This window comes from Barbus barbus (genome assembly GCF_936440315.1).
Source record: "Barbus barbus genome assembly, chromosome: 18".
NCBI classification, from domain to species: Eukaryota; Metazoa; Chordata; class Actinopteri; order Cypriniformes; family Cyprinidae; genus Barbus; species Barbus barbus.
The window spans coordinates 24,318,799-24,462,977 of record NC_136746.1 but is presented as its reverse complement, the minus strand read 5'-3'; the positions used below and the strand labels follow the sequence as shown (position 1 = coordinate 24,462,977).

General features: G+C 37.8%; 1 protein-coding gene and 1 pseudogene across 2 annotated transcripts; both read left to right on the top strand.

Moving 5' to 3' along the window:
- Window positions 1-11,210: 11,210 nt before the first annotated feature.
- LOC306884287 (secreted frizzled-related protein 5-like) lies at window positions 11,211-29,565 on the top strand. Its single transcript, XM_079440027.1, has 3 exons — window positions 11,211-11,987; window positions 22,122-22,199; window positions 28,353-29,565. The coding sequence occupies exons 1-3, from the start codon at window positions 11,462-11,464 to the stop codon at window positions 28,679-28,681; spliced, it is 933 nt and encodes a 310-aa protein (XP_079296153.1). The 5' UTR covers window positions 11,211-11,461; the 3' UTR covers window positions 28,682-29,565.
- Window positions 29,566-76,153: 46,588 nt separating this feature from the next.
- Window positions 76,154-142,447, top strand: LOC306884286 (zinc finger matrin-type protein 4-like; annotated as a pseudogene). Its single transcript has 6 exons — window positions 76,154-76,215; window positions 100,666-100,770; window positions 112,782-112,874; window positions 125,120-125,279; window positions 131,673-131,897; window positions 142,347-142,447. The product of its transcript is annotated as a zinc finger matrin-type protein 4-like (transcript).
- The last annotated feature ends 1,732 nt before the right edge of the window (window positions 142,448-144,179 follow it).

The following is a 144,179-nucleotide window of genomic DNA, read 5'->3' as shown; positions in this document are numbered from 1 at the left end:
AATTAACAAACATGAGTGCAAATATTATGATCAGAATTTATGTCTGCTCGTGAACGTCTAGTTAACTGGCAACTAAGCGCCTCAAACAAAACTAAACATTGGCCAAATATTTTATGCGGCTAATCTGGCAAATTTATCAAAAAGCACTTGTATAAACCAAATACATTGTAAACATGGCTTTTCCAGTTAGACTGGACCCCAATTGCCAGAAAATGCATAAACGCTAGCCAATCAGATTGCAACTGCCTATTTTCTAATAGTACTTGCCAGTTTTCTGTAAAATATGCATCATATGGTTAGTGAACACACCATGGGCTGTGCCATCTGGGGTTAAGTCTATTTATTCTGGTGTTGAGTGCAGAATGCTTGCGACTTAATATGAAAGTGCAACTTGAAATCATCCTCACTGCCGTTTTCTGGCTTCTCGCACCACAGGCAACTGCGTGATCTTGTTTCACCAGGCAGCTACACCGAAACACCTCAAGGAAAAAAAAAAAAAAAAAGAGTGAAAAGGAAAACAACAACATTAGTAATACAATAGAGTGAGGGTGATTCTGTGTGGTGAAGGAAAACAGATGAGATCTGGCAGACCTCTGGGCACCTGTAATTGTTCAACAAACAGGGTGGTTTAATGCATTAGGGCTCATAACAGAGTATGACAGCCATGTATAGAACAAGGATGTCTCCCTCAAACAAATGCTCCAACACCTTTCCAACAAGGATATATTTGTTCAGTAGTAGGTGATATATAAAAATCAAAAAGCAATTTATCCATATCCAAAAATAAAAAAGAACTATTTTCCATTCATGATTCCATCAGTTTATTAATAACAGATAAGTCTTTGGTGGAACACAAAATTTATTATTTTGCAGAATGACTTCTGCTGTTTTCATATAATAAAAATAACCTCAACAATTAACAAAAATGCATCGTAAAAGTGATTAAATGTTATATATTACATTTAGAATATACTAAGCTTCATATTTAAGAAACAATATATTCAACCGGTTCTAAATTGACACCTGCAAAAAGAAACTGATTATAAATAATTTTTATTATTAATAATAAGAAAAATTGCTCTTTATGACAAAGTACTCAAGTTCTTCTGTTACAGCAATTTTACTGTAAAACCTTGCAGGGGCCTCAAAAAAAATAAAAAATGAACCCAACTTATAAAAGTTCTTTTAGAATAGTTTGCCCTATAATTGTATAATCTACCTACCTGAATAGAGGTACGTGCGAAGGTGGTCAGTGTGGATCAGTATGGATATAGGGCACAAGGGTTACACACAGAGTAAATAAATTCACATGGTTTGCACTCTTGCTGTGCTGGAACACTCTTAGGAAAACTATGAGTCATATGAGAAGAATCTTGAGGAGATTCATGAAGACGAGTCACCACGTTCTTTAACACCTCTTGGAGTCGATTCTCCACATGGGTAACGCCACATACTGAGCAAACGCAAACAGAGCAGAAGCGAGCTGCCGATCATAAGAAACAGAATTCTGTTTAAGGTCAGATGAAGACTGCATGCGGAAAGAGAAGAAAAACTGAGCAGCCAAAACAAGACTTGAACCATCCAAAACATGCCGACTGGCTTTTCATTACTTTGCTTTCTTATATCTATACGATTCTGTGAGCATATTTTATATAACAGCACAGAAAAACAACACACAGGCCTATTTCCTGACATGTTGAATTGTTTGCAATATCCCACCTGTCTTTGTAACAGTGATTTGACAGTTTATTTGTTTAGCCAATAAAAGACTTTGAGGCGCGTTCTGCCTGTCAATCGTTTTGCGCACAGTTTGCCGCAAGGCCCAGAACATGTTATTTTGGTTTGGTTACTTCTAACTTACGTCATGGTACCTGTACTGGGTCAGCTTAAAGCAGAGTTCAGTTAAAGTTTGCTGATGCTGACATCAAAATTGCGTGTTGTTTTATCTTTTATCGAAACACGTTTCTCTGCGCGTACATGTCTTGAGGCGGGGCTTTGAGAAGAGTGGGCGTATCTAATTCGGTAGAAACAGGTACGGTTGCACTTTTGTTTAAATTAGCAATATCACAAAGTTACAAACAATCATTAGAACAAGAAAAAAGTGGGGTAATAATGACGTAATCAAAAATCATATTATGAATACTTTTTTGTACACAAATATGCAATTTTGATATACAGTATAAATATACAGTTTCCTCTAAAGTTGGGATATAAACAAACTACAGCAAGGTCGCATGACTTCAGTGTCAAGACCAAGCTTCTGACAAATCTTTCAATCTTTAAGCTAATCTTTATTAAATCTACGAGTTGAAAAGTTTGAAAGAAAGTAAAAGAACAGTTTGAAGGGTTCAAGAGTGTGTGAGTATAAACAAACTAGTGAGTAGATGATTATACATGCTTGGCGGGTTAATATTTAATGTCAGCGACAACTTTTGTAGTATCATTTATCAACTTGTTAGCAACCACCGTTTTCAAAACATCTAAAATCACGAGGAGTGGGTATTGATGAAGCCTATTACCGGAAGTTCAAAAATTCACACAAATCACAAGTCACAAGCTATTTGAGTTTCTGGGTTTTGGGACTCGTTAGAACTGAGCCTAGAGGTCAGTCTGTGACATTTACATTCTCCTTGGGACAAATGTCGTTTCGACATACAAATTTTCAAGTCAGAGTTCACCAAACTTTGGTATGCAGCAGAAGTCAAAACTTTTCTGCATGTGCTTGCATTTCTTCTCTCCCACACTGACATGCCTATGAATGGAAGAGAAGGGAGTAATAAGACTAGTGTTAAAGCCTCCTTTGGTGGAGTTCCTGAATAGCTAACATTGCTTACAGCACATTTAAAGCCTTCTCCGTTCCTCTGCTGTAGACTGTTATGGCAGCTGAGCCACGGGCATCCTTACAGGGCATATAAGATGATTAAGAAAATCCTCTGGAGGGAATTCAAGTCTGCCTGTTCAAAAGCCACATTTTTTCACAGTTGAGGAAAGTCTGGAATTGTCTGAATACCCGTTTTGTTTCAACACTGCTGACACTTGCCATGTGAAAAGAAGGCTGAGAACTTCATAATTACTCTAGGTTTGGCATTAATCAATTGACAAATGCTTAACTATTAGATATCAGAGATTTTGCCCAACACAAACTGTCATTTGTTTGCTATCATAAGCAGAAGCAACATGTAAACTAGCATTAAGGAGTGATGGATTGATCTGTAGGGACTGTGTGTATTTCCTAAATATCTTCAGCTTCCAACGGAATGTCATTTGGAAAACCCATTTTATTATGATAACATTACATAAATGTTAAGTGCACAAGAAATGGCAGTAGTGTGATTTAGTACAGTACTCCAATTCTTCCACTTTGTGCTGACAAAGTAACAAAGATGCCTAAATCTAAATTGCAAAATGTAAACTCAAAATGCTAAGGAAACAAAGTCTGAATTTCAAGATGTAAACTTAGAATTAAAAAAAATATGCAATTGTGAGATGTTAACTTAGGATTCTTAGACATTTTGATCAACAAAAAAAATTTGAATTGTAAGATGAAAAGAATTAAGAAAAAAGTTTGCAAGATGCAAACAATACTGAGAGAAAAAAAGTCAAAATTGCGAGATATAAATTCATAATTTTGAGAAAAAAAGTGCAAAGTGTGAGAAACAATAGCAAGGAAAACTCTGAATTGCGATATAAAAAGTCATTTTTTCTATGGCAAAACAAGCTTCCATATAAGTTGAACTGTGGTACATTTTATTCTATTCTGGAGGTTCTCCATAAAAACTCCATGTGCGAGTCCACTAAGCCTTTTTATAAATGTTTTATTATTATTATTATTATTAATTCCTTTGACTTATAAATCTTGAATACACTTCAACTATACTTCATTTTCATCTCTTTTAATGTTTTGCTTCTCGCGTGGCAACTCGGGCATGTCAGTGGAAGTTTCACATCATCTCCTGCATTTGTAGACCCCCAGGACTCCCAGACCCCTCCATCCTCTGCAGAACCTGGCTTTGAGGGCCCTTTATTCTCTGATCTGTCCCTTTGAATTCTGCTCCATGACCACAATCTTTTCAAGGGTCTCTTAAAGGCCCGCCTGTGATTGGAGGAAGTGCAATCCAAACTGAAGTGCATTTCCCGCAAGCATGCCTGACTCCATGGCTGCTTGCAAGTGTGGCGTCCCTTCAGCCGTGCCAGGTAGTGAGCCTAATACAGTGAAAATGTGATCTTGCATTTCCAGGGATAATAAATAAGTTGGTTCACAGTCCGGTGTGTCCAAGTGGTTTTTGTGGAACTCATTTGCCAGCGAAAGTACTTATTTTGGGTCTATCTCAAGTCAAATCTGCGGTATGAAATGTACCCCTGTATTTCATCACATTTCAGCGACTGTGATTTTATAACAAACTTCCCTTTAGATATGCTGTCAGTGGTAATGCATTTTGTGATTCAATCCTTAGACTCCAAACATAAAATTGTAACATCATCAGGCTGTGTATAAGTCAGAGGACTCGTAGACAAGAAAACCAAACATCTTTTAGATCTTGATTTTCACTTGTAAACAACATATTATAAGACTTCACGTAAAGAAAATTTAAAGGAATAAATTGAAGGGAACACAATTTGCCAATAAGTTAAAAATGTAAATGCTTAGAGAATACATAATATTAGAGAACACTTGAAAGTTTGAAAATACAACTTCCAACCAATTTCCATCACTTTTTAATTCAAAATCATTTTAATAATAAAAAAGCTAAAGCTTAAGCTCTGCTGCCAATATGGAAACAACTGTTACTGTAACTTCTGACTGCACTGCAAAAAAGCACCGTTCTTCCTCAGAATTTTTTTTTTTTTTGTCTTGTTTTCCAGTGCAAATGCCTAGAGATTCTTAACTCTTGATACATTTACTTGAGAAACACCATGACATGAGATAAGAAGTCTTGTGGATCTGCCAATGGGCTTATAAAAATCTACTTAATGCAAAGGGAATAAGTTTTCATACTTCACTGATAGATATTTGGTCTTGTTTTAAGACCAAATAGCAGTTTAGATATTTGTATTGGATAAGACAAAAATACTGTGAAAGATTAAAATTTGTAGCAATACATGCAGCATTTGCCATGCCATGACTTTATGAATTTAAGATGTTTTGCTCTTTAAGGCCTTAATTTGTGGACCCTTCTGTTTTTGCACAAGACCTTCAGAAACTCTATATACAAACAAGCATTGAATTTACCTGGTCATGTGGCAGATAATTAAAAACGTCTCAGATTACGCATGTACCCATGGTTCCCCGAAGGGAACGAGACGCTGTGTCCGAAGACACTTAGGGAACGCCTTCAGCGTGACCGCGCTCTGAATCATCTGTACAATGAGTCCAATGGAAGGGCGAGGCGTCACGGGCGGGTGACGTCACGAACAGGAAGCTATAAAGGCACGTGCGGCAGAGCCGGCTTCAGCTTCTAGGAATGAAGCAAGCGCTGGCAGGGATGCCGGAAGTGTGGCTTCGAGACGTAGCGTCTCGTTCCCTTCGGGGAACCATGGTTACATGCGTAACCTGAGACGTTCCCCTTCAGGAACTCGAGCTGCGTCCGAAGACGCTTAGGGAACGAGATACCCACTCCGCCAGACTGACAAGTCCCTGCCTAGTGTGTACTAGGAAGAGAGGACAGAAGAGCCTGGAGCGGCTCGAATGTCGAGGTCATAAAACCTTACAAAAGTGAAGGGCATGGACCACCCAGCAGCGTTGCAGATGTCCTGCATAGACACACCTGCTAGGAAGGCCTTGGAGGCCGCCACACCTCGGGTTGAGTGAGCTCTGACTCCCATCGGTGAGGGGAGCTGAGAGGACTCATAGGCAATATTAATAGCATCCACTATCCACCTACTGAGGGTCTGCTTAGTAGCAGGAAGACCCCTCTTAGGAGGACCATAGCACCTTTCTCCACAGGGCAGCTCTGTGGATGTGCTCACACTGGACACATACAATTAAGCTTCTGCTGGTCGGGCTCCCTGAAGGGAGGAGGACAGAAGCCTCAGCGCACCGTGGAGGAAACGTGTAACTAGGGGGTGTCTACCCACTGACTGACCACAGACAGGAACGTGGTAGGCCGCAATGGCCGCCACGTACACCTTAATGGTGGAGTGGGTTAACCCTGCAGAGAGACGGGCCTGCAGAAACTCCAGAACTGTACCAATCGGGCAGTTAACTGGGTTGAGCTGGCGGTCTCCGCACCATGAAGTGAAGAGTGTCCACTTCAGGGCGTACAGTTTCCTCGTAGAGGGAGCTCTGGATTGGAGGATGGTCTCGACAACCTCGGTTGTGAGACCGGAAGCTATGAGCTGTGCCCCCTCAGCGGCCACACCCACAGCTTCCACAGCTCCAGGCGAGGGTGGATGATAGTGCCCCCCGCCTGTGAAAGGAGATCTCTCCGGACGGGAATCTCCCATGGAGTGCCGTCGAGGAAAGAAATCAGGTCTGAAAACCATACTCGGCCCGGCCAGAACGGTGCTACCAGTAGTAGACTGACCTCGTCCCGGCGCACTCTCGCCAGAACTCCCGGGAGCAGAGTGATAGGGGGAAAAGCGTACAGACGAAGCCTCGGCCAAGTCTGCACCATAGCATCCAGTCCCATAGGAGCCGGAGGAGTCAGAGAGAACCAGAGGGGACATTGTGCTGACTTTAACTAGCTGCTCTAGAGACCCCCGAAGGGGTGGCGAGCCTCTCAGTTCCGTTACATTTCCGGGCGGAAGTAACTGAGAGAAGCGCTCGCTGGAGACCGCTGCACCCTGGAACATGGCAGGGTTGGCAGACTGATCTCCCGAGGGCACTGAGGAGAGACGGGCACCGTGTAATGCGATGTACGCTGCTCTTCCCCAGAGGGGCCGGCCCTCAGAAGTCCTGGGTCATAGGCAGCAGGACATTTTAGCCAAAGACTATCCAGCGAGAATGACGATCCGCAGATCCGCCTTCTGCTAGAAGCCTTTGGCCCGGGAACGCGACTCTGACTCCAATATTATCGGGAGTACGAGAGGTGATGCTCCCTAAATGAGGAGCTGGACCACGGTTGGCTGCTGATCACTGCTTAAGCATCACTCGAGAAAAGTCCCAAAAGGCTCCTATATACACATATGTATGTGTATACATACACATCTAACTTCTCCTAGCTAGATGAAATACATAATTTCATTCCTCAGAAATTAAATGCAGAAAGACAACCAGACGAGTAAACACGGTCTGATATGAAAAGGATTCATAATAAGAATGACGTAATGGTCACGGTCGCCTCGGCAACGTGCACTGCAGCAACAGCGCTCACTAAAAGGGGGAAGAACCGCACCGCAGGCTTCCAGCCCCAAGCGAGAGTGCTAGATCTGGGGAATGCAGGTGGAGATGGGGCGAACCCGTCTCCAACCCATCCGCCAGATCCATGTTGCAATCCCCGCGATCTCACTCGCCGCCATGCCTCAGCAGTGGCGGACCGGAACCGCGAGATCTTACGGCGGGGAAAAGCACAATCAGCCCTTTATCTTAGAGCTGACAGCGCGAATATAATGATGTGGTCATTCATAATATGCTTGTGCAAACACTGCAGCTTTACAAAGCTCATCGACGTCTTTCACATCCACCTCCTCGGAGGAAGACAAGCGGAGCGTCGAGCCCTCTCTCTGGGGGGAAGAAACCGCGGGGCGGGCTTCCGAACACAGAGAGCGGGCGCTGGATCTGATGATCCATGTGCGAGCCCCACGAGTGCAGCCGCGGGGCCAGCACCGTGAGGAACACTCGCAAAGGCTCCCTTCTCGAAGAGAGCCCTCCGGGAGCTAAGCGTGCGTAGCGGAAGCCGCTCACAGTGCGAGCAGTCGGCTCCCTCGAGAGCCGACTCCGCATGCTTCGCGCCCAGGCAGACCACGCGCAAACTGTGTGTATCCTCGCTCGTGATTGTAGCGAGCAGGGAGGAACACACAGCTTGAAGCGTGATCTGAGATCGCCCTTATGCTTTGATTTACTTGTGGACTTGGACATAGTGCTTTTTTTTTTTTTTTGACAAACAACACCAAATAAGACTCACAAAACAAATATCGGACTGACAGACACACAAAGCGCTTGCTGAATGACAGAAAGCTGAAGCCGGCTCTGCCGCACGTGCCTTTATAGCTTCCTGGTCGTGACGTCACCCGCCCGTGACGCCTCGCCCTTCCATTGGACTGATTGTACAGATGATTCAGAGCGCGGTCACGCTGAAGGCGTTCCCTAAGCGTCTTCGGAAATAGCTCGAGCTCCTGAAGTGGAACAATCATTAAGCAGAACATGTATGTAGTGGATGCAAGAAAATCTGACCTTTTGCACAAAGGAGTTCACATGGTTACAAATTTACTTATTAGATTAGTGACCTAGAAATAGGGATTTTTCTAATTCATTTTATGACACAGTGCTCCTTTGTTTTAAATTTGTCAAAAGCACAAAACAAAAATGTTTATTTTCATGCTTTAAATTCGATTCGATTCACAAAAAAAGCACTAAATCCCAGATGTTCAACGTGGACCCCAAAATCTGTCCAATACAGAAACTCCAATAGTTTTCAGATGTATAAACCTTTCATGTTTATTATCTGCATTTGAAAATGTTCAAAATACTTTGAAATACACAAAACCCATTGGATCATGTGTTACATTTCACAATATATATTACATCAGTTTGTAAGGAATGTAATGGCAAACCAAACTATAAAGCACATGCAGCAATGCATGTGGCATTTGAAGTGCTCTATAAGCTAATACTTTTACTGACATGGCAGATATGAACTAACAATCTTACGCCACAGTCATTCTGTTAGGATTGTTTGCCCATCACAACCAAATGACATTAACTTTACCTCAGAGCAGAGAACTTCCATCTAAAACGCAGAAAAACAATCTCCATGGATATTATTGTTCCCAACCGAAACAAATGTGGCCCTGTTTGTACACATATTTCTATTGTGCACTGTGTTAACATTTACATTTTCTTTTAAAATAACATTTACTATGAAGAAATAAACATCCCTTACCCTCATTTGACCAGAGCGTTCTCTCCATTCTTCAGGGTTTCCTTGCCTGGTTTATCAAGAATTTACTGAGCATATCTGGGCATTGGGCCACCTCTCCAGCACCCTGAAACTAACCCTTTTAATAGTCACTTCAAATCCTTTCTTTAAGCGTTTGGCTGAAAGTGCACTTCCAGCGGTGCTTGAACTTAATCTCTAAATGCTGAGCCAATCACAAAGCTGGAGAAAGGTGAAGTGTAGAGTTGAATAGCCAATTAACACAGCCCTGCATGCTGATGAAGCCTGCTGAAGGAGTTTGTCTTTTACTGAACTACAATGAAAAGCATGCCCATCTAATGAGAACCTGCTCACACAGCAGTTTCCACTAACTACATATGATAGCAAGGAGCTTTATTCAATTTAGGATTATTTATTATTAGATTGGAATTAAATTACAGCCATAAAACTTTGAGTTTTTGTGAATTGAGTTTTTATTAATATATTTTGGACCCCAATAAATAGGAAAAAGAAAATAAATGCCAGTTGATTATAATTGCTATTACATGATATACTAATTCATTAAATAAATCCAAATCGCATATGTAATAAAAAAGGAATGAATGGATGATTTAATGCATGCCAAAAATAGTAAAAAAAAATACAAAAAACAAATAAACAAACAAAAAAAAAACACACAAAAAGAAAAACACATGTGACCTTGTCTTGGTGAAGTAAGAGTGAATTATGTATTGTTTTGATTTGTTATTATGTCTTTGTGTATCAAATGCTGCAAAGTATAGTTCCTATCAATAAATAAACCGCACAAATTTGACTTTTTGGGGATCTCTTGGTATCAGATTTATATGCTGATTTCTGAAAATTCATTATGGACACAAAATATCATCGGAATATTTGCCCCAATAACATTCCTCATCATCACTATAATCTCATTTATATCCGCTGTGGTGATTATTGATTTCTAAAGAGCATAAAATTGTGCCTTGACACAATCTGGGCAACACACAACAGGACAGAATGAGTTTCCATTTCTAGAGAGCGAGTGATTATAGTTCAGTCTCACAGAGATCAGTCCTGAATGAAACATTTTATGAACTTCGTAAAGAACCAGCTATGGAAGTCTATCAGACAAAATTTCAACCGTCATTCTACAATAATAGGCATTTCTGTATTTTTTGCAGCATTTGCTGTCACATATAAAACACTTATGCAATAGTCTGACACTCTCTGCCAACTTGTAAAACTCCAAGAAGTAAACATTCAAAGAGCTTGCTAACCACATTTTGTTAGCTTTCTAGATTTACTGTAACCACCGTTTACTGTGTCATTTGTATGCTAGCCATCTGATGCACTATTCCTGGCCTGTTTCCTTTTCCTCTCCACTGCACTAATGCTTAAAGATAACTCATCAAAACCAGACAACTTTGGAGGTTTTTTGAAAAAAAAAAGATTTTTCATAATTCATTCTATGATCCCATCTATGGAAAAAATTGTGAACAATATAGGTTTTTGGCCAAAATATATTTCAAATATATGACACATTCATCTGCTTTTGCCAACACAGACAATACAAAAAGAAAAGCAAACCAAAATGCACATTCAGGAAAATGTATAAAAACCTGAGCTAATAGATAAAGATCTATCAGTAAGTTTGCTCACTTTGGGCGGCTGTAATATGGCAGTACAGCCCCCTGCTGCTGGGTGGCTGTGGGTTGAATTTTGGGCCCCACGGTGTGACAGCGAATGATAGAAGGAGACAGAGAGAAAGCCGGTTTCTATTCATATTCAGCAGCAGCATTAGCATATCTCAAACAGCACAGCCCAAAAGCCCTGACCACCTGTAGATGAATATTTTTTCCGCCTTCTGATTATTTCCTAATAAAGTGGAATGTGAAAGGCCGGGGCAGAAGATTTGTCTGGAAAATGTGTGTGTGTGTTCTCTTCTCTAAAGAGAAACTGAATGAGCCCAGCGCACTCCACACACGCATTGTGCTGCAGGACAGCGCGTGGTCTGCCTGTAGAAGTGTCTGCGAGGGGGGTGGGCTGCAGGGGTGCCGCCCACTGCGCAGCAGTTGGCTGTGGCTGGGAAGGGGGCGGGGCTTATAGTGGACAGGGGAAACCAGTGGGAGGTGGGTGGGCGAGATTTACTCAGGGGTTGTCAGCTCATAGGGCCCTGAGTCCACTGGCTTTTATACACTAGGTGCACTTGAGTCAAGCTAGTGAAGAGCTGAGCTCTGAGATCTGCCACTACTGCCTGCTACCAGGAGTTTAAGTGCATTAAACCGCAGGACAACCAGAAGGAAACAGGGAAAACCCAGCACTTTTGTCCTTTTTCTTTTCAAACACAACAAAAAAAGGATTAAAATTCATCTTTTTGAACCACCTCCCCCAATTCCTCTTCTGAATTACATCAGGACTTTAAAAGCATGGCAGAGCAGAAGAGGCAGGTGTCTCTGACCCAGGCTGTGACCCTAGCGCTGGTTCTGCTCACCTCAGCCGCTTCGACAGAGGAGTACGACTACTACAGCTGGCAATCGGACAATTTCCACAACGGCCGCTTCTATGCCAAGCAGCCACAGTGTGTGGATATTCCAGCCGACCTGCGCCTCTGCTACAACGTGGGCTACAAAAAAATGCGCCTGCCAAACCTACTGGACCACGAGACCATGCCTGAGGTCAAGCAGCAGGCGGGCAGCTGGGTGCCCCTTCTGGCAAAGCGATGCCACGCTGACACGCAGGTGTTCCTCTGCTCTCTTTTTGCTCCAGTGTGCCTGGACCGGCCCATCTACCCCTGCCGGTCTCTGTGCGAGGCAGTGCGGGACAGCTGCGCTCCGGTCATGGAGACCTACGGCTTTCCCTGGCCAGAGATGCTGCAGTGCGAGAAGTTTCCCATCGACAATGATCTCTGCATTCCCATGCAGTTCTCCGCGGGTCACGCCACTCAGACTCCAGGTAGGACCTAAAATAACATTATATTATTGATTCAAATGTTATTTATTCATTCAAAGAAAAGCAGAAATTAATTTACTCAGGGGACATTTTATAAGTAGGAAAAACACACAGCATCACACTGATCCACAACCGACTTTTAGTAAAACACAGAAATATCAAAGTTATATTTCATCTTATCCATTAGGCATCGTTTCTTAATTCAATTCTTTATGTGCTATAAAAAGGATCAGTGCTTCATTCTTGCTGATTTCAAAATCGACCCTTTTTGTTTAAAAAGTGGGAAAATTATAATAATTAAGTCTCCATAAATCTATACAATAGATTGGTGGATTTCCTCTTGCTGCATTTAGCCTGAGGCTCTTGAGAAAGTAAAATTAAGGAAAGCTCTCAGAAGGACAAAAAACTTTCACTATCTAAAGCAAACATCTCATGTGGAATGTGGAGAGGAGCGTTCCTGCTGCGTCCTGCCCTCTCTCTTTGTTTAATCGTGCATTTAGGTTTCCAATTAGCTGGGCAGCCAAACCTTTTGGATCACTAATTAGTCAGAAAAGTTGTACATTACTTTGTCTCACTGAGATGAGATGGACTCGTGCTCAAGGGAAGTTTGAGGATGGCGTTAAGCCATATTAATAGTATATATATATATATATATATATATAAAAACTTAAAATAAATCTTAAAAAAAAGTTATTTTCTGAACAATTTGTATTTGTAGATGTTACAAAAAAGTCATCTTACTGCATCAAAGAATGCCTCATACTGCACGCTGTATACACAATGAATCACATTTACTGTACAGTGCAGCGTTCCTTTTGAATTAAAAATATATAAATACAAACTGTTGTTGGACTATTGCCAAATGGCATCTAATGAAACTTTATTCAAAAAAAACATTACAAAAAACAGAAAACCATTAATTTTCATTAATATATATATATTAGTGCTGTCAAACAATTAATCGTGATTAATCGCATCCAAAATAAATGTTTTTGGTTACATAATATATCAGTGTGTACTGTGTATATTTATAAATACACACACATACAGTATATATTTTGAAAATATTTATATGTATATACATTTATATGTTTATATTCTTATACATACATATATTTAATATATAAACATAACATATTTTTCTTAAATATATACACACATGTGTTTGTATTTATCTATACCTAATAAATACACACATTATACACACATATTATGTAATATATATATATATATATATATATATATATATATATATATATATATATATATATATATATATATATATATATATATATATATATATTAAAAACTAAATAAAATAAAGAAATTCAAAATTAAAGCTAATTTATTATTATTGTATTTTTTTTTCTTCTAAAAATGCAAAATAATTAGAGGTAAAATTAAGGGTTTTGGTTAGTCTGCAGTCATAATTAGCTTTATATAAAAACAACATAAGTCTGGTATGCCTCCAAGTGAGCATGTGTGTAAACATGCACACAGCTTCTCTTTTCACTACTAAGATTTGATGGATTACAATGTTCTTAAAGAAGAAAAAAATTTGACTCCATAACACTGTTTTCATATTTCCAAGTTAAGTAGCTTGGCTTCTGTTGGAAAAATAAGCTCCTTAAAATTGCAGCAAACTCAAGAGCATGCACAGAAAGAGTGGGACCTTTGAGACAATATCAATTACAAACCATAGCCGTTCTGAAATTACATGATACTGAAAGTTTGAAAACTAGCAGAAGTCAAATGTGCTTTCCACATCGCAGCTGGATGGGAAAGTAGCTCACGGCCAAGCGTTTCCAGTGATGTGTGTTTTGGTGAGTGTGCACATCGACGTGAAACAGGACTCGAGAGATAACATGACAGCATAAACCCTCGCTTGACACGGCCAGTCGCTCCGGCCTGCAGCCGTCAGCTCTGGCGCACACGAGCGGGGGACCAGGGACATGAAGAGCTGTTTTTTCCCCTGTGGTTTGAGGTGAAATCCTGAGACGGGGCCCGTTCACAGCCAGAGCCACAGACATGCATCACGGGCTGCTTCTGGAGACTGACAGTAAATGATACATTCCAGTAAATCACATTGGACAGTGCAGCAAAAAAGCCTCTTTAAACAATATTTTTCATTCTACAAATAGAAGGTTTTTTTCTTAAAAGACAAATAGCAAAACAAAAACAATCCCACTGGCTCCTTGGAAAATATGATAATATTTTAACATTAATTATAAAAAGTTAAATTTTTAAATTCTGAGTTGAAACCTGAAACGTCAGTTTTTATGGAAAATGTTAACATTTTTTCTTCTATTGTATAGTTAATATACAGAGACAACTGCTAGCAGTGACATTGGTTCAACCAATGGTGTGAGTTTGGGGCGGATCTATTTGTTAGCTGACCAATAACAGATGAGGGAATTGTCTGTGGAAACCTGTTTGAAAATCATTATTTTTGCAGCTCTGCTTGATGACATTGGTGGGTTAGAAAGTATACATATTACAAAAAGGATTACATTTTATTATGAGAGCAGGAATGAGACAATTAATTCGGCTAGATGTAATACGTACTAGATAAAACAAACTAACCGGCTCAGATAGAGTGAGTGTGTATTCCATTATTTGCAGTATTCTGGTGAATGTAGAGGCGATGCTGCCTGAGGGGCGACTCAAAGAGACATGTAAACTTGTCTCTGTCTCCGCTCACTGCATATTTAAACAGACATAAATCACAGCAGTTTTTTTCATCCTGATTAATGTTTTATGTCCAAAGTGTTGCTGCTCATAATTTCAAGGGTCCAAATGAGCCATAAAATTATGACCTGTGCATAGTTTAAACAGAACATTTCCCTCATAAACTGTGATACAGAAAGTCAGCGATGCATAAATCGTTCGGACACGGAAACACATGTAGGAAGTCTCTCTGAGGAAACTGGGAGGACTTGCAATGCACTCGTATATCCAACATGACAAACTGTGAGAAGTAGTTAGTTACGGATTTCATTGGTTAAGGTTTTAGTCAAGCACTTTTCAGTAATAAGGAAGACCACAGCTCGTTTTCACAATTAATATTTACTCCTGTAAAAATTTCTCAATGTGAGTATATTATAACAACATACTTATCCATAAAGTCATGGATAAAAAAAACCCATGACTAACATTTCCAGGATTATTGCCCAGGAAAAAAAGACACAGTGTTCAAATGATAGTTTCTGACAACATAGCTGTAACAATGAGGCATGTTGTAACAATGAGTACAACAAAACCAGGCATTAAAGGGTTAGTTCACCCAAAAAAAAAGAAAAAAAATTCTGTCATTATTTACTCACCCTCATGTTGTTCCAAACCCGTAAGACCTTCGTTCATCTTTGGAAAACAAATTAAGATATTTTTGATGAAATCCGAGAGCTCTCAGACCCTGCATAGACAGCAATACAACTGAAATGTTCCCAGGTCCAGAAACGAAGCAAGGATGTGACATCAGGGGTTCAACTGTAATTTTACAAAGCTACGAGAATACGTTTTGCGCGGATCTCGGATTTCATCAAAAATACCTTAATTTGTGTTCCGAAGATGAAAGAAGGCCTTATGGGTTTGGAATGACATGAGGGTGAGTAATTAATGACACAATTTTCAGTTCTGGATGAACTATCACTTTAGATATAGGCTTTTTTCTGTCCAGTTTTAACCAGTAAAACTATTTCGTAACAGCAAAAAATGTATAAGGTTTTGTAAATATCAAACCATTCTTTTGACCAATAATTTATGACAAATACCCTCGTATTTTCTTTTGTATTTCCCTTGTATATACCTTTGTATTTAAAATCTAATTATAATTATATTTTAATTAAATCACTAATTAAATCTTGAATGTGTAGTTTACACGTGGCCACAAAAGTTAATAATAATAAAAAAAACTAAATCTAAATAAATAAATAATGAATAAATGCCATTCAGTCATAAATAAAATTACTGAATCAATACCGTAGCATATATAACTTTTAGGTTAAACTTTTCTAGTCTAGACTTTTCCCACATGAACTACATTTTTAAATTACCTGACAACATGTTTTACAAAGCAGAAACCAGTTTGGGACTGAGCTGTTAAGCATGTCACTAAAGCACTCTTGCTGATTAAAAAGTTTCCGTTCAGAAGCAGTTCTTTTGAGTCCTTACACATGTTTTAAACGAACATGAGAAGGAATTCAACAGGAAATTCAGGGAACAGATTACAAAAAAAAAAAACAGTATTGCTCTGATATCCCTCAATCTTTGAATTGGCACTTCTTGCAGAAACTCGGTTTGCAGAATTACCCTCACTCAGTCTCCTGACGCATGCTTTGGCTCCGATTCCACCGGGCATCCCGCCAGCAAGCCACCCTGCAAAAAACTGAGTAAATCGCTCTGCAGTGCAAATAAGACATTTCAGCTTCAAGAATGCAGTCCGCTACGGCCTGCGAGTCTGAAACAAAGTTTCCTCCACAACACGCTCAGTGTGCGCAAGTCACAGCACACGTCACGTCTCCGACTCGCCGAATATTGAATGGATGGGAATGTCTGCTCAGGGACCGATTGACGGTTGAAACTTACAGAGGGGTTCAACTCCCCACGACCTGTGCACTGAAGCCTGGTGAACTTTGACCCCTCTCCTCATTATCTACCGCTATGGCTGTGCTCGAGGCTGGGGTGATAAACTCTGACCCTTGGGTTTTAACCTGGAAGGGGGAGTCTGGAGACGAGCCATGTAAGTTCTTGTTACCAGATGCTTTTGTTTTGTGAACTCGAGGGAGGACCTGTGCTGAGTAAATGACAAAATCATATTCGCCACCTCAGAGATCAGATCTAACACACATCTTCGTGTGGGTGATGTTAGTGGAGAATTTCAAACTTCAGCCAATCTGGTCACGGTTTGTTCTGTTAGAGGCACCACACAGGGATCGAATAGAGCTTTCTGTATTTTTAGCTGAACAAATGAATGGCTTTTCCAAACCTTAAAAAGCCACATCCTGCATTCTTCCCAAGTACTCAGTTAAGCGGATCGATGATGTGAGAGAAGCCCGGAAGCTTTCGTAACTGGAAAATACACCTGCTTGCAAAAATGACAAAAATAATTAAATCCCGAAGAAAACAAAAACCAATAAGTTGTAAAATAAGAGATGGAGGTAAATATTTGTCAAAAATCAAATAAAAAAATAAATTTGATCAAAAATACTGAAAAACAGTAATATTGTGAAATATTACACATTAATTTAAATTAAATAACTCCAAAAATTCCAAACTCCAATCTTCAGTGTCACATGATCCTTCAGAAATCCTAATAATATGCTTATTTTGTGCTTAATTTTTTTTTTTGTGGAAACCATGATATGTTTTTCAGAAAACATTTTTTTTATTTTAATTGTATCACTACACAATTTAATACATTGTGTGTGATTGAAATCACTTAAAAAAAAAATCGTACTCACTCCAAAATTTCCCTGGTTTTCCAGTAAAAATACACATCCGTTAAAAGATTAAAACATTCATGCAAAGTAAAATGATGAAAATATTACCATCAAGTTTAATTTGATTATTGGCCATTATATGATTTTTATGCCATTAAGTGAGGGTTGTGCAAGAAAAACTATTTGCCATTGAGGCATAAGAAAATTCACAAAATAGCTTCTCACATAAATTAATCATGTTTCAATATCACTGAAAAATAAGAAAAAATACCAATTAGTAATGTTTTTTGTACTGATAAATATGAAATTGTGTATGTGTACAGTAAGCATGTTATACAGTAATTTAAAAGTCCACTGAACAGAAAGCTGATTCCCCAGTAGGTGTCACAATAAAAATCTGTAGCTTCACTCTATGTGTGTGACGTCTACAGTTAAAAATAAGATCAGCAAATAACTATCAGCTCCAAGAAGGTCACGTACAGCTGTTTGCACGTTCCAGTGAACATTTTCACTGTCAAACTGCTGAGAAGTATGTTTTCACAGTGACCTATTAAAAGTTTACCCATGCATTCGTCTTCGTACGTCTGTGGTGAGTGTGAAATACTCTAGTTTCTATAACATCCTGAGACATCCAGTGTTGCAGAGGCCAAAAATATTTTCTCAGGTCCAGTGATGTGCAGTTGTACATACACTAATGACACTACAGATCTGTAGGAATGTGATCTCACAGTGATAAACCACTGAAAGTCTTAATCTTGTTTTATAACTTCCCTTCCTCTGCAAGGAAATAAAACTAACAGCTGCCAAACCTCTCCCTCTCATGGCTTCAAATGCTGCGGATTAAGCTCTATTAGCACTGGCCTGCTGCCCCCGCATGAGTCCAGTACTGCAATGAAACTGCACGAAACCAAACCCCCATTAGAGCTGTTACAATTAACATAATCAAATCATTTTAGTAAATATGAAACATTCCACCCTTTGTTTGTTTGTTTGTGTCTCCAGTGGTTAACCGAAGATAGGCCTCACTGAGTAGATCTTTTGCTGTACTCATGTATCATTGCTACTCACCTCACATAACAGTTCAGAATGAGAATCAGAATCAGAATGAGCTTTATTGGCCAAGTATGTTTACACATACAAGGAATTTGTTGTAGTAACAGAAGCTCCACAGTGCAACAGAAAGACAGCAACGGGACAGGACACAGATAATAAAAGAATAACAACAATTAACCAAAAGGCAATGTACAAAGCAGCAAAAACACAATATATAATATAAACAACTATGTATGTACAGGTCAAGTATGTGCAAATTAGAAATGAGAAAATAAAGATAAAATTAGTGAGTGTGGTGAATGGATAGTGTATTATAATTGTGTGTTCCACATTTATTGTTGAGTGTTCATGAGATGGATAGCCTGAGGGAAGAAACTGTTCCTGTGTCTGGTCGTTCTGGTGCTCAGAGCTCTGTAGCGTCGACAGACGGTAACACTTCAAAGAGGGAGTGTGCTGGGCGTGAGGGGTCCAAAGTGATTTTACCAGCCCTTTTGCTCACTCTGGATAAGTACAGTTCTTGGAGAGTGGGGAGGGTTGTACCAATGATTCGCTCAGCAGTCCGGACTACTCTCTGTAGTCTTCTGAGGTCAGACTTGGTAGCTGAGCTGAACCAGACAGTTATTGACGTGCAGAGGATGGATTCAATGATGGCGGAGTAGAACTGTTCCAGCAGCTCCTGTGGCAGGTTGAACTTCCTCAGCTGGCGAAGAAAGTACAACCTCTGCTGGGCCTTCCTGACAATCGAGTCTATGTGAATCTCCCACTTCAGGTCCTGGGAGATGGTGGTGCCCAGGAATCTGAATGACTCCACTGCAGTCACAGTGCTGTTCATGACGGTGAGTGGGGGGAGAGCAGGGGGGTTTCTCCTGAAGTCCACTATCATCTCCACAGTTTTGAGCGTGTTAAGCTCCAGGTTGTTAAGACTGCACCAGACAGCCAGCTCCTTAACCTCCTGTCTGTAAGCAGACTTGTCACCATCCTGGATGAGGCCAATCAGTGTGGTGTCGTCTGCAAACTTCAGGAGCTTGACAGAGGGGTCTTTAGATGTGCAGTCGTTGGTGTAGAGGGAGAAGAGCAGTGGGGAGAGTACGCAGCCCTGAGGAGCTCCAGTGCTGATGGTTCGAGTGCTGGATGTGAATTTACCAAGCTTTACTAACTGCTATCTGTCTGTCAGGAAGCTGTTGATCCACTGGCAGACGGAGGTGGGGACGGAGAGCTGGGTTAGTTTATTCTGAAGGGTTTCCGTGGTGATGGTGTTAAAAGCGGAGCTGAAGTCCACAAACAGGATCCTCACATAAGTCCCTGGTCTGTCCAGATGCTGCAGGGTGAAGTGCAGTCCCATGTTGACTGCATCATCCACAGACCTGTTTGCTCTGTAGGCAAACTGCAGGGGGTCCAGTAAGGGTCCAGTGATAAGGGTCCTTCAGATAAACCAAAACCAGTCTTTCAAATGATTTCATGGCTACAGACATTAGGGCCACAGGTCTGTAGTCATTAAGTCCAGTAATTTTGGGTTTCTTTGGGACGGGGATGATGGTGGAGCGTTTGAAGCATGAGGGGACTTCACACAGCTCCAGTGATCTGTTGAAGATCTGTGTGAAGTTGGGGGCCAGCTGATCAGCACAGGTTTTTAGACAGGCTGGTCACACACCGTCTGGGCCTGGTGCTTTCCTTCTTTTGTTTTTCCTGAAGACCTGGCACACATCTTCTTCGCTGATTTGAATCGTAGGTGTGGGGGAGAGAGGGGTTGCTGGAGGTGTGAATGGTTGTGTGGAGAGGTGTTCAGGGCGGGTGTGGGGTGATCATTCAAAATGACAAAAGAACTTGTTCAAGTCGTCTGCCAGGTGTTGATTCTCCACAGTACTGGGGGATGGTGTCTTGTAACTGGTGATATCCTTCATTCCTATCCACACTGAAGCAGGATTACTGGAAGATAATTTTTTCCTGAGCTTGTCAGAATAATTCCTCTTTGCCACTCTGATCTCCTTTTCCAGTGTGTATTTGGCCTGTTTGTACAAGACTTTATCCCCTTTTCTGTAAGCATCTTCTTTGGCCTGACGGAGCTGTCTGAGTTTTGCAGTGAACCATGGTTTGTCATTGTTGTAGATTAGATGAGTCCTGTTAGGAATGCACATATCCTCACAGAAACTGATATATGATGTTACAGTCTCTGTGAGCTCGTCCAGATCGGTGGCAGCGGCTTCAAAAACAGTCCAATCAGTGAGAGAGAAACAGGCTTGTAAATCCCACTCTGTTTCATTAGTCCATCTTTTAACAGATCTTAATACAGGTTTTGCAGACTTAAGTTTCTGCCTGTAGGACGGAATAAGATGAACCAAACAGTGATCAGAGAGTCCTAAAGCTGCTCGTGGAACCGAGTGATATGCGTTCTTTATTGTTGTGTAACAATGATCCAATATATTACTGTCTCATGTGGGACATGTGATGTGCTGTCTGTATTTTGGCAGTTCGCGGGAGAGATTTGCTTTATTAAAGTCCCCGAGAATGATTAAAACAGAGTCTGGGTGTTGTTGTTCACTCTCTGTGATCAGATCAGCGAGTTTCTGTAGAGCTGTGCTCACGTGCGCTTGCGGTGGAATGTAAATACTCACGAGAATGAACGAGCAGAACTCCCGCGGCGAATAGAACGGCTTGCAGTTAATGAAGAGCGTTTCTAGAGCTTAACGGCACATCTTCTTTAACACAGTTACATCTGTACACCAACTCTCATTGATGTAAAAGCACGTCCCGCCGCCGCGCGATTTCCCCATTGATTCCAGGTCCCGACCTGCTCTGATCAGCTAGCAATTAGGCAGATGTAGCACGCTGTCCGGTATGTCGCCATTCAGCCTGGTTTCCGTGAAACACAGGGCAGCAGAGTTAGAAAAGTCCTTGTTTGTCCGGGAGAGCAGAAGGAGTTCGTCCGTTTTGTTGGATAGAGAGCGGAGATTCGCCAGATGGATGCTAGGCAACGCCGTTCGAAATCCGCGCTGATGAAGCTTCACGAGCGCTCCAGCTCTCTTCCCCCGCCTGCGCCTCCTGTAGCGTTTGACCAGAGCTACGGCTCCGCCAACTACAATGTCCAGCAAAACGTCAGAAAAATCAAAATACGGTAAAAGATTTTGTGGTGTGTTCTGCCGAATGTTCAGCAGGTCATCCCTGGTAAAACTGATCGTATTTGAAAAACAAAAAACAGGAAAAACAAACAAAAACTGTACAAACACTGGAGAGCAACGCACAATAGCTGCCATCATCGGCGCCATTTTAATTATTATTGAAATGTGCACCAATAAAGAAACAAAATAATAATGAACTTATTCACAAGCTTTCAATTATAACTGTAAACAGGAGTGAACAAAACTCGCTCTATGTGTTTAGTCATCCCAAGCAGTCTGGCACAGCAACAATGGCTCAACTAATGGCACAAGTGGCATGAGGCAGGACAGTTTGTTAGACAAAAGCACATGTAGTAAGTTTGAATTAGTCATATTAAGGGTAAATGCTATTTCTGACTTGAATGATGTTATCACTTGAAGCATGCAATATTTTCAGATTTCCCAAAAACAAGTCGCACAGTCTTCTTTAAATACCAAAATGTTTTGAATAAATGCTCTAGACACTAACTTTCCCTTTCTTTACCCTGTAGTTTCAAAAGTGTGTCCACCCTGTGACAACGAGTTGAAAGCCGACACCATAATGGAGCACTACTGCGCCAGTGATTTTGGTAAGATATTAACTTTTATTGAGACATTAAATTTGACAACTTCAATAACTTGTCTCTAGAGGAATAATCTCTGTATAATGACTTGATGAGGAAAATTGATGAGGAAGGCTCAATTTGCTTGCATGGGAAAAAACAGATACAATATGAGGTGGTTCTGCTATGCATTGCATTAACATTACTGTGCAATAATATGAAATATGAAAAAAAAAAAAAAAAAAATTATTATTAATAATACAAAATTTATATATACAGGTCCTTTTAAAAAAATTAGCATATTGTGATAAAGTTCATTATTTTCTGTAATGTACTGATAAACATTAGACTTTCATATATTTTAGATTCATTACAACACAACTGAAGTAGTTCAAGCCTTTTATTGTTTTAATATTGATGATTTTGGCATACAGCTCATGAAAACCCAAAATTCCTATCTCAAAAAATTAGCATATTTCATCCGACCAATAAAAGAAAAGTGTTTTTAATACAAAAAAAAGTCAACCTTCAAATAATTATGTTCAGTTATGCACTCAATACTTGGTCGGGAATCCTTTTGCAGAAATGACTGCTTCAATGCGGCGTGGCATGGAGGCAATCAGCCTGTGGCACTGCTGAGGTGTTATGGAGGCCCAGGATGCTTCGATAGCGGCCTTAAGCTCATCCAGAGTGTCGGGTCTTGCGTCTCTCAACTTTCTCTTCACAATATCCCACAGATTCTCTATGGGGTTCAGGTCAGGAGAGTTGGCAGGCCAATTGAGCACAGTAATACCATGGTCAGTAAACCATTTACCAGTGGTTTTGGCACTGTGAGCAGGTGCCAGGTCGTGCTGAAAAATGAAATCTTCATCTCCATAAAGCTTTTCAGCAGATGGAAGCATGAAGTGCTCCAAAATCTCCTGATAGCTAGCTGCATTGACCCTGCCCTTGATAAAAGTGGACCAACACCAGCATCACTGACTGTGGGTACTTGACACTGGACTTCAGGCATTTTGGCATTTCCCTCTCCCCAGTCTTCCTCCAGACTCTGGCACCTTGATTTCCGAATGACATGCAAAATTTACTTTCATCCGAAAAAAGTTCTTTGGACCACTGAGCAACAGTCCAGTGCTGCTTCTCTGTAGCCCAGGTCAGGCACTTCTGCCGCGGTTTCTGGTTCAAAAGTGGCTTGACCTGGGGAATGCGGCACCTGTAGCCCATTTCCTGCACACGCCTGTACACGGTGGCTCTGGATGTTTCTACTCCAGACTCAGTCCACTGCTTCCGCAGGTCCCCCAAGGTCTGGAATCGGTCCTTCTCCACAATCTTCCTCAGGGTCCGGTCACCTCTTCTCGTTGTGCAGTGTTTTCTGCCACACTTTTTCCTTCCCACAGACTTCCCACTGAGGTGCCTTGATACAGCACTCTGGGAACAGCCTATTCGTTCAGAAATTTCTTTCTGTGTCTTACCCTCTTGCTTGAGGGTGTCAATGATGGCCTTCTGGACAGCAGTCAGGTCGGCAGTCTTACCCATGATTGCGGTTTTGAGTAATGAACCAGGCTGGGAGTTTTTAAAAGCCTCAGGAATCTTTTGCAGGTGTTTAGAGTTAATTAGTTGATTCAGATGATTAGGTTAATAGCTCGTTTAGAGAACCTTTTCATGATATGCTAATTTTTTGAGATAGGAATTTTGGGTTTTCATGAGCTGCATGCCAAAATCATCAATATTAAAACAATAAAAGGCTTGAACTACTTCAGTTGTGTTGTAATGAATCTAAAATATATGAAAGTCTAATGTTTATCAGTACATTACAGAAAATAATGAACTTTATCACAATATGCTAATTTTTGGAAAAGGACCTGTATATATATATATATATATATATATATATATATATATATATATATATATAACAAAACATTTTATTGATTGTTTTCAAAGCATGGGACACATTCACGTGTTTGGAATGAACATCCAGTTTTAAACGATATCGGAGGATTCCTGTTGTAATAGTTTTGGATTCTTTATGGTTCGTTTAAAGTGATGTATTCTTGCAGGAGTTCCATTGATCTGTCAGACGTGAATCTCTAGAATGAGTCTCTGGCATTGAATAAAAGAGTTTCAAGGTTAAAAGTCATTTGAAATCCTTCCCTATAGAGAGCAGAGGATTACAGCACAGTAGAGCCACACATACGCCTGACTTATCTTTGGCTGTGAGGCCTATTGCTCTTGGATGTGCATGTATTTTCCTTAATAACTATGACAGATGACACTAGAAAATATTGTTAGTGGTAGCCTGAGTTTTCAGTGTTGTAGATTATATACATTAATGTCGGAATGCGAAGTCCAGGCATCACAAAAAGAGTTATGTTTAAAAAAAAAACACTATTTCTGGATCTTGAGATCTAATACTGCACATACTGAAAGCATAATGCATGGCAGAATATTACCACTTGATTCATTTCTTCCCCTGATCGCCATCTCATGCCTTTGTACCTGCTCACATGACTTGTTGTTTGTTGACTAGTGCTGTACAGTTTACCATGACTGTAAGTTTAATAGCATGCTCTATTAGTCTTACTCAATGTTATGGCCAGTTTCAACCATGTACTAGTAATCAGTGTATCAACACATACTGGACAGCAGCACATTTACCAAACAATTTAAAGTTTGTGCATGTGCAGACAGCTGCAGCTGATTTTAATATTTTATATTTTGCTAAGGAAATTCAGCGTTTTTAAGTTTGTTTTGAGATTTTAAATGGCTCAGTTTTGTGTGATTTGACATTCTCTTTTTTTAGTGAGTGAAGAGTTCGGTCATTTGTCATTTGTGACCCTGGACCACAAAACCAGTCTTAAGTGGCTGAGGCATATTTGTAGCAATAGCCAAAAATACATTGTATGGGTCAAAATTATTGATTTTTTTTTTTTATTTATTTAAAATAAATCATTAGGACATTAAGTAAAGATCATGTTCCATGAAGATATTTTGTTAATTTCCTACTGAAAATATATCAAAACTTAATTTTTGATTAGTAATATGCATTGCTAAGAGCTTAATTTGGACAACTTTAAAGGAGATTTCCTCAATATTTAGATTTTTTTTTTTTTGCACCCTCAGATTCCAGATTTTCAAATAGTTGTATCTCAGCCAAATATTGTCCTATCATAACAAATCATACATCAATGGTGATGCATAAATCTCAATTTTGAGAAAAGTACCCTTATGGCTGATTTTGTGGTCCTGGGTCACATTTAATAAACCATAACCACAAACTACAACTTTACATTAAAAGACAAACTCTAATCTGCAACCAAACCAAATACACATTACACAAATGTATTTTTTTTTTATATAATTTCTATTTTATTATTAATTACTATTATACCTTATATTTATAAGCACTATTTTGCACCATTTTACAGGAATATTTAAAGTAAAAAAAACTGTGACCGCTTGGGTTTTAACTCATTTTTCCCCTCTTGAATGGTGATTTTGACCTTAAAGATTAATGATTTTTAATCACCTTATATAAAGAATGCATAATTAGGCTTTTCTTTAAAGATTCATCAAAGCTCTGCACTGACAGGCTTTTGAGTTGAACAAAAGCCAGCGTAATTAGAGCATTACCCTGAATCAGCTAATTGTATATAGTGTATATATAATTTCTAACATTATAAATGCTGTTAAAATTGTCCAGAGTGACTTCGGTGTTTATGTTGGCCTACCATTTTAATAGTTTTCGCAGGCTAAGCTAAAATTCGACCCAGTTCAGTTAGAAAATAGAATAGTAATTATTGTTTAATAATGCAAAACAATAACGTGCATTGTTTGTATTGACGTTACCTGCCAATACAGAACACTAAATTATGTTATTCCATCGGTCTCTACTGATAACCCTTCACCTCCAAAGCCCTACTCAAGTCTATTGCTTTGGCACTGGCTTTGCACATTGGTTTCCGAATTATTGAAAGAAGGCTGCAAATGCTCAAGGTGACACTTTTCCTTCTTGTCTTCCTTCATCTGCTGTCAGACATACTGCCAGCAATTTAAAGCAGCTCTTGTGGTTTCGACTTGTCACCACGATATTGCCCAGGCATGCTCACTCCCCACAAGCATTATGGGTCATGAGCGATCACCTGAATCAGAGAGAAAAACCGCATGTCCAGTTGAACTACAGTTAGCAGTTACAGTTATTTTGTGGTTTTGCAAGTACTTAGATGTGACTTAAAGTTCATTTGTACCATTTTACGGTGAAATCTTTTAAAATACATGAAATATATCTGCTATATAAAGAGAGATAGCTATAAACATCATTCATTTGAATCCCAATTTTCCCAAAAATGTAAATAAACACTGTGGCTCTGGGAGAATTCAGACCTTTTTGTTTGCTTGAGTGGCCTAACACAGCAACAGCACTATTTTCTAGACAACAAGACTTCTTATAGACTTACACTGAAGGAGGGACCTTTCTATAGGCACAAGAAATTAATACTTTTAATTTGACTAAGCAACCACCACAATGCATTAAAAAGGTCCTAGAATTGTGGCATCATGTTCTCACATTTTCTTTCGGCCTTCTTTCTCCATCTTTAATTTACTTATCTTGTCATACACTCTTTTCAGTTACATTTTTTTAAATTCAAGTTTAATACTTTCCATTCAGATATTTAATATTTTTCCTGTAAGAAATTGCATAAGATTTAAAATAAGATTTATGCCAATACCAAACATCCCCATGCGTATGAGCTAAAACTGTTATCAGTGAGACCATTTAAATGTTCACTTCCAGAGATGCTTGAATGTTTATAATAGTAGACAAAAGAGCAAAGCTTACCCTGATAATGCTTTCAAATTCTCTAGATGTTTCAGGACAAATGCTGTCATTGATTCATGTGCTTTAAACAAGCTTGCAGCATGAGTTCTGTTCCACAGCATCAATTACAGATTTTATTTTCATATTTAATGTCAAATGCAACGTTTTTCAATTTTTTTAGTTTTACATTTTTTATTTGAAGCAGAGCTGCCTCTTTAAAATGGTGTATAATTGATTAAATGCATTAAATTATTGCAAATCATGTTTATTAATTTGATCACATTTTTAATAACAAGTAGATAAGTTCAGTCACAATAATGAAAAATTACAAATGGAATTTTAAAACGATGGAATAATTTGTAAATGACAAGAAAAAAATACTTTTTTACTTGTAAATAAAGTAAAAAATAATACAAATAATAAATAAAATACATTTAAATAAAATAAAAATAACATACGGGCAAAGCCACAGCCATGAGATTATCTGAAATGGGATCTCGAAAATTAATAAGACTTTTGAAAAGAAAATTAATATGCTTCCAACATGATGTTTTTGGTGATTTTTAAAAAATAATAATAATAACAATAATAATTAGGAAAATTAAGAAAAAAATGCTCAAAGAAAAAAAATGTGGTGGCTTATGTGCTCAGCTACTGAAGGGGTGTTCGCTTTTCACATCTGTCTTTGAAACTTTCCGTTCTACTCTCTGTCTTTTCCCGGGTGAGTGCAATTAGTGCCGTCAATGTTTAAATGATGCTCCTCCGGGGAGGTGTAAACTATTCCAGCATTCTGGATAGCCTTGGTTCTTCCTGTGTGCTCGTTGTGAAAGGACTTGTTGCTTGAGACAGCAGAAATATATGGGAGAACCGGAGTGTGACCAAGGGTCCCATGAGAAGATTTTCCATTCTTTCCTATGGATAAAGTCAATGGCGACAAATAGAACCCAGACTTTTTTCCAAAAGGCCTCTCTGGTCTTTCCTTGATGTTTTTAAAAGGACAGTTCACTCATAAATGAAAATTCTGTCATAATTTACTCACCCTCATGTTGTTCCAAACCCATATTCTGTTAGTTTTTCTGTGGAACAGCTGACACAAGTGAATAATGGCAAACATTTCATTTTATGTTTCCCAAACTGGGGTTCAAAAGAGAACTGCAGGGGGTTCATGAATTTATGAAAAGCTAATAATTTTTTTAAATCATAAAAATGTAACTTTTAACTTGTTTACCTGCTGGTCATGTGACCATTAACAAGCAAATTTGTTGTAAATTACTGAAAATGACTGTTCAGCTAACAAAAAACAAACAAAAAAACAATTGGGAATCCCTACTCTAAGTATTTTCCTTTGTATATTTTATCTACAGCACTCAAAATGAAGATTAAAGAGGTGAAAAAAGAAAAAGGCGACCGCAAGCTCATCGCAGCACAAAAGAAGAAGAAGGTTCTGAAGATGGGAATACTGAGGAAGAAAGACCTGAAGAAGCTCACGCTATACATCAAGAATGGAGCAAACTGTCCCTGCTCGCAACTGGACAATCTCGGGAGCAACTTCCTCATCATGGGCCGCAAAGTGGACCAACAGTTACTGCTCATGTCCATCCACAAGTGGGACAAAAAGAGCAAGGAACTCAAGTTTGCCATTAAATACATGAAGTCTCATCAGTGTCCCACCTATCACACGGTCTTCCAGTGACCAATGACTCTTCTGTCTATAGTGGGCCCTGCATCTTCCAATAACTCTTTCAGAGACCGTATCCATGCCTAATTCCGACAGTTAGTACAGATGTATTTCATTACTCAAGAAATGGCTTTTGGAAACTGCTTAGGACTTAATTCATCATCAAGTACAGCTACATTCTGTTGGCAACTGTATCTACACAAAATTCATTGTTTATGCAGCAATCAGTACACTTATGATGCTCATGCATATTTTAGTGTTACTTTCATGGTTCCCTCACTCAGAGCACAAGCTAGGAGACTTTTCGGAAAGACATTGACAACCCTTTCAATCAATGTGAGGAAAAGAAAATTGTGAACAAGAGCTTTAAAGAGTGCACTCGGTTAATGAGCACATATTTGATTTCAATGGCCAGATCCCTCTCAAACGAATGAAAAAGAACAAACATAGTGCCAACTGGTTTTTATTTGTATCTTTTATTTTGTAGATAAGGAATAAAAAGTTTTTATTATATACTACGAAGATACAGTCGTGATCATTAGCGCCAGGATGGGACACGACTCCAGTTGTGGCTTGAATTGTGGGAGGTAAGAAAGCTGATGGATTGTAAAGTGTTGGTCAGGACAGCGGCCCAAATGCTTCAACCGTACCCCTGTGAACAAGTCCGGACCATTTCTCTGCTCAACATATCTGCCAGCTTATGACAGACTCTGGACTCTTTCAAGCAGTTTGGTTGGTGAGGTTTTGTTCATGTTTTCTATACAGTATGCAACATTATTTTTTACTAAAATTATTATATATTGTTACAAATATACATGCTATGGAAAAAGCCTTCCAACATTACATCTGAGTTCACTGTAATAAAAATTAAAATCTAACTCTGGTAGTTCTGTTTAATCAGAGATCAGGAACCTTTTTAACAATATTATCTTATGTTGTTGGTCACATTTGCACATCACAAGGATTTTGCCAGTTTGTTATTTATCTTTAGCAATTAATAGCAGTTAATAGTTCATTTTTGAGTTTGACAGCATATATACCACATTCACTTTCATTGGAATAGAGCATCTCCAAAACATTCCCTGATGATGACAGAATTTTAGTTTTTGGCTAAATTAACCCAAAGTGCTATTCATTTAAAATAATGACACTGCACGACATAAATACACACCAAAACCACAAATAGAAATGCAATAAAGGGAATGTTTATCAGATAGCTGAATCACCAAAATCAGATAAAGACTGACACTAGAGTACATGCATTTCCTTTTGCCAACAGTTGCTCTTAAGAACAAACCTAAGTGCCAACCTGTTTAAACAAGTCAGGCAAATGCCCAATTCAGTGCCAGTCTCTGTAAAAGTGAATAGGCACTGAAAAAAGCAGTGGAATTTATCTGAGATAAAGGAACAAATGCCTCCTCCAGCTTCCAGTGGATACTGGTATTGTGCTTCATGGATAAGCAACCTCTCATTACTGGCCTATTGTCTGTGGGGTTCTGCCAGCTCATGCCACCCCCACCTTTCACATTGAAACACTCTCCGCACAGCTTACATCACACCAAACACAACACTATAGTCTGATCTGGGCTCCCGACAGAGTCACAATGCCGTCTTAAACATCAGCTGATCACCAGAGTTGTTACCGACACATTTGTGCTGTCCAATTACAGGATGTGCTCCACCATTTGGTTTTATACATACAGTATATATGCATGTGTTTCTAGATATGTACATATACACAAGATTTTATAGATATGTACATATACACCATTCCTTGGTTTGGCTACATCTGCTAACAACACATCCTGTTCTAAAAAAAGTTTAAAAATACTAGCCAGCATGAAATGAAAAATTCACCCTATATCTGTTTTCTAAATGCATTTAAAATATTTGTAATATGTTGTATGGTGTAACTATAGACTTTTCTCTGGTGACGTATGCAGGAATCCTCCAATAATTTAGTCTGCTGGAATCACATTCAAGCTTTAATTTTTGAGTGCAACCATTTTTGACCACTTGTATTGTCATGTTGATGCTTGAGCTTCAGTTATATTGAAAAATTGATGTTCAAAAATGTGTTATTTGCCAAACAAATTCAGAAAAACAGCCGCATACAACACTGAATCAGATTGTAAAACCTATGTACAAATGTGAAAGTAATGGAGACGTGCTCAATAAGACTGAAAAGAAAGAGAGGAAAGATCCAGTGAGATGTGAACATGAGATAACAGTGTAGGAGAGAGAGACAGGACACCAGAAGAGAAAGAGTCTTCTCATACAAGCTTATCAAATGGACAGTCCTGGCCCCTCACTCTCATCCTTCTGTCAGCATCACCGCAAAGGTCACTTACCGTAATTAAAAAAAGCCTGACGGCAGCAGACAGGGGAAACAGGGCTCCGCTTTGTGCCAGATGACCGATGATATAAACAGCCCACCACACCAGCAATCAAAAGATAATTTAGACCCTCTGTCAGCTTCTGTGTCATACTGATTTCCTTGAAAGGTTAATATCACCGGGAATGCAGGGCCCAGCCAAGAGCGGCCCCCAAACCCTCACTCTCTCTGGTTTTATCTCACCCCAGTAATCTTGGATCCATCAGCAGGGGTGGAGAATGGCGCCTTTGTGTTGTTCAATTGCTGCTACTGTGCTTGCAGGCGCGTTGTTGATTAAAAACTGGCTGAGAGATCAGCAGACCCTCCAGTGTCTTTGCAGACATTGTTGCAACACTTTGTCGGGTACTTCAGAGCAAAAACTAATCTTTTAATCACTAACTATCTGTAGTCTTTCTAAAACCAGGCACTAAATGCAATCAAGGGTCATTGTCTGTGGCAAAAACTTTGATACTATGATATAATGTTGCTTCCTGAATGTTTTGCAATACATTCAAAGTGAAATGTCCAGCAAGTGGCATCTGAAATTGATGAACTCTAATCTGGCAACAGTTTATTAGGTTGGTTATTGTATGTATTTAGATTTTTGGAAATGAAACATCTGGTAAATGGTGCTAAAAGATCATATTTGAAAGTATCGTACCACTTACAGTAAACTCTATCATAAACATAACTGATAATGTGAACAAAAGTATAAGTGAGATAAAAACGTATTTCCTGAAGCAAGTATGGCATTCGCGCACTGAGCTCCATAATTATAACTCGTGTTTCACAGGACTTGTACACAAGTGATTCGCATCACAAGTGCAATGCTGTACCAGGTGATCTACTGAGCAAGTTTACTATGGCAGAAAAAACATTTATTTTTACCTCTTACGTTAAAATGCAGAATCACGTAATTGAGATTATTTGCCTGACTTGCTTCTTGAAAAACAACAACCATACAAACAAAAACAGGTCCGCATCAGGCTCTACAGCACTGGCAGCTTTTAGTAAAATGATTTAAACCTTTTAAATATGCACACAATGCCACACACATTGGGCCTCATTCATGAAACATGAGCGCGACTAATTTTTGTTCAATTCGTTAATAAATCCATCCTTACATAAATTGTTGCATTGAACTAAATGTAACAATTTAAGTAAGAATATTTTTATGGATGATTTGCACAGAAATTCGTTCTGCTCATGTTTCATGAATGAGGCCTGATGAGTACATATAAGACAGGGAATTACAGAGACAGGATGCTTTTGAGTCTTGGCACCAGATTTTAGCTGAAGGAAAGCTCAAGAAAAAGTGAGATCAGATCTTTTCCATCAAATGTTTTAACACAGCATGTTTGGAGAGCTCTAGGCTAAGCATCTCTCAAAGAAATGATGGTCAGTGTTGAGGAGTAACAAACTTAATAAAAGCAATGCTACATTTTTTTCAGTAGCATGAAAGTAGTATATCTGTTTTCGAACTTTACTGTATCCCAAAATGCAATCCACTTGACTCAACCTTCCATTTCCAGTGTAATGCATGAACCACATACAGCCTAAGGCAATTTTTTTAAACATTTATTCATTAATTTTTAATACTACATATTACCTAATGGAACTTTTACGCAAAAATTGAATTAAACGTTTTTATTTATAACTGGAAAGTTAACCGGACTGTCACTCACATGCAATGTGATAACCACATGAAATACAAATGTTTGAAATATTAAAACAGAAAAATGCATTTTCACTGGCTTTTTTTTATAATTTTATATTACCAATCAATCAATCAATCAATCAATCAATCAATCAATCAATCAATCGCTCTATCTATCTCTCTAACTAACTATCTATCATTTTTAATAAATGAATACAATTCATAAACAGAAAGCAGTATACAGTACAGTGTGGCTGATAAAAATTAATGTTACTCAGGCTTTTGATTAATATATGTGGATTCCATATATTCAAATGCGTGTGAAATTACAATAAATAGAATAAAAAATGCCACATGGACACTTCTGTGAACATTTTTGAGTAATATGCAAACAGATCATTCACTCCTGAACCAATTCACTTAAATGGACAGTTTGAACTGATTCATGAAAAATAATCAAACCAAACCAAACCAAACCTAAATTAGTGTAATGAAGCAATATTTAGGAAACTTAATGGGCAAACAAAAATCACATTAAACACTGCCATTTAATTTGATAAATTTTTATAAGTATTTGATATATACACTTGAGAAGGCGAGACCTTGCATTAATTCCTGATGTAAACTATACTATAGAGACATGAACGTGTCTGCATTCCTGGACAAACGGGATGTGCGGTGAGACAGCTCTGCTTTGAGAGATGGGTGTTAATGGGAGCTCTGTTCCACAGGATGCAGCGAGACCCTCCGCAGTGGAAGCGCTCATGGCTTCTGACTTGAAAAATCATTTGAGGCGGATGCATCGGTCGACTCTCATCAGCAGCGCAGAATTAATCGTGAGCACAGGATCTCATAATTTAAGAGCGCAGCATCTGTAAAGTCCATCATGCCGCTGCAGTCCCGCCGACCGCCTTGCAGAACAAACACGTCCACCAGGGAGATTTACGCCTCTATGGAAAAACAACAGAATCTGATAAATAAATCCATTTCCCTTGCGAATCGTCGACAGCAAGGCTTCTCTGTCACTGCTTTGTGAGAGGAACCAACACGGGGGCCCCCGAGGGGTCAAGGTTATTGAAAAGGTCACATAGAGCGACAAGGCTCTGTGTTTTGGCAGCAGGGTCACAAACTTTGACCTCTGGGCCCTGAGAGCCGTAGCCTGGGAGGGTTGCACAGGCAAGAGTTAAACGGAGACCAACGTCTCTCGCTAATTGACATAATCTGTAAACTCCAGTATCTGCCCCCGTTTCTCAACCGAGTGGGTGGGTTAATCAATAGAGCTGAGACAGTGGAGGGTGAGAGTGGGCCAGCGGTCTGAAGCCATTCATCCTTTCCAAAAGCTCCTCTATATACGGCTTGAAGAAACCTTGAGAAATAAAGCTATTCTCTGGCATTGTTCATTGGGAATGGCCGACTGCCATGTCTGGCTCTTGCGACCCACTCCTTACAGCACACACTCAAAGTAAGTTCCCATGAGGCAAGTGGAGGGAAAGCACAAAGCCCCTTTAGCAGGAGAAATACAGCTTTTTATCAGGGTTGTAGAATTGGGGTCATTAGGGTTGTGCCACCCCCTCACTAACCTTTACCTCCCTCATTGCTGTAGTCGAGCCCACCCTCCTTCCTCCAGAGGTCCCTCATTCATATGCATAAGTGGCTTGAGAAAAGCTGCTGGGGATCTCAGCCACTGATGACCTGCCAATCAATCTGTCACTCACAACTGTCAAATAGCATGTATATGATGGGCTATTGAACTATATCGGTATGCTGGAAATAAGTGTTGGACAGAAGCGTCTACAAATACTAAAGCTATTAGGCCCTGTTTACACTATTACGTTTTCGTTTTAAAACCAAAACAATCCTCGTCTACACTGGTGTTTTCACTGCGTTTCAGAAATGATCTCTGTCTACACTAGACAACTGAAAATGAATGTCACATGACCATTCATACAGGTACAAACATAGATATGTATAGGTACATTCCCTATTATTTAGATGGCAGATGTGTCTATGTTCTTGGAGTGGTCGAATGGGGAATCTACCTATGCATATCTATGGGTACAACAATGAGCATGATGTTATTGTTTACACAGTCATCAAGGATATGCAGATAGAATGTGGATAGCCACGCCATAGTTTTCAAAAGTCTCCATTTTTGAGGGTTGAAAAAAGTTGGGTTGACCGTTGCAAAAGTTATGCACTTTAAAACGAAAACGCACTAGTGTAAACGGGGCCTTAGATGAGCTGATTTTCTTAAACGTGAATTGGTAGTATCACTTATTTTGAACCCTTATGTTCTTTTTGAGATGGATCGAATTATATAAAAAATTAACAATCTTTAAAATTCTAATTATTCTAATATTTATAAACTACTCTTTAAAAATTGGGATTTTTTAAAGAAGTCTCTTATGCTCACGGAGACTGCATTTATTTGACCAACAGGGTAAAAAAAACAAACAAAAAAAAAACAGCAGTACTGTAAAATATGATTACAACTGTTTTCTATTTGAACATATTTTAAAATGTAGAAATCATTCAGAAATCATTTCATATGCTGATTTGGTCAAGAAAAATTTCATATTATAAACAATGTTGATAACTTAATATACTTGATATTTTGTGGAAATTGTGATACATCTTTTTCAGTATTGTCTGATAAATAGAAAGTCCAAATGAACAGTATTTGAAATAGATGAAATAGAAATATAAAAAGCCTGTCACTTAAGATCACCTTTAAGGCATCATTAAATAAAGTTAAAATAAAAAATCTTATTGACCCTAAAACTTTGAACAGTAGTGTATGTTTCTCTGGCATAAATCAAGCCAAAACACATAAAAAAATTGCAATAAAAAAACTATTCATGTTTTATACTTGGGTGAAACCTCAAACACAACATTTTTCATAAGATGGGCAGCCTGTAAGTAGTTTAAAAATAAGAATAAGACATAGGCCCGGTTTCACAGACAGGGTTTAGACTAAGCCAGGATTAGGCCATTGTTCAATTGGGAAATTTAAGTAATTTTTAGTAACATGCCTTAGAAAAAAACATTACTGGTGTGCATCTTGAGACAAAACAAAGGCACTGATATATTTTAAGATAAGTCAGTGCAAGTTTTTTTCAGTTAAAACAGCTCAGACTTACACTTTAGTCTGGGACTAGGCTTAAGCCTTGTCTGTGAAACCAGGGGATGAAGTATCAAATTAACACTTCAATGTTAAGTATATTTAAGCTATTGAAATGGCTGAACAAAATACGAGGGTTATTTATTTATTTATTTTTTTGTCAAATGCAAAAGCAGTTTGAATTGTTTTAATAGATTACCAATGCACTAACCTTTTTGGAGATGTTTCTAACTCTGTAACAGTGACAAGATTTAGAACACAGAAAACAAGTGGATATCTACAATCAGTATCAAAATGCCATTACAAGACAAAATACATAATGTAGTTGGCCAGTTTCACATTGTAATACTGATATACTTTCAGGTTGTTTTAATCTACCTGATTTTTCTGTAGAGTATTTTGCTGAGCACAGCTAGCAACACACTGCTTGCCCAACACTGACTGGCACTGTAATCAATTCCTGCAGTCTGAACTATGAGTCCAATGTCAGAGAAAATCACAAGGAACATTGACGATGGCAATGATTCAAACAGATGGTCTATTCTACACTAGTTTCAGCCAGACACAAAGCTGTAAAACATTTAAGCTGTGGTAAAAATCATGACGAGCATGTGACACCACATCTACATAACTGGAAATGGAAGATAAAATTAAGTCACCACTAAAAAATAAGATGTTGGTGTGTCACATTAAAGAGAAACATCTATTTGCTAACAGTAAATATTGTCTGCATCTGTACAATCTTCCAGAGGAAAAACAAATCACAAATGAGGTCTGTTAAGCATCTCAATTGTTTCTACTAGGCAGTAATCAGATTAATACAATTTTGGGCTGAAACCGCTTAAAAGGATTTGTCTCCTGAAAAAAGATAATCTCATGTGTCTCCACTTTGTATGTCTCAAATTTTCCAAGATACCAAAGACTGCGATCAAGTCACCAATTTCAATTTTGTACAAATTTGCCATTGAAAAGCACATCTTGGTTAACCACTCACTAATGGATATCTTTTTATCATAGACATAATTGCTTGAATGCCTTTTTCAACCCATTCCCTCAAACCGCCTACTTCCATCGTTTCACAGTCCAATCAATTCCCAATGGATCAAAGTCCCACCCTACATTTTTTAAAGTTGAATATCCTGTTTCACTTAAAACTCCATCAGATTACATAAGTAAAATCACTTGCGAAGAGCATGACTTTAATTTTATAGCTCTATACTCTCACTCTATGCCAACAATTGTCTCATTTATTAAAGGATTAAAGGATTTCCATGAGATTCTATGTGAGCACCTGGTTCTGTGGGACCAGCATGGATGTGTCTGCTGACCCCAGAGAGAGGAAAGCACATCCCACCTGGCTCTCGCCCAGTAACACTCCTCAATGCCTGCATTCAAGAGCACAGCTGAACGTAACTAACAGAACAGCCATAATGCTGTCATCCCACACTTCACATACTGTAGGTGTTCCCCTGGACTCCATCTGTAGCACTGAGCTCAGGTTGCTCATGCCCACAGGAAACAGGCTGACAAACAGGAAGAGAGCCTTAAAGAACTTTGCAAACTTCACTTAAAAAAAAAAAAAAAAATACAGAAAAAGTTCATTTGAAGAAAAAGTAGCATTTTATCACATTTACATTTACAGTGGTGGCCAAAATTATTAGAACACTAGTATTTTCACCAGCTAAAAAAAAAGGTTTTATGGTCTTTTCTATCTTTTGCTGTAGTGTGTAGCTGTAGTGTGTGAGTTTTATGCTCTTCCCATCTGGTAAGATGCTGGGAAGAGCAGGTTTGTATGATTCACAACCTTTCATTACACGCTCAATCACTGTCACAATATCTCCCTCTCACTTTTTAATTTACATCCCTGTCTTACTCAAACACATCCATCCATTCGGTTGTGTTACTTCAAGGTTATCAGCTGCCAAGCCAAAGCAAGTCATGATTGCTTCCCTTGCCCAATCGAAGCAGGACCATAGAAACTTCCAAGAAGAGTGTGTATTTTGGACCGAGCAAAATGGGAAAATGTTGCAATTTTTTTTTTCCATATATTGTGGCGTTTCTTGCTTTTGAGACTTTTATCTGTGTATGTGAGCAGTCCGTGTGAATTGTGATGCAGTAAAAAAGATAGTGTACCACCAATTTAAACGCCCATCTGTTCTATCTACTGTCACTAGTAGACTAGTATTCTTCACGTAAAAATGGGCACGGGTTTGTACATTTTATGGGTCTTGCTTCTGGTCTTATTTGCTTCCAGCTATTTCTAGCTGTACAAAACAGCTTGTTTTGCTGCTTGATACTGCAAATTGGTGTATCTTACCATATTATTTTAGTGCATTATCATAATTATTAACATACTGGTTTGTAATGCAAACAGCTTTACCATTTACTGCACGTTGTTATTCTTAGTGTTATTTCCCTATAGCGGCTAATGAACTGAAAGTCTCGCTCATAGGCTTACTTCCGCGAAATGATTCGTATCAGATGCTGACAGTTCTTTTAAGTGAATCACACACATACAGCAGTGTAATCAGTATTGTCTAATTCAAGAACTAATGACTCATATGAATCTCAGTGAAGTGAATGACTCATATGAGTCTCTTTTCAGTGAATTAAAAGCAGTGCAGCCCGATACATGAACAAATGAATGTTAAGAGACAGTTCTTTTCAGTGACTCAAAACATACAGCACAATCAATGTTGTCTGATTCCCGAACTAATGACTCATATGAGCCGGTTAAATTAATCTTGTACAACAAGACCGTTTGAATCAGTCTGATGAATCATCCAATGAACTGAATCAATGGTTCCTTAATCAACATCTGATTTGCACAGGGAACTGCAAGTTATCATTAGTATCACCTGAGTAGGAAATACTATCCTGCTGAATTTCCATGTTAGCTTGTAACTTAGTTTTGCTGGTTAGTGCTAGATTAACATATTTGTAACAGTCCAAATCATTAGTGAATTGGTTCGTCCAAATGGCTCTCTATATGTAGCTTTGGACAGTTTGAATCATTCTAATTAGTCCTTCATGGTTCTTTTCCATATGAAGCACTGGAAAGTCTGATTCTTTCTAGTGAATGAATTTGTACAGACAGTTGTTTTAAATATATGATTTGAAAACATTTCTCGATGACATGCTTTTTGAATAGCTTCATTTTTTAAGCTAAGTTTTAAATTATAGTGCAGTATACTGTATTGCAATCTTGTAAAGTTTAAATGTTGATTAAAACTGTTCATTAATTAAAAAAATATGGCTCTGATTAAATTTTGAGATATATAATTAAACATTTCTACCCTTATTTAACTTCATTGTAACAACTTTTTGTGGGAGGGAAAGATGGATTGGGAACCACTTGGCTTGTGCTGTTGTGGTCATATCTAATTCAGTGGCATTACAGCAATAGAATAGGACCTATTTTGAAAGGGTAAGAAAAAAATGAGGCACAGATATTGAGCTCTTGTGTTTGTACAGCAGAGCCAAGTCACAGATTGAAATGATTTATGTGCGACTATGTTTTTCTCTTTTTTTTTCCTGTTCAGCTTTCAGAGGTTTGGAAGTCCAATACCCCAATCACTCTCTCTGACAACATACACTCGAATCTCTCTATGTCTACACATATTATGTATTTGAGATCTCTGTTCATACATGTCATGATCTCTTTCCAAGATGAGTAGGTGCACTTTAAAGGAATCAGGAGGGCTTATCACAGTTCCAGTGTGCCCCTCTGTTTATGAGGCAGGCAAGAAATCATGTGACACATTTTAAGTGCCAAGAGAGACGTTTACAGCAGCAACTCAAGCCATATCTGAGAGATCGGAGGTTTAGCTGATATCCTTGGCAAAAGAGCACTGCGATACATCTAACACCTCATGTTCCTGGTGCTCGATCTAATGAGCAGTTGGCACAAACTGAGCAAGCCTTTCTTTCTCAACACAGGAAAGATTTTTGACTGTCATGTATGGGAGTGGACAAAATGTGGTGGTGTGAGTTGGACATTCGGGCACGTGTAGCTCTGAAATGAAGACGAATTCATAGTTTATTTCTGTTTTGTTCATTTATGCTCCCATGCAACGTGACACAAAAGGAATCCATACGCACACACAGACACACAACCCCCCCCCCCTCTCACCAGTCACAGAAAAGTTATGGTTTCCAAATGCTGATGAGTGAATCCTGTAGTCAGCTTAAAAATATATTTCACCCTACAGTACATATAGATATGAAATCAGTTTTAGATTTTGTTCTTTGGCATATGTCCCAAAGTATGAAGGGGCCAAATTTCTGAACTTTCTTTAACTTTGTGCACAGTATTTCAGTGCACAAAAAAAACAAAATCTTCTGTTTTACTTGTTTTATTAAATCTCTTTGAGTGTTTCTCCAATAATACTTTAATTGGTGCTTCCTGGTTTTCTTGTTCCTCTTTCCTCTAGCAGCCCATGATCTAAAAATCAAATAAAAAGTCTGCCATCGTGAAAGATATACAGATTCTCTAAATGCACTGCCCTAAATAAATTCTCATTCATTGCTTCTTCACAGTGGATTTAAAGAATTCGCTTCTTTAGTAATTATCAACTTGTCACAAATGCTGCTGACTGAAAATTTGCTCACCCTCATGTCATCAGATTTAGATGAGTTTGTTAACATTATGTTACTTGCTCACCAATGAATTCTCTGCAGTGAATGGGAGCTATCAGAATGAGAGTCCAAACAGCTGATAAAAACATCACCCATAAATACTGTAATCCACATGACTCCAGTCCATCAATTAATATGACAAAATAAAATAAATAATTGAAAAAATATGTGTGTTTGTAATTAATGGGCAGGAGTCATGTGGATTATTGTGATGTTTTTGGACTCTCATTCTGACGGCACCCATTACTGCAGATAATCCGTTGGTGAGCAAGTGATGTAATTCTAAATTTCTCCAAATCTGTTCTGATCATGAAACAAACTCATCTACATTGTGGGTGGCCTGAGGGTAAGTACATTTTCAGCTAATTTTCATATTTGGTGAACTATTCCTTTAAATTAACAAGATAAACAGAAAAGTCACATGTTTTTGATGTTCACATAAAAGTTGCCATATTTTTCACAACTAATTAGATCTCCATATAGGCATTCAGGAACGTCACCATTATGAGCTTCTGGTAATGATTATCAAATGAATTCTGAACCTTATGCTTTTAAAGTTTTCTGAAGTCGGGAGAAGACTAATGAACTTGTGTTTAATTAACTCGGCAGTCCAGCATTCACTTGAAATGTTTAATTAGTCTGCTGTCTCAGCTTTGGATGTTGTCTAATAGATCAAGTCAAAAATGCAAAGACACAGCACATTTGATCCATGCACTTTGATTAACAAATTGCGCTATAGAAACAAGCTATTTGTTTAAATCAATATCCACCTCATTCAATCATTCTGTACATATATAGTATGATGTGCTAAACAACACCAGCACCCACATTTTGTGTGTGTGTGTGTGTGTGTATGTGTGTGTCTATTCATCCCTATACTGTAAATGACATCAACTGAAAACAGCATAGCTATTGCATTCACATGTACTCTACAGTGTGGTCTGAAAACTGTGATGTCATACTACAAACATTTAGAATAAGAAAAAACAAATGTTCTGAACACACCTCACACAGGCCCTCTTCATTTAGACTGACACAGTAATGGGCCATTACTTTCATGCGTAATATGCATGACTGTTCATATAAACATTAAACATGTCAATTGGATTATTTTGAATTACACGATATGCTAATTAATCAAATTCATCACAAGCATATATCAGTACTCACTGAGAAAATCCTCAAATTAAAATATCGTTATTATTATAGCAGATAAAATCTTAATGAAAAGTGGCATCATATTCTTTATTTTTTTTTCTTAACAAAATTGTATATATTAATTACTTTGTACTAATTACAAAGTATTACTTTGTATTAATTCATTTGTACTTCCATATGAATGATCTGGCCTACAGTTCACAGCAATACGTTTTCAGAAATCCAGCTTTAAGAGAACCCAAGGCTGCTTCACAGAACATGATAAATAAACTTATAAATAATAATAATAATAATAAACAGCATGACAAGCTATTAATTACAGAAAACAAGACAAATCGAAAGAAAGAAATTGGATACAGAAAGGGAACAATATGACTCAGAAGGAAACTTAATGCAGATAAATGCACTCTGGCAAGAAAAACAGGAAAATAAAAACCGAAGAATCAGAATATTTCAGTAAATCAAATCAGATGTGAGAGGAATCATTAATCTGATGTTTTCCGAATACACATGATGAGTTTCAAATGCTTTTTTTTTTCTGGCAGAGAGGGGGAAAAGCTTCAATGAGCTTCTTAACATGCATTCTTGCGTTGCTGGATGGTAACAAACCTCAAGGTGGTGATAGAGTTACCTTCTATTTTTGGCATTCAACTAAATGTTTAGTACTAAGGAAGCTAGCTATAAACATGCCCATTTTAACTTGATCAGCATGACAGATGTCCCCAACATGAAGTGTGCGGTTTTGGAAACACACAAAGATGAGTAAATATAACAGATTTTTAATTTTTGAATGAAATATTCCTTTAAAAGAAGCTGTTTTTGACACACCAATGTTTCTCAGAAACTCATCAAATGGAATTTCCAAACAGGTTTCCTGAACACTCCTCTTATCTTGCATTGGTTACGCAACTCAGATAGTCCTGCTCCAAACTTCAGTCTGAAATACTAGAATGTAGAATTTTACCACTGAAAAATGGGTTTTTATAATATGGATCTGAACCACTTTTCTCTGTGATCCAGGAACACCCAACACCTTTTAAAAAGGTTATCTGAAATTCACCACTGCGCTAAAACCAGAGGTGATTCATCTTAATTTATACCGAAGCATCTGTCATGAACTACTTTTTTTTTTCTTATGCCGAAACCCTGTTTGTAGGTCTGCTGCATAGATAGCGCTGCCTCTGTTCCCTGGATCTTAAATCACCGGCTCTTCGCTTTGTCTCCAGCACTCAACACGTCTGTATAAAGTGAGAGCGATATTCTGCTGGCAGCCAGAAGCCGCTGAGCTGATGGCCTCTTTATTTGCTCAAAGAAGTTCATCAGTCCCCAGGCTAAGCGTCTGTCTGCACGTGGACGTCACGTACAGGTAAAGTCGACTCTGAGTCATTTATGAGTCAACATGTGAGGGATCAGAGCCAGGGACGATGTCCAACCTGCTTTAGACTGAGCTCAGCACAGCAGTTTATAGACGAGTGATTCCACCAGGTGATGTAATTCCTTGGAGAAATCAGCTGATTGCTGAATGTGACAGCAGTGTGTCTTTTGGAAGTTCGTTTCTGGATCACACCTGGGGGAATTAGTGGGCGGCAGAGGAGCCGTCATTTCCAGGAAACATGGAACATGATGAATTCCATCACAATAACCACATTTCCACATCCCGGGTTTGTGACACATGAGACTTGAGTCGAAGCTCAGGGGTAAGTGGAGACATGCTCAGATCTGGAGACAGTATGTCCAGGCAGGGCGTGACAGCTTCACTGTGTTATCTACGGTCAGGCCTGGCTCTCTGTCTTGGAATGTTTGGGAATGTCCTCACCTCAAGGGGATATTTCAAGTTAATTTGGAATGATCTGAGGGGATGAGATGGGGCACTTCCAGTTCATAACCATGAAAAATCACCTACTGGACAAGAACGCATTACTGGTTTAAGACAATCTCAAGACCTACTACAGTGGTGTGAAAAAGTGTTGGCCCCCTTCCTGATTTTTTTGCATGTTTGTCACACTTTAATGTTTCAGATCATCAAACAAATTTAAATATTAATCAAAGATAACACAAGTAAACACAACATGCAGTTTTTTGCTAAATATTATTGCTAATTTATTTAAAAAAAAACCTCTTACTGACCTTTTTGAGTGTACATTTTATATAAAATAACATAAAAATAAATATAGATTTTTAAATATATAATTTATATACAACTATTATAATTACTAATAATTATATAATTTTTTTTAAATACTGCTCAAAAATCTGATTTGTAATTCAAAAGGGCCTAGCTGTGTTTCTGTGCATGTATTTCTTCTCAATTGTATTATTGATACCCAGTTATTAAGTGGTTGTGGACAAATTCAAGCAAAATTGTAAAATATGGATTTTATCTCATAATCAAACTAGCTGTTTGGGACTCACTGAATAAAAATCTCTGTTTCTCTGTAAAGACAACTACGTTCTTTTCTCAAAAAATATTCTCCAGTGCATTCCATGATGCTTCCACTATCACCATTAAATCACCAATCCCTCAGCTCAGTGACCCTTCCTCAGTCTCCATAAATCAAACGGCTAATGAGATCTGACCCGCTGATGACTGGCACAGCAGCAACTGAAAAATGCTCCCTTTTGTCTCACCTGCTCTCACCTCACGGCTATAAATCTTCTGCTCCGTGTCTGTGCTGACTGTCTTTCTGATGACCTGACTGACGGGCTCCACAGAGACTCCTGCGGCAGGAGGGGGGACCTGGGCTGAGAGAACGAGAGTGAGAGAGGGAGAGATTAAAGACTTCTGCTGTCCATGTGTAACTATCTGGCTGACAGGATAATACATGAACATTCATCATGAAAGAGAAGCATTCTGGAGAGATATAACAGGAAGAGGAATGAGGTGTGCCTGTTGGGTTAGACAGCAAAGAGAACCTAAGATTCAAAGAAGGAACTGGGATGGGCTAAATCAAACAAGAACACCTTCAAAACTAAACTTCTTGTTTGATGCATGCACCGCTACAAGTTTTCAATCCTTATTGAAAACTAGGTTAAAAATAAAAATGCAGGGACATTTGGGAAATTTTGATTGCATTAGCAAGAGGCCACTTTAACAATGTTTTACTATATAAGTACTAAATGTACATCACAGCATAATATTTGCTGAATGAAATGATTCCTTCTTACTCTTCTTGCTAATTTTGGGGTTCTGGTATAAAAAATAGTGCCTATTTTGCTCTATCACATCATTCTTTCTCACAAAACATGATGTGCATTTCATAGCATTTTTGCTTTTGGTAGAAATCCATAAACATAATAACTTAAGTCCATCCCCTCTTGTTCTCTCACATTAAAATCCACCAACACATTGGTTTCGAACAGTTTTGAACCTTTTTGTTTTTGCTTGTAAACAGTGCTTAATCTATGCATATTTCTCTCCTGATTCAGTCAGTATACAACTTTTTCACTGGAGAAACCAATATTATGGATAGAGGAGCTGTATTTTAGCCAGAAGCAACAGCTTAAAGTTAAAAATATCTTAACTGATGCACTGGAGTTGTGTGGATTATTGCAATGTTTTTATCAGCTGTTTGGACTCTTATTCTGATGGCATCCATTCACTTCAGTCCAAACAGCTGATAGATACATTGCAATAATCCACAAGTACTGTAATCCACATGACTCCTGTCTATCAATTAATGTCTTGTGAAGCAAAATATTGTGTGTTTATAATTAATGGTCTGGAGCCATATGGATTATTGTGATGTTTTTATTAGCTGTTTAGACTCTCATTCTGACGGCACCCATTCACTTCAGTCCAAACAGCTGATAAAAACATTGCAATAATCCACAAGTACTGTAATCCACATGACTCCAGTCCATCAATTAATGTCTTGTGAAGCAAAAGAATGTGTGTTTATAATTAATGATCTGGAGCCATGTGGATTATTGTGATGTTTTTATCAGCTGTTTGGACTCTCATTCTGACGGCACCCATTCAATGCAGAGGATCCATTGGTGAGCAAGTGATGTAATGATACATTTCTCCACATCTGTTCCGATAAAGAAACAAACTAATCTACATTTTGGATGGCCTGAGGTTGAGCACATTTTCGTTTGTGGTTGAACTATTCCTTTAAAACTTACATTTGTCTACATAATTTGAAAAAATCGTAGTTCTTATTTTGTGAAAAATTAGGCAATATTAGTCCTTTTTTTGCACATCAACAGAAATCTTTCACAAGATGCAGGGCAGTGTATTTATACAACAACTGATGTGTATATGAGATTAAATTTCTTTCTTTTTTGTAACATTCATATGAACCACACTGATGCTTTTGAATCCATCAGTCTTGAGCTGGACCTCCATCAGTGTATGGCTCTCTTGTGCTGGCTGACTGCTGGCTGGCCTGGACGTGTAGTTGACAGCGATTTAATCGTGTCGTCTAGTTCATCATCTCAGAGTGAAAGCTCAACAGATCTGTTGATGGTGAGGCACATGTAAACAAATCCGCTTCTTCCTGTGAACGCTGACTACACCGCCAAAAATATGTGTACAAGCCTGCACGCTTTCATCCTCACACACTCAGACTCTCACACACAAACAGACAGTGCACACACAGGCACATAGAACAGTTTCGGTTTATTCCAATTTTGTGCAGCGTCTTCCAGTTTTACTTTGGAGGGGCTAAAAATATGTTTTCAGATACTCGTCAGCCAAGGCAAATATGAAAACATAAACATGAAAACAAGAGTTGTGAAAGGAACATAGACAGACTTTCTGCTGATGCTAGTGCTGAACCCATCTAAAAAAGTTTAGGGTGTTGAATGAAATTAGTTTGTGCCATCACACTAACAAAACAATTTAGTACAATAAATATATTTGAAAAAAAGGTAAAAATGAATACCTTTTTTCATGCTCTTCATCCATATGTATTGTAAATTCCATTATAAGGAATTTTTCATCTTTGAAGTACCTTTAAAATGTTGTTCACACGACACATTCTTGCTTGTTTTAAAAGTTTTGAGACACATTTTAACAATTAAAAATAGCATATAACAAAACAAAACCCTTTAAGCATTGGATAGGCTTATGTTCAATGATATGGAAATAAATAAACAATATATTGACTTTTAATGTATATTTTCAGTAAGAAATATTGGCTGGTATTATTAAAGTTGGGACAGATCACATTTTTTAACATCAGACTGTCTTTAACATCTCGCCTGTGGCCCAGACAGTAAGTGTTCAAAGAATGTTCCAGGCTTGTTTTCGTAGCACAGTTCAATCAAGATAATAATTCCAGTGATGATTTTCGTTCTGCCTCAAGGGGTTTGTTTCCGCCGGCTGATTATTGACTGTCTGTCTTTGGTCTCTCTCCTTTCGTGCTGTCGTCTGTCACCAGTAAATGGCCTCTCTAAAACAGGAATTAGGAAAACTAGGCTGCTTTGCTGTAGTAGTGTGTAACATTCAATGCATGGCTAATCTTTATGAACTGCACTTGTGAAATAATGCTCCAGCATTTGACCCAGTCATTCGGATCTGCTATTTCAAAGCATTTCCCATCCTGCACATTAAACCTACTAAGTTACACAACCTTATTTGCTGCAGTAACCATTTCGACTAGACAGCTAAAAGCTATAATTTATGAAATATAAATCTCATAACCCAAGCTGATTGACAAATGCATCTGAACTTTGTCGCCATGCTCCAAGATATTGCAGGCACCACACACGAAGACTGATGGTATATTTTGTCTGCAAACGCAATATTAAAGGGATCATGTCATGAGGAATTACATTTTCATTAATACTGAGATAAAATAATACTAGAAGGCTAACACAAAGAACTCTACACTCCCTATCCAGTTTAAAAAGACCATTCATTGAAGCTAAAATTCTAAAACTCATACTTTTGAAACATGCTGACATACAGATGAATGCATTTCAACAAATAGCCACTCACATTCAACTAAAACTTTTATTCACGATGTAATGCAGCTTTGCAAAATAAGATCCAGGGTAGTTTTTAATCATCTCATCCATCAAAAACAGTCCAGTGTTAAAACTATACTGGACTCAACAGCAAACCTGCAGCTTATGAATTACTGCAGCACAGCACTGTATCTTATTTCGCATTTAAAGAGGGTGTTTACATAAAAGTCTACAGCAGCAGAAAAACTGCCTGTTTCATAACTAAAGGTCAGACACCGAGTGGAAAATGGTCTAAATTATGACTTTCTGGTGCACAAACAAACTTACTAGCATTATAAGTGGACCTCAGGGAAAAAAATTAGTTGTTGCAATATTTGCCATTTGAACTACATGACTGAATGCTTTATGAAATTTGCAACACATATCACTGACTAATCAATGTGTTTAGGCTCTGCAATACTGGGAAATAAATTTTGGTGGGCTTTTTATTTCATTTATTTATTTCAATTTACTACATGCCAAAAGAGCCTAATTCAATTTACAAATATTTACACTCTCTCTTTCTTATCCTCTGTCTTTCCTGCTTAACTTTCAATCACTGAGAGTTTGAAGTCTGTACATGGTATTATTGATGGAGATGATGAACTTGCTCAGAGAGAATCTCCAATGAGAACACCACCTGTATACATAAACAGGTCAAGGGGGGTTTAGTGGAAGTATCAATGACAAACACTTCCGACAGTTTCCTAATTGTTTTACTGCTCAGCTTAAGGGAAAGGTAGTCATTGACTCCTTTATCAAGAGGCCGTTGAGTAACGCCCAGGCGCTGCGAAAGCCAACACACCTCCTAACAGCTCCCGGGGTGAAGGGGCCTCAAGGAGTGCCAGGTCTGCAGTAATCATCGACTTACGGCTTTATTGGTTTCCTGTCAAGGGACAGAGCCTTTGAGTTGGATTTATCTTTTTTCTGAAGTAACCAGCAGATAAGATATCTGTGAAAGCACTACATGACTAGTGATGTGTACACATGTCACTATGTGTTTGTGTTATGAGACATTCAGAGATTTTAATAACACTTTTGTGTCAGTGACGACACTGTCCTGAGGTTAATCAACAGCAGGAATTGATCAGAAAGTGTTTGGAGCTCAAGAGACATAAAATGAATGGCTCACCTTGACATGTTGACCGCTTGATGGTCAGAAGGGCTTTTCAAGAGAATAATGATACAATAGGTTATATGTTAAAAACGGAGCACCAACAGACAATTTCAGTCATCATATACATATTGTCATGTCTCTAAAGACCAGTACGTCCCCCAAAAATGTATAACTTTTGTGCATTTTGAGGATTTGTTTTCTCACTGTGCTACACTTGTGGTGTTCCTAGTCGAAAATGACCTGCCTACAAAAATGTATGTGCTTATACTATAAACATCTTGCATTTCTTGTCATAAAACTAAACTTGCTGTTTTTTTGTTCTTGTTTTCTTTTAATTAGCACATATTTCTTTTTAGAACTGACTGAATTTAGGCCTCACTGATCTCAGGTTTCATGCACCTCAGTTTGAGTGAATATTGACAAAATTACCTACAAATAATGCATTTTTCAACCAAAAACTGTGGTGAAAAAGCTCAGATCAATGAGCCTAAAATCAGTCAGCTCAAAATTGAAATAGAAAATCTATACTAACTGAAAGAAAACAAGTTGAAAAAAAGATTAATTCAAGATTTGGTGATAATAGCATAATGAGATATTTACAAGGCCACCACCACCAAATTAGGTAAAGAATTAATTTATATTTTAGAGACCTCTAACATATAACAGGCCATGGTTTTACTGTCCATAGTAAACTCCATACATTAATACATTCAGTGCATTCTACTCTAAGCATGCTTTTGTGCATGACCACAGAACAACAACTCTCAGGTCATCTCGGGTAATACAGTACAAATGCTGCTGGTCTTTAAAATCTGCAGGGCTGATATTGTTGTACGATTACAAGGAGATTTAGAACAGCACTGAAGCAGACATACTGCTGAGATCATGATAACCACAGCCCAGTATTTAATATCTGCGCAAACTCATTACCTCCACAGCCCAGTATGCTCCTCATATAGAACACAGGCTGCATACAGACCATGTTATTGATATATTATTGATCTATGAGAAAATTAGCAACTGTACATGTGCAATATCAAGCATAAACAGAGTTGCAGTTCAGTGTATATATCCAGTCACTATTTCATAAAATAATACCTTTTCTCCTTCTGTGGTCTATTCTGTTTTGTTTTGTTTTTTCCTCTCTATAATTTCGTTTTTCACCATACACATTTTTGCACCTGAGCCTTTAACCTTATAAAGACGAAAAATCGTGTTAAAATGTGTCAAATATGATATTTAAATATGATATATCAGCTTTTGAGGAGCATTTAATTGTTCATAAACATCATTGCATAATATAATTTGCCCCCCATAATAAAATATTGGTTTGATCATAAAACTAAGCATGTAAATATAATCTTATTAAGAGTGACAACATTTATATGCATTTTAAGTAGTCTGCTAAAATGTTATAAATATCTTATAAGCTATCAGAATTTCATCTTACTTTCTGGACATATAAATAACAGCAACTGCTTGGGCTTCTGAATAAAACTGAGGTGTCTTTTCCTCCTTGAGTATGAGATCCATATTCTTATTATATCCACTAAATGAACCATAAAAGTCTGATGTATAAAATGAGATACTGAACAAAAAACACACATGCAAACTTTTTAAAAGTTTGACTGACCCTTTTTTCTGACTATTTTTTAATATGTCAGGCATTACAGGGATAAAGCAAAAATTACACACTTTACCATTAAATCATTCATCTGATTTAGAAAGTGCCAAATGAGCATTTTTGCAGCTTAGTTTCAATAAAAGTCTTTTTGGACTGGGGAGGAAGTTTTCAGTTACACAATCATTTTTTACAGTACATTTGATCTCTTACTGCAAAATACCAATGCAAATTTGATTTCTCATGATATGACCCCTTTTAAACCATGATGCTTTTTTATGCCATTTTAGCCCTTTAACAAGAACTCTGTGAGGCCTAGTGCAAGGGAAACAGGAATTTTAATCCTCTTTGTGCCTCTCTCAGCTATGATTAATCTTTTCAATATTAGGCATGATGAGAAATAATCGGTCTGAAAGAGCCCACGTCTACACAGGAGGAGGAAAATTAATTTTTGAGCTAGCAGTGGATGAAAGTCATACTTTAAGCTGAAGGGGAAAAAGGCAGGTTTGGTGGGACTCCACAGTAGTAGAAGCACAGACCTCTTAGAATTTATTTTCTAATTCATCTTGTTAAGAAAATCCAAGTTACTTTAATGGTTCGGATATCTGGAAGTGTTCACTGTTGCAATGCATGGATAAACTGAGTGTCAAATCAATTGAAAGGAAATAGCCTCCGATCCTCTAAGTGTTGCTGGCTGCCTTCAAAACGTATTGGCAAAATAATCTAGACTAATTTGTGAAGTCAAAGAACAAAGGCCGTGTTGATGAGACCATGCCAGAATTCTGAATGAGTCTGTATTTCCCGCTCACACAAGGTTACTGGATGGACACCTGCATGTAGGCTGCCACTGAGCTGTTGAGATCCAAAGCTAAAGTCCCAGACACTTAGCGGATACGCAGTCGTGATGATTGTTCAAAGGCCACAGAGGACTGTGTTCTTAACCTCAGCATTTCCTGGAATGTGTTTGGGAGCTGAAGGCAAGCACGTTTTTTCCATGGCCCTGAAATTCCATGGGTTTGTCATATCTCCCATTGCAATTGGTGAGAGCGGCTGAGCACAGTAAATGCAAACAAACCCAAACACTCAGTTACATGTTTTCAAAGCCCGAACATTATTATACGACTACATATAACAGTCCACCAAAAACAGAACAGCCCACTATCCGGAACACTCTGACACAGAATGGTATTTGTAAGGATGGTTGCTAGAGACCTCTAGCTATATCAGCCCTCACCCGATTACAGTATACTGACATGAAGGTGGTGGGTAACAGCACACCTCGGGGTCTGGAGAGATAATAGAGGCTCTCAAACAATGTGTTGATTGACTGCTTCCAGTTCTGAGGGTGTAAATCCTTCTTGCAATGCATAAGGGTGACAGAGGAATCAGAGGGCTGGAGGTCGACTGAGGAAGTGTCATATGGTACTAATCCAAACCAACAGGGAGGACGTGAGAATTTGCTGAATGGTTGCATGCATTTCTTCTTAACCTTTTCGTTTATTCACACTTGTCGTGTTAGGTGTTGTTATAGGGTTGTCATTTTGATTTTGAATCAAATTAATCAAAATAATCTCAATGATTATATATTCAAATTTGTTGGGTAACACTTTATTTTAGGGTCTCTTAACTAGTTGCTTATTTATTACTAGAATATTAGCCATTTATTAGTACTAATTAAGCACATATTAATACCTTATTCTACATGACCTTATTCTACATCCCTAATCCTACCAAATACCTCAACTTAACAACTACCTCACTAACTATTAATAAGCAGCAAATTAATAATTTATTGAAGGAAAAGTCGTAGTTAATAGTGAATAAGCGTTCCCTATTCCAAAGTGTTACCATTTGTTTACAAAAGCTTCTATTAGACAGACTACATGAATATGGCAAAAGAAAATAAGTATGTTTATATATTTATTTAAAAGGGTCATCAGATGCAAAATTCATTTTACATGTTGTTTGGACATAAATGTTCAAGTGTGTGTACACAGCCACCCTATAATGATAAAAATCCACCCAGTGGTTTCTGTAAAATCCCTATTTTAAAATCCCCTTTCTCAAATCAGGCTGTTCTGAGATTCCTGTCAGAATGACATAGTTCTGCATAGGCCGCTCCCACGATAGCTGATTGACAAGTCTTACCTTAGACCCGTGAGATGTGAGGTGAGTGAGATGTGAGCTGTCCACCATTGTGTCGACTCCAGTGCAGGGGTAGACTTCATCTACAGAAGAGGTGAGTAGAAGGGTTTTTATTAATCTCTGCAAATCACGTTTCCTAATAATGCGCTAGTTTACAAGTTTCGCAGCGATATGTGGCTAAAGTTTATAGTCTGCTCGTCACTCCATGGAAGAGAGGGGCGGGGTCAACAGGGCTAATTAGCATTTAAAGTAACATTCAACAGAACGGCTTATTCTGAAAAGAGCTGTTTTTGACGTGGTAAAAAGGGTGTTTTTTACACTACCATTGAGAAATTGTAACCAAAGTATGTTATAGACTTTTCATTAAGACCCTAAAGAATCATATCAACTTGTGGGCATCCGATTCCCCTTTAATAAAAGTACACTAAAAGCAATAATATTGTTGGATATTACAAAAATTTTAAATAATCGTTTTCTATTTAATGTGTCATTTATTCCTGTGCTGGCAAGCTGAATTTTCAGCATCATAACACCGGTTTTCAGTGTCACGTGATTTTTTGAATTTTGATTAAAAGAAAAATGACAAAGAACAGCATCCATTTGAAATACAAATCTTATAAATGTATCATATTGACATTATAAATGAATTAATTTAATGCATCCTTTCTGAACGCAAGTTTTTTTTTTTTATATAAAAGAATGAAAATCATGCTAACCCCAAGCTTTTGAACTTCTTGTATCAGTGTTTTTTTTTATATAATTTTGATATTATTATAATTTGTATTAATATTTTAAATAATTTTATCTTTATATTTTGTTCTCATTTTAATTGTAGTATTGTTAATTGTTTTTATAATTTTTATTATAATTTTTTTAAATGTCTATATAGTTTTTATACATTTTTTATTTCCGTTTTAGTTATTATCACATCAAGCTAAAATAAAATTAAAATGATAAATGTCGCCATGGCAACTCGCTGAAATAAAATGTTTAATTTTTATAAATTTCATTTTATTTCAGTTGTTTATTTTATTTTAGTTAACTAAAATAATCTTGGTGTGTGTATATACTGTAACACACTTTTATTCAGTTACTGCCCAGCACTGATCTGCTGCATCATCCATAACCCACGGTGGCCCTCAAAACTGGCCTGGCAGTTTCTGCACTGGGCAAATTTTTACCAACTCTATTTTGTGCCACAGCTTGATTTGCATAATTCCTTGAGGGTGCAAAAATAACTCTGACAATGTGTGCAAATAAACACTATCGAATCCACCCCTTAAACATGCCTGTAGGCGGCAAGGATGATGTCCCACTGAACCCTAAACGTGACTGTCCTCTACTGGCCACAGCCACCTTGAGAATCACTGATGTTTTTTTTTTTTAGCTTAGGAAATCTTTGGATGACTTTCTAAGCAAAATTATATGGGGAAATGAGCAATTATGATGCTGATCTTTTGATATGCTTAAAATATTTCTTAATGACTTCATTATTCATCTTTACTATACATTTTACAGGATATGCTATCCAGTGAGGGCTGAGCGACTGATCTGAAAGTCTAGTATTACACCACAGGATGAAATGAGCTGGAAAGAGCCACATTTTTTAGTCTACAACAAAGCACACTGCACAGAATACGGGATCCCATAATGCATTGCACTTAACTTGAACTAAAATTTAAAATACATTTTTTGCTGCTTTTTCATGCTGATTCTCGGGCATGACAAAATTCCTGGCCAGTTTTGCCATACGTATTCATCCATATCACTTGTGCTCCATTTCAAGTCACTACTTGTACAGCCATAATATCACTGATACCCATTTAAAAGCAAGAAAGAAACCAGGTGGCCTTTTTTTCAGGATTTTTTAGAAATGTCCAACCATTAATGGAGCGATAGAATTTCAAATGGAAGTGTGTGCATTGGTGCAATGCATCAGGATGGCTTGCAGAGAGCATTTTATTTTCTGGTTTTAATGCTTTACATTCTGCTTGGCCACTGAACTGAACAATATTCCCTCTAATATTCATTTGGAGAGACATAAATTGTGATTTATAGTTAGCTTGAGTTTGGTTACATTCGAATTGAATGGCAAAGATCATTGCATCCAAGCTTACATTTCCTTGGTAACATGTCTATGAAGCCAACAAATCAACAATAACTCACTCTGTGGTTTCAGTGCCGTCAGCTCTTGTCCAGCCCTCCTCTCCCCTCACACCTCAGGGTCCAGCTGGGAAAGTCATTACCTGCCCGCTGTAATGACCAGCATGCTCAGTGCTTCAGATAGGAGCACAGTGACAGCCCACACAAGAGCCCCAGCAGGCCAGAGGCTAATTCACAGCACAGTGTGACACACAGAACAAATCCACGGGCAGAGGATCTGTGCTCCCGAGAGATGAATGCGGTAAGTCGATGTAATCTACATTTTAGACTATTACGTAAGAGCTAAGAGGTCTGCTGATCTGAGATACCACTGCGGCTGACCAGTATTGTCATATAACACCAGTTATATCTTATTGTATTATATTTATTATTTACAGTGACACCCTATTAACACTTAAGCCACAATGAAACTGATAAATTGTATTATTTGCATTGTACAAGTCCCTTTTCATCACAAAAAAAATCTAAATATTTCCAATACCAATTATTTTGCTAATTATAATGCAAGCAGTGTCATTTTAGTATCACTGATAATCTGTTATATTTTTTTGTTAATATTATGAATTACATTTTATTGTTGTGCCATTTTATACTATTGTACTACTATTCAATTTTTGTATATATAGTTATCATTATATTTTACTTTTAGTTTATATAGTTTGTTACTGCCTTGGCAAATAGATGAATTAAAATTAGTCTTTTCTTATGCATTTTATTTCATTTCAGTTAATGTTTATTTTATGCCAATATTTTCTATGGTTTCAGTTTTAGTTAACGATATCAGCTGGTACACGCAGACCTTTCAATCAAAACATTATTAAAAAAAAGGTTGATAAAATTCAAAATAAGAAACAATAAAAGGACAAAAAGTCTTGAACACTTTTTGGTTGTCAAACTTTGTGGTACATTATCATGTGTTAATATAATGAACTACACCAGTGGACATTCATAGGACACCTGTGTGAACTGACTTCATACATCTATGGAAAATTACCCCTAAAACAATAAAATATTTAACATGGTAGTTCTGAGAGAAGCTCTAGAAACATTTGTTTGCAGATGCCACCTAGTTTCATGTTTTGAATCTAATACAATCAAACATACAAAATCAAGTGACTTTAGTGTCCAAATACAGTAATTTTTGGGGCACCATATATACATTTGCTTACAAATTATACATTTGGACAGCGAGTGGAGACTCTGCATTAGCTTTTATTCCTAGTGCGTCTTTACTATAGCGGGACCAGATCAACCATTATTGGAGTTTCAATAATGACAAGCATCGGTTTATTCAGACTCACTGGACACATTTGATCCTGCTGCTGCTGCTGTGGTTTCCACCGTCTGGCTCTGATCTCTGAAGTGCTCACACTTCTGGTTGTGCACAGATGGCAGGCTGCAGTCAACCCTGGAGAGACACACGTGCAGTCTAGTGTGAGTGAAGTTAGCCAGAACAGGCAGTGTGTTGAATCACAGGTGTTTTCACCTCATGTGCTCATGGCTGCTCATTCATTTCAAAGATTAAAATAGCAGTGAATAGCCAATGCATGGCTATTTTTAGAATTAAAACACAATTTGACAAGATGATTAAAGACCCAGGTAAATCGTGGAATTTCCCATCACAAACGTGACGCTGACTCGTAATTGTCGCATTTCGTAATTACCATAATTCGGAGATGACAACAGGTGACGTTCTACACGGACTCGAAATTATGCTTTTCTATGTCAGCACTTTCAACGCCAAAGTGTTCACATGCTCGCAGAACTCGTAATTACAATTTAAGCTGGGAATGTTCTGAGAGCCATGGCTTGGACTGCTCCGAGACGTACGACAAACGAAAAGTTCTAAGATCTGTTCAAAGATGTTTTATAACCTCAGACTGGATGAAATTTAAGTCTGAAGCTAAAAAAGTAGTCTGTAGCCATCATACACTATGAAATCTAGTGCCGACTCATCAAGATCAAATCTGTACCTTTCATTTAGTGTAGTCATTTAGTGTATTCCAGCTATAAATCATCCTAAATAATTTTTTTACAAACAGGGTCATTATTATGAGCCATTTTATTTTCTATTAATTTTATATTAAAAACAAACTTTGATAAACTTTAATAAACCTTTTAATAAACTTTAATGAAACAAATGCGATAATTTTTAACATTTCTTTTATAAAATGTATCAAATTTATTAAAAAGTACACAACAACATTACACCTACAACTAAGTAACATTGTTTTAAGAAATATAATATAGTTTAAAATAAATAAAACTGCTTAATATGAGATATATATATATATATATATATATATATATAATATAAATATAAAATACTTTAAATGATATCAACATTACAATATTTTAAGATAGATATATAGACATTTTATGTGTTTAAACTATAGCTAGTTTTCAGTAAGCAATCAGGATTTGTTTTCTCACTGGTTGGCACGTCCTCCTTTTTCTGAAATATTACTTTTATATTTCTATGCTTATCATTAACCTAAACTCCCATTTTATAGTTCACACTAAAGACTGCTTTCTATAACGTCATGGTCCACAGTACCCATAATTCTCTCTTTCTGGACCAAAGAGAGTTTTAAGTCAACATAGAATAATTAGACAAGATAAACAGCTCAAACGGCATGAAAATACAAGAACATCCAATGACAAATTCACTCTTAACATCCATCTTTCTCTTGATGATTGGGAGTTGTTCTTTTGGAGCTCATTTTTTAACACTTGTTTCACTGAGAAATTTTTCCTTGTGTTGCATGTCTTTCTAATGACCCAGCAGTAAATCTTTCTCTGGTTTCTGTGTTTGAATTGGCTCTTTTGGGGTCATATGTAAACTAAAGATTAATGGCGTTCAATAAAGTGGATGAAAGGAAAAATGTCTGTGTTTCCTTGCCCTCTCTTTGGGGGCTTTAAAGTCATGAGTGTATTAAATGTTTTTCTATGTTTCCATGATTCAGCCATATGTCCACTTGACTCTTATTGTTTATGCTGCTTGCTTGATTTTAAGGTTATTGATTTAAGAATGCTCACATGTTTGTCTGCCTTAAAGTTCCATCACGTTCAACGTGCCACCACAACTGGGCAAAAGAAACCTGATTTGTGATGAATGTTGCTTTGGTCTAAACAAATAAACATACCGAGTTAAAACCATTCCAGAAATGGAAAACTATGTGAATTCCGTTAATGAATAACAGACAGTTTAGCCTTAATATTCAGTAAACAGAAAACAGGAAACTTCACATGAAAATTCAAAAGCATAAATCCATACTTCTAGCTGGATTGTTGCTGGGTTTTTTTTTTTTTTTTTTTGGTGACAACCTAAAGAGAACCTATACAGGGCATTCTCTAGAGTTTATATTTACGTTTTATTTTATAACAAATAACTACTAAAATTTTTTAGCTGGTATTATGCATTCATCTGGTGTTGGATTGTCAAACAACAAGGAGAGATCTGAGGTCAATATTATAATTCGTTCAAGGCCTAAAGGGAACCTCAAAGCCTGGGTCAACTAAGTAGGACCAAATGGACTCTTTTAAAAGGGTGAGAGTCCAAAGTCCAGGCTTATCAAGGCCATTAACACTAGAGACAGCGCTTTATAATTGACTTGGGGCTCATTGGAAAAAATCTAAATCATACTTTGCCTGCCTGCTGCGACACTGAGGTCCAAATCCTATTGCTTTTATGTGGCTTCAGAGGGCCGTTGACTCCAGCTAGGGCTCGTAGAACCGTGAGGCCCGAGCACATAGATCAAGCATGTAAGGACAGCATTGAGACGCTTTACCACCTTACTGGGATAATTATTTGACTCGTTCAAAATAATGATGGTCTTATTCTCAGAGCAGGGCCAGTGATGATTTAAACAGGGGAAGAAAACCCTCTGTATGGTAGAATAGAAGGCCAGCACATTTACTGCTATAAAAACACAAAATCCCTCACAGAAAGAGCTCTATTGTTGTGGAGGATGGAGAGTGTGCCATATTTACGGTGCTCTAATGAGACTGCTGACAGCACAGGCAGGAGAAATCAAAGAGCGCTGAAGTTGTCGAACTCATTCAGCAGTAAAGGGACAAGCAGAACTGAACAGGTGCAGAGCTGACTGTTACTCTCGCTCTTTACTTTTTACTGTCCAAAAAACAAAGAGAATACAGAAAGTTATTTTTGTTTGTCACTTCATTTTGTGAAATCCATAATTTATGTTGAAGCGTGTCACAAAAAATGCAATTGTATAAAAGGAAAGGCACATTACTATATACAGTGCCCTCCATAAGTATTGGAATAGTAAAGGCATAATTGCTTTGTTGGCTGTGGAGTCAAGACATTTGCAAATATGATTAAAAGATGAATATGAGACAAAACTACAGAATGTCACATTGTGTTATTAGCCGTTTCAACACATACATGTTTTACCAAATAAAAAGTACAGCACTTTTAGAGTTCATCCCACTCATTGAGGTGAGCATAAGTATTGGGACAGTTGAACATAAGACAGATATAAAAGATTAAAAGCTATTATTTAGTTGCAGATCCCTTGCGCACAATCACAGCAGTGAGTCTGTGACCCATAGACATCACCAGACTCTTGGTCTCATCCTTTGAAATACTTTTCCCAGCATTTAATGCAGCCTTTACTCTCCTCTCCAGCTGGTGAAATTCATGTTCAATCAGATTTAAATCTGGAGATTGACTTGGGCAATCTAAGACTTTCCATTTCTTTGCCCTTATAAATTCCTTGACTGAACTGGCAGGGTGTTTTGGGTCATTGTCCTGATGCAATATGAAGTACTTCCCAATGAATCTGGTGGCATTTTCTTGAATATTGGTAGGCAAGATCAGAGGTGTCATGCCCATTCAGATTTTTGAGCCAAGTGGATTTTGAATACAGCTTCCAAAAGACAAAAAAATGGACAAATAATATTTTCTATATTTTCGGCGTGATTGAATCGTTCAGTGCCTCTATCATCAGCTGCTAAAATCAAATCTGGTTAGCTGACTGGCACTGAGCCAGAGACAGACGCTTTTATACAGCGCTGCATTATTACCAATCACAAACCATGCTGTTGAGTTTATGAATGCAATGACCAATCAGAGGCGTTCAGATGAGTCATCGCTGAAATGCAGGTGTTTTCTTCACTCAGTCGCTGACTGAATACATCTTTATGGCGAATTGTCTCGTTAGAAACAACAAAGTGCAGATGTGTGTATGAATCGGTAATGAAGATATTCATTTCATAGTGTAAACAGCTTCAGTAATTTTAATGAGATTTTTGAGAGTACTTAAACTCTAGACTCAGTAAAAATGTTCTTTGATAATGTAATGTTCCTTGCTCTCTTTCTGTACAATGAAAGTGTTATGATAAATAGCCTAACTTACAATGTTTTTATTCACATTAACTTTCAATGTTAAATTCACATTAAATATAAAGTCAGTCGAATTAAAAAATTGTTATGGCATGACACCCATATTTGTTACTTAAGTAAACAGGTTTTTATGCGTAATAGACTACATTAAGAAAGGTGAGGGATCAGCCCAGAACTACACGGGAGGATCTTATCAATGATCTCAAGGCAGCTGGGACCATAGTCACCAAGCAAACCATTGGTAACACACTACGCCACAATGGACTGAAATCCTGCAGTGCCCGCAAGGTCCCTCTGCTCAAGAAAGCAATGTACAGGCCCTGCCAATGAACATCTAAATGATTCCGAGAAGGCTTGGGAGAATGTGCTGTGGTCAGATGAGACCAAAATTTAGCTCTTTGGCATCAACTCGACTTGTCATATTTGGAGGAAGAGAAATGCTGACTACCACCCCTACAGTCAAGCACGGAGGTGAAAACATCATGCTTTGGGGCTGTTTCTCTGCTAAGCGTACATTACGACTTCACCGCATTGAGGGGCCAATGGATGGGCCATGTACCATAAAATATTAGATGAGAACCTCCTTCCTTCTGCCAGAACAATGCAGATGGGTCGTGGACGGGTCTTCCAGCATGACAATGACCCAAAATATACCGCCAAGGCAACAAAGGAGTGGTAAAAATTTAACAAAAATGATCCGGTACTCACCGGTAATCAAGTTTGATGGTTTTACCAAGCAAACTGAGCAGCATCCTGCTGAAGCATTCAAGGCCTTCACCTCCAACCAAAGAGCTGTTGACCCAAACATCAACCCCAGAGAATTAGCTTCCCCAAAACACTAATGCAATTAGAGTCGCAGGCAAACAGAGGTGTTGAGGCCACATCAGAACGTCCATGCCAACATGGGTAAGCTAGCGTGAGCAACAATAGATGTAACACTATAAAGAACCCTCATAAATGTCTGTGTCTTTCTCCAACCACAGAATAACACTTTATGATTTGTAAAATGAACCCTTTGCACAACTGGACGAAAAGCCAGGGGTGACGAACTGCAAACTTTTGCCCCTTTTTCATTAGTTTGTTGTTTTATTGTCTGGATTTATAGAAAGTCCTTTTTGGGTCATTAGACATGTCTGAAATGCTCCCAGAAACAATGCAGCAAAGATTCAGAGACACAAAATCAGTATATGAGAATTTCTGAAATGGAAAAGGCAGTCAAACGATGCACTCAAGAGAACCATAAAAGAACTGTAAAAACACACTTTCACTTCACCTTTAACTGTTCCACGGGTCCATTCTGAGGTCTGTGCCACTGCTTCCAGATATATCGGCTCATAACTTCATCCTCCTGCGGCCCAGACTCTGATCGTGGAAGAACTTGGTAACAAGTGCGACCTTCATTCAGGACAGCAGCAAGTGGAAGCATGTACTTCCTGTCTGAAACATTAAGAACAACCTATCAACGATCTCATTCGACAACTTGAAACATCACTATTTGTTCCTAAAACATCTGAAGAATAATATTTCTTGGTATATTAAATGGACTGGAATGGCCAACATTCTCCAAAGGATGTCTGAGCTTGGCTCCCACGCTGCATTTTTTTTAAATACTGATTACTGGATGGGATTTCAGTCAGGGTTATTGGTTATTCTTTCATGAAGGGTGGAAATATTTGACTCATTTAACAGATCTGAAAATGATGCTTAATTTTAATGACAGAAACCAGTGGAACGCCAAACTGCTGTTTTGTATCAGGATTTCTTGTTTGTTACCAATCAGACATGTCCGAACTGAGTGTTATGCAAAGCTCTCTAGTTCCCCCCAGTGATTAGAAAAGTTAAGTGCATTTTTATTCGAACAATAAAATGTAAAAGCCAATGTTTCATTACTAAATATATTCCTCTGCTACTGTTAAAAGCATAAAATGGAGCTGAGTAGCAGCTATTAACCCAATAAAACCTACTGTATCATATTTGATATGGATATTTCTAAGGCCTCTAAATTTGATCATAAAAGTATTTTAAGCATTTGAAAATCATCTTACTAAAACATTTTTGGTAAAATATAAAGTGACAACTGATATGTATATGCATTTCATTGATGTGCTTTACGTTATAAGCTTTGTAACAGCATCCTACTTTTTAGTCACATAGATATGAGCTGCTGCACCATTTCATTTGAACTTATTTAGTTTTGGCTCTGTTTGGGCCTCTGAATACAAACATGATATATTATTTTCCTATTAGTAGGCTATATGAGCGATAACAGCCAAACATGTCGAAAGGTTAAAAAAAAATAATTATAAAAAAAAATAAACTTAGAGATGTGTGATTCTCATTAGTGTAATTTTACAGCCCTGAGATGACTGGATGTTTTCAACTGATTTCCTATTGAACTGTTGCCAACTAATTTGCAATGGTCAAACTATATAAAATATATATATATATTTTTTTTAATTCTGATGATGACGATGATCATCATCATCAACATCATTATTAATATTATTATTATTATTATTATTATTATTAAATATTACAAAACATCAAACCATTAGGCTAAGGCAGTACAGTTATAAAAACAAAAGAAAGAAAGAAAGAAAGAAAGAAAGAAAGAAAGAAAGAAAGAAAGAAAGAAAGAAAGAAAGAAAGAAAGAAAGAAAGAAAGAGGCTACAAATCTCTTAAGAAAATTATGGTTTTATTTCAAATGTAACCTTTTTTTTTTTTTTTACCTAATGAGGACACATACAGGATTAATGTAACAAAGATGCAGTTTTCACTCTTTTAGGATTATCGGAACTTTGGTTCCCTATCGATACTCCACTCGTACTGCGTCTTGCTAAAGACGCTATGGGAAAAAGCCTTTTTTCTCCTTTACTGAAGCCTTATTCAATCACGCAGTGAAACTGCACGATCATTGGTTTGTGCAGTGTGATAAAACGAACCAATGTGTCGGCAGCGGAGCTGCACGAGCCTATGGCGACGGAGCCCGCCAGATCCCGCCAGAATGGGCGGGGTTATCTGGCTATATAATCAGCCGTCTCGCCATAGGATCCTCAGATTTCTTCTCCTTCAGCGACGACATCTCGCCTTCGCTGATCCCAAGAAGCCGCCTCGCTGTTGACACGCCTCGCAGCTGAGCCAGAGACCTCCTGCCAGCTGAGACGCCGCTTTCACCGCGCTCCAGCCCCGCAGAAGCCCCGGTCTGTTCGCTGCCGCCATCCGGTGAGTGCTATAAAAATGCATATTTATACGGCGTTGTTGCAAATGCCGCAACAGCGAGTGTGGCTCGTGCAGGGGATCCTGCACGATGCAAAAGAGCAGTGAGCGCGTGCCGCCTGTCTGGGTCTCGCCCACGCACTGACTGCGCGCTTACTGAGACAGCTCGTTCGAGTATGAGTCTCGCTCTTCCCGCTCGCTGTCCGTCTCTGTGGAGGCAGCTCCGCTCTCCCGTTTCCCCTCTCTCAGCAAAGCTCGGAGAATGAAACATCAGAGCCACGGAGCTTCCTGCAGCGCTCGGATCCGCCGGTGTTCACACGTGAGAATCAGAGCTCCTCCTTCATTGGGCGGCTCTATTCTCTTTGGCGGACCGGAGTGGAAAGTTATGTGTGCGTCACTGAGACTGCGCTCACACAGGCAGCCTGCTTTCACCGAAAGCCGGGCTTTACTCTGATTTGCTCGCGGTCCTCTATGTAGCAGGCCCCGCCTCCCCCCTTCTCTTCTCCCAGTCACCTCGGAGACAGGAACAGCGAGTGAGGCTGAGCAATCAGGTTGAGTGATTTTTCGCGCCGGCTTAGCCCCGTGTGTTTCACTCTGCATACAGCGCTTTGATCTGCCAGCGCGTGTGGATTAGCGCGCCTCATTACATTGAGTGGCTCAATCCTTCTGCGCGCATTGTAAAATGCTGCGCTGGGCGGCCACCCACTCACGTTTATTTTCTCCCAGTCACCTCGGAGAAAAAGACGGTAAAATCGCATGGCTGGGCGTTCAGGCTTGAGTGATTTTTCGCGCCGGCATAGCCCCGTGTGTTTCACTCTGCATACAGCGCTTTGATCTGCCAGCGCGTGTGGATTAGCGCGCCTCATTACATTGAGTGGCTCAATCCTTCTGTGCACATTGTAACATGCTGCACTGGGCGGCCCCGACTCTCGCGTTTCTCTTCTCCCAGTCACCTCGGAGAAGGAGACGGATAAAAAAAAAAAAAAAAAAGGCTTGAGTGATTTTTCGCGCCGGCATAGCCCCGCGTTTTTCACTCTGCATACAGTCTTTGATCTGCCAGTGTGTTTACACTAAGTATTAGCGCCTCTTGCAGCTCTTTGATCTGCCAGCGCTACTTTCATTATGAAAGCTTCAGTCTGTCCCTGCCGCGCTCACGGTCCCTTTCTTCAATGAAGGTGGCCACGCCTCCCCTGCTCTAGTGTTTCTACTCTCCCAGTTATCTCGGGGAAGAAACTGCAAGCTCCAGGGTTCGCGCGATCAAGCTTGAGTGAATTTACGCCAGGGCAGCCCCGCGTTTCACTCTTTAATCTCGGCTCGCCTTCTTCAGTGAAGATGGCCCCTCCCCTCGTCCGCTACGAGCGGATCTGAGAGGATGCGCGCGGCACTTTTGATCTGCTGGTGTGTTTACACAATGGTAATTAATACCCCTCTTCTAAGAGTGGTTGATCCTTTTAGGCAGATCGAAAGCAAGTTGTCACTATGATTATAACTGACAGCTTCAGACTCCTGACGCTTCTGGGCTGTGCCCACGGCCCAAATGGCCTCTGTCATGCCTCCAAACACCCCGTTTAGCTCCGGGTGCCGATGGCAATGAGTTTGTGGTAAATACTGTTGTGAACACTGGGCCCTTTCAAAAAGCGCCCACACAACTGATCGCTGTTATAGCAAGGAAATAAGACACAAACATTTTCAAAAGGGAGCACATTCCTCTCCCTCTTATCACGAGCTTCAGGTCCCCGCTTGGCGGCCTGCCACTCGAGTTTATCCAGCCCCTTGCCACGCGGGCCAAGGCCTGGAGGGCCATCCCCGGAGTGTCAGAATGGGTTATACGGATAATAGAACGAGGTTACTCACTCCAATTCGCTCGCAGACCCCCGCGCTTCAGCGGCGTGGTCTCCTCTTCTGTAGACGGCTAGAACGCTCACGTTCTACGTTCAGAAATGATGATGCTGTTGAAAAAAGGAGCCATAGAAATGGTTCCTCCAGCTCAGAGCGAATCAGGCTTTTACAGCCATTACTTCCTCGTTCCCAAGAAGGATGGCGGCCTCCGGCCCATCCTCGATCTCAGACGCCTGAATCGCGCCCTCGTGAGGAGGTCGTTCAGGATGATCACACTGAAGCAGATCCTCTCGCAAATTCGCTCAGAGGACTGGTTCTGTTCCCTGGACCTGAAAGACGCATACTTTCACGTCCAGATAGCCCCCCCATCACAGACGATTCTTGAGATTCGCCTTTGAGGGAGTGGCTTATCAGTACACGGTCCTTTCCTTTGGACTGTCCCTGGCCCCACGCACTTTTACGAAGTGCATGGACGCGGCTCTTTCCCCTCTCAGGCAGATGGGAATCCGCATTCTCAATTACCTCGACGACTGGCTCATTCTGGCCCAGTCAGAGGTACAACTACTCTCACACAGAGCCCTCCTCCTCAGCCACCTAGAATGCCTGGGGCTCAGGGTCAATTTTGCCAAGAGCGCGCTGTTTCCCAGCCGACGGGTGTCGTTTCTGGGAACAGTTTTGGACTCAGCTCAGATGAGAGCTGTGCTAGCGCCGGAACGCGCTCTGGCCATTTAAAAGCTCGCAGCCTCCTTCCAGAGCGGCACCGCTCGCCCCGTCAAAGCGTTTCAGAGGATGCTGGGCCTCATGGCCACAGCATCGCCGGTGCTACAGTTGGGCCTGCTTCGCATGCGGCCCCTTCAGCGCTGGTTGAAACCACGGGTTCCACCCCACGCATGGCGACATGATCGCCTACATATCAGGGAGAGCCAGGCCTGTGTAACAGCCCTGGTCCCCTGGAAGAACCCACGATGGTTCAGAAAGGGTGTGGCCATAGGGATGGTCTGCAGCAGGAAAGTTGTCACAACAGACGCCTCCAACATGGGTTGGGGGCGCTGTGCGAAGGCAAACCGACCTTTGGTCGAAGGCGGAGCAGAACCTCCACATCAACTGCTTAGAAATGCTAGCAGTGTGTCGAGCCTGCCAGTTTTTCCTGCCAGAGCTAAGGGGACAACATGTGCTGATCCGCTCAGACAACATGTCAGTGGTGTCCTACGTAAATCACCAGGGAGGTCTCTCCTCGAAGCGCCTCTTCCTTATGGTAGAGCGACTTCTGGAGTGGGCTCAGCTCAACTTGCGCTCGCTGAGAGCAGCACATTTGCCGGGCAGATTGAACCAAGGAGCGGATATGTTATCACGGAGCAACGTCCCCTCAGAAGAGTGGATGCTCCACCCGCAGACGGTTCGAATGATCTGGAGAATCTTTGGCAAGGCCGAGGTAGACCTTTTCGCCTCCAAAGACAACTCTCACTGCCCAGCCTATTATTCGAAGGTCAAGGACGCGTTGGCCCACGACTGGCCCAACCTCCTCCTCTATGCATTCCCTCCGATCGCTCTGATTCCTCAGGTCATCAGGCGAATCAGGGAACAACGACACAAGGTCTTGTTGGTGGCCCCCCTGTGGGAGAACCAGCCTTGGATGTCAGAGCTGACCCAGCTGCTAACCGCAGCCCCCTGGCCCGTGCCCCTGAGACGAGACCTCCTCTCTCAGGCGAACGGTTTATTGTGGCACCCTCGTCCCGGACTGTGGGCGCTTCACCTCTGGCCGCTCAACGGGAGCCTACCAGCCTCCCAGAGCGAGTGCTAAATACCATTTCTGAGGCTAGAGCCCCGTCTACGAGACGCCTCTATGCCCTTAAATGGGCGGTTTTCTCCGAATGGTGTCTAAACCGCGGTGAGGACCCCCCTACATCTGAGTTGGCGGTGTTTCTGTCCTTCCTGCAGGAACTGCTGGATAAAGGACGCTCTCCCTCCACACTCAGGGTGTTCGTATCGGCTATAGCGGCCTTCCACGCCCCTATCGCGGGCCAATCAGTGGGCAGGGACAATGTTATCGTCCGCTTTCTAAGGGGTGCCAAGAGGCTGAATCCGCCTCGGCCCCTTACTGTCCCTACGTGGGACTTACCCACTGTGCTGAGGGCCCTGAGGGGCCCTCCTTTTGAGCCGCTCCAGTCTACGAACCTTCGGTCGCTGTCGCTGAAGACTGCTTTGCTACTAGCACTAGCGTCAGTCAAGCGAGTAGGAGACCTGCAGGCGCTCTCTGTGAGCCCTGCCTGCCTGGAATTTGGGCCAAACGACTCCAAGGTCGTCCTAAAACCAAGGCATGGATACGTACCTAAGGTACTTTCCACTCCGTTCAGAGCTCAGGTCATCACACTCTCCGCGCTTCCTCCCTCTGAGGAGGACCGGGAGTTCATTCTGTTATGCCCTGTTAGAGCCCTACGGATCTACTTTGAGCGTTCCGCCTCCTTCAGGCGCACGGAACAGCTCTTTGTTAGCTTCGGTAACCGCGCCAAGGGGCTTCCGGTCACGAAGCAGAGACTCTCTAAGTGGATAGTGGATGCCGTTACGCTGGCTTACTCTTCCTTGGGCCTTCAATGCCCCATTGGAGTACGAGCCCATTCGACTAGAGGCATTGCCTCGTCGTGGGCCTGGTCTAGCGGTGTGTCCATTACAGACATTTGTGTGGCGGCCGGCTGGGCCTCGCCGTCCACATTTGCAAAGTTTTATAAGTTGGATGTACCGACCTTACAGGCCAAGGTCCTATCTGCTTAGATGAGTATGACTTATGTTGTGGGAACATCCCTAACGGAGATCTCTTGACTGCATGGGCACTCAAGCTCTCTGATGGGTTCCTTACATATCTCAGCCCTGAAAGTGCTGAGTATGCGAGGAATACATGGAATGACCCGGGCCGAGCGTGACCTCTATGAGCTCAGCTCGCTTTAGCCCGAGTATACTATTATACTTCCCTCTGAGCATGTAATGCTTATGGAGATATTTTACACAGTCGTTCCTCTACCATAGCACGGCGTGATTGAATTGTGTTCCCATAGCGTCTTTAGCAAGACGCAGTACGAGTGGAGTATCGATAGGGAACGTACTCGGTTACTATCGTAACCTCGGTTCCCTGAGATACGGAACGAGTACTGCGTACTTTGCCGTGCCAGGTAGCTGCACGACTCAGTCGTCGCTTCAGTCGAAGTAAACCTGAGGATCCTATGGCGAGACGGCTGATTATATAGCCAGATAACCCCGCCCATTCTGGCGGGATCTGGCGGGCTCCGTCGCCATAAGCTCGTGCAGCTCCGCTGCCGACACATTGGTTCGTTTTATCACACTGCACAAACCAATGATCGTGCAGTTTCACTGCGTGATTGAATAAGGCTTCAGTAAAGGAGAAAAAAGGCTTTTTCCCATAGCGTCTTTAGCAAGACGCAGTACTCGTTCCGTATCTCAGGGAACCGAGGTTACGATAGTAACCGAGTACGATAGTTTCCAAAGCCGGACATCGCTTGTTATGATTTTTAAGGGCGTAGAATTTAGTAGGGACGCTATGACATGTCCCTACCAATATCCAGAGACAAACTGTCCCTAGCAATAATTTTGATCAAACAATTAAATGTCTGTTGTTTGCCGTTATGTCCCCCACCAATGCCAAAATCAAACCTGCACCCTTGCTGAATACAGTGCAAAAAAAACATCTTATCATCCAGTAAAAATAAATAAATAAAACATTCCTAAACTTAAAAAAAGAGATACGTAATTTAATATTGAAACTTTTATTTTAAAATATACCATTATATTACTTAGATGTAATCTGGCAGTGCTGTATCTCTCCACTAGATGGCAGAAGACACCGGTACTTATTGAGCAGCACAACAGAAATCCAATACAGTACCTTCATTAATATCTGACAATGTAATGTTTGCAGCTCAAAGTGCACCTAAAGTCAGTATTGGCCTTGTTGACTCTATTATTCCTTGTCTTCTTATGGATGAAGTTCATCAGTGCATTTTTTTATTTTTGTATGACATTACTAGATAGCCAAAAAGCTTTGTGGTCATTGCAATATAATACAAGTTAGTGTTAATAATAATTGTTAAAATAATAATACAAAATATAAATATAAAAAAAAACACTGATTTACATTGAAATACTCTGTAGGGTAAACTTTACCTTTAGATTCCTAAAAAATGGGTGTATATGTTTCAAGAGGGTAGTAGTTGTCTACACACTCTCATGTCTCTCAGAAATTATTATAATTATTATTTTGTTTACTTGGACAACAAAATAAGTAGTTTTTATCTAAATGTCAAAGTTACCCTTTTCCATGAACAGTGATCACTGGCTGTCAACTTAAAATAAAAGTGATTAAAATTAAATAAAATTATAAGTATTTAAATGTCCAGTATAGCTGTGCAAATGGCAGAGCTTATGTTAGGATGGGATTTGAAACCACTTGAAGTGCTTGAAACCCCTTGTTAGGGTCAGTGAAGGACTTAATAGATAACTGAACTTTCAACTGAAAATTAATATTTCACACTAATGGGTGTAACTGGAATCATAAGACTTGCATTTGCATTACTGTAAGAGTCCTGAAACTCACAGCGTGAGTTAATTTCTCTCCTCTCTACATGTTTATCACCCAGTGTGAGGAAACAGAACTTAATGAATCGCTTTATTTATTTCTTTTTTTCTTTAAATGCATCTCGCACTTTGATGAGGGCCTGAAGCTTGAATTACATAGCAAACTCCTTCAGTACAAACACAGACGCTTACTCACTCAGCACAGCATCATATCTCAGAGCTCAGGTAGTTTATGCAGACAGGTGATTGACAGGTCTCATTCCTGTATCAGGTGTCTGTTGGAGTGGGACATTCTCCATGCGTGTTGCCAAGAGCTGTAAACCCAAACAGCTGATAGAGATTAATGCATTAGATTTACCACAGCGCTCAATAACCACATTATGACAAACATTCACTTTTGGGCCAGAGGTGTCAAGAAGTACTAACATAAACCTCTCATATTTCAGACTTACAGACGGATGAAAGTATTGGTCAGTAATTGATATGCAATGTCATCACCATCCACTGTACACTCCAATCCAATATTAACCAATCCAATAATGACATCTTATTTTAGTTCAGTTTTTCAAAAGACTAAAAATGGTTAAAAATTATAAACTTTACAATTTGAAAGGTGCTTGCCTGAGCAATTTTCAATTATGTTTTTTTATTACATAAAGACTGACAAATGAGAAAAAGTCTTTATAAGAAAGAAAAAATGTCAATAAAAAAATAACTAAAAAACTATTTAAACTAATCTATAACAGCTGTAAGCCAATAAACAGGCAGCTACACTAAAAAAGCATAATGGTGTTAGTGCCATCAAGAGAGTTAATTTGCTAAAACTGCTAAAAATTAAAATAGAACTCAAATACAATTAATTAAAATTAGTTAATTACATTATAAGCATTTCAGGGCCCAGAATGCCCAGAATAAGCTGTGCAAATGACAAATAAACCAACTTTACTTGAAGCTATGTCAGGATTCAAACTCCTAGTTAGGGTCATGAAGGAGTTAATAGACAATCATGCATTCTGACTGAAAATTAATATAAGACTTTATGACAACTACTGAATTACAGATTTTCTGATTTACAAATCAAACTAAATATGGTTGAAAAATTATAAGCTTCTTTTTTTACTTTTTTGGAAAAAGTTCAGAAAATTTGAGAGGTGTTTGCATAGTGTTTAATTTACACTTGATCTATTTTTTTTACTTACATAATCATGCAAAAATCTTTATGAAAAATATATATTAAAAAAGATTCTCGAAAAATAAACAACCTAAACTAATCTAATCTAAACAGCTTCAGCCAAAAAACAAGCAGATGCACCACACAGGCACTGAGATGTAAGCACTATCAAAGGAATTCATTTGTTAAAACTGCTAAAAATGAAAATAGATGTGTGCATTCGACAGTAGTGTGCTTCAGCCCTGCAGCTATTACACAGAGTCCATTAAGCGTCCATTTTTAGAGGCTAAAAAGGAGCGGGTGGGAACTCACTCTCTCTCTCCTGCAGTCTAATGAGCTGTGCCAGGATCCTTGTCTCGTCAGATCTGAGGAACGTAAGGCTGGATACAAGCAGCGTGTAACGAGTCCTGTTTGACCTCGTCTCGGCGGCGGGCCGGCGTTTGGCAGCACCTGCTCTCAGCGGCTGTCATCAGATTTCAGCCACTGTCCAGACAGCCTGGCTTCCACCTCCGGCTCTGTCCTGTGGCACAGTCACGTGAGAGACCCACGGCCTCATCCCTGCTGATTCAGAGACACCAGCAGAGAGAGAGAGAGAGTAAATGCCAAGGACATTTCAGGGTGCAAACCAACATGCATGTGACATACGCTTGTAAAGAACACTTTTAAGCCGAACTGTATATTAAATATATTTCTCACCCTCAGGCCAACCAGTTATGTAAATGAGGTTATTTCTTCATCAGAACATGTGTGGAGAAATTTAGCATTACATCACTTGCTCAGCAATGGTTCCTTTGCAGGGAATGGGTGCCGCCAGAATGAGCTGATAAATACATCGCAATAATCTATAAGTAATCCACACGACTCCAGTCCATCAGTTAACGTCTGGGTCCAGTGAAAAGTAATCTTATCTGAATCAGGAGAGAAATAGGCACACTGTTAAAAAAAAAAGAAAGAAAAAAGTTGAGCAAACTTAAAATTTTAAGGCAACCAGCTTCAGCAGATTTTTGAGTTTTCTCAATTTATTTTTGTAGGAGAATTTTGAGTTTTCTCAACTTTTTGTTGTGTAAACTTAAAACAAGAAGTTGAGAAAACTCAAAAATCTGCTGAAGATTGTTGCCATAAAACGTTCAAGTTCTCTCAACTTTTGATTTTTTACAGCACTGTAAAAAAATAAATAAATAAAAAGTTGAGCGAAAAGTTTAAGGATACCAGCTTCAGCAGATTTCTGAGTTTTCTCAGCTTGTTGTTTTAAGTTTACACAACAAAAATCGTAGAAAACTCTAAAATTTCTTAAAAAATAAGTTGAGAAATGTTTAAGTTTGCTCAACTTTTTTTTTTTTTTTTACAAGCACCGTTAACAAGCAAAAACAGTTCTAAACAAATATGTCAGTGGATTTTTAAGTGAAATGACAACAGGAGATAGACTTTTTCACTGGAGGTAGTGTTATTATGGATTATGGACTGATATTTTGGTCAAAACCAATGGTTTAAAGTTCAAATGCCTCAATGACGGATTTGTTCGTCACCTCACAAGACGTTGTTTAACTGACTGGAGTCGTATGGATAACTTATGGATTATTGTGATGTTTTTATCAGCTGTTTGGACTCTCATTCTGATGGCACCCATTCAACGAGGATCCATTGGAGAACAAATGATGTAATGCTACATTTCAGAAAAGCTAAAACTGCATCTAATCAAATATTGCCGCCAATGGAAATGGAATCACATCCATGTTTCGGGGACGTTCAATTCCATGACAACATACAAATCATCTCCTAACTATTCTTTATCTCTCTATTTTTTTAAATGGATATATCGCTCTCGATATATACAGTGCCCTCCATAAGTATTGGAACAGTAAAGACAAAATTGCTCAGTTGGCTGTGGAGTCAAGACATTTGCAAATATGATTAAAAGATGAAAATGAGACAAAACTACAGAATTTCACATTTTATTATTAGCCATTTCAACACATACATGTTTTACCAAATAAAAAGAACAGCACTTTTAGAGTTCATTGGAACAGTTGAACATAAGGCAGATATAAAAGATTAAAAGCTATTTATTTAGTGCTATTATCACAGCAGTGAGTCTGTGACCCATAGACATCACTAGACTCTCGCTCTCATCCTTTGAAATACTTTTCCCAGCCTTTAATGCAGTCAATTCCAATTGTTGCTTGTTTTGGGGAGTTTCTGCCTTTACTCTCCTCTCCAGCTGGTGAAATTCATGTCCAATCAGATTTAAATCTGGAGACTGACTTGGGCAATCTAAGACTTTCCATTTCTTTGTCCTTATAAATTCCTTGACTGAACTGGCAGGGTGTTTTGGGTCATTGTCCTGATGCAATATGAAGCACTTCCCAATGAATCTGGTGGCATTTTCTTGAATATTGGTAGGCAAGATGGTTTTGTACCCTTCCAAATTCATTCTGCTACTGTCATCATACATTAAGTCATCAGTAAAGTTGAGAGGGCCTGTTCTAGAGACAGCCATGCATGCCCATGCCATGACACCACCTCCACCATGCTTTACAGATGAGGCTGTATGCTTGGGATCATTTGCAGTTCCCTTTTTTTCTCCACATTTTTGCTTTCCCATCACTTAGATCAAGGTTCATCTTTGTCTCATCGGTCCATAAACACAGTTCCTCACCTTTGTGCTTTTTTGCAAACTCTAATCTTGCCTTTCTATTTTTGGTGCTGGTCAGAGGTTTGCATCTTGCTGTGTAGCATCTGTAATTCTGTGTCAAAGTCTCCTGAGGACAGTAGATTGTCAGAGCATCAGCCCAGCTTTCTGGAAGTTGTTGGTGATTTTACAGACACGTCTTTTAGGGCTCATTTTCACAGCTTTTATGATTATACTGTTGTTTTCTGGTGGTTTCCAAACTCTTGATTTCTCCATGCCCTTTGTTTTTGCAATAGCTCTAATTGACTTCCTCTTTTCTTTTAGCATCCAAATCGCTAAAAAAGCTTTTATCTCAAAGTCAGCTCCCTCATCTTCATCCTGGTTTGTGTGTGTCATCATCGAATGCAAGATTCAGAATACAGAAGTAATGGATATAACTGATACGACACATTCCCTGCTTTTAATATCTGAAGAATTAATGCAACTGGAGACAGCTGATCACTTAGAAAGACCTGTGAGGCAACTGTTCCAATACTTATGCTCACATCAGATAGAGGGATGAAACTCTAAAAGTGCTGAACTTCTTAACTGGTAAAACATCTGTGTTGAATCACCCAATAATAAAATAATGACATTCTGTAGTTTTGTCTCATAGTCATCTTTTATTCATATTTTTATATGTCTTGAGTCCACAGCCAACAGAGCAATTTTTTCTTTACTGTTCCAATACTTTTGGAGGGCACTGTATATAAAAAAAGCAGTTTACACTAATTTAATTTGCTAGTCTTGGTTTAAGCTGCTCTGTCTGGTCCCCCAGTCTGTCCAAACAGTTGGCCAGCTATCTGATTCCAGCTTGACTAGCTAAAAAGTATTTAAAAAAAAAGTACCATTAAATCATGTTGGGAGACAAGCTACACAACCTGCAAACCAATATACAAGTCTTGTTTTGCAACATTTAAGTCTTGTTGTATCACTCAGCATGTATAACTGACAACGCATGACTTTTAAAATAATATACACCCTCATAAAACACATTTCGTCTAGTCTTGTGCAGTTCAACATTGAAAAAGAGTCTGAGAGAGCAAATGTGCACAGTTCAACGTGAAATGTAACAAAATGAAAAGCATCTGCTTGTGCCAGAATGTGGTCCTACACATGACACTTGAGACAAATGAACAGCAGCATCACCGATTACCAGGCACTCGGATGAATTGTCTTCCTCTGTCTTCTTTGCATGTGCATTGTGATGGGATGGAAGTGTTTGGATGCGCTACAAAAGCAGCTGTCATATCTGCTAAGACACTATAATAGGACATTCATTTCGAAGATTCAATGCCGTCTTTTGTGTTCAGCAAAAAAAAAATGTGACAATTTCACGAACAGATTTTGTGTGATTAAACAGTGCCGTCTCAATATGGAGTTAATAAACTGTGAAGACAGAAACACATTTAGGCCTGTATAATATGCTTCATTCAGAGGCAGTCACACTTCTGATTTAGAGTCTGAATTAAAGAGGGAAATACCTGTGTGTGTGTGTGTGTGTGTGTATGCAAGATTATAATAGCTATACAGTATATAAATAACAATGGGAATAGAATAGAATAGAATAGTTTTCAGTTGGCATTCTTTCAAAGCAGCGTGAGTTCAGAAAAAGTGCACAAGGTACATAAATGGAAGTTTAATGATCAATTGCCATTTAAATATCAGGAGACGATGAAATCAAAGACAGCCAGTCTTAAATTATATTAATTTGCCTAACATTGGAGGTCAAGCTTCAACATCCAAATGCTCACAAGCAAACACATGAAAATCTATTGACAAATGAAATGAGAATTTCACCTTTAAAGAATACAAATCACTTACATAAAGAATTTATTGCTTTAAATGTAACAATAAATGCAGTCACTGACTCCAGAATTGTTGAAACTGTGAAAAAAATTAAAAAAAATCTTGTTGTAGAAGAAACACATTCTTGAAGTGAGGAGAGGAGTCCCTTTCTTCTTCTTTTTAAACATAACATTACAAAAATGCAGCAAAATAAAACATGCCAGAACAAGTATTTCTAGTATTTTTAGACATAACTCTGGAACATTTTTAATTAGTAATTTAATAGTGTAAATACCGTGACTTGTCTTGGGTACTACTATGGTTTTACGCAGCTGTATTCCTTGGAGAACCATATACTGTAAATATCCAGGTAAAATACAAAGTACCATGCAATACATCTGGTACACCATATGCTGCCATCAGTGTACCATGGTTCCGTCACGCAGTAACAGATTTACAACACCACACACCACAAAAGTAACCCGTTACAGTCACTTCTCAAGAGGGACGCCCAATATTGCAAACGAGCTGTGAGAATGATACCCGCGCGAGCACGCGTATGTGTGCGTGCGTGTGCGTGCAGTGTAATCCATATCTCTGCTAGTAGTATCTCTGGATTACTGACTTGTGTGCCCGCGCTCTTATATCTGTGCGCTCTCGCTTTACGCGCAGTTTGATGGCGTCGCCGCGCGCTCCTCTCTGCGTTCTCCGATCATCGCTTACCATCTCACGGTTTATGGACGGCGAGGACCAGATATTATGATAGCACATTGTCGGGGTTGGTTCTACAATATTTTCGCCAAAGTGTTCTGTGGAAACTGTGTCACCGCTTGAGCTCCGAGCCGAGCCGTGAGAGATAAGAGAAGTTTGCCGGATACAGGTGCGATCTCTCTCTAACTCCAGCTGATGATCACAGACACAGATCTGGACTGCCGAATTCCAGTAGATCATATCAGATCTAGCGCAAGGTGAGCTCAGACACACACTATTATAATGATGATGGTGATGTTGTTTAGAGTTGACTCAGTGCAGGAGATTTCTTACAGAAACAGTGATGCTCTTTACAGAAATAGAGAAGACTGGTACTAGTTGTCATACTTCTTACTCAAGTAGGCTAAATATTTCTTAGGTTTGATTTGGGAAGCATCAGAATTTAGGCATTTTCTTTAAGTGTTGGATACACAAAGCTGCTGAACATTTCTATTATTGCACAGGAAAAAAAGATCGTTGAACGCACGTTAGAAGCGGGGCATGTTGTCACACTTACAGTAGTTGCCACGATCCAAACCTGCTGTTTATTGACACAGATTTGAGAACAATACTTTTTTTTTTTATTAGCTATGGCATCGTCCACAACATATTTGGCAGCAAAATGTAAACAGTATAACAATTGTCACAAAGATGAAAAAAATAATTATTTGGCCAACAAACAGTTTAAATTTTCACTTACTTTGTACAATTAAAAAATATATCCTTACTTACAACAACTTTAAACTTAGTGTTTGAAACCAACATACTAAACCACAGTTACAGAAAAGAAGTAGCCTATTATAACCGGAGTTCTGAGTTTTTCAGGTCATTCAGATAAAACTTACTCTCCTCCATTATTTGTATATTCTTTCATTTCTGTTATTAGACTATATTTTTTCTTCAAACCAGTATCAGTGTGTTAAAGTGTCAAGACTGTCTAAACTGAAGTTGTAGCACAATCGGCAGGTGCTTGAGAAACCTGAGAAGTTACATTGATCTTTATCCATTAAGACTCTTATAAGCGCATCCGCAGATAAGAGCTGCCTTTCAGTGTTATGTTACCTTAGTCCTGAGAGCATGTTCATGTTAACAAGATGCAAAATATATCTTGTATCTGTCAACATAAGCCGTTGATTGGTAAGAGTAAACATGACCATTTATCACAGGACACTGAATATGCAGGCAGAAATAGATACAGTTAGAGTGCTGTAAGGTCTGTTTTATGAGCATTTGAAACTAATTGAAAGAATAGAAGCGTGCTGACATCTTCAGCCTCTGCCACCTTGATTCATACTGTTCACAGAGTTCACTATGCTGCCAACACTACACGCACAAGTGTTATTTACAACACACTACATGCTCTCACTCTAACACCCCTGCTTTTCCAGCACTGTCTTTTGCTTTTAAACTGAAATTCATTAGAAGCGTGTCCAGTGTGGGTGTTTTGTTTGGTTCAGGTCAGAATTCTGTTACAGTCCTGCAGGACCTGCTGTCTGCTGTTTATACCATCTGTGATATATTTCCATAAACTTTCACACTGTCTTATGTAGTATTCAAAGAGCAGAGCACATTTATAGCCAGGGATGAACTGACTTAAATTTTAATTTTGTAGATGCTCAAATATAATCCAACTGTACACTAACTGTATTCAGGTATTATTTATCATATGCTGTTGCTACCGTTTTATAAAAGTAGTAAATTGTGTAACAAACATCATCCAAAAGTGCTAGCAATGTCAGTATTTACAAAAACAACAGCAACAAACAAAAGTTCTAAAATAGTATGGCAAGGGCAGAAATATTCAGTCTCTGGATTTGTAGCACATTTAAAGGAATGCTCTGGGTCAAATATAACTGAAGTTGTATTGATTGCATGCGTGGAATGTTGTCGATTACCACAAAGTAATTTAGACTCGTCCCTGAGCAAATGTGTGAACGGTAATGCACTTACAATTGAACATTCTTTGACTTCTTAATCCAGTTGCTTCATGATTGTGTTTTCCCTCTGTCGTCTCATTGTGCTGGGTAAGGGTTATGGCTTTTCCCCAGCATGAAACAATAGATCATATACAGTGCCAGAAGATTATAAGAGGAGTTCACCCAAAAATGTTCTGTCATTATTTACTCACCCTCATATTGTTCTAAACCTGTATGCTATAATTTTGTTCCTATGGAATGCAAAAGTGAACAAAATTAACATTTTCAGAAATTGTATTCAGCCTTAGGTGAATAAGAGAAGATGTAGAAGAGTTTGTTTGTTTATCGAAACTTAGCATTCCATAACTTGCTCACCAATGGATCCTCTGCAGTGAATGGGTGCCGTCAGAATGAGAGTCCAAACAGCTGATAAACACATCTCAATAATCCACAAGTAATCCACACCACTCCAGTCCACTGATTAACTCCATGTGAAGCAAAAAGATGCGTGTTTGCAAAAAAAACAAAAAAACAAATCCATCAAGATTTTTAGCTTCAAAACATTACTTCCAGGCTAAAATTAGTCCATAATATGGCTTTTTCAGCTGCATTCATTCTGATGGCACCCATTCACTGCAGAGCAAGTGATGTACTGCTAAATTTCTACAAATCTGTTCAGATAAAGAAATAAACTCATCTCCATCTTGTATTACACTCTTAAAAATAAAGGTGCTTCATGATGCCATAGAATAATCTTTTTGTCTAAATGGTTCCATAAAGAACCTTTAACATCTAAAGAACCTTTCTGTTTCACAAAAGGTTCTTTGTGGTGAAAGAAGGTTCTTCAGATTATAAAAAGGTAAGGAAGAGATGGTTCTTTAAAGAACCTTTGACTGAATGGTTCTTTGTGGAACCAAAAATTGTTCTTCTATTGAAGAACCTTTTGAAGCCTGTTTATTTTTAAGAGTGAACCTGAGGGTGAGTAAATTTTCTGCAAATTTTCATTTTTGGGTGAACCATTCCTTTAAGCTTCAAAAATTACAATCAAATACCATAAAATAGGGTGTGATTTATGCACTATATATTGTAAGTAGAGTTATATATTATATATTATAAAGTCATGATGATCATTCAGCAAATAACTTTGTATGAGGAACAGATTGATGTTCTATTCCACAAATTTAGGCTACCCTTTAAACCTTTGTTCCATTTCAATGCTGGAATGTACAGCAGGTTCAAACTGTATGCTTTATTCAACAGTCCATTCTTCCATAATCTGCTTAGTTTTTTTCTGGCTTTGGCTGTATTGTTTAATACTTTACACCTCTGGGTGGCAGGTGCATGGGGCTTTCTCTAAAGAAGATATATTTGTCCTGTGCCCTCTGTGCTTTATCTCTGGTGAGCAGGGATTCTCTCGCAGCTGTGACACCCGTCAGTGCTGAATGATAGATATGGTGCCGGTGCACAGGGGAAGCTTATGGAGCAAATGATTTGCTGTACCGCGCAATACACAAGCCGCGGAGTCTCCTGCACAGAGATTCAATGCAAGAAATAACAGACCTAAAATAGACCTTTAATATGTGTGTGTGTGCACGTAGAACTGCAGCTTGTTAGGATGTGCAAAACAACATTTTCTATATCAACTAGTAGGTTAAAGGATAATTAGGCTGTTAGTCGTTTGTTTATGACGTCAACTAGTTGACCATCATTACCCATTCCTATGTGTGCTAAAACGAAGTTCAGATAACAGCGATATGATTATCCTTGATTATTCTTAATGCGAGTGGAGTAAAAACCCATGTGGCCTCCTTTAAATACCATATTTTTGCCTAATCAACATAATTGCTCCATCTCAGAGGGAATGATAATTATGTGGCTCTTCCTTTCTTTTTTTTGTCTATGACAGGCTGATCTTTTGACCATGCACTCTAGTTGTGTTTTTTTCTCAACACTGCTCCATGGCAACAGGCATGACGATCCATCAGGGAAAAAAAAAAAAAGCATGCATCTTTGGTATATCTCCAGAACTGCATTACTTGCTTTTCACACTTTAATCATATGCATATTGATTATGTCATCATTATGAGATATGTTGTTGTAGATGTAATGAAAAGAACAATTTTGAGAATAAAAGACAGTAAATCCTGAGGGTTGCCAGTGTAAATAGATAGATCTGATCTCTTCTCCTTGAAGGTGCAATCCAAGCTTGCACATTAAACAACATCTATTTTAAAACTAAAGCTCTCATATCATGGTGAAAAGCTTTTCTGTGGTTTTTGACAGTGTGCTGGTGTGTAGAAGATCTTTGGAAATGCTGTTAACCAGAGACATATAAAAGTGTCTGTCTCTGCTTCAGCTGTAAGTTCCTTTGGAAACTAAGATGAACATACTGATACATTCGTTGTGTATGTGTGTGTGTGAGTGTGTGTGTAAGCTGAACAACATACACCTGACAGGAATATGGGCTGAAAACGTGAGCCAACGTGCCAAAAGCTTCCGAGAGGTGACAGAATTCTTTGGTGAATGTTTTCCCGTTCCTCAAACATGTTTCCTGTGCTATTTTATATTTTACATCTCTTTCAAATGTATATATTTTTGGAGAGGAAATTGTTAGGATATTCTAGGTGATTTCTAGGATGTTTTTGGAGGTCAAGGTTGCCTACCAATCCAAGTCAAAAGACCCTCAATCATATCATTGGGATTTTTTGCCCATTTTATCCACTAGGGGTAGTATAACTAAAGTCTATTACATTATATATTTTCGAATGGTAACTATAGTTGGAAAAAATAAAAAATAGGTTACACTTTATTTCGATAGTCCACTTTAGACATGCTACTAACTATAAGTAACTTTGTAACTACATGTCAACTACATGTCAACTAATTCTCATTAAATTGCAACTACATCTACTAACTCTCAGAGTAGACTGTTAGGGTAGGTTTAGGGTTAGTAGAAGAAGTTGACGTATACTTGCAAAGTCTCTGATAGTTAGTATATTGTATGTTGTGGACCCATAAAAATAAAGTGTTAGAAGATATTAAGCAGACAGTCTACTAATACTCTAATGACTGCTAGTTGACATGTAGTTGCAAAGTTACTTACTGTTAGTAGAATGTCTAAAGTGGACTATCAAAATAATGTGTTACCAAAAATTATATAAAGAATAAATATATGGCAAGCTATTTCTTTTCATGCACAATTTCCTCGCTTGAAAGGGAGAGATACATCATCAATGGAGGTCTTCTTTTTATTGGTTCAGCTTTGATGAAACCGACATAAGTTGGTGAAAAACCTTTAAACAGAAACAAAAGTATGTAAATGAATTACAAATAACAAAAACAACCACTGCTGTCATTCCGATTGTTTGTATCTATTTTTAACATAGAGCATTGTTCAATTTTAGAATTATTTATTACTTAGTACACTTGTCAAATTGCAATTTGCAGCATAGTACTGACTATTAACCTGAACAGTTTCATACCATGTTTATGAACTCAGGTTAATTATATTATTTTAACGATCGGCTTATTCACATATGAACTTCAGAAATAAACAATATTCTATCGTCACTCGATCAAACACAATCAAAAATAAGCAAATCAAGCCACTCACAACTTAACAACATTGATATTTGCTGCACTGAACTATATTAGTCATCATCTGAACTTTATAGTTAAGCGATGAACAGATAAACACAGAAAAACCCACGGCTCTCTCTGTGCCGAACACAAACACATTTGCTTCGTCAATCGTCACGAACTGTTTTTCGGGATCTGCCGCTACATCAGCCACGTGCTTTCGTTTACCGAATCAAAATTAAAGTTCTCACCGGCTGCCACTCCGGGATATGATGATTTTTCACTTTCCTTGCGTCCAGCATTAGGTTTCGGCAGAGAAGCTGCGTTCGACTCATCTCACGGGACAGCAGACTCTTTTTTATTATTATTTTTTTTTTCCTTTATTTTCTACTACCCCTCACTCCGATTGGCTGACAAACTATTATTATTAATATGTATATATTTTTTTTTTCTTGACTTGACAATATAGTTGACTGGAGTAATGGCTGTTGAAAATTCAGCTTGTTTTGTTGCCGTTTCTTAATATTCCATTAAAATGTTCCCATATTTGCAACAGTAGTGGAATTTTCCAACCCCATATTTTAAAATATCACATAACCATGCATTAATATCTATTAATCATAATCTAGTGACTTAGATGCTTTAATGAAATGGACACGATCATGAATCATTATAACTTAATGAATGCAAATCAAAAAGGAAGATTATTCATATCAGATGAATGATAAGTCAGTAAAATGAAAATTATGACTGGAAGAGACACGTTTGAAGCCACTGTAAAATAGCCAATGTATGCAAAGACATAGCAGATTATATAATGGTCTGACCTTAAATCAGTTGAATTCTTTCTGTATTAGTGGATGAAGTTAGATGTAGCAATAAACATCCTGCAGTTACAATGCAAAAATTAAATCTCTCCTAATCAAAGAAGCTATCTACACTGAAAGACCTGTGTTTTGCATGCAATATAAATAAAATTTCACTGTGGTATAAATGATATAGAAGATTTTATCTTCAACAAGCCACACAATTTGATATCATTCATTTCCATTACAAACAGTTCCGGTTGAGTTACAGTGTTAACCCTTAAGACTTATTGCAAGAACCACATACGGACTATTCAGCTCCTCTGAATGTCATTTTGTTTCAGCAGTGCTTTAAACACATCTTAGTGTATTTGAGTTTGAGTCTACAGCGGTGATGTCTCTCATGCTACTGGGTTGACGGCTCTGTCTGTTATCTGTCTTCTGTCACTTGTGTTTCAAATGTCCAATAAGAGCAAGAGCTCATAGGGCTGTGAGTCATAGACCGCATGCTCTGGTGTGAACGAACCAACGGGATGAAAGGTATGCGAGTCTGCCTTTGTTACAGGATTTTGTTTGTTCTCTCTCCATCTCACTCTCTCTCTCTAATGTTTTGTTTACGCTTTTAATGATATCACCTCAAGGTAAGCCACACCACAGCTGCTGGTGGAAAAGGACATCACTTTGTTCTTGTAGAAATTTGAGCAGCGAATGCTAAAAAGGGAATGAAAAAGGAAGAAAAAGCCCTGATTTATCTCTTTTGAAATGTCCAGGCGCTTAAAGGAATAACTGAATTGAAAATTATTATTTACTCACCCTTATGTTGTTTCAAACTATGATGTTTCTTTTTTTCTGTAAAACAAAGGGAGAAATGTTACAGAATGTACTGGTTATTTTTTTTTTTCATTTAATAAAAGTGAATAGGGATTTGAGCAACAAAAGCACCATAAAGTATAATAAAATCGGACCATACATACACAAAAAAAGGCATTTATGGTTCTTTTAACATCCATAGAACATTTTCATTGCACCAAATATACTTTATAGTGAAAAAAGGTACTTCTGATTGTGGAGATATTCTTCACACTAAGAAAAAAAATTGGTACTTTTAACTTTGGGGAATCCAAAAGGGTTCTTATAATACAGGGGTGGGGAACGTTGATCCTGGTGGGCTGGTGTTCCTGCAGAGTTTAGCTCCAACCCTAATCAAACACACCTGAACCAGCTAATCAAGGTCTTCAGGATGCAATTAGATATTTTTTTCCCAGAGTTTTTCAGGGTTGGAGCTAAACTCTGCAGGAGAGTGAGAGATCAAGAGAGATCAAGATTTTTTTATTTGTCACATACACAATTATACAGAGTATAACCAGCAGTGAAATGTAGGTCAGGTCCGCTCCAAGGACAATGCAATTATAAAGTATACAAATATTAAGAGAAGAAAAGTAGAAAAAATAAAATAAAAGAATAAAATAAAATAAAATATAAGATAAAAAATATAAATATAAATGTGCAGGTCAGTATGTTGTTGACTTAAATAGTAATAAGAGGAATGTGCAAAAATAATGTGCAAAAAAGTTGTACAGGGTATATAAATAGAAGCAATATGAGGTAGAGAAAAATTATGAATAGTGGCCCTCCAGGATCAACGTTCCCCACCCCTATTATAATGCATTACTAGTAAATCCTTCTTCTGGATACAATATTTATAAAGAAATAGGAAATTTGATGAACATTAACTCATCTTCAAGCCATTGTTTCTTTATCGGAACAGTTTTGGAGAAATTTAACATTATGTCAGTCGCTCTCCAATAGATCCTCGCAGTGAATGGGTTCCGTCAGAATGAGAGCCCAAACAGCAGATAAAAAATGTGTGCCGTCAGAATTCAAACTGTTGATAAAAAAAATCACAATCCACAAGAAATCCACACAACTCCAGTTCATCAATTAACATATCGTTAAGTGAAAAGCTGCAAGTTTGTAAAAAACAAAACAAATCAATAAGTTTTCAATACGTTTTTAATTTCCGGCTAAAATACGAGTCATCTATCCATAATATTGCTTTCTCCAGTGAAAAAGTCGTGTTGTCTGAATCAGGGGAGAAATATGCACAGATCAAGCATTCTTTTGAAGTGAAAACAGCTTTGAGAGTAAAAAAAACCCTACACTGACAAAACCAAATTAAACCCTGCGGCTCGTGATGATACATTGACACGAAACAATCGGTCTGTGCAAGAAACTGAACAGTATTTATATAATTTTTTACTTCTGATGTCCAACTGTCCTAAGCACGTTCACAACAGCTGGCGCGTGACACGTCAACGTGCTCTGGCATAGTAGACGCATGTGCGGAAGCGATCTAAACAGTGACGTATACGCGCGACAGACCGCTTCCGCACATGCGTCTACTATGTTGTGCCGACTGTTGTGAACGCGCTCAGGACAGTTGGACATTGCGGTGGATCAGAGGTAAAAAATTATATAAATACTGTTCAGTTTCTTGCACAGACCGATTGTTTTGTGTCTTAAAACCTCAATGTATCGTCACGAGCCACAGGGTTTAATTTGGTTTTGTCTGTGTAGGTTTTTTTGACTCTCAAAGCCGTGGGTCCCATTGACTGCCATTATATGACTGACAGACTGCAACGGTTTGAGTTAAAAATCTTCGTTTGTGCTCTACTGAAGAAACAAAGTCACCTACATCTTGGATGCCCTGGGGGTAAGCAGATAAACATCAAATTTTCATTTTTGGGTGAACTATCCCTTTATTGGTCGATTTTTTTGTTTTTACAAACACACAGCTTTTCACTTCACAAGACATTAATTGATGGACTGAAGTCATGTCGATTATGATTACCGAGATGTTTTCATCAGCTGTTTGGACTCTCATTCTGACGGCACCCATTCACTGCAGAGGATCCACTGGTGAGAAAGTGATGTCATGCTAAATTTCTCCAAATCTGTAACCATAAAGAAACAAACTCATCTACATCTTGGATTGCATTTTTGGGTGTTCCTTGAGCATATGACTTGTTTTCCAGGAAAGAAAGCGATTTCTACAGGTTTGGAAGGACATGAGAGTGAGTAAATGATAACAGAATTGTCATTTGTAGGTGAATTATCTCTTTAACCCAGGTACAAGTAAGGGTAACCATGGAGGTGCCAAAGCCAATGACGGGAAGCTTCAGGGCCGTTCCATGCTTCCTGGCACATGAGGAGCCCGATGCGCCAGCGCCCCAGCAGGAGACGCAGTCTTTCTGCTTTCACTACATCATGGAATCTGTCCTCATATGCTGGTATCCTGTAGGCATAACTAGTTCATCCCCACATGCCTTTCCAAGAATTACATAGAAGGGAAAAGCAAATTCACAAAATGCCCTGCAGGAAGTGACGCACATGACTGTGGTTTTTCTTAACAGGCATCTGGCAGTCATATATTTGGCTTTATGGTGTGAAATGAGGAGGGGAAAATGAAAAACTGTGATTGACAGGTTTGCCAACAAGGACATGGCAAGGTGCTTCAGTGAAGAACAGAAAATGACATTTTTACTGAAATGAATCTCTGCAGTTATTGCTTCTCAGCTATTTATAGTCTTATTGCTGACTGAGGCCATATTCTCATGACATTTAGTATTATAGCATGTTCAATTAAGATGTGTGTAAGGTCATTCTAAAATAACAGCCTGATGTAAAGGACAAAGTACAGTATGTGTGAAAACGAGTGGCCATAATTGTTCTTTAATGATGGCTGTATGAATAAATCATGCTCTTGCTTTAATCCTAATTAAGATAAATCCCTAACAATAACTGACCGTTGTTATTATTTGTCATCTCTCAAAGCCTGTACCAGGCAGATAACACAAAAAGTGAATAGTTTGCACTTCCTGAATGAAATACCAGTTCTTGCAAGGCAGAAAAAAGTATAGTTAAAGGTTTTAGGCTTTGGTTCTGCATATTTAAAATGCCACATCAGAGTCATTTCGCCGTTATGACACATCTTGTTTTCTATCAGCTTTGCATGAAAATCAATGCAGGAAGCAGTATCTAAGATGGTTAAAGAGCTGTAAAATAGCTGACAAAGACCAGATTGTGCATGTAAATAAAAGGAGTTTTTTCAAAAAGTAAGTACAAAATATGTGAATTCAGTCAGTGTCAGTACACAACCACAATAATAAAGGCAAAGGCACTTCCTATACTGCATATATCATATAAAATATTAATATTTTTAGAAATAAAATTAAAATACAAGTAAATAAAAATATAATAATATATTTGTGTGTGTATTTTATTATTAATATGAATAATATTAATATAGATGATTTTAATAATAAAACAGGCTAATTATACGAGTACAGTTATTATAATACTGAAATAATTATTAATTATCAAAATGAATTCAATTATTCTATTTTATTTTTTATTTTTAAATAACAATTGATTTTATATATAATGAACTAAATCAGCAGCTGCTGAATAAATGTCAGTGTAAGTGACATTGAAAAATTGTATTGAAAAGGAATATCAGTACAGACTTGAGAGGCACTTTTTAAAAAATGAAAAAGCACAAACTTGTTGGAAGGACATCTCTGATTTAATACCTTTAAAAGCATGATGTGACCCAGTGACTTTGAATAAACCATTCAGCTGTCATTGTGCATAAACTAACCTGAGCATTTTAAAGTGCAGGAGATATCACAGAATATGAACTGTATAACAACAGAGATGGGTGTAAAGACTGCTCCTGGAGTCTCAAAAGGATAGCATATTCATAACACATATAAGAATTTTAATGTGCAATGTGTCAAAAGTGTTGTGATTTCCTTCTGGAATATCACACACCAAAATAAGTGTCCTGAGATATCACACCTGTCAAAAAAGAGACTGCAGGAAGCTTTTGTTTAGCCAATCAGTCTCTGCATGTCAGTCATTTTAAGCATTTGGTTTTGCTGACCGGTTCAGAGGATGCTAATTCAGTGGCCAAGTCAGTGGACGTTAGCGAAACAGCTTAGATCGACTTGCGCATAGGATTGAAGATTGAGACGTGTGGTAGAGAAAGAGTGTGGCATTTTAGAGTGTCCAACTCTCAGTGAACAGAAGTCAGTGTTGTCTGTCATTATTATGCCATTATTATATCAAAATCTAATGAACAAACCCTTCGGCTAAAGTGCAAGTAAACGGCTTCCTTTTAGGAAACACATGAATAAACAGGATTTCAGCGTTATCGTTTGAGAGCATGTATCTAATATACAGATACATGCTCAATATGTGCGTCCCATCATTCCTAGAGAGGGTTTAGGAAGCAGGGCTAATCCTCTGTCATCTTGAAACTGGGGTAAATAGGCATTTATTCAAAGGCTTTTCTTGGAAGCTCTGATATCAGCTGCAGCCCACATTTAGCCCCAGACCGTATCCAGGGCATTGTGAAATGAACCAAAAAACCCTGGAGAGCGGAGGTGTTTGTGCAATAGCTCGCACACAAACTGAATAATGGACGAGATCGTGGAAAACATATCTGCGCTACACACCAACAGCCTGCACAAAACATTAAGCCACAAGTTTAACAAAGCGGCATTAGCTCTTTGGTGTCTCTAGCTGTTTGAAAGTGTGTTTCTCATGGCTCTGATTCCTATTTGGACTGACATGCTGTAGCTCTGCGGTTGGGGGTTGTTCATCCAGCTTGGAGGCTTTTGTTGCCGTGCCATCCTCATCTCTCATTTCTGCTAGAAATGGCCAATCTCACCGAGAGCTTCCACTGATAGGCGTGATGAATTTGGCAGGTGTAAGGACAGTGGGATGCTCCCAAAGGTCAAAGACTTTGGACTGTCTCTAGCAGTGATGTGTGGGAGACTTTAAATTCATTTTCAGTCCAATTTAAATTCATGTTCCTGCTCCAATTGATGTTTACACAGTTTTATGGAACATAATTTATCTTACACTATAAAAAAGTAATTAATACTATAATGCTCATAGCCTATAATAATTTACATGCACACTATATTTTACATGCGCACTTAAAATACTAGTGAAAATACAATAATTATAATTAAATAATAATTTGTTACATTTATATAGCGCTTTTCAAACTACTATCAGTTAATAAGAACAATTAATAATGAGCAGTACTTCTACAGCAAAACATTTTTCTCAACATTTACTAATACAGTTTAAGATCAAATTTATTTTTTTTAACTATGGAATATTATTTCTGTCATGGGATATAAAAAGGTAACTGCAAGTTTGTATCATACAATTCTGACTTTTCTTTTCAATTCTTGCAAAAAGTAATTTTAAATGTAAGTTTTTACTTTTTCCTCTCAGTTCTGAGTTCTTATACAATCTTGCGATTCATTTTTTCTTTATGTTTTTACGGAAAAGTGTAATTGCATATCTGAGAAAAAAAGCCGGAACTGTGAGTAATGAACTTGCAATCGCCAGAAAAAAAATAAGAATTGTGATAGTTGCAATTAGCTTTTTTAATTAATTTTTCATTTATTCTTGTGGCTAAAACAAGCTTCCATCGTTAACGTTGGTTAATGCACTGTTGAGCAATGTGAACATGAACAATTTTAACTAATTTAAACTTTTTTTTTTTTACTAAATGTATATTCGGGTCAGGGGGCATGATTTACTGTGTCAGATTCCAATGAATATAATGAATGCAGTTTATGTGTTTTGGGGACTTGATGTTTCTGTCCATCTGAGGCATTCTTCTGGGGCCGTCTGCAGTCTGTAAATGAGCTTGTGATGCTAATGTTCTGGTCCATTACTCTCTGAAATGGAAGCATACAGTAGCTCATTGCTCGCTGGAGTCCTCAGTTACTGTATCTGACTATGCAAATAGTGAGAGGGAATAATCTATATTAGCTTACTGGCTAGGTGGCATTTTCAAACAGTCTTAATGAGCAGGTGGGTCAGTGCATCGTTTTTGTGGCTCTGAAATGTAAATGTCACTGCTTTTTGATAGAGTTATCTGATTTCAAGGGGGAAAAATGCGTTTTCTGAACCTAGTGTGTGTCTCCTTGATAAGTTATACTAAAATTAAAGCATGCACAAGCATCTAAAAACATGCATAAGCCAATAACATATGACGAAGACCACCATGTAGCACATATGGCTCTAGAATAAATATAATAAGAATAAATAAGCTAGTTTTATAATTTCTTTGCCCTCAGCCAATTAAATGACTTTAGGGATTGAGCGGTATATAAAACACTGTTACTTGTGTTTCTGTCTCTCCTCATTTATTCTGATGCGAGGGTGTTTGGCAGATAAATACCTCACATACTTGACATGGCACATTAGTGGAGCTGCTTTCATTCATGATTGTTATTTTACCACACAAGAGTGATGGAAACAGGCTGACGGTGTTTGCAGCAATACAGCACATCATTTAATGTCACTGCAAAAGGGAAAACCCCTCTTCCTGATGTTTTAATCAGCAGCCAGTCAAACTGTGGGATGGAATTGGACAGGAAATGTTCCTAATTGCGACAAGAAATCGAAGCAGATGAAGAGATTTCTGCTGCTCTTCTCTGTGGGGATGTGGGGGAAGAGATCGCGAAGGGAGAACCGAGGCCCAGATCTCTTTCGTCTTTTAGCTGATGTATTTTTAATGCTTCCCTCGTGCTGGTGGATGGGCGAAAAAAAAGTTCTCATCAACTTTTTAGGGTTGCTTTGAAGAGACGTGGCTGTGGTATTTGGTGCCGGTCGTGGGAGCCTGAGGCTTTCAAGCCTGCCAAAATTAATTTCATTTACATACACGTTTCTCTACCTTCATATCAGAGTCTTTCCCCCGCAGAGACTGATGTTCTGCTGGGTGGATATGGGACGCTGTGAAAAAAACCCTATGATCTTTGATACTGTAACCCCAGTAGGTACAGTTGGAGCACTAAAGCATGTAATAGTGCTGATTATCAGATTACATGGAAAGCGTTCAGAATCAGAACGACTGTCAATGTGTATCTCTTCACTGCAGCTGACAATCAAATAATCCTCTCTATGTTCAAATTCAAAATTCAAATTCAAATTTTATTTGTCACATACATATACATACATAGTACGACATGTAGTGAAATGTATTGTACGACTGTCCAACAAATTGTCCAACAAAATTAAGCACAAAACATGTAGGCACAAAACATGTATCAAATGATACAAAGCATCATAAAGCGCTATGGCAGCACATGGTGCATTACATTCTTTTTCACGATGGTAATTATAATTGCCATTCTAGAGCGTATAAGCACATTTATTTAAAGAGGCCTAATGATATCATGTGGTGGAAAACTTCAGCTTATTTACTGAGCCAGCAGATGTCTGTGCCGTTCTCTTGTTGAGCTCTGAAGGTCACTCATGAGGGCTAAGATACAATCATATATCTTGACACTTTTTTCAATACTTCAGATCCTTGTATTGACATTTTTGTGTTTATTCATATTATTTCCTACAATTCAATTAATGAAGAAGTCAAAGCTGCCTGCCTGATAAGCAGTACTGGACTTAAGCAAACAGTGCCAGATAAACTGAAACCACAGATTGACTCTGTCTTCGCAGTTTTGTTTAAAGAGATCAAATCATGATATTATTATGCATTGCAATATACTGAACCTGCAACGTGCTACTTGAGCTGAGTATTCTGTTGTTGTTGTTTTGTTTTGTTTATTTGCAATAGCAACATGTAAAGTACAAATTTATTTATACTAAAAATATATATTCTAAAGCGACTTACATTTTTTTTTCTTGTCTGCTGCCTTAAACGTCACATTTCAAGATGATCGCTATAGTGAAGGTGTTCTTGTGGTAGTATCAACCAATCAGCATTGTAAGCAAGTGTTTGTCCTGCGGTTCCAGAGTCATTTGCAAAATTATGAGTTGCTAAGCACTCAATAATCTGCATACTGAGAACATCTGCTGGTTAAAGCTGTGTAAATGAAACAAGAACAGCAAAAAGTGTTCAGTGATGTTCTACAAATTAGTAACAAGTATTTTCATTAAAGTTCAATTAAAAATTTTGTAATATAAGTGAATATTATTAAAGATTAATTACCTGTATAATATTGTGTATTTCATTAATTAGTTACAGGGTTGTTACTGTTAACTAAAAACTATTTAAAACTTGTTTTTGTTAAAATAAATAAAGCTGAAATAATAAACAAAATTTGTAGATGACATTGAAGTTTAAATTCAAAATACTCAATGAAAAATAGAAATGCTGTTTTGGCAACTGGCCAAAATAAAATAAGTTGAAGTACTGAAATTACTAAAACGCAAATAAAAATAAAGCTAAAAACGAATAACAAAACCACATAATTACTAAAACAAACTAAAATTCATAGTACAAATATAAAAATTAAAGCATATATAAAATATTAATAAATAGCATGAGAGTATATAACTAATAATAAAATAAACTGAAAAGCTGATGTGGAACATTTGATCTATCAGCAAAACATTACTAATTTTCATCAAGTTTATTGAAAAATTCTACAAACTTTATTATAAAACTCATTAATTAGGAATCCAAATCCAAAGTTACATATTAAAACCTGACCGTAACCTGGTCCCAAACATGACCAGGTGGTTAAAAAGCTGCTGAAGCCCACCTGCAGTGAAGATAAATGAAACTCTCTTTTTACTTTGTTGGACCTACATGTTCTTTTGAAGAGCGAATGCTCTTTGAATACTTTAGTTGTGATTAAAGCGATGCATGAACTTTTGCATCCACAAAGGAAGGGTGGCCCATTTTTCCTCCGTGTCTTTCTCCCATCATCCATCACTGCCTTTTCCCCATGTAGAGCACCATGCTTTATCAAGAAAACAAGTGTGTTAGTCCTCTGTCTGACAGTTGCATGAGGTGAGAGGAAAGGAGCGAGAGAGAGAGATGTAGGGGAGGAATATGAAGCTGCTGGTGGTTCACCACATGGGCTGTGAAAGTAACCGGACAACATCAGCATGTCTGTCATGATAGAATGACCTCCACAAAGTCACATCCAGCTGTCAGGAGAGCAGGAGGCAGATGGGAGGAGGAGGTATCATGAAGAGGAGGACTTTCGTGAGCGAAGTGCTTTAGAGAAGAGCACCACATCCCACAGATGGGAATCAGCACGAATCAAAATCATGCATCCCTGTGTGGTACATTTACATTTACGCACACAAATGTGGACGCAGTCTGGAAAGAAACCTCTTGTGGGCTGTCTTGTGAGGGTTTTGTATTTGTGGCTATGTGATCATGAGATGACTAGATGAGAAATAGGAGTGCTTGCAGGGCAACAAAATATTTTTTTTCTACTGGCTGTGTGAGGATCAACATATTTTCTTAAAGGAATAGTTCACCCAAAAATTAAAAATTGCTGAAAATATACTCACCCTCAGGCCATTCAAGATGTAAATGAGTTTGTTTTTTCATCTGAACAGATTTGGAGAAATGTATTTGGTGGACTGGAGTCGTGTTGATTACTTGATTATTGTGATGTTTTTATCAGCTGTAAAGACTCTCATTCTGACAGCACCCAGTCACTGCAGAGGATCCATTTGTAAGTAAATGAGATTTACAATAAATGCTAAATTTCTCCAAATTGTTTCCAAGGACAAAGCAAACTCATCTACATCTTTGATGGCCTCTAACTGTCTGTTTTTTTCAGGTTGATGATATAATGCTACATCCTGTTTGCTACCTAATACAGGAACATTTAAAAAAAGTAGAATATCGTGAAAAAGTTAATTTTTTCCTTGTAACTTATTTCAAAAAGTTAAACTTTCATATATTTCAGATTCATTACATATAAAGTAAAACGTTTCAAAAGGTTTTTTTTTTTTTTGATGATTAAAGCTTACAGCTCATGAAAATCAAAAATCAGTATCTCAAAATATTAGAATATTTACATTTGAGTTTCAATTAATGACCATCCCTACAGTATAAATTCCGGGTATCTCTTGTTCTTTGAAACCACAATAATGGGGAAGACTGCTGACTTGGCAATGATCCAGAAGACAAACATTGACACCCTCCACAAAGAGGGTAAGTCACAGAGGGTCATTACTGAAAGGTGTGGCTGTTCACAGAGTGCTGTATCAAAGTATATTAAATGCAAAGTTGACTGGAAGGAAGAATTTGGGTAGGAAAAGGTACACAAGCAACAGGGATGACCGCAAGCTTGAAAATACTGACAAGCAAAGCTGATTCAAACACTTGGGAGGGATTCACAAGGAGTGGACTGAAGCTGGAGTCAGTGCATCAAGAGTCACCACGCTCAGACGTCTTCAGGAAAAGGGCTACCAAGCCACTTCTGAACCAGAGACAACATCAGAAGCGTCTTACCTGGGCTGTGGAGAAAAATAACTGGACTGTTGCTCAGTGGTCCAAAGTCCTCTTTTCAGATGAAAGTAAATTTTGTATTTCATTTGGAAATCAAGGTCCCAGAGTCTGGAGGAAGATTGGAGAGGCACAGAATCCATGTTGCTTGAAGTCCAGTGTGAAGTTTCCACAGTCAGTAATGATTTGGGCTGCCATGTCATCTGCTGGTCTTGGTCCACTGTGTTTTCTGAAGTCTACAGTCAACGCAGCCATCTACCAGGAAATTTTAGAGCACTTCATGCTTCCTTCTGCTGACAAGCTTTATGGAGATGCTGATTTCATTTTCCAGCAGGACTTGGCACCTGCCCACACTGCCAAAGGTACCAAAAGCTGGTTCAATGACCATGGTGTTACTGTGCTTGATTGGCCAGCAAACTCGCCTGATCTGAACCCCATAGAGAATCTATGGGGTATTGTCAAGAGCAAGATGAGAGACACCAAACCCAACAATGCAGATGACACGAAGGCCGCTATCAAAGCAACCTGGGCTTCCATTACACCTGAGCAGTGCCACAGGCTGATTGCCTCCATGCCACGCCGCATTGATGCAGTAATTCATGCAAAAGGAGGCCCAACCAAGTATTGAGTGCATAGAAATTAACATACTTTTCAGAAGCCTGACATTTCGGTTTAAAATATCCTTTTTTATTGATTTTATGTAATATTCTAATTTTCTGAGAAAACTGAATTTTGGGTTTTCATTATCTCTAAGCCATAATCATCAACATCTCAAGAAATAAAGGCTTGAAATATTTGACTCTATGTGTAATGTATCTATATAATATATGGGTTTCACTTTCTGAAATGAGTGACAAAAAATATAGACCTTTTTCACGATATTCTAATTTTTTTAGATGTACATTTTACATCTACATTAACATTTTGCTTATATATACCTGATACTGAATCGACACACTATCCTGCTCAGAACCTTCTGGCATTGTGATGACAAGGTTTTGCTCTTTATAAATGGTGTGTTTCAGTCAGAGCCCTAGTTCACAATGTTGTTGCAGGAAATTGTGTCATCAATGTCTCACTGTTTAGTAGATGAAAGAACTTTCTAGTGCTGTGTCCGTGTTCGTGATATAGGCTATTGATTCACTACATGGGGAACTAAGAAGTGGAACGCAGCAGTGCTGTAGACTCTCATATAGTGACATCAGGCTCACCTCAATGGTAGTAGTATTAAGTAAAGGAATATTGCAACTCTGTGAAAGATTGAAATTAGAAAATAATGTGACAGCTTGACATGTACATAATTAGAAGTCTTCCTTATTAATATCTCAAATCACATTATTATAATAGTGTAATAACTTACAGTCGTATCCCACAACTTAAGCAATCTCAATCTCAAAGATGTGTAGAGTTAATTCATTTTGTGGTCATGTCATTGATAGAGAGGCAAAGATAAGTGCATATTGAAGACTTTCCCTAAGAAAAAAACATCTGCCTGAACACTTTAACGTGTTCTGTGTCATTCTAAGGAAATAAAAACCGAAGCATACTAAATTAGACTATCATTGAGGTGCTCTGAGAGATCACCGATGTGTCACAATACAATTATAATCACAGAAAATTAAATTGTGTGAAACAGGTTTTGTGTCTGAATGCACACGGAGGGCTTGTTTTCGGTGCTCAGATAGAAATAAGTCTTTAACGAGACCGCAGAGTGAATCAGAAATGAACTTTATTATGCCACAGGATCATTTTCCTTCCAGATTATTTTAATCAATTTTCTAACAACTGGCGTCTTTGTTGAGAAACGCATCCATGAAGCAAAAGCAAATGTTCAGTCATTAGTCTCCCATAGCCAAACGGTTCACTACAGGCCAAATCTAACTCATTTTGCGGCTTGAACCACTAACACAGAAAGAGATCGACATGTAAAGTGATCAGTAACATTATGTTCTTTTTATGAAGTTTAGGGACGGGTAAATCTGAAATCAGAGACTATAGTGAAATATATGAGCGTGCTCAACTTTAGTTCATTCAGTTGCTACTAAGTGCCTCAAACAACACTCTTGAGGGGGGAATTTAATAAGAATGAATTGTGCTTTCTGATAATGTTGCTTAGTTGCACACATTGTCAGCATTGTTTTAGCACCAGATAAACTAAAGGAATTATGCAAATCAGGTAATGGCGCCTACAAAATTGGTTCTGAACTTAGTTTGCATGGGATTTTAATTAAGCTTACAGGCTGATTCCTAGTGCTGCTGTGGAGGATGCAAGAGACACCTCAATCACCTCATCTGCACTGTTAAAAGTGTGCTTGACTAAACTGTGTCTGGATCAGTTTTATTTTAATATATAATATGCACACAATAAAAAAATTTAAAACTAGCTTTTTATATTAATATTTTGCATTCGATTTTTTATTTTCAGTTTTATTTTAAATTTTAGTTTAGTTTTAGTTTAGTCAAGTAACAAAAATGTTTTTAATAGTTTAAGCTTTAGTTAACAATAGCAACTGTATTCTGGAGTCTGCATATTTGTCCGGTTATTATTCCTCTCCATAATTTGATGAAATACTACTGCCGTTTTTTATTAGAAATTACACAAAAATCAATTTGGAATAAAATTTCAGGGATGCACGAACTACTGGTACCATATCAGTTAATTAAATGTAAAAATATAGGAAATTAACAATCAAAATTAATTAATATCAAGTATTGACAAATGTTACATATTTAATTGTGCATGCTTTTCTCTATTTTTATATTTAGATTATATTCACTGTCTTCTTACACTCAAAGTTAACCTTTAAAAACACTGTAATAGGTAAATATTAAAATCAATGTCCATTTTTCATACTGCACATTATAATGCTGTAATAAAATGAACTAAATGAACTTTTTTTAATTATTTGACAAAATACTGTAGAATATATTATCATCCATATCATAAAAATAGTTAGCACTTACCAGTATGAGGCACAATTTTTATATCGGTGCATCCTTAAAAATTTGCCAATAATACCAATGTTTTTAATTTTGACACAAAAAACATTAGCAAGTATAATTTGCATTGAAAGAAAAAAATGTAATAAGCTAACTTAATGTACTTAATTGTAGCATAGTGAAATGCTATACCAGCACATCTAACATATAGGGTTTTATGTTGAAATACTTTGTTATAACTATTTAGTGCACCTGAATATCTTCACAACTTTCCACAGGTAAGACATCATTGATCAGCTCCATACAAGCAATCAAACAATGACGGTCTGTATAAATTCAACAGTATACTACAGAGAAGATCCAGTATGTTGTCAGCTGTCATGATAAGGACAATCTGATATCTGATTGAGTATGCCGTGTTCATTCAGTGCCTGATTATTTTGGCCTTTATCAGAGATTCTTAGGCACTCTGAGTCATTGGTGTGACACATGCTGTCAGGTTGATGTGTACCCATCAGTCCTTGCACACTAACTGCACCTGAACTCCTCAGCTTTGTACGCAGGCTCTCCAAGAATCAAGATTAAACCACAGTTGAATTTCACAAGTGCAACACTCTGAATTATTGATTTTGCACATCAGAATCACCCTCACTCACAGATGGCGAAAGAGCGATTTTGAAGTCTTAAGACACTTTGGTTTTCAATTATGCAACGAGGATTTGGTTTGATGGGTGGTTTCTTTGAATATCTTATTCATTCTTGAGGAATCCTGAGCCTTGTTTCTTCTGTGATAAATGCTAAATGCCAATTCTTCCTCTGACTCATGGGCTTTGAAAGAAAACATCAATGTACAGGAACAATGGGATGTGAAATATCTTTTTAACCATCAATCGAAATCTGTTGTTCTCTTTAATAAAAGAGTGGGAGTAAAATCATCCCATGTTTCCATACTGTTGGTCACATTCTCAGTGTATGTGTGACCTTGAGAAAAGCAAGTCACTTTACACATTGCATAGCTCTTTGCAAACAGTAGCCTGTGCCAAGGACTGACAAACATTTGCACCTTTTCTAAGAGCACAGTAAAAATAGCTTTCTACCTCAGTGGAAAGAATACGAAACTGCAAACTTCAGCTTTGTTCCCAAACATAGTGAGCTGCATAGCCAACATTTTAAGGTGTCATAGACGTGTTCCCACTGCAATGGTTTTCCTAAAAGTTATGCAGCATATATTAGAAACAACCTAAGCTAAATTCTAATACAGCATCACATGTATCATTCATGGATAAAGCAATCCCAGAAATATTATATAATAATATTATAATTATGTTTAATGATTTTAAATACTGAGGGCCCTATCATACACCTGGCAATGCGGCGCCTTGTGTGTTTTTGCTAGTATCAGCCCAACACAGTTATCATTTTCACGTCCTGTACCATGTTGTTTAAATAGCAAATACATCTGCGTGTTGTTTGCGCCCATTTGTGTCCCCATGGGCGTGCTGGTCTGAAAACGAGGTGTATTCAGGCACATCGTTGGCGCATTGCTTTTTTGAGGCAACTGAAATAGGCCGCGCCATTGTCCAACTAACACCTGGTCTAAAGTCAATGGTGCAGTATTTTTTTTTGTTATTTAAAGAGTGCGTTAGTAATATGCACCTATAGGTGGGTCCACAACGCACGTACTCTTTGCTTATTACACACACAGGGCAATCACACAAACATGCCAAATATAAAAAAAATAAAGGATTACAATGTAAAAGATTATTAATGTGTAGGCTACATAAATATAAAAATGCCTACATGTCATAATGGATAGTCATTGCATGTATCAGGATTTGGCTACCTATTTGCTCGCGCACAAGCAGTTCCGTTTCCTTTGTGGAGACGCGTTCAGTCTTTGCGCTTGCAAATTCTGCCGCATAAATATCAAATCCGCTATGGTGCGAGCACAACTGGCTCTTAAAGGGAATGGGAGATGAGACTTTGATTGGTTTATTGCACGTTATGCCCAAAACACACCCATTACTCATTAAGAGAATAGGGACAACACTTTTAGAACATACACCGAGCACACAGACCGTTTTTCCCATCGTTAAACTAGCAAAACTGGATTCGGACACGCCCTAAGTGCACCTGCGCCTTGCGCTTTAGACCATGCGCTTAGATCGTTAAAATAGGGCCTCTTGTATTAGTTTTTGTCAGACACTATGGAATAGGTCACTTCCATCAATACAAGCTTACACAAGGTGCGTTTCCATTACAGATTTGTGCAAAACTTGCACAATATTTTATAAATGACAACTAATAAATGGAACTATTGCAAAATGACAGCGTGTCTTTAAACAATGTTATGTGACTAAAATGGCATTTTTTCCTCTCGCGACAAGTCATGATGATTGATGTTGGTAGGTTTACGTATATCTGAGCCACTACACTAGTCATTATTTTTAATTGAAGGAGACCCAGGCATGTATCTTTAAAGAAGCAGCGTGTTGGAGTCTTAATGTGCAGCAGGCATGTGCAGTATAAATAAGGGGTTATCCAAGAAGTGACGAAAAAGTGACACCATCGTAAATCGATGGTCAACCATGGCAAGGAAAGCCTCTTATACTTGAGAGTGGCCACGTATGAGGTGTTTCTTGGAGGTTATAGTATGATCATGTGACGTACACCAGGTGATCTATAAATGCGCCAAAACTGTTTCCATTGCAGTTTTGTAAAAAAAATTGTCCTTTTTGGAATTGCCTGAAAAACCACCTCATGCGAGCGCAAAAACGTTAAAAGGTTTTTGCAAAATTGACGTGTTTTCATTGGGCGTTTTTTAAATTTGCAATTTCAATGAATGGAAACACGGCTACTGTTGTGAAAGATCAGACTGGGTTGGGTCCATTTGCAGCTTTATTAGAATGGTCAAACAGGCAGAGTCAAATACCAGCAAACTGTGCAATGGAGGCAAGGCAGAGACTGAGTCGAGAATCAGGCAGAGAGTCGAGGCGGGCGGCGAGAATCAGAGTCCAGTAAACAATCCAGGTCGGGGCAGGCAGAGAACAATCAGAAACGGAAAAACTTCTACGTCTAGAGATATAAAGAAAACACGGGTAAGAAACGCTCAGTAGTGACAGCCGGAGCAAATCAAGACTTCTCAGGGATGTGTTGTGTGTGAGTGGCTTATATGTATGTGTGTAAATGAGATTGTGTAGAGTGCAATCAGTACCAGGTAAGAGGCATGACGGGAATTTGAGTTCAACAAGACAGTTAATATTCGGGAGACGGATCTCTCTGATGGTGTGAAGGAGGCGGTACAGGAACCTCCTCTGTAACAGCTACAGTCAAATACCACTTCCTGGGTCTACATTTCATTAAGTAATGTTAGGTTTAGTTTGATTAGTTTTAATTTATATGCTGTTTAATGATATGAAATTGCTCGTTTCTGCTTCTTCACATGTTCTGATTGAGAGATTCAGTACACTTTCAGAAGATGTGTAACAGTGCCTCCTACGGTATAACTGTGAAAGCATGGAAAGCCAGAAAATTCTGTCAATGGTGGGGAAGCGTTGTTTCATAAATGAAGGAAAATTACGCCAATGGATGGGAAAGAGTTAAAAGAATCAGTAACTAAGCAACATGCTAACATTAAACTATAACAAATATGAGGTTGCAGGATGGTTAGAAAATTATGTTTCCATAGAAAATTAGGAATCATAGGTTTTGGAACATCCCTGTTGGGGGAGAGACAGAAAACAATTTCAGCTGGTCAGCCCACTGGTCTTATAAACTGACCAGCTAACCAGTAGGTAAAACCACTCAAAAACAACCAATCAGACATGCCTGACTAAGTAAGTCCAGCAGCAGTGAGAGCTCTAATGTCTTTGTTTCCATCTGTATACACATTATGTATTGCCATATTTATGTAATTTGTCACATGCTGTTGCAATGCAAGGTCTTATGTTACATCTTTGAGGAAAAATAATGTGTCCTTGTACTTCCTAACTGCAGAAAAACGACAATAAACCAACATTGACTTGAAAATAAGTCAAATCAGTCTAAACTCAAAATAAATGAGATAAAAAGGAGCTCTGTGAGTCTCACCATTCTTTATGTGTGTGTTGTGTGTTTGATCAGATGAAGTCTGCCGGAGCTGGTGATGAAGGACTCTTCACGGAGAGCTACTGTAACATCTGCAACGCTCAGCTGATCTCCGAGTCCCAGCGTGTGGCACACTATGAGGTTAGTGCACACACACAAACACACACACACATACACACACAAACACCCCTACACACAGAGAGAGAGCAGTGACACATATTACGTTAAAAGCAGGCCTCATCAATTGATCATCAGGGATGTAATAATCATTTGTAACCTAAATTCTTCTCTCATTTATCTTTCAGTCGCTGCTTTTAAAGTTGTAATGCAGTGCACCTTTCCTCAGACCCACAACCCTTTTATAAGTAACCCAATGATTGACCATTAAATAATCATCCTCCTGCATTATTTACATCTCTCACGCACAGTTCCTGAGACCACAGAGTACACAATCACTAGATTAATGAGCACGCTAATTAGGACAAACTCCTTTGCACAAAATCAGTGTAGCTGAGGGAACGTGTCTGTTCAACAGGATCGTTTGGTCAGATTGGTTTACAAAGAGAAGCCAGTGAGCTATATTCAGTGTTACGGTAACACTTTAGCTCTTCTGTCATTGATCCCTGCGATCCCTCGTCTTGAATAAATGCTCTCAGATGTCACAGCTTGAGGCTGATGTCCTGAATTACGTGTGAATGAAGGCGGGATTTACTTGTATTAATTTAAAGATAATTATATATTTTCGCTCAAATGGCTTAAATTTTTAATTTTTGACAGTCATAGAAACTGTCTTTTCAATCAGCTATAAAAAAAAGACTAATCCAAGTAAAATTACATTATTTACTTCAAAATAACCATAACGTATAGTAACATAAATAATGTATTTTACACAATGCTTTTCACTGAACAAAAAAAAAGCTATTTATTGTAATATTGCCAAATGTAACAACACATAAAATGCAATATTTATCTACACATATTTCTCAATAAGGCATTTTAATATGAAAATATACAAAATAAATTCTGATATTCATAACTTAGATACCCCATTTTTCATGAACTGAACTCAAAGATCTAAGACTTTTTCTATGTACACAAAAGGCCTATTTCTCTCAAATATTGTTCACAATAAAAGGCCACTCTAAAATGTGCAGTTTTATCACACAGCACAATGCCACAGATGTTGCAAGTTTTGAGGGAGCATGCAATTGGCATGCTGAGTTCAGGAATGTCCACCAGAGCTGTTGCCTGTGAATTGAATGTTCATTTCTCTACCACAAGCCGTCTCCAAAGGTGTTTCAGAGAATTTGGCAGTACATCCAACTAGGGATGCAACGATTATAGATTTTGCTGGTACGATTATTGTCTGATGAATAATCACGGTTTTACGATTATGACGATTTATTCATTTCCCAACATTAATAATGTATAAAATCATATGAACACTCTTTAGATGTTAAAGTGTTATTTATTGCTGGCTTTTGAAACATAAATAACACAGTAACCAACAATACAGCACAAAATAATAATAAACAAACAACAAACAAAAGTCCATCTCTCCCATTAGAATTAAAAAAGGTGTTGAAAATAAGAAATGGAAATGGATCACAAAAGTATTTAATGTTTTCAGTTTGTACATTCTTTACATTTCTTTTGGACCTGGAGTAGAGAATTTGGAAACATGGTGAAAAAAAAATCTTGTTGGTTTTTACTTATAAATAAACAACAGGGATAGTAAATACATTTAATGAAGTATTATTAATATACAACTAATATTAACTTTATTTATCCCACAGGGGAAACTGTTACTAATGATGGAAATAAAGTTAAATATTATTGTAATCCACTGTCATCCATACGTATTCATTTTAATAATCTTTATAATAATTCATATGATTTTACATGTAGCCTGAGAAAATCATGTCTATTGTTTTGGTTTGTGAGATCGGAGATTCATTCAGGAGGACACAAACGTCTTGAGAACGCTGCCCGTGACTTTTATTAATTAAATAAATGAAATAGCCTACTGGAGAGACACAGACACAGGTAGGCTAATTCACACAGGCAACTGCCACTTCTCTCTCCTTCTCTCTCGAATAATTAATTCAAGTAGCTAAATATAATTAATTAATTCAAATAAATGTGATCTTACCGCACTATTTAATCTCTTTTTGATCTGAAGCGGGCAGAATGCTGAGCTAACGAGCCGTAGCTTCGCGTCAGGTGGTTCTTGCCTTTATGTCGTGCATTAAAATCCTTCAATGTACAGCTAGCCGTGCATTATCCCATATGTATTCGCTCTTTAGCATTAGTTTTTTACGGCAATATTTAAATGACACCCTGGTCATTCTTGGTGTACCCAAAATGGTCCCACACTATCGACAGGCATTTCTCTGGTGGAAATAAAGCTTTGCTGTTTAGTGCCTTTGTCATTAATCTAATGCGTGTAGTAGCCTCCGTGTCTCTGATAAGCGCGTCATTTGAAGCTGGTGCACCACTAGTGTGACTTTGTTTTCATTTTGCACAGGCTGCAACAGTTGAGTTCCGTGCAACAGAAACACTCGGTTTTGCGGAACCTTTACGATTAATTAACCGTGACGTTTTAAAGCGCGGTTAATCACGGAACCGGTTAATCGCTGCATCCCTACATCCAACCGGCCTCCCAACTGCAGACCACGTGTAACCACACCAGCCCAGGACCTCCACATCCAGCATCTTCACCTCTAAGATCGTCTGAGACCAGCCACCCAGACAGCTGCTGCAACAATCGGTATGCATAACCAAAGAATTTCTGCACAAACTGTCAGAAACCAACTCAGGAAAGCTCATCTGCATGCTCGTCGTCCTCATCGGGGTCTTGACCTGACTACAGTTCGACGTTGTAACCGACTTGAGTGGGAAAATGCTCACATTCGATGGCGTCTGGCACTTTGGAGAGGTGTCCTCTTCACAGATGAATCCTGGTTTTCACTGTACAGGGCAGATGGCAGACAGCGTTTATGGCATCGTGTGGGTGAGCGGTTTGCTGATGTCAACGTTGTGGATCGAGTGGCCCATGGTGGCGGTGGGGTAATGGTATGGGCAGGCGTATGTTATGGACAACGAACACAGGTGCATTTTTTTGATGGCATTTTGAATGCACAGAGATACCGTGACGAGATCCTGAGGCCCATTTCGGGGGTGGCCTTTTATTGTGGCCAGCCTAAGGCACACCTGTGCAATAATCATGCTGTCTAATCAGAATCTTGATATGCCACATCTGTGAGGTGGATGGATTATCTCGGCAAAGGAGACGTGCTCACTAGCACACATTTATAGAGATTTGTGAACAATATTTGAGAGAAATACGCCTTTTGTGTACATAGAAAAAGTCTTAGATCTTTGAGTTCAGCTCTTGAAAAATGAGGGCAAAGGAATCTATTAATAACAGTCTTCATTACAATAGGCAAAATGCACAGAAAGCTATTAGTATTTATTTTAAATTTCATTATAACTATTGACCACAAGGTAGCACTGTCTTAAATTGTTTTGATTACTTTCAGGTCATGGTCTCGATGGTACATACAAAGTTTTGTAATGGTACACCAATGCATTCGTAAAATATAGCATTTTATATCATAATACTCTATTGTAGTCATTGGCAATTTCATTTTGTTCCATTATAGCGCCACCGAGTGGAACAATCCCACCAATTATTTTACATGTCGTTAGAGTGTGCCCATTCACACTCTAACATGTCAAATTTGTGTCAAATTTGGTGAAAATATATCATTTTGTTTTGGAGTTATAGACATTTTCACATACAAGAGGAGAAAAAATTACTGACTGTCGACTTTGTTTGCATTTTTGTCACTTACTATCAACATTTTGGCAATTGGGAATTAGCATATAGCCGGGAAGCTATGTTTTCAAATTTTCCTATGGTGGTTTCGTGTCGATCAGAGTAACGGTTTCTAAGATATTGGCAAATATTTTTTAAGCTCTAAAATCCAACATTGCACAAGCCATAAGCCAAAATCTGGCAAGTTTGATATCTTTGGACTCCGCAAGGATTCAGGAGTCTAAGAAGGTAACTCCTGTGAGAATAAGTCATCCCCACCCAAAGTTATAAGCATGTGAATATTTGATTTTACCACTAGGTGGCACTGCCTCAAAACTTTTCAGGCTCCTTCAGGGCATCGTGCTGATGACCCATACGATACGTCAATGCGTTCGTAAAATAAAGCATTTTACTACAAAATTCAAAATGGCCAACGCTCAAAATGGCTGAAAATTATGGTTCGACTCGGCATGATGCACCAAATTTAAAGAGACAAGTTTTGTTATTTTTGGCCAAACCATTGTGAAGTTATAAGCAAAAATATGCATTTTTTGTATCTCCTGATCACTAGGTGGCACTGTGCTGAAACACAGCAGGTGGCCTCAGGTCATGCTTGTTATAACACACACCAAGTTTGGTCTCAATACACCGAACCGTTGCGGAGATATAGTCTCCGATCCATTTTTGTGTGCTTTTCGTAGAATTCGTTCATACGTTATTTGAGAATAGTTTGACTAATCGACTTGAATTCCATAACTTTTTGCCAGCATGGTATGGATATGATTTGATCCAATTTTGGTGAAAATCGGACAAACCGTCTAGGAAAAAGTAGGATTTGTGAACAATTGAAAATAGCGAAAAAACTAAACCTTACTTTTTTTTTCTTTTTGAACCTGAGCCAAGGATTCAGAGGAAAAAAATATTTTTATTTTCTGCCTTATGGTTCAAAAGTTATTAGCATAAACATGACTGAAACTTTGGTGGTGGCGCTAGAGAGTTTGAGATAGAGATTCCAAATTTACTGTGATTAGTATTGACACTATCCTCTATGAGTGTGCCAAAGTACACAACTTTCCCACAAGCGGTTCAATGGTCTGCCATAGACGCAATGGCGGAAGAAGAAGAATAATAAGAATCCTAACGGTTTCAATGGGTGCCTAAGCACCTGCGGTGCTTGGCCCCTAACAATACTTTTTATCATATTAATATATGAGAAATGACACATGGAAATATTTTGAAGGTACTGTTTCATTGAATTGAATTATTAATTGAAATGGACAACTTGAAAATCTGTAGAGATGAAATAAATGTCATCATAAATTTCTAAATTAAAAAAAAAAAAATTACATTTAAATAAAATCATAATACAATTTCTTATTTACTAAAAAGAGCCAATTCATGAGACTCATTAATTTAGGAATCAATTCAGCAGTGTGAAACTATTGTTAACTTACTGGACAATCACAGTTGTTAATTATTTTTATTTTATTTTTTAAATAATGTTAATAATAAAGAATAAAATCTGATATATCATCCCTCTACACTATACACCTCAGATGACAAATAATGCAACAAATTTGTCCCAAGTATCCAAACCACTGTGTCCTCAAGGAAACTCCAAGCTGATGAACTCGTCACTGTGACCAGTTCATTCAGGCCTGAATCAACCGGCCATTTCCCTGGAGAGGCAAAGAGAAGGAAAGGGAGAGAATGAGAGAAAAACAGAGACAGATAGAGATGTTCTGTGTGATAACATGAGTCTGCCGCACCACAGTACGCATTACAGTCGTTCCCCTGGGACTGAACAAACTCTCTCCACCTGTCAGAGCAACTTTAATGGACTTTCAGATATCTCGGGGCCTTTTCCTCATTCAATTTCTCATGCTGCATGCAAGTGTGTGTGTGCATTGCTGATAATCTGATGGATGGCTAACGTACATATACTAAAATCTTGGGTTTAATGTCTCATCTCAGTCCTGAGAGAAACCTCGTTACCTGTCAGCTGCCCTTCACTGTCTGGATTAGACACTTCTGTCTTCTCCATATCACTCTGTATTGTTTGTCCTGTCCATTTCTCCATTCTGCTTTACTTGTTTATTTCAGCATTCTCCTGGTTTCCAATTAAAAAATAAAAAAATTAATTAAATAAAAAACGTTGTGCCTTGGGCGTCTCGAGTTCGAGTCCCAGCTTGTGGACCTTTCCCGTCCCCGCCCACCTCTCTCTCTCCCACTTCACTTCCTGTGAACTAACGGTCAAGTCTAAATAAAGGCAAAAACACCAAAAAATTTATCTTAAAAATAATGAAAAAAACATGGCATTATTGGTGTGCCATATGACCAAAATCTTATATCAACAAGAAGATAGAAGTTTCATTGACGATACAGAAGATATTCAGATGTTCATAATGATACTCAAATAAAAAAAATCAAGACATGTTTTTGTCAAGGCACGCTGCTTTTCACTTAATTATATCGATAAAAAATACTGAATAATTTACTCCCCAATATAACAATACATAAGAAGCAGAATATATGCATATTTTTTCAATAAACTATTTTTGTTAACTTAAAGGGATAGTTCACCCAAAAATGAAAATTATTTCATTAATTACTCACCCTCATCTTGTCCCAAACCCGTAAGACCTTCGTTCATCTTCAGAACACAAATTAAGATATTTTTGATGCATTCCGAAAGCTCTCTTACCCTCCCATAGACAGAAAGGATCCGTACACGATCAAGGCTCAGAAATGTAGCTCGGTAAAGTAATCCATGTGACATCAGTGGTTCAATTGTAATGTTAAGAAGCTACGAGAATACTTTTTGTGCGCAAAGAAAACAAAAATAAAGACTTTATTCAACAATTTGTCTCCTCCGCATCACCCTATAGTGCCATTTTTTACTGACACCTTAAAATAAAGTGTAACCAAAAAGATATTTATACATCTAACATTACTTAGGAAGAATATATGCTGTTTAAACACAAAATTTAAACACAAGGTACACACTATTCAGGTGATATTTTAATCATTTGCTTTGGCTTCGGTAAATGACAGGATATAAGAAAAATGAGATGTAATATGAGGCTTATTTATTTTCTCACACAGTATTCATTTTTATATGAAATTATAGTTGACATTATATTGCAAGGGGATCATAATTTTAGCTCCTTGTCATCAACAAGTTTGCCGTTATGAATGGTACAGCACAATCTCAGCCACATTCAGACATTTTCAATAACTGTATCATTTGCTCAGTCTCCTCGTAAACCATCAAATCTTTCCCAGACCAAATGTTGCCCCTCTCTCTCCCTCAGTATCTGGTCTTTAGTTCATTCTGAGTGTATCAGTGGCCACTTTTATTCTCTCTCAGTACTGAGCTCTTCACTTTTTACAGACCAGTGTAATCCAGCCTGACTGCTTCAGAGACAACAGAGACTCTCTCTCTCTCTCTCTCTCTCTCTCTCTCTCTCTCTCTCTCTCTCTCTCTCTCTCTCTCTCTCAACTCACCCTGAGCCCAGCTGTGCCCTCACTCTCCTCCAAGTCTATCAGAGTCTTTAACTCTCTCATACTGTGGGAGTATATTTGGGATATCTGTGGAAAGGGCTGCTTCGTGTTATTTATATATGAGAGTGATATAAAATATAGAGCTTTAATATTTCAGCCATGGTGCTTTGAAGGGGATACATTTCGAGACTATATTTTGGAGAGGGATTTAGCATTCTGACCGACTGTCAGCACACTAAAACCTACCTGGGAAGATTCATCTTAAAATGCATTCCCTTCACTGTTAAATATCATTACTTCTGAGATAAATTCAACAACAAATTTCAAACAATCATAGATGACATAGGAGGATATTTTGGTTTTCATGGGGATTTATTGCTTTTTAAATCACATTAATGTGTATCATCCAAAGCTTATTAACATTCTGCAGATGCCAATGCTTTTAATAACCGATGGTTCATTGCAGTTCGTTTAATGAAAGATTTTCTAAATTATTAAATCATGTTTTAGATTAAATTAAACTAGTACACATTCCTTAAAGATTGAAGGACAGTTTTTACATTTCTTAGAAGTATAATAATAAATCAAACTGAAAATAACAAACTTACTTCTTGGTTGGTTTAATAAAGCAAGGAAAAGCAGGGTTTCATTAGGGCTGACTAGTCATTCATTGAGTATTCAATTTTGTTATCTAGTTTTGAACATCCCTAGTAGAAAAAATATTTAATTACATATTGCATTATGTTTTGTTTTAATTTTCAGTGTAGACCACCTAGAAATAGTCTAAAACCAGCCTTAGGCTTGCCAGTGTTGTTGTAAATGTGAACTAAAACTACTAAACTACTCAAACTAAAGCTGAAACTTAAAAACAAATATACATATTAAAAGAAAAACTGTGACAACTAATTGTAATAAAATAAGTTGAAGTATTAAAATTTAAATTGAATTCTGAATTGGTTCTCGTGAGGGGGTCTGGCTCTACGTCAGCGTTTTCATCCAAGCCTTTTTCTGAACAAGCAGAACTCACCTGCAATCTGTTCTGAGTCTAAACTTATATTAATCACTTCTTTAATACCCACAGATGCTCATATTCCATTTTTTAATATCAAACATATTGTATATTACATTACAAATTCAAGCTATTCATCTCAAACCCACAGTGATATCAGAGCATTAACAATCTGTTCAGGTTTGATTGCTTATCTATGCAAATGTGGCTGTGCTCCAAAACTAACTGACTTGCTGTATACTGCCTACATAGACCGCTACCTGAAACAGAACCTTGTGAGGGACTTTATGGACATACTACATACACAGCAACACCACAGAAATAGATCTTCTCACTGACAAAAAAAAAGAGAAAAAAAAGGGAGATTTGCCTTACAACTGATTCCAGTAGAGTTTACCATTATGACATTATGTGTTACTAAACTAAATGTGCAAAACTCAAATGAGCATAAAACAAACATAGGCCATAAATACAGGTTAAAATGGTTAGTTTTAATTAGAGAAGGGTTGCGGTGTCAGACCAAACCTCTAACAACCAATTAGCAAGGTTGAACAGTCCACTGTTTTGGAAATAGTTTTGCTATGAAATTCTTCCAATTAAAAGCAATGCCACACACATTTAGCTCATTTTGAGTGTCCTGAGTGTAGTATTTTTAAGATGGTGTGATGAGTTAAAAATAATTCAACTTTTCAAAATCAACCTACTCTATTTTGTTGTGCAGTGTTATAAAATGGAACAAAACCCGTGCTTTAGTTTACATGTTCTGCTAATACAAACACTTCTGCTTGCAGAAGCACATTTCTATAATTGACTGTGTAAATATGTTCTGTGATTTTATAGAGAAAGAACTGAAATGTCATACTGCAAGCCTTTCATTTTTCTATTACATTTTAAAAGCAATGTTTTGAAATATATCCTCCCTCAGTGAGTTTAGGAAACGGTTCTGCATAAATACTGTGTGAAGTGGAGCGTTTTGTCACAGCCCAACTTGAAAAGGAAGAGCAGCCTTAAGTTTTGTATTAAAAAAAGGATATGGAAAAAAGTATGTCTGCCAACATGGTGCACTTTACATCTCATATCCTTTCATATATAGCTTTCATGCATATAATATGGGATCAGATCAGGGCAGGTAGAAAACAGAGATGCCGGCAGTACAAGTGGGGAAAAAAAAAAACATAGTACTGTCCACGGTTCAGTCTATGGTGACTAAGTCTTGAAGCAGATATGCTAGGGTTTTTTTTTAGAAGGTCACTGGGGCTTTGCTCTTCTGGTCCACCTTGATTATTTGATATGTGCGTGGCTGTAAATGTTTTGAAAGCTAAGTAGTCACATGCATTTTTTAAAGTTCAACCGACTGCCAAAACTATCATCAGATTCCTGTGAAATAATCAAAGTGATTGGGTGAAGTAACAGAAGACAGCATTTAATATTCAATGTAGATGACATAAGAAAGAAAAAAGAAAAAAACACACACACATACATGTTTATACTGTAGTGTATTCTATCTATCTATCTATCTATCTATCTATCTATCTATCTATCTATCTATCTATCTATCTATCTATCTATCTATCTATCTATCTATCTATCTATCTGTCTGCTAAATATTAGTGCTTGTAAAGTAGCAAAAGAGCAGTATACGCTGTTGTGTTGGTTCAGAGTAAATAAAATCCTGCATTCTGTTGTCATGACACTCAACAGATGTCTTATTTTCAGTCGGCTGCACACAAGAATCAGCATGAGAAAATGGGGTTAAATGCAACACTTTTTACTTAAATTGTCCTCTAGGCAAGGCACAATGAGAGGCAACATTAATATTCCTAATTATATTTCAGGATGAAAATACAAGTAAGTGTCCATGACATAAGGCCTTACGATTATAATATAAAATGTAATAAATAAATAAATAATAAAATGTATTACTTTTATCATGTTTATCTCTGAATCATATTCAGATGTGATATAAGATTGACTTTTTGTAAATAGGCTTACATTATATTTATATTTATATGCTCCACAGTGCAACAGAAAGACAGCAACAGGACAGGACACAGATAATAAAAGAATAATATACAAATATCCAAATAGGCAATGTACAAAACAGCAAAAACACAATATATAATATAGACAATTATGTGTGTACAGGTCTGATATGTACAAATTTGAATTGAAAAAAGTGTTCCGCGTTTTATTGTCAAGTGTTCATGAGATGGATTGACTGAGGGAAGAAACTGTTTCTGTGTCTGGTCATTCTGGTGCTCATAGCTCTGTAGCGTCGACCAGACGGTAACAGTTCAAAGAGGGAGTGTGCTGGATGTGAGGGGTCCAGAGTAATTTTGCCAGCCCTTTTGCTCACTCTGGATGAGTACAGTTCTTGGAGAGTGGGGAGGGTTGTACCAATGATTCGCTCAGCAGTCCGGACTACCCTCCGTAGTCTTCTGAGGTCAGATTTGGTAGCTGAGCTGAACCAGACAGTTATTGAGGTGCAGAGGATGGATTCAATGATGGCAGAGTAGAACTGTTTCAGTAAGTCCTGTGGCAGGTTGAACTTCCTCAGCTGGCAAAGGAAGTACAACCTCTGCTGGGCCTTTTTGACAATAGAGTCAATAAGCCCTTTCACACATACAGACTTTTCCGGAAAATTACCGGTAAATTTCCGGAAAGAGTTCATGTGTGAACAGGACCTTTTAAAAAATACCGGTAAAGTCGTTTCGGTAATTTTACGGCAATTTACTGGTATTACTGTGTGAAAGGGGCTATAGTGATTGTCCCGCTTCAGGTCCTGGGAGATGGTGGTGCCCAGGAATCTGAATGACTCCACTGCAGTCACAGTGCTGTTCATGATGGTGAGTGGGGGGAGAGCAGGGGGGTTTCTCCTGAAGTCCACGATCATCTCCACAGTTTTGAGCGTGTTAAGCTCCAGGTTGTTAAGACTGCACCATACAGCCAGCTCCTTGACCTCCTGTCTGTAAGCAGACTCGTCACTGTCCTGAATGAGGCCGATCAGTGTGGTGTCGTCTGCAAACTTCAGGAGCTTGACAGAGGGGTCTTTAGATGTGCAGTCGTTGGTGTAGAGGGAGAAGAGCAGTGGGGAGAGAAAGCAGCGCTGTGGAGCTGAAGTCCACAAACAGGATCCTCACATAAGTCCTTGGTCTGTCCAGATGCTGCAGGATGAAGTGCAGTCCTATATTGACTGCATCATCCACAGACCTGTTTGCTCTGTAGGAAAACTGCAGGGGGTCCAGTGATGTCCTCTAGATAAGCCAAAACCAGTCTTTCAAATGATTTCATGGCCACAGACGTTAGAGCCACAGATCTGTAGTAATTAAGTCCAGTAATTTTGGGTTTCTTTGGGACAGGGATGATGGTGGAGCATTTGAAGTACATATAGTACATGTAAGATGATTGTCAGAACTGCACAGACACTACAAATCAATAACAGCTAGAGGGAACAACCGCAAACGCTCTGCACAAAAAAGTCCCATACAGTATACAAACACAAACTTTCTTTTGAGAACTTTGAGTAATTTCAGCAGGAACCGAAAGTATGCCTCAAAATTATTATATCTATTGATGCTTCCTTTTATAAAAGAAATGTCATGTTTTTTTTTCATAATTGATTGATTTTCCAGTGTAATCCTTTCCATTGCAGATTGGATGGTTGATAATGTGCATTCATTTAAGTATTGCAGAATTTACTGGGTGTCTGTCTTTTCCCTGCATAAAGACATGTTTCATTCATGCCAAATTAAGTGAGAACACTTTGGACTATTATGTGTTAATTTCACTGTCTTTCTGTCTCTTTCTCACACATAACAGAGCAAGAAACACGCCAACAAAGTGCGTCTGTTCTACATGCTCCACCCAGAAGATGGAGGTCCACCATCCAAAAGACTGAGACCAGACAATCCGGTATTGCAATAAAACTTCATTTTAGATTATAGTCTTCCTCTCACTTATGCTTATTATTAAGAATACAGTATATCTGGAAATCTGGATGCACATAACATAATTTCATTAAAATACCAATCCAAGTGGCATCTGCAAATGATCTATTGTTTTATAATGTAAAGCCTAAAAACATGTATTTGTGTGCGTTTTACTTGAAAAGTGATATTATATGCAAAGTGGTTTGATATTTTGTCTAATGCATTGACAAATCATACATTTGAACTACATGCATGTTTAATTCAAGTCCCAAACAGATAGGAAAATCATTAATAAAGTCTCTTCTCAATCATTTCTCCTAGATAGCAATGAGATTATATGGAAATCAAGTTGAGACTTCCGTTATTTCTTTGAAAACAATCTTCAGAAAAATGTCTTAAATTTGTGCTTATATTTGCCAAGATACTAAAGTCAGAGATCTAAAAATGAACTCAAATATATCTCATCAAATTATCTGAATTATACGGAAGTTCTAAGCGGCCATGCATTATTATAATTTTTCTGTCTTGTTTTCTCGTGATCTCGACATAACGAGTTGTTTTGTCATTATCACGACTTAATTTTCTCGTGATCTCGACATAACGAAAGTTGTTTTGTCGTTATCACGACTTAATTTTCTCGTGATCTCGACATAACGAAAGTTGTTTTGTCGTTGTCACGACTTAATTTTCTCGTGATCTCGACATAACGAAAGTTGTTTTGTCGTTGTCACGACTTAATTTTCTCGTGATCTCGACATAACGAAAGTTGTTTTGTCGTTATCACGACTTAATTTTCTCGTGATCTCGACATAACGAAAGTTGTTTTGTCGTTATCACGACTTAATTTTCTCGTGATCTCGACATAACGAAAGTTGTTTTGTCGTTATCACGACTTAATTTTCTCGTGATCTCGACATAACGAAAGTTGTTTTGTCGTTATCACGACTTAATTTTCTCATGATCTCGACATAACGAAATTTGTTTTGTGGTTATCTGGACATAACGAAAGTTGTTGATCTCAACCTAAAAACTGTTTTCTCACGACGTAATTGTAGCTATAGTGAGAAAATCAGGGTCGCTATATTGTCTTTGACGATAAAGTTGCAGACCCGACAGCCTCCTTCTCAAGTGTCGACCACTTATGTGTAAGTCGTCAATCACTGACAGACACAGAGCTAAAATGTCCGAGTATGAATATGCATGCATGACAAGTATTCTATCATGGATCAATGTAGTCGGTCACACACACAACACCTTCAATATTTGGGATGGTACTTATACCATATTTTTATTTTTATTATTTCAGTTTGAGTGAGTCCCTGATCAAAGTAAAAGCGAATACGATCATCCATGATGCTGCGATGATGCTGCTTCTATAGCATTTTCTCATGCCGAATACACAGAGAAAATTAAGTCGTGATAACGACAAAACAACTTTCGTTATGTCGAGATCACGAGAAAAATTAAGTCGTGATAACGACAAAACAACTTTCGTTATGTCGAGATCACGAGAAAATTAAGTCGTGATCACGAGAAAACAAGACAGAAAAATTATAATAATGCATGGCCGCTTAGAACTTCCGTAGAATTATGCTGTCCACATTAACTTTATACTCTTACTATATCACAACTTGTTTTCACAGTCTATAATTGAGAACAACTGATCAATATATATATACAAAAAAAAAACACTAAGCATTTTTTTTCTTTCAGATAATCTTGTTGATTAACCTCAAGAGAGACGTTTGTGTCTTTGGTGAAATGCTAAATGAGGACAGTGAAGATTACAGGCACTGAGCTTTGATTTTTCTGTAGTTTTCACTCCTCAGAGACAGATTGTTAATGTTCCATTTCCCCAAAAGGCAAATGACCGGGACAACAGTCATCTAATGTCTTCATGGACTCTGAATTAAGCCATGATTAACACAAGCTGTTTAGAAAGCAAAACTTGGAGAGGCTATAAACCAGGAGATGAAGAGTTTCAAGGCTTTTTAATCTTTTCTGGCAATTCCGAATATACCATAAAACATCTTAATGATCCCAGGGGGAATTTATGATTTGACATACAGACACATACAAGTGCTTGAGCTCTTGTAAGTGTTTTCTGAAGGGTCTCTGAGGGGTGGAGATGTTAGTTTATCACTCGCATTCATTCAAACCTCCCAGCTACCATTCTGTTTGAATCATAGTCTGTGCTCTTGTACTCATTAGTGGGACTGTTTATGAATTCTTCTTCTTGGTACCAGGCAGTCCTCGGCCATGACTGCGTCTTCACTTTCAAACCCTCTGTTTGAGTGAAGCAAAGCTGACGGGCCGCAAATCAAAACCAAATACAAAATGAAGAAAGTACAAGCTTCTAGCCTAAAGAAGCCAGTGCTGGTCAACCTTTCACTGACTGAAACTCTGTTCACCTTTTCACTGACTGAAAGTCTTGTCACTTCACAACTTTTTTTGTCCACTCCACACATCCACACAAGTCAATTCAGACTCCTCTGTCAAGAATAGATGAATTGAAGCAGATCTTTCTCACATTTGCTCAGCTATCAGTCTGGAATCAGTCAGAGACACCATGTGCCCTGTCAATCCAGTCTCCCACAGGACAGAAAATCACAAGATCTCCTTTCACATTGTTCTTATTCTCTAAGAGAGACATGTACAGAGAAACAGACCTTCATAGACTCAATTGTTTCTTCAAGACAGAAATGATTAAATGGAGATAAAAATTGAAACTCCTGATAAATGGCTCTAATAATCTCATATGCGTCACCTTTAGTTTCAAAATAGATTTTAATGTCTCAAACGGTGTCCAGATTTGCCAAGATACAATAAAAAGTCAGAGATTTCAATATGATATCAAACATGTTTCTGTTTTTACATCATTTAGGGATTTTAAGGGAAAACATCGGAGAGAAAGTCGATAATTACATGAAACATTGAAATTGTCTCTGGCTTCAATTTCTAGGACTGTCCGCACTGTCTTTTTGTAAATGTAGTGCAGACAATATCTTCTTGGTTGCCATAGTAATGAATTAGGTGCCAACGCAATGCCGAGAAACATAGAAGATTGTTGTTCCTGAAAGAGGGCAGATTTTTAAAAAAAAACTCATTCACAGTTCTGTACATATATATTGTGAATGAATTCAGACATCTGTAGACTCTTCTTAACTCTGTGCATGATGTTATAGTGATGTCGCATCACTAATGACCAAAAACCCTGAACTTGCAATTTGATAAGACTGAAATGCATTTTAAAAAACAGATTTTAATCAGATTTGCTAAAATTGTATTTATATGGGCTTTTGCTGTTCAAACTACAAACAACTGAAGAGTTCTAAAACTAACAGTCCAAAAATCAATATCAATAAATAAATGTGGTACTTTAGTATAATTAATATACTATTATAGTTTGTATAGTTTTATTTGTATATCTTTCATTATGGTTTTAGTTAAAGTTTTAGTAATTTTATTTTTTATTAGTCTTATTTTATCTATTTAATTATAATACGTCTGTATACTTTTGTTAGTGCAACTTAAACTAAACAAAAATGAACAGAAATGGTGCAATGGCAACTAGATGAAATAAAATGTCTATTATTTTTTATGTGTTATTTTAGTTAATGTTAATTAAATTAAAGTTACTTTAGTATCATTAATAGTTTAAGTAGTTTGAATATTTGTATATCTTTCATTGCAATTTCAGTTAACGTTTTAGTAATTTTATTGTGTTTTGTATTTTTATTAGTATTTATTTATCTACTTTTTTATTTATTTACTTTTTTTTTTATATGTATGCATACTTTTAAGCTTTGTTTTTAGTTTTTGTTATTTTAGCTCAACTTAAACTAAACAAAAATGAGAAATGTTGCTTCTTTGGCAGCTAGTTTAAACAAAATGTTTACATTTTAATATTTTATTTCAGTTAATGTTTAAGCATGAAGATGATGTTTTTTTATGATTTTAGTTTTTAGTTAAAAATAAACTTTATATCTCCCAGCTGTGACTATGTTTCTCATTATTGTGACTTACAATATCACAAACTGTGACTTTGTATCTTCCAACTTCATCCCCTGGTTTCACAGACAAGGCTTAAGCCTAGTCCTAGACTAAAATGTAAAATGTAAAGCTTTTTCAATTGAAATAATCTTGCACTGACAGATCTAAAAATATATCAGTGCCTTTGTTTTGTCTCAAGATGCACCCCAGTAATGTTTTTTTTCCAAGCATGTTTATAAAAATTACTTAAATGTCCTAATTGAACTATAGCCTAATCCTGGTTTAGTCTAAGCCCTGTCTGTGAAACCGGGCCTAAATCTCTAAAAGTGGCTTTATCTCACAGTGTGACATTATTTCTAATTTTAAACTTTACCTCATAATTATATTTAAAAAAAATTTTACATTGAGGTGAAATCAGGCTTCCATAACATTCCATTCCAGCATGTAAAAGCAGAGCCACCCCTGAGAATAACACTCTCAGTTAAACTCACCTTGTTTTTCCGACTCCTTGACTTCATCAGAGAGGAAGTGAGTTACACTGAGGCTGTGGAAAGCGTGTTTGAGTTTCCCTTTCAAAAATGTCAAGCAGAAGTACACAGACTCGCAGGAGAACAACAAAAGAGGAAAGTAGGTCAGAAAGGTGCTCGAAGATATACAAAAAAAAATCTTTCTTTGCTTTAGTGGCTCTCCATCAGGTAGAATGACAAAGTTAAAAGATGTTAAAGATTTTTTTTTCCCTCCTCCTCTATTCTCCTCCATTTTTCTAAATGTATATTTTGTATGCCACTTTTAACCGGCACAATTAACATGCCACTGTGGCTTTCCTCCTTCAGGCTCTTATTTTTAACTTGTTTTCACACCCTTCCCGACATTACAACAGAGGAATGAGAGAGTGGAGGAGAGAGATAAACAGACTCCTAATTAAATGCTCTTTGTTAACAACAGAACAGGACCAGACACTGCCAGAGCATCACACACACGCTTACACATATTCACAACTTCACACACCGGCACCTTCACTCACACATGCTCACACACTCACTTTGCTTTCATTATCAAACCTAAAATAGGTCATATGTAAATGTACACAGATAAATGTGTAGGTGACAAGTCACTGGCGGGGAAGAAAATGACAAGTTTGAATGAAAAACCGAGGGGAAATATGAAATCGACTTGCATTCATCTTCCTCAATGAATGCTGTAAAAAAAAAAAAAAATTCTCGTTTAATCAAGCAGGAATTCAATTTTATTCAGTGCCTGTTGGTCTTTCTCACCTGTGTTTTTAGGTTTATTTTAGATATTGCTGACTGCTTCAATTTTCACAGTGTTATTTATTGGATTACACTCGGTTTGTCCCTTCTAGAGGTGCGAGGAGAATGTTTGCCCAGGTTCTAGGATCATAATCATCATATAATCCATATGCACAGGCCCTGTGAACCTGAAAACCACTGAGAGGATGCCAGAATTCAACACACATGCCTGAAAAGCAAAGAATCACAGAAAAGAAGGCTTTTAGCAACTAAAATCTCAAATTCAAACAGTTTCAGACCATTGAAGCCCTGATGGGTTCTTAAAAGAGTTTTATCTTGTTTTTATTCTGATTATGGTTTTCAAGGGCATACGCGGTTATATAACTAAAACAATTGAAGAGTTTAGATGCAAAAGCCTAAGTGCCATCTGAAATTTTAATCTAAAATGAGCATTTTTAACAAGCTCCTATGTTTAGGTTCAGTCATTTTACTCTAATGGCAATGTATAGGTCCTTTTCTATGCAATTAAAGTAAAATAACTGAACATAAATGTAGAAGCCTGATAAAAAAAAAATGCCCATTTTAGAAGAAAATTTCAGATGGCACTTAGAGGCTTTTGCATCTGAACTCTTCAATTATATCCTGATTATTTTCAGCATTTTCTCTGAAAAGGATGGTTTTGTTTTACTCAGAGGAACCAAAGAGCTTAGATGCAAAAGCAAAAAATTTTTAATTTATTTACATATATTTATTTATATTTGTTCTCAGTGTCCTGACTTTCTAAGAGTCAACTAATGATAATATTGAGCTGATAATCATTTTCATGTTATGGCCAACAGTTGATACATGACAAATATTAGAATTATTAGAATCTAGTGATTTGTCTACATAAACTAAACTAACATTTATGATGTACAGTATGGAAAACAGATCATTTTAAGATTAGCTAAAGATTGTTTAACAGTGTTATTAAATGATTTTGATAAATTTTTTAATTTTATTTTATTTTATGATTACAGCAAAGATAATCTAAATGTAAAAATAAAGAAACTAAATATCCAATATCGACTGATATTCACTACTATTCAAAAGTTTGGGGTCGGTAATTCATTTTTTTTAAATGTTTTTGACAGAAGTCTCACTAGGGCTGCATTTATTTAATCAAAAATATTGTAATATTCTGAAATATGATCAGAATTGTAACTTTTTCTGTTGTAAAATGTTAATTATTGTAATTAGTCTTAATTGTCATAATCCTTCAGAAATCATTCTAATATGATGATTTGATGCTCAAGACACGGTTTTTAATTATCAATGTTAATATACTTTTTTGTAGAAAATTATACTTTTTTCAGGATTCTTTGATGAATACAATGTAGAAAATAACCTAATTTATTTGATATAAATGAAATGTTTTTTTTTTCTTTACTGTCACCTTTGATCAATTTAATGCATCCTTGCTGAATAGAAGTATTAAAGCTCTAAAAAAAAAAAAAAAACATCATTAACCAACAGTGATGCAAAAAAAAAAAAAAAAAAAACTATAATAATGCTCAATAAGCATTAAGGTACTAACATATTGTGCAAATTGATCAGAAATATATATTCTATACATCACTCAGCCTTTATACAGTGTGTGCAGTGCCTGGGCTTCCAAAAAAACCCTCAATTGTGCTGCATGCACTGCACAGAGATCACATGAACCACTAAACCACATCGTAAAGAATGCACACACACACATATACAGTAATGAGCGCAGCCTGAGCTGTGACAGTGAGCTGCAAATGGCCTGTTTTACATGAGCGGCGCAGCAGTGGGATGGGAAAACACGTCTGTGAGCTCAGAGCGCTACACACTCACCTCTCCTGCACACAGCAGTAAGAACACACACGTTCACTGGCCAGCTCACTGGAATCAGGTCACAGGCACAGCAAAACAGAACTAGGCCAAGAAGTTTGAACTTATTTGCCTGTTTCTTTTCAGCAGGGAGGTGACAGCGAACACTCTGGTCCCCTAACACACACACACATCCACAGCACTGAGATGATCACTCTCGCCCAGACGTGTAAAAGAGAGTCTGCTCCGTGAGAACAGGTTCACATTTCACTCAAATGTGCCAGCATGCGCCACTTCTGGCATAACATGACAGTGCATTCAGCAATGGTACAATTCATGACAACTGTAAGGAAATGTGGTGTGGTGGTCAGGCGGCCTTAAGTCTATATTTTTGCTGAGAAATATAGTATTTTTGATTACAGGTGCAAGCAGCATGTACTAAAAGGGAAGGACATCACTCATATATGGCTAGACTCACCTTGAAATGCTAATGAATGTGAAAGCAAAGCACAGCTAAGCCTGTGTTTGTCATTGCAAGGTCTGATACATCAACTTTAACCACACTAAAACATTAAAAGTATTGTTTCATGGATCTGAGGGGTTTGGGTTTATATAATGATATTGTAGGACAGGACCCAGAGGAGCGCTGTATTGCTCAATGGTTGTTCTTTCAGAGCTCCGAGGACCAGAGCTCTCAGTTGTTTCTTTAAAGTGTATACAGTCTCAGATGTTTCTCCTAAAATCCCTCTGAGAATTAAAAAATAGAAACTAACGAGACATTTGTTGTTATGCAGTCGGTATAGAGCTATACATGGATAGCACTGCTCAGAAGATTTAATCTTGGATAAATTTGATGAGAAGTGTTCCTTTTAAATACTATAAATAATGAAACAAACATATTCATTAAATATTAAGAATGTTTTTACGGTCTAAACATTTATATATAAAAACATTTTCCTGAGAAACAGACTTGTTTTCAAAGAAAACACAAAGTGTTTTTCTTCTTATTCCACTGGCAAATAACTTTTAATTAAATAAATATATCTCTATTTAGTAAGATATGTGCTTAATAATAATAAGAATAATAATAAACTATTTGCCAATGGAATAAGAAAAATAAATTAAATTAAAATCATTTTCAACCATATTCTTTATTATTAATTACTCTACCACTCAGAAGTTTAGGGTCAGTAAGGTTTCTTCTTTTTTTTAAATACATGATTACGTTAATACGTAAATTAATAAGTTTATTTAACATATTCAATTGAAGGTCAAAAGTGACAGTAAATACTTTTTGAACTTTCTATTCATTAAAGAATCCTAAAAAATATATCACATTTTCCATAAAAATATTAAGCAGCACAGCTGTTTTCAGCATTGATGGTAAGAAATGTTTCTTGAGCAGCAAATCAGCTTATTAAAATTATTTCTGAAGGATCATGTGACATTGAAGACTGGAGTAATGATGCTGAAAATTCAACTTTGCCATTACTTTTTTACTGTATTTTGATCAAATAAATGCAGCCTTGGTAAGCACAATATACTTCATTTTTGCTGTGTACTTCTCAAGAGAAAAATCTAAAACATTAGGCAAAAGTCTCCATTTGTCCCCCATTTACGCTTTTGACTTTTTAGGAGAAACTGTTGAGAGGTTAAAGCTGCTGTGGTGGTCAGGCGTCCGCTGCTTCAACATGCTCTCATGGGTGCTGTCCAGGTTTTCAAACTCACTGAACAAGGTGAGGAGGAACTGAGCTGTCAATACCAATAAAGATTTCATCACGGGCACCGAAAGTCAACGAGACGGCTGCCCCGAGGGAGCAAGACAGAGAGAGCTGTCTGGATATTTATTTGACAGAATATCCACAGAGACAGAGCTGAGATGCTGTGAAAGAGAGGGGTACAGAATGAGAAACAGACCATCACACCTTCCAGTGGAAGTGCATCTTAGATTTTCCATGACTACTGTTTTACAGACATTTTGCTGATGAAGCGTCCCTCCCGAGTGTTGCTTTGCACCGTTTTTTAAGTGCAGAAATGTCAGCAGTGATGGTCAGAATGCAGAGATGCAAACCTGGCTTAAGACTGGGGAAAATGTCTGACACAACATGCTTGAGCCAAACTTTTTCTCTACTCTGGAATGAAAATATGGCAGATTTATTTTTAAATGCCTGATTCACATCGAACAGATGCTATTTGCAGTATGAACAACAATAGTTCACCCAAAAATGAAAAAATCTGTCATCATTTACTCACCATTATGCTGTTCCAAACTGGATGATGTTTTTTTTTTTTTTTTTTCTTCTTCTCAGTTTCTTTCATTTTCTTTTATGGGAAGTTTAGCACAGTGCTAAAGGTGCATTCAGTCATTTTCTTCATTATTAAAATGTTTTACACACACAAATGCATAGTAGGTGAATTGAGGTTAATTAGGACATTTCTTCCCAGTCATCTCAATGATAAAACGTGTCCTAATTGCACCCCTGCTTGAACATTTTGATATATTCCTCACACAGAACTATTGGATAGCTTCAGATTAGTTGAAATATAGCACACAAGACCAACTTTATAGCGCTTTTTGATCTTTTTGGAGCTTGACATTATCCATTCCCATTCATATTTATTACATTTTAGAGTATTATTATTAAAACAATGAGGCTGAGTACACTACTGTATAAAAGTCTGTTAGGTAATATATATATATATATATATATATATATATATATCATGTATTCTCCAATGTTACATTTATTTGATCATGAACACAGTAAAAACAATCATATTGTGAAATATTTTTTACAATAACTATTCTATATTTTAATATATTTTAAAATGTATGCTCCAATAATCCAGTCTTCAGTGTCACATGATCCTTCAGAAATCATTCTAATATGCTGATTTGCTGCTCATTTCTTCTTATTATCAATGTTGAACAAAGTTGTGCTGCTTATTTTTTCTAGAAATCATGATACATTTTTCACTATTTTTTAATGAATAGAATATTGAAACAAACAGCATTTAATTGAAATAGAAAGCTTTAATAACATTATAAATGTTGCTACTGTTACTTTTGATCAATTTAGTAAGTCCTCACTAAATAAAAGTATACATTTCTTTAAAAAATAAAATGCTGTCCTCTTAATCTTTTGAACGGTATATTTATATGATTCAACGGTATATGTATATGACTCAATTTTTGGTGTATTTAAGCATAATCCATGAAGCATCAAAGTAACCTGACACAATAAAATATATTTTCTGAAACACTCTTACTAATTGTAAACATCACAGATTGTCTGTTTTAGACTCACCCTCCATGCAGCTTCCCTCATGTTCTCATGGTTTTCACTCCTCATTTCCTCAAGATCTCTCTCACACACACACACACACACACACTTTATCACATTCAGTTTTACGACAGGAATCAGTCAGTCACTTCTTAAGGTTTTTCTGCTCTCTTCACTGAGATTCTGATTCTAATTGCACTCAGCAGCTATTGATTTTTTTCTTGCTGGAACTGAGGCTCTTGAGATTTCTTCAGATATATATATAGAAGCATCAATAAAATATCCTACAATTATGCATTACATACAGACATTGCAATAACAACAACATTTATTATTATTCCTAATATTTATTTATATACAATATTTATTTGTAGCATTAAACAGATCTAATAATTACATTTTAAAGATTTTGCTGTTACTGTATGTAGGTCTAACAGTCCAAAATCTTTCCAAGGTCCCTGTGCAACCTGCTAAAACATCTCTTGGGCTTCGCATACCTCTGTCTGGGATCCACTAATCTAAGGCTGCTCGAAAGGATAATTTTGTGTGTTCATTCCAGTAACTGATTTTGATGTGTTTATAAGAGATGATAAGCTGGATTGTTGCTTTGAAAGGCAGGTCAGTGAACTGGGACAGTTCTTGGCTTCTCTTTTCGCCTGATTTACTTAAAGCTGACCTCTTTCCTGCTGCACTGGATCAGGACCTGACTGAGAGCGGGGGGTTGGGACAATGCCAAGGGCCCCGTCTGTGCTAGAATTGATAGTGGCCCCGTAATCCACAGTCCAGTCTCCAGAGTCGAGAAGGACAGTTCAAGCCACTGGCAGCAGCTCGCAGCACACACAATGTGGCCGTAATCATACGCTTGTCTGTGTGCGTTTTTACTGACATATGAATATTCAAAATATCTTCTGGCGGTTAGATTCTGGAATCTGAAGCACATCTAATCAGCTTTTGATGGCCAGAATGACTGGCTGAATATTTTATTTGTTTGTTTTCCTGCTGTCCAACTGAAATAAATGCGATGACAACCACAATCTCGGAACAAGTTTGCAACATTGTATTTGAGCACATTACTGCTTCCTTAGATGAACAACAATCATTGCATTTATCATGTGGGAAAAGAATAAATCTAAATGTATGTGAGAAATAACTGAAGCAATAATTATGTTACAAATGTGCAATTGGACAATTTTTATGCAATTAACGCCTCATCTTGGGGTGTTTGTTTGTTTTTTTCTTTACATACTAAAGGAAGTAAAGAAGACAATAGTTTTGTAATATATCTAAAATAGTTTTGCATATCATTGCCAATTACATTTATGTCTATTTTTTTAAATGTATATAATTATTATATGATATACACGCATTTTTAAAATAATTATTTTACTATATATATATATATGTGTGTGTGTGCGTGTGTGTTCAGAGTTCAGTGCCTTGCTCAAGGGTCTCACCTCAGGAGTTTATTCACTCCCCCCACCGACGATTCCTGCCAGACCTGAGACTCAAACCCACAACCTTCGGGTTACAAGTCCAACTCTCTATCCATCATAAATGTAATTGCCAATGATATGCAATGTAAATACTATATATATATATAGTGCGTAGTATAAATGACTGTACCTATTAAATGGTATTAAATACAAAGTTTAATCACTTATGCAAGACACTAGACAAGAGACACTTATGCAGATTGAACGTTTAGAAGTTAAACTCATTACCTTAAACCATCAGTAACCAAAACCTTTCAATGTAACATACATTTGTGATATTTTTTTGTAAATGCATCAGATACGTTAACGCATTTTCCACCTCAGAGGAAAACTATGCATGTACTATATGTCCTGTTTTTCTATGTTTTTTAGGACAGTGCAGAGAATGAGGTGGACAGAAACAAATGCTGTACGCTCTGCAACATGTTCTTCACATCTGCCATTGTGGCTCAGTCGCACTACCAGGGCAAAACACACGCTAAGAGAGTTCGCTTGGTACTGGGGGAGACGCCAAGTCTGCCTACACCCACAGGTAAGAAACACAACTAAATGCATTCTTGTTTTGTTTAATTTTTTTGGATACTACTTCATAAAAGCATTCTAAAAAATAATCTTGTTTTTGGTCTTTTTCCATTTTTACTGAGAGTAGATACACTATACCGTAGTGGATTAGACCCAGAAGTGTTCAGAATCACAGCTGTAGGAATATAGCGACTGGTTCATGCTTGAAGCCCAGAGCGCTAAACTCAACCTAAAGTTCAGTTCTGTCATGCAGGCTTTGTTTATGCCCGTCTGCCCTGCTGTGTGTGCAGCGGTAATGAAGCTTTACCCAAGCTCCAGTGAGTGTACTACAGAACTACAGGGATACACAGACACAAGACATCTAGAAACATACAGTAAGACTGCACTGTAGAATATTGTAGAGTAACTGTCTGTTAAATGTGCAAAACTGTGATAAGGAAGCCTTTCTCATAAGCATTAGGCAGACAATCACAGAATACTCAGAATGTGAGATGAGAATGATCTAGAATCTCATGTGTCACTGCTGAATCTTATTCCGACGCCTCATTTGAATTAAGCAGTTTAGCTAAAAAAAAAAAAAGTAGAAAAAGAAAAAAGATTGTGGTGTGTGTGTGTGTGTATTTATATACCACAATCTTTTGAAATGTTTTAAAAATATGATTATAATACTCCTGTGATGCAAAACTGAATTTTCAGCATCATTACTGCAGTCTTCAGTGTCACATGATCCTTCAGAAATCATCCTAATATGCTGATTTGCTGCTAAAGAAACATGTATTTTTATCATCAATGTTGAAAACATTGCTTAATACTGCTTAATATTTTTATGGAAACTGTTTTTTAGGATTCTTAAAAGAAAGTTAAAAAGAACAGCAATAGAAATATGTGACATTATTATAAACAAATTCCCTGTCACTTTTGATCAATTTAATCTGTCTTTGCAGAATGCATTAAGTTCTTTTAAAAATTAAAAATCTGACTGACCCCAAACTTTTGAACAGTAGTGTATATATCTCAGTATAAATATTTTTTTGACATTCAGTATTTTTCTTTATAATATTGTATTTTGTCTAATCAATTTTGTTAAGTTATTAAAATGCTCTCAAACTTTGTCAAAAAAATGAAGGCTCGCACAAGTAGTATGGAAATTTAGTCCATCTAGAACTTTGTCAATTTAGAAACTTAATGGGCAAATATAAAAAATGCAATATACATTACCATTACCACATTGCAATCATGTAATCACATAAGCATGCATAAGGCTGAAATAGTCAAGAAAACAACATTTGAATGGATTTCATCTGAATTAAATTGCATAAATGTAATACTTTGGGTTTAGTATTAAGAACAGAGCATTAAGCAGAATGCCTAAGGAATATTAATAAACTGCAGCCTGGAAAACACAGTAATAAACTCCTGACATCAAAACATGATGTTTATGTCTCTGATGATATTCATAATCCTAACAAATAGTTTTATCTATGCTCATTGTCAATGAATAATTCAGAATGGTGGTTGTTTACAGACGACTGGACATAATGTGATTTATAGCAGTTAAAAGTAGATCTGAGAAACAACATCATCATATAATTAGATTTCTTTTACTAGTAAAGTTTTGAATGTAGAGCCAATACAGTGTTTGAAGTGATGAAGAGGACAGGCTCATGCACCTGAGGTATGAGAGATGAAGCGTGAACAATGATGAACAGCATTCATGTGTGCTGCAGAAACACAGTCAGTCAGATCAGATTGCAGAAGTCTTGTATCTGTTTTCTTTAAAGCACAAAACTGCCTGAGAATACGGTTGTGCAAGAACTGCCTGAAGCAGCATGGATTTGTGTGACTCAGGGTCAATGTCATGTACAAAACTTACTGGAAAATTATGTTAAGTTTATACATGAATAACGGTTAATAAAAGAGAGCGCAAGCCATTCCACCCATCTGTCCATATCAATCCATTCATCCATGAAGCCATACCTAAACATGCACCCACCCAGTGTAAACAAGGCATAAGTGTAGGTTGCTTATAGTTGGCGAGCAATGCCACAACTGATGATATTCTGCATTTTTCTTGATAGTAGTAGTAGTAGTATTATTTACATCCCCCTTTCAGAATCTGCAAAATGTTATTTTACCATAATAAGATGGATCGTACAAAATGCATATTATTGTTTATTTAGTACTGACCTGAATAAGATATTTCACATAGATGTTTACATATCGTCCACAAGAGAAAATAATAGTTGAATTTATAAAAATGACCCCGTTCAAAAGTTTACATCCCCTTGATTCTTAATAATCTGTTCTTACCTGAATGATCCACAGCTGTTTTTTGTTTGTTTGTTTGTTTGTTTAGTGATAGTTGTTCATGAGTCCCTTGTTTATCCTGAACGGTTAAACTGCCTGCTGTTCTTCAGAAAAATCCTCCAGTTCCCACAAATTCTTTGGTTTTCCAGCATTTTTGTGCATTTGAACCCTTTCCAACAACGATTGTGTGATTTTGAGATCCACCTAACCCCACACTGAGGACAACTGAGGGACTCATATGCAACTATTACAGAAGGTTTAAACGCTTACTGATGCTCCAGAAGGAAAAACCATGCATTAAGAGCTGGGGGTGAAAACTTTTGAACAGAATGGAGATGTGTAAATTTTTCTTATTTTGCCTAAATATCATATTTTTTTTCATTTAGTTCTGCCCTTCAGAGGCTACAGATGATAGTTACATGTTTCCCAAAAGACAAAATAAGTTAAATTTACCCTGATCTTCAAATTCAAAAAGATTTCACCCCCATATTTAGTATATAATCAAAAACATGCATTAATGCTCATACTGTATATCCTCATTAGAGACCTTGAACTGATGTGTATTATACATTTCCATCAGCATCAACAAACAACAAATTGCCTCTCAATTGGATTTTGCACTGTGAAGCTAAATTGATTTATGATGGACACTTTCAATCACCTGAGCTCTGGTCACTGGATATGTGCCAGTGTGGAAAGTCATCAATGTGGGTGGTAATAAAAACTAAACCTGGACTCAAACTGCTGCTGTATTCAGTGTCAGACAAATTTGTCTTAACACATTTTCAATCTCTCTCTGTCCATATTTGATTACGCTTCACTTTAAAATGATCTTAACCACATTACAGATGTCTACTGCAGGCATCAGGACAAACAGGAGGCATATGTTTCTATCTTTAGCCTGTCGATGACTATTGAATTTCATTTCCTGTCATAAGGGAAATGATTTCAATCAAGCAGGGTAGTGTTTGTTACAGCCCTCCAAACTAATTCCACTAATGTTCCTGGTACTCATGTACAGTAGATATTATACCAAGCGCTCAATGGTGAGCGTGAGCATGCAATCATCATGGTTCACTCTCAGCTTCGTGTCTAATTTTTTCAGTCTTAGATGAATCTCAGATGGAGATCACAAAGTAGATGGCTTTAGCGGAGCAATATGAAAGGACTTTTCCACAAATTTAAAGAGAAAGTGGTGAAACAGGGGTTTCAGGGGAGATTAGAGTCAAAAGTAACCTTCGTGAAAATCTAGAGTGCTGTTGGCTCAGGAAAACTCATCATCAGACGAGGATCGGTGTTGACAGTTGAAGCGGATGTGATGGAGTTGCCCTTGAGATAGTTTTTTACCTGCCCATCCCCCGTCCATTTCTGCTCATCTTGTCACTCCAGCTCTAAAACCATCTTTGCTTTAGGGTTCATCTACAACATCTGTCTCTGCACATCATGCAGTGCTCAGGAATACATACCTAGATATGTGTGTTAGTGATGTGCAAAACGGTTTTATATTCAGCCCAGTTTCAAAAAGTCCACCAGACCCTGATCAGATGCTAAAAGGATGTTAATTCAGCATGCATTCTTGCTTTTAAAAGGAGCTCAACAGAATGAAACAAAACACAAGGGTCTCAAGATGTTTTTAAAAGTTGAACTATTTTTAACCTGCGATATCTTCCAAAAAACACTCATAATTGCCTAGAAATGTATTGTCGAATGCTGTGGATCTGTTACAAAAGCGGTGCTTTGATGGGTGCAGCGGTGGTGCTTTAAAGAGGATGAATTTAGAGAAGCAACTTCTCAGAGAGGATTTTAGCATGCTGGCAGTTCAGCACACTGTCAGCAAGCTAAAAATCCTATTTGAGAAGCCCTCAGTATTTTTTTTACAGATAAAAAAGACAATAACAGAAAAACTTGTGACCCATTTCTAATGTGTGTATGCTGGTTTTGTCAGACCACTGAAAGCTGATTTTAAGTGAGCCATGCACAGTGAATTGAATCATCTTTGCTCATGCGAGTGAGATGTGGGCGGTGAGAACAGAGAGGTGTAGTTACTGTATGCGTTCTTGGTTGCTAAAATGTGACAAATCAACTAAATCAAATGATCAACTTCTTAGCAACCATCATCCAATTTAAGATTCAGTGCAACCATAAGAGATCTGCATATATTTAAGAAGAATAAGGATATTGCCAAATTTTGATCAAAACAGACGGCAGTGGTGTCATGTTGAGTGACTTTGGCATGCTGGTAGATTCAGAGTATTTTCTGCCAAACTTGTTGCTATGATACATTTCAGAATTGAAACTGCTGTTATATGTATAGCTATTAAAAAAGTGTTACTCTACTGCTTTAAATAGAGTATTAGTTTTACTACACAGGGTCTCTGAGAGTTAAAGGGATAGTTCACCCCCCAAAAAAATCTAAATTCTTTCATTTACTCACCCTCATATCATTCCAAACTTGTATGACTTTCTTGTGTGGAACATAAAATAATATATTCATACAATGGAAGTCAATGGTCAGCAAAACTGCCCCTATTATGGGTTATGAAAGGTTCATATTTTGGTTTTGGGAGTCCCCAACAACAGGTCGAAATGCATGTAAGGTCAAAAAACAGTTTCATTTTCTTATAATATGCATTTATTTTTACCTTCTTTGCTCAACGACTCCCAAACGATTCGCTCAAGGATTAATTTTTCCAAAATTTTCCAAAAAGGATTCCCCTCCTTTGCATGATGCTAATCTGCGGTGATTGGCCGATTTCATTAAAAGCAGTGTTTGTAAGATGTTAAAGCTCCAAAAGCTGCACCTAGTGGCAAAGAATGAATTAGCATTTTCATTCAGACCAAAGCGAAAATCAAGTTTTCCTGGGTCTGTGCGCGCAACAAGTGGGCGGGCAATATGCTAATGTTTCATGTTGACGTCAACATGAAACGGCTTGGGATTCGTTTTAAAAATAACTCGTTTCATTGATTCAGAGTCGACTCCTTCTTTTGAGAGACAATAACTTTATACACGGTGCACTTTCAGATTTAAAACTTTGCAGGATGTTTTCATTCACTTAGAGCTGTGTTACACACTACATTAAAGGTCATTTTAAATAATCCATAATAGGGACACTTTAAAAATATCTTCTATAGTGTTCCGCAAAAGAATGGAAGTCATAAAGATTTGGAACAACATGGGGGAACGTTGGCCCGTATATCATCAGCCTAAAATTTTCTCTTCTATACACTCTCAGAAAAAAGGTGCAAAAGCTGTCACTGGAGTGATACCTTTTCAAAAGGTATTAATGTGGACAATTTGGGTGCTAATATGTACACTTTATAATGTACCAAATATGTACCTTTAAGGTACTAAATTGCACCTTTTACAGGTAAATACGGTACAAAAATTTACCTTTTGAAAGGGTACCATTCCAGTGACAGATTTTGTATCTTTTTTTTCTGAGAGTTAATTGATAGACTTTAGAGTTAGTTTGCCCAAACATTCTGTTATCATTTACTCACCCTTATGTAGTTCCAAACCCCTTTTTATACTATTTCCCTCCAGTGGAACACAAAAGTCAGATGTTTAGCAAAATATTCACACTTCTCTTGTTCATACAGTGAACTAAATTAAGTGTATTCAATTCCATTCCATAAATTACACAAAAGTAATGAAAAAATATTTCTGTGTACTTTATAGATTTTTTCTGCATCTATTGAATTTAAAAGTCCAGTAAACAATCCCAGTGTGTTTAGCTCATTCTAGCCTGTGGCATTGCTGTGGCCTGTGGCTATTTGGGGTTGGTAACCATGGTAACAAGTCCCATGGTGTCTTCGAGAGTGTCACCTGGAAGATCAATTCATTTGCTTGCTTTTTCCTCATAAGATGGAGGAGGATAACCTAACTCCGGGGTGAATTTCCATCTCCACATTCGCTGACCTTCTCTTGACCCACGTAACCCTTCATTAGGTTTGGCTTGGAGCCATCAGTGTGTTTGCCAGCAGGACAGATTCAGCTGTAGTCAACTGAATCTTTATTGTTTGTTTTGATATTGAATAGGCTCATTTATATTGATGGCTATTTATAGATAATGAATGTATATTCTGTTCTGTGCAGAGTCAGCCCCGCCCACCACTCAGACCACAGACCCGCCCCCTCCCTCGTGGCAGCCGCTGGCCAATCACGGTGAGGCGGGCAAGTACTGCTGCTTGTGTGGCGCCTGGTTTAACAACCCACTGATGGCACAGCAACACTACGAAGGCAAGAAACACAAGAGAAATGCGGCACGGGCGCGACTGCTGGAGCAGCTGGCTGGCAGTCTGGATGCCAATGAAAGCACAGGTCAGTCTTCAATCGCATGAATCATAATTGTTGTGTGATTTATCAAATTTGGAGTCACACAAAACTGTCACAACACTGATTGTCTGATGGTGCCACAAGAATACACACAGTTACAAACCCTTCACGTGACGTCAATGCAGACAAATGAATAAATAAAATAAATGTTATTTTTTATTAAGAGCCATCCAAAAATAATAATTCACTGGGAAAACAGTCATTGACAGTTATATGTATATGTGTGTGTGTGTGTTCAGATAGTTTGGGATTGGTAAGATTTATTTAATGTTTTTAAAAAAAAAGTTTTTATGCTCATCAAGGCTGCATTGACCAAAATTACAGTAAAAAAAAAGTACTTATGAAATATTTTCATTATTTATTTTCTATTTATATTTTAAAGTGCAATTTATTTCTGTAATGGAAAAGCTGAATTTTCATTATTCCACTCCTTTTTAATGGAGCATCAGTGGAGAAAGATAATGGAATGGAATGGAAAAGACAATGGAAAGATAATTTAATTTAATTTATCGTTCCTCTGAAACAGGCAAAAGAGCTATAAAAAAGTCAGCGTCTATGCATTTTGTAGCACTGATGTTGCTTACATCTATCCACAATTTTTCAGTTAAATTTCTCCCCTACTTCTGCTCCCCACTGTTGTATCCTGTCAGTGACTCTGTGCTCTTCAAATGCATACTTCACATTGCCGTAATCACTAGACATGTTAGTCATACAGTGTGTGATCCAGGTATCCCGACAGATCCCATAAGCTAGTTCAAATAAACTTTAGTCACATCACAGTGCTTGCTCAAGGGTTTGAACAAGGTCGAGTCGAGTATTGCCTTTGGATACATCTCAAAAACTAGATCCGTAAGGCTTGAGTTACTTTCCCCAAGGCAAATTAGCAAAAGACTTGTCACTTGTCTTTAGGAACTAAGACTCAAAAGCGCTTTGATTCTGATTCACCTGCTACTGAAATGAACAGGTCAGTTCGATTCAGGCTTCTTTTGTTCAGTAGATGTTTTAAGAAGGATTCAGTTGCAATACTTACTGCATAACCATTCAAAATAGTTATGGAACATTTTCTACTGACAAAAATGTACTGTCATTTTCATCATTTATGTTCACAGTAGGACTGTATGTTTTTTCAGTACTGCCATATCACAATCATGTGACATCATGCACTAACACATCTAAGTGCCCTTTTTAAACTGAACCCTAGTCTGAATAAGACCTAAGAGCTCCAGCTATTATATAACATCAGAAGACGTTGAATATAGTGCACAAGGCACATTCACTACTTATATGGCCTCTTACATTAAACATTTAAGACATTATGTGCAGCAAAAACTCTGTAGCAAACAATGCCAAAGGTATTAAGAAGTAGATGGAGATAACTGATGTGTGAGGGTTGAAAGACTGGCGTAATGTTCTCTTAAATACCTGTAAACTGATCAGTCCAAGTGTAATCGGAGCTTCGGTCTCAAGGGACATCAGTCACATTTTTAGTATTGTCCAAAAACAGCATGTGGATACGTGCCAAAGCTCAGCAGGTAACAGAGATAGAAACACACAAATCACAATGAAGAGGATGAGCAAGCCAAGGCGGCATGTTTTATTTTTAACCGCTGTTCACAATCCTGCCTGTAAAGTCTATCATAATGTCATGCATTTAAAAGGTCTTGGGGGAAAAACCTGTTGAGCTTTACTTATCTGGTGTAGTAGAGTAGCACAATGTTTTCCTTTCAAGTCAAATCCTGTAGAATTTGCAGTTGTTTTGGTCTTTGTAAAGACTAGAGACAACAAAAATGAAAATCTTACATTGACACTTGCATTCTGCATAAGAGATAATCATTTTCCCCAGTCATGACACAGCAGGGTGCCCTTGTCAGGAGCTTTTCTCTGTAAATGTCACTTCTATTGAAATATCAGCAGAAATGCTGCTGATTACAAAAGCCTTTCATCAAGGTGTTCCAAACATCACAGCTCTGTACAGGTGCTGTTAGTTCAGCTTATTCTGCTGTCCTGCCAAATCCCCACAAAACCTTATCCCCCTTGGACCTCAAAGGATAGCCGTTTGTAATGCTGGATATTGTGAGTTGAATAATCTTGTTGTATAGCTTATGTAAATGCAGTCATAATTTTGCCCAGATGGAATATGCAAACCTTTTCTCATTTTCTGCTTTGGACAAAATCTGATTCATTTTATCAAGCTACGTGTTTTCTGTTCATCATATAAAGCGATTGTATCTCTTCACAAGACTTAGATTAAATTACTCAATTCATATGGATTCATTGTACAGCGCATTGTACAGAACCTTTTTGGAACTCTCAGGTTTCATTAAAAATATGGGTTTGGAACCACATAAGGGCGAGTAATGTAAATGACACAATGTGCATTACATATAGAGCAAATACAATATTCCAAGAAAATATCATAACTTTTGTTATTTTTATTATTTTAAATAAATAGATAAATAAATACAACTAAGAGCACACAATTGTGTATGATAGAGTAACAGGATATCTTCTTAATCTTCTTATTATTAATTATATTATTATAAGTTTACCCAAAATTCTGTAATTTTCTGTCATTCCAAACCTGAAAAAAATCTCATATATTAAGAATCAATCCCATAATTTTTAATAAATCTTGGTCATGTTGGACTAATACGTTACCCTGTTTTAGAAAATCATGGCCATGTTGTACAAATTTGTTCCCTTGTTATATTTAATTTCAAATGAGAGAACAAATTATTACAATGTGGTCGTGATTTACTAAAATGAGTGAATGAATTAAGTTGTGGGAACAAATTCTTAATTTTTGGCCATAAATTAACCAAAATGACGGAATGAAAAATTTATATTAGCTAGGATTTGACTAAAAACAAGGCAAAAATTTAATAAAACGAGGGAACAAATTATTAAAGGGGTCATATGATGCTATTTTAAAGATCATGGTCTAACAGAATATGTTGACATGCTTTCAAAAAACATATAATGTGTTTTTTGAAAGCATGTCAACATATTCTGTTCATATAATAATGAACATTATATTTCAAAGACTGTACATTATTGTAGTTCCTCTATGCCCCGCCTCTCTCAAACGCGTCGTTTTCTACAAGGCCCCTCCTTCCAACAAGTGCAGTCTGCTCTGATTGGCCAACTGACCCAGTGCATTGTGATTGGCCGAACACCACAAGCGTGCATCGGAAATTTAACGCCCCTTATCATAATCGTGAGCTTCAGCTTTCAAATTAGTTTTATCAGTTCAATCCTGAAAGGGGAACAGAGTCGCGTGACAGACACAGTGATGATGCTCGTATGTATTTGCAGTATACAAGCCACGGTTATGATGTGGTTCTGACAGGCTGTACACTCCGCTGTGATGTGACCATGTTCCCCTCACACACACGGCGCGTTACGTGCAAAACTCTGCATTTCAACAGACAATAGCAAATACTTGAACTAATAACAAAACATACTTACAGTCGCTGATTCAGAAGTGCCAGATTGTCATAGCAAAATCGGAATTGACCATTTTTTTTTTAGAAACATGCACAGCCAGCCTTGTACTGTACTAGGTTTACGAAACGTTCGTCCATAAAATGTGTTACACAAATTCGAGCATTTGGGTTGTGCTGTTGTGTTGTAAACAAATCTTAACCAATGATTCCTAATTGCATTTACTTTCGGAAGGCCAAATAAAGTGAGTTTGCTTTCGCATAAAAACACATAGCGTTTTTATGACCACGCCTTCTTTCTTTGCGTGAACATTTGGGCGGCATTATGCAAATATTTCCACATCGTGACGTAGACATGTGGGGGTGTATTTGAATGAGCCATTTTAGGAGGGCGTGGACAAGTCTTAACTTTTATAAAGAATATCTCTTTGGGTTTGAGACTTTAGTCTTTGCAACTTTAGGGATATCATCTATGCACAAACGGCTTGTAACACTCCAAAGAGAAAGGAAGACTTGAAATCACATCATATGACCTCTTTAAATTGTGACAATGATAATATACTATGGATCTTTTATGGTGTTTTCTGGTCCATATTGGAGCTTGATAGACAAGGTCACACTGAACTGTCATTGTATGGAAAAGATTCCACAAGAAAATACAACAACATCAAGATGAGTAAATAAGGATAGACTCGCTTTGGGTTTTATCAAGATAAAACACTGCCCTGCTTTGTATCAGAGTCTTGAGTGCCTCGATCTCCTGAGCTCTGCCTGCGGTTTGGTCTTCTTAGTGTCAGGGAGCTGTCAAGACTTCTCTTGCCCTGTCCTCTCTCATTCATCATCCTCATTAGCAGCATGCACACAAACACAGAGTACATGCAACATACAGACAAACACACATGTCCTTTTTTTAAAGGAAAAGACTGAGCAAATTGGAGGAATACAAAAGATGGCTTTTCACAGGGATCCAGCTATTCATTACCAGTCAAGATTCTCATCAGCTTCAGGAAGCCATTGGTAGGGCTCATCTGAGAGGTGACTGCTAGCGGATCCCAGCCCAGACTCTTGGCTATTTTCGTGGAGAACACTTCAGTGTAATTGCCTTCCAACTGAGGCTATATTTTGTTGCTGAGAAAATTGGAGCGCAGCACAGACCTCTCCTGCTGCAAACAGGTTTTCATTTCCCCCTTAACAAAAAAAGCAGGGAGAGTGACAAGCTTTAGGATGTAAATACCAGCTCGGCGCTGAAGAGCCTCCTGCCATTTCGTGAAGAGGGATATTGAAAGTGCAGCGATTTGCCCTGTTTAAAATTGCAAGAGTAGTTTATGTGCTTCACAGAATCTGTAAAAAGTCAAGAACAAGCCAGCGTCTCCTTCCTGCTCAGTTCATATCCACCTTGACAGGCAGGATTAAAATTGACATTCATACTGGATTATTATTGGTGTGACTGTATAAGAGAACCTCTGTGCTTGAAAGTAATGAAATAATTAGAGAATTGAGTGCAGGTATTCATTATCATAACCCAGTGAATATGGTCTCGATTGTGAAATGTAAGATTTGATAGACATAGATATGAATCCTCCTTAAAATGTGTATAATTGCTGGAAGAATCATCTTGGGAATTATCTTGTATCAATTTTGGTAGTGACATGATTAGATGATCATTAGATTTGCTAAAGTAAAACGCAAATGCTGAGGCTTTGCTTACACTACCATCTATTTTTTTGTTTTAAAATTTTCAAAATGTGATGCAAAGCTGAATGTTCAACAGTCATTGATCCAGTCTTCAGTGTCACATGATCCTTCAGAAGTCATTCTAATATGCTGTATTTGCCGCTCAAGAAACATTTCTTATTATGTTGGCATTTTATGGTTTTGTGGAAACCGTGACACATTTTATCTCAAGATTTTTTGATGACTAGAAAGGACAAAATTTACTTGACATAGAAACCTTTTGTAATCATCTTTACTGTCACTTTTGATCAATTTAACACATTCTCACTAAAAAAAAAGTATTAATTTCTTTCAAAAACACATAAAATAAACTATGGACATTTGAACAGTATATATCTCAAACAATATATAAGAGTATATTTTCAGCTAACTCAGCTTGCTAACATAAACAGAAAAACAGAGATGAATACATAAATACATACAATGTATCATACAAAGTGCCATCTAGAAACAAAAATACTTTTTCTCTGAACTAAACAACCAGATAAACCAGCTAATGTTTTGTCATCAGGGAATGGTTTACGATTCACAGTTTACGAGCAAAATTCATCTTACCTAACAATAATCCTTTTCCACTCAATCTTCAAATCATATTTATGTATATTCTGACCTACTTTTCAAAGTTTCCCTATTTTTTTATTGAAATAGGACACTTTTGGCTGAGTTCTAATTTAATACTCAGATTCTGAGTAAAACAGCACTAGCAATCAAGTCTTTCTTTCTGTCTGATTGGGCACAATTAATAATTTAGTTGAATTTGACAAGTGTCTCATCTATTCTGTAGCAATTTCCTGGGCAAGAGAAGAAAAACTGATTGATGGCCTATCGTCGGAAATAAGCAAGACCTCTTTCCCACAAGCCAGCAGTTAGAAGCTTTAATCTCCTCCTAGTAAACATTCATCTTACCCTGAGCCACATCTCTCTCTGTGGTTCTTTTGGCATCTAGGTCGGTTTAATTAACTGGGATTAGAAGCCATCACAGTGTCTTCTAAGGCTGGTTCATGAGTAGCACACTAAGAGGTCATCAGGGGTCCTACATGAAGGAAAATCCCATCACACAGAGCTTTTTAACAGAAACAAACACTCTGTAAAGCTACTTATGAAGTCTGAAGGCCAAGTCTTACATTTTTAATATTTGAAAGAGACTTGTCCTTCAGCTACTGATATAAAAACTGAATAATTTTAGCAGAAAGAGTTTAGCAGAAAAAAACTGTTCTCAGACTAATTTAAGCAGCCTGTAAATTGTGTTTTGTAACGTCAGTTAAATTTTATTGCAATATTTCTCTGTCATGTCATACATCTTGTTCATATTAATAGCTTGCTATGAATAGTGTTTTGGATTCATTACACATACTTGGTGTCACCATATGTTTGGTGTATACTGACACCACAAGCTGTCTGTGAACATGCATCACATCACTCTCAACTCACAGAAAGCATTCAGAAAGAATCATTACAATGTGAGTGTGTTTCTATTTCAGTGACGATGAAGTAAAGATGTTCAAAAATACATTTTAAATAAAAGCACTAAAAGGCAGCTGGAAGTCATAAATACATGTTTTGACTTTAAACTAATATGGGGCATATCAATACGCTGACAAATAACCAGCAATAAAAAATGTGAATAAAGTCTAGATGCCCTTGAGAAAGATACTTTAAATTACATAATCCATCAAAGATTAAGCAGGTATCGAAGCTCAGCAATTTTCTCAGAATTTTCTCAGTTTCCTCTAATTTCCTCAGAACTTGTAAGACAAAAGAATAGGGAAAAGTCTTCATTTGACTTGTCTTCTTTTGTAATGACCATTCAGCTGATTTCTGTCAAGTGTTCCAGACATTGACGGAAGCAAACTGGTGAAAATTGGTGTGTTGTGAATTTACAGAGTACCAAATAAAGCATTAATCCATGAGAGGATGAGCATCACAGTGTTTTTACCATGTTTAAGGGGTGTTCTAGCTCCCTTGACCATAGTAAAGTCACTGTAACACAAAACATTTACATTTACATTTAGTCATCTGGCAGATGCTTTTATCCAAAGCGACTTACAATTGGGGAATACAAAAAGCGATTCATCTTGAAGAGGCAATCAGACAGAGGAAGTGCTCGTAACACCAAGTCTCAGTCATTGTTCAAATAAGTACAAGCTAGTAAGGGAGGGAGAGAAAGATAGAGGGAAAGAGTTTTTTTTTTTTTTTTTGAGTTTAGGATGAAGTCAAGTACTGTCGAAAGAGATGAGTTTTCAGTTTTTGCTTGAAGATTGACAGGGATCTGGCATTCCGGATAGGGGTGGGAAGGCGTCGCTCACTAGCAGATCTCAGACTTCTGGAGGGGATGTAGGTTCGTAATAGTGAGTGGAAGTAGGAGGGTGCTGAGCCTGTAGTAGTTCTGTATGCAAGTATCAGTGTCTTGAACTTGATGCGAGCTGCCACTGGTAGCCAGTGCAAGGAGATGAAGAGAGCTGTAACATGCGCTCTTTTGGGCTCGTTGAAGATCAGTCGTGCCGCTGCATTCTTAATCATTTGTAGAGGTTTGATTGTGTTTGATGGCAGACCAGCCAGAAGAGCATTGCAGTAGCCCAGTCTAGAAACGACAAGGGACTGGACAAGAAGTTGTGCAGCATGCTTTGTCAGAAAGGGCCTGATCTTTCTGATGTTGTGTAGTGCAAACCTGCAGGATCGAGCAGTCTTTGCAATGTGCTCTTTGAAGGTCAGCTGGTCATCTGGTTGAAAAGACAGATAGAGCTGTGTGTCATCGGCGTAGCAGTGATAGGAGAAGCCATGTGCATGTATGATGGGACCTAGCGATGTAGTGTATGTGGAGAAGAGGAGGGGTCCAAGAACCGATCCCTGAGGAACTCCAGTGACCAGTTGATGTGGTTTGGATACCTCCCTTCCCCAGGCCACCCTGAAAGATCTACCGGTGAGAGAGGATTCAAACCAGCGAAGTGGAATCCCAGTGATGCCCAATGATGAGAGGGTAGACAGGAGAATCTGATGATTGACAGTGTCAAAAGCAGCAGAAAGATCCAGCAGAATGAGGACTGATAATTTGGAATCGGCCTTTGCAATTCGCAGGGCTTCAGTGACTGAGAGTAGCGCAGTCTCTGTTGAATGGCCACTCCTGAAACCTGACTGTTTAGCATCCAGTTTGTTGTACTGCGAAAGAAACTGTGAGAGCTGGTTGAAGACAACTCGTTCGAGTGTTTTCCCTACGAATGGAAGGAGAGAGACAGGTCTGTAGTTTTCTAAAAGAGAAGTGTTTAATGTAGGTTTTTTGATCAGTGGGGTTACCCGAGCCTGCTTGAATGCTGTGGGGAAGATGCCTGTGAGGAGAGATGTGTTGATAATGTGTGTGAGTGCCGGTAAGAGTGTGGGAGAGATTGTTTGGAGAAGGTGTGAGGGTATTGGGTCGAGAGGACATGTTATAGGATGGCTGGAAAGGAGAAGTTTGGATACTTCTGCCTCGGTGAGGGGACAGAAGGAGAAGATGTGAGTTAGAGCAGTGGATGTGGTTGATTGGAGGTCCTGTGGAGTTGAGAACTGGTTACTGTTTGTTCTAGTTTTGTCTGTGAAAAAAGAGGCAAAGTCGTCAAAGTGGTTATCAAAGTGGTGGGAGGTGGAGAAGAGGGACAGAGGAGAGAACAAAACCTAAATAGATTTAGCTTTTATACAACAGCAGAAACAACATCAAAGTACACCAATGTTCAATAAATAGGTACATTTAGTTATTTATTTATTTAATAATAAAAACAATAATCAACAAATATATTTGTAGTAGTTGTAGTAGTATTAAGTATTAAAAAGTTTGGGGTCAGTACACACACACACACACACAGTATTTTTAATTTTACATTTGCACGTAATAATATTGCACAATATGATTGTTTTACTGCATTTTTGATCAAAAAAATCCAGCCTTGGTGAGCCTAAGAGACTTCTTTCAAAAACATTTAAAAAATCTCATAAATCACAATCTCTGAGCAATAGTGAACATTTAATAAACTACTTCAATTGTCTGTGTTTAATCAGATTTACTGAATAGAAAGTGTTTGTGTGCCTGTCACTGCATGTGGAGCTTCAAGCCTGACAGAAGTCTTTTCAAACAATGGGAATTTTTAAAACAATTATCAATTGTGTTGATAAATCTGTTTAAATCTGTGTTTTCCCCTGAGTCAAAATATACTCAGCACAAAACTCTTCATGCAGCTTTGCAGTGCTTTCATTGGCAATATGAATATTGTAATGCTGCATGAATACTGTTAATATGGGTGCCGAAATATGCACTGCTTCTGCATGTGGTGTTAGAAACACCTCACTATAAGCTGTTTACAGTTTCCAAGCAATGCACTGTATAGCAACCTGTCACTTTACTAAACAGTAAAATTTGCTATAACAAGTATGCATTCAGCTTTGAATGCAGCTCATTCATTCAGAATTACGATTTGGATCTATAATCTTCTGATACATAAAATGCATTAAAAAGCTTGTCTGATTAGTATATTAATTCCATATGCATTCCTGTATGTAATCGTCTTTCTTAACCTGGGAATAGTTCCTGATGGTGTGAGTGTGACAGTGATATAATGTAAAGGCTGTGAAAAGCCTGTTTTTGAACAGATCGAGGAACAGACAACACTGTCATCAAAAATAACTCTGCAGATGTCTGAGAGAAATATTGCCCAGAAAGAGCACACATGGTCTCTCCACATGTGATGAACGAGCCTCTATGCATTTCTGTCCTACGTCACTCTTCCATTCTTCACATCCGTCTATTTTTGGTCCGACGCTGTTCGTTATTTGTGGTACCACCTGCAAAGCCTTTAATTAGCTCACATCTGCTTCGCTCCTTCCCAAACCGATGCACTTGGCACCCCTCCACTGTAAAAGACCATCATGAAGCATAAACCCCCAAATCAAAAGGCCATCAGGACAAAAGGAAGCAAAAATTGCTAATACTTGATTCCATTGAGACTGCAGAATGAGATGCCGTATTAGGAGCGGGTGCGTTTTTTATCTGACACACTGAGAATGGAGTCTTCAAACAAAACCCTCGTCATGTCGAGAGAAGCAAAACAACAGGGATTAAATATAGATTTCTCTGCTCTTTGTCAGCCAAGGCCATCTCAAAAACAAAAAGCAATCAATAATGCTCAAAAGAAAACGAGAAATGGGACAAAACAATTTTAAGAGCGTTTCAGCTGGGACTTGTTTCCATTCTGCTTTCAAGTCAGAATCTGTTTTTTGCTTTGTGTTGCAGGCCTGCGCCGGAGTTACTCATGCAGCGTTTGCAAAGTGGTGCTGAACTCCATAGAGCAGTATCACGCACATCTCCAGGGCTCCAAACACCAAAACAAGTGAGTGTGGATTTTCTGTCCTGAATGATATTCTCCTCTTTCAAATCTTTCCAAGAGACTGCTCTCTTGATATTCAAGGAGACTTAATGGAGTTATCATTAATGTTTCATTTAAGTACAGTAGCAGAAATAAAAACAGAAATGAGACAAAAATAGAACAAATTTAATTTCTAACTTTTGATTCCACACATCTGTGTCTTGACAAATCAGTTTATGACACTGATAAAATGTAATTTAATGTCATTGCAGTATACAAAAAACAATGATAAAAAGATGATAAAATTGTATAATATAAAATATAATTATCTCAGCATATTAGAATGTTTTCTGAAAGATCACACTAAAGACTGGAATAATGACTGCTGACAATTCAGCATTACCGTGATGGGAATAAATAATAAATATTTTAAATAATTTAAAATATAATAAAATACAAAACAGACTTTTAAAATTGCAATAATATTTTACAATAGCACTGTTATTTTACAAACTTGTATATACAGTATATATGGACATTTTCAAAATGCAAAAAGATAGAGAGAACAAAAATATTAATATCTTATCTAAACAAAATGGTTCTTGGAATGAAAATGCCAACCTCTAACTTCAGCTTAGAATTACAAAATGATAAGAAAATAATCCAATTCTGCTTTTGCCAAGCTGTACTGTAAACTAAAGGTTAGTTGCGTTATTTTTATTTATTTTTTAAAAGGACAACCCCATACTTCCTGTTTCACAACAGGTTTTCATCGATACAGTCTTTCATCCTTCTCTTTAAATCTCTTTTTATCCCCCATGTCTTCTTTATGATCGGCTTTTCAGTCATATTTCTTATACATAACCTGACTTATACATAACCTGAGCAGGGCTGATAACTGAGGCGACTGCTTCTGTCCTCAAAGGGAACATCAGTGGTCGCCTCAGTTATCAGGCCTGCTCAGGCCTGCTGCCTCCTGTTGAGTTCAATAGAAATCACTGTGATACTGCCATAGCTTTCCACACTGCACAGACAAATCATGCAGGATATCTTTATGTGTGCTGCTGACTGGTGGGATGTCTGATTAAAACACTCTGACTTCAATTTTAAAACATCAGTTTCTATCTTTCTTTGAACTCAAAGCACAGCTTCCTAAGAAACATGGAATGCTGCATTTCCATTAGCCTTCTTAAAGGGAAAAAAAAACTCACCCACATGTTGTACCATATCATGCTGATTTTTTCCACACAAAATAAGAGGTTTTGGAGGTCTTTTCCATAACTGCATCTGTCAACCACCAAAAAGAGCAGAAAGATAAGAAAAAAGTAATTATTCACAGAAAATCTTCCCCGTCTGCTGTAGCTCTCAAATAAAAAAGTGGTTGCAGATAAATGATTATAAACATCATTGGTTCATGTGACTAAATGTAGTTATCAAAACCATATTTGATTTGAGAGCTGCAGCAGGGAGCTTTTGTAGTGAATACTGATGAAGATTTTATTTTTTTCCCCTCGTATTTTGCTATCAGATTACTTTAGAAGCTGTATGGATTATGTTTATGTTGTCATATAATTACATTATCAGGAAATTATGTAATCATATTACTTTTATGATTACATTTATCTTTTTAGTGTTTTTTTCCATGCTTACTATAAACAGTAATTTATTTGGAAATCAGAATTTCATCTTATAATTCCCCAAAAGCGTTAAGATTCTCTCTTTGAGAGTAATTTTTAGGTAACCATCTTTGTTGAGTAGCT

What these genes read in the sequence shown, in the direction of transcription:
- LOC306884287 (XM_079440027.1), top strand. Translation starts at nt 11,462, where the DNA reads ATGGCAGAGCAGAAGAGGCAGGTGTCTCTGACCCAGGCTGTGACCCTA. An exon ending in TCACGCCACTCAGACTCCAG is followed by an intron (nt 11,988 to 22,121) that starts GTAGGACCTAAA and finishes TTTACCCTGTAG; the next exon opens with TTTCAAAAGTGTGTCCACCC. An exon ending in CTACTGCGCCAGTGATTTTG is followed by an intron (nt 22,200 to 28,352) that starts GTAAGATATTAA and finishes TTTTATCTACAG; the next exon opens with CACTCAAAATGAAGATTAAA.